Below are 126763 nucleotides of genomic sequence, written 5' to 3' on the forward strand. Positions count from 1 at the left end.
CAGCACAGCTCCTGGCAGTGCCACCACCGCTGTCCTCGCTCAGTGCAGCTCCTGCGGGACCCGCCGCGGGGCCGGGCAAGGGCACCGCCAGCCCCTCCGCAGCCCCGGCCACCCTGGCGGCCTCAGGGGCTCCGTCGACGCTTATCAAGATCTTCCTGCTCGACAGCTCCCAACTCGACACTGTGACAAGCTCGGCGGGGCCACAGCCCCGCTGGGGCGGGTTCCCCAGGACTGCCCCGGGGCCAGCCGGCCTCCCCGTCCCAATCGCATCCCACTGCATCCCATGTGCCACGTTCCCTGTCCCGTCTCCGCTCCCCTTCCTCCCGAGGATGCTGTTCGCGGTGGCCGCCAGGCGCGCTGCTCCTTTAAGCGCGCTCCCGCCCGGTCCCGCCCGCCCGCCGCTCCCCGGCCCGCAGCCCTGCGGCAGCGGCACCGGCACCGGCACCGGCACCGGCAGCGGCAGCTCCATCGCGCCCGGGGGCTGGCGCTCCGCGGCGCCGAGAGGAGAGCGGGGCGGCAGCATGTCCACCAAGGCGGAGCAGTGTGAGTGGGGGTCGGGCGGGCTGCGGGCCGGGGTCTGTCCGAGGGGAGCGGAGCGGGGCGGGGGCGCCGTCCCGCCGATGGCGCTGCTGTCCCGCCGCCGCCCGCCCGCCGCCCCGGCGGGGCAGCGCTGCCCGGGCTCCTGCCGCGCTCTGCGGCGGCCGCGAGCAGGCGGTGCAGGGGGAGGGGGCTGCCGGCGTTCTGGCTCTTTCTGTCGGAGCCGCCGCCGGTGCTGGGTGGCCGCAGCCCCCGGAGCCCCTCGCTGACCGGGCGGCCCGTTCGGGGCGGCGGCGTGTTTGTGCATAGGCAGTGCCGGGGTCCCGATGGGGGGGAATGAGGGATCGGGGATGAGAGTCAATATTGAGACCGCCGGCTTAGCCCCCCGCCCCACGGCGGGAGCGGTCCAGCCTGCCCCGTCTGCCAGCGCTGTGCCCTGTCCCAAAGGATGCAGCCGCCTGCGAGAGCTGAGGTGACGCACGCGTTGCCACCTTGCAGGTGGTCTTGCAGTGAGATAGAGTGAGAAGAGTCGTGCTGTCGTTCTTGCCCGTGCCGCTCACCTTTTGGGTGAATGTAGGCTGGGTGTTTGTGTCTTGCCCGCAGGCCGCCTGCCACAGTGCCAGGTGCCAGCAGGATCCCCSCAGGTGCTGGCACCCCCCTGCCCGCCGCCAGCGTGCCTCTGCTTGGTCACGGTGTTCTAACCACCATGTTGGCTACATCTGATCACAGCATGATTAGATGACATGGTGGTTGGGATACCTGCATCTGGGCCATGGAAATGCTCCTCACTGTTGTTGCTCATGACACCTGGTGTGTCTSTAAGAGCCCTGATAGGAAGCTGAAAAGAAAATACTGCGGTAGTCGAGCTCATCACCTATGTCAAAGCTACTCTTTTGCCTGATACAATGTCATGGTTATGAACAGGCAGTCTGTGACCGGGAGGTTGGATTGATGTTTGTCATGATGACATGATGTGATTTGACACTTCACATGCTGAGACTTGCTCTCTTCTTCCTCCAGGTCACTGAGGAGGCTCCTTGTGTTTATATATGCCTATGCTGAACTAATCTAACAAAAAGAATACCTGTATTTTTTTCCTTTAGGGTTTACTCCTTATTTACAGTGATCAATGATCCTGCTTTAAAAATATTATGCAGATGTTATTTAATTGCTGTAAAGGTGCAGTTCTAGCCTCATAAACAGAGGCACAATGTTCTCACTGCAGAAACCCTGAATTGTGCAATGTTTGGATCTGTGCCGTTTTGTTGCTACTGCCTTGCCCACCTTCCACCTGAGTTCTGTAATTGTTTCTTCTTTCATGTGATACTTATACATTATTTACATTTCCTTCACATTGCCATGCAGAAGAATTTGTGCTGCTCTTTGTCCCAGCACTGGCTATGGCGTTTTCTTCCTTTTTTATTCTGATTTCTCTGTTCCTCCATTCCTAATGCTTTTGGTCTGCTCTGTTTGAGCTTCTCTTTCATATTTTGTCCTTGGCTATTTTTTCTTTTCATCCCTTTGTACTTTTCAAGACACTTCATCTAGACCTTCCATGTCCCTGTTGCTCTCTATTTTAAGATTTACTTGGGGTCCAAATTTTCAGATCTTTCTGCCTCCTAATGTTCCTTTTCATGATACTCCAGTAAGRGTATTTGGTTAATGGACATATCCTGTGCATTCTAACCTGCTGAATGTATTTTTTTAACAAGGCTACTTCCCTGACTAGTTCTTGTTGGCATTTCCAAATGTTTTTGTGTGTATATAACTTCAAGATTCCCTCACCTGCAGTTTTTGAGTAATGGACTCTGACCAGGATGTGTTGGTGTGCATACATCACTACCAGTCAAACTTTTGAGCCCCAGTTGTYGCTGTTGCTTCTGTGCTCACCGAGTGACAGGCAAGAACCTGACTGTCTTGGGAAAAACTCAAGTCACAAGTCATAGTGAATCTCAGTTTACCAAGAACATCGGTGAAACAACGAATGAGGAATCAGACTGATGGGAACAGAAGATGTGCTGGTCTAAACATGAGTACCACAGCTCTTGGGCAGGTTCTATGAACAACAGGTAAAATGGTGTCTCTATGGGAAGTTGACTGGAGTAGCTTCCCTTTTTTGTGACCACACACATCTCGTATCTCACACCGGACATACCGACAGTGATTTTCATCATTTGACTCTTCACAGCATGTCTGAGGTGTTCTATTGTATTCAAAGAAAATGAATACTTTAAATATTAGTAATTAGTGTTTAGTTATGGTAAGTAATGCCCTGGGAATGCCTGATGCCTGCTCTGTTCTCCTCCAGGACAGTGGAGCAACCAAGGCCATTTTTGAGGACTCCTGATGTTTCACTCTTGATTCAGTCAATGCTTACACAGGGGTTGAGGAGTTTAATGGGGTCTGTGTAGATCCAAAAGATATACCTATTTGTTTTTTGTGATGACCCCATGACAGTGGCCAAGTATTTCCACAGGGTGACATCACTTTTTGAAGTGTGTCTCTGGGTACTCGGAAACTCAGAAAATTGGGTCATTCACATACTTGCTGTAATTCAAAAGCTAGCAAAGTTTTTGCTCTGGGGTTTTCCTTAAGAAGTTTCTTTGTGTTCTGGGAGGTTGTGCTGAAATTGACAGAGTTTTGGGAAACAGAACTGAGAAGTGGTTGAAACCTTGAGCTGAAAGCTAATGTTAATATTTAGGCTTCATAAATAAGTTTTCCCTTTTGATATTTTGTGTGATACAATTGAACAACAATACCAAGTAATAGAAATAAATAGATTTCAATCTTTATTTTAAAAAAGTGATTCTAAGTTATTCTGGATTATTCTAGAACTAGTGATTCTAGTTATTCTGTCCTATGCCCTTTATTGAAAGTTAGTAACTATAGGGAGACACACAGCTCTCTGAAATACATCTAGATCTGAATTCTGTAATCATCATTGACATTTTGTTAGTCCATTTAATTTACAGATATCTGGCGGCAAACCATGGTGGCCACAGTAATCTGTACACRTTTCTGTGAATTGTTCTTCGTTGAGTGCTGTGAGGCATATCCTGTGTCTTTGACAAAAATATTTGGTTTCATAGTCTTGTTGCTTTCTCTTGTCAGGTTAAAAAAAAAAATCACAAATTACGTTTATGAAGTCATTGCTTTTTTAATCTAGAAACTAAACTAGATTAGCTTTTATGACAGTTAAAACAAATGTCTACATTTTAAATAATCTGATGAGATAGTCTGCAAATCTGGGACTAAAACTGAGATCAATGGGCAGAAAGAAGGAGGTCTGAGATGAGAAGGGGAAAACAGCCTCGGACTGCTCCAGTCACCCCTGTAATCTGGMGTGAAACACATCCTGCCCAGGTGTTACTAGCCCAGTGGTTTGGGGGCTGTGTAGGCAGCTTATTATGGCTGCTCTCACACAGGATAAACTCCCGCAAAGCACAGTKCATGTGCCACAGGCATGGTGACCTCAAAGGCTCTGATCTTGCTCCCAGCTATCCTGAGGCAATCCGAGTCTGCGTGATGAATCTTCTGTTTTCAGTTCTTCGAGGGTGAGGGGAAACTGTCATGATTGATTTTTAGTTATTCATTAATGTCACATTAAAACAAATTTGTGAAGTAAAGGACTTAAAGATGAGGGAATGTAAATAAAGATGCTTATGCATTTTTAGTTTATTACTTCTATGTATGYGTTATGACAGTATCCCTGGTTGCATTTTTGCTTGCTGTTTTCACATAGACCCAGCCCTTCAGTCACGATGGGCTTTCTCCTTGTGATGGAGCCAGGTAATATGATGAATGAAACTTTTATCTGTGGAAGCTTCACGTGCTGCAAGAACTGGGGAGTGCAGTCCTTACAGCAAGAAATGARTTAAAGAATGACCTTGGTTGGATGCTGCAAGATTGGGTTTCTTGTCATGCATTCAAGGAAAGAGTATTCTCCATTTGATGATTATTTGAGTGTTCCTCATTTTATGGATAATTGACTTGAAATTGTCAAACCTCATTTGTTGTGTGGCTGATCACTAACAGAATCTTTTGTTTTCTGAATGTACAAGCTCGGTGCATACTGTTGTCTATACTGGCAAAATGGCTTTCAGTATCTCAAGCTGAGCCTCCAACAGTGTTTGCAGACATTTTGTTCTTGCTGTTTGTGCATCATTCCTTTTCTGTAATACGGATACAATGTCACTCCTTCTCATTCAACTTGCCAGTGGCAAGGAMGAAATCAGAATGTTCATGAAATGTTCAGATATCTCAGCAGTGAGAGGCATGGTGATGTCTCTCAGGCAGTTAGTGCCTTTCTGTTCAGTGGTGGACTTAATGGTGTTCATTTCTTGATAAATGACTTTAGACCATGAGAATAAAACAATGTATGGACTAATTGCTTATTTAGGAAACACGATTTATCTTCCACACTGAAGGAGCCCTGTAGGGGAGCAAGGTACATCTTGGTGTAGTGAAACACTGTTATAATCCAAATACTTAAGGGCTGAAAGAATTCAGAAGCATCTCTGCTTTTCACTGCCCGATAGTCTTGGTGCACTTTTAACATGATGAAGAGTAAGCAGGCAGCTCTGCTTTTCTGAGGCTGTGTGTGCAGTCCAGCACAGCTGAGCAGCCCTCTGGCACAGCCAGTGCWCTCTGTCTCCCAGCAGAGTTGATTAATCTGAGTGGAGCAGGAAGAGTTGAGGGTGTGTAGGTGTCTCTACATGAGACTGTCTTGTGTTGTATAGGCAATATAAGGCAATGAAACTAGGGTGGGTAATAACTTTTTTCCAAATGCTGCACAAGGATTCCTATTACAAAATAAACCCACTGTTACTTGTAATACAATAAAAAAATGGTTTCAGTGGGGGTGTRCACCTCCTACTGATCTTTGAAATCCTGCTTGATCACACTTCCTAAGAACTTAAATAAACAACACAGATATTTTCATATCTTTAGTCCATTGCATAAAGTAAATGTATGGCCCACAGTAAATCACATAAGCTCTGTGTCTTACCTTATATCTCTGCTTTGGTGGTAGAAATATTTATCTGTCTCACATGAACCTCCTGTGATCCAATGACTCATTCATTATAAATGAATCTGGAGATGCTTGGAGACACCTAAGAAGTGCAGAGTGGTAATATATATATTTTTTAATTTGCTAGCACCAAGGTTGCCTAATACAGATGCAGAAATTCACTTCCGTGTATTCTCCTTGGCACTCTTGTACAATTTATTCAGTCAGAATAGAAGGATGAGAGAGACTTTTCTGTTTGTTGAGTTTAATACTTAAATTGAAAAAACATAAAGAGAAATGGAAGAAGCTGACATGACTCTGTCAAAGTCTTCAAAAAACCTAAATGAAAGTTTCTGTATTTGTTTTCTTGTCTTTTATGTAGTTGCTTCCAAAATCCGTTACCTTCAAGAATACCACAACCGTGTTCTCCACAACATTTACCCTGTGCCCTCTGGAACTGACATTGCAAATACTCTGAAATACTTTTCTCAGACATTATTGAGGTAAGTTTTGACTAATGCTTTTGGAGAAAAAAAAGCTAAAGAGTTGCAGGGGATATTGATTGGCTTTGAATTGGTTGCCAGATTTAATGGGTTAGTGATCAGCCAAAAAGAGTCAGAGCACAATTTAAGAAAAAAATGGCATGAATGAATCTCTTCAGTGGCTGTTGCCCAATTTGCCCAGTTAAGCCCCCTTATTGAGTGGCTGATTCTAGAATAAACTTGGTTGATTATACATTTGCTTGGCCCTCCTAAGAGTTAGCTGAACACACAAACATGCTGAACTTGTGAAGAAAGAAGTTTGTGACATACAGAGTTTTAGATGTGTATACTCACAACCTCCTTGACAGTCCTGATGCCTCAGAATCCCAGAGTGGTGAGCCAGACAAACAGAAYTGGGTTCTTACTTGTGCCATAGTTCAGCTGGTTTGGGTTCTGGTTCAGTCCCTTCGAACAACAGGAGTAGACACAAARTTTGTGTACAGATCTGGATTTGGATGGCAACAGCAGCTCTGGATTGTTCTGACCCAAGTTTTTTTACTTAGCCCAATATTTAGCAATAATGTGTAGTACTAAATACCATTTGAATACAGAATACTTCGTGAATAGGAAGTACTACCTCTTGTCTTGCTAAAAAAGATAGGAAAAATTGTGAGAATTTACTAGGAATGACATGCATTCCACAGTGCTGCCTAGTGGATTTGTATTTCCAAGGTGTTTTAAAAATGGCTTTTGACCATGAAGAAGCTTTCGATAATGAAGACCATTATCTGCTGGTTTTGGCTAGCACTAGTTTTCACATCCAGAAAAATGCACTTAAAACTGCATTTCTATGTTTTCATGATGTGTACCTGGAAAGACTGTCCCTGCTGTCAGAACGTAGTTTGGAAATACAGCTATTTGCCTTATTTGAGGAGGAAACATTAACAAAATACAATCTACCCATATATTTGTACATATACTCCTATGCTGTGTAAAAGCTGAAAAGCAAGAATTTAAACTTGAGAGAAAGAAAACACTGCATTCTAACAGTCAGAGAGCCTGGGATACATCACAATTTTCTTGACTCTGTTTATAAAAAGGAGAAACATATAGAAATAACTTTTAGTGGAACACCTGTTCACAGCAAACTTGAAAACCTTCTGTTTACTTTGCAAATTTCAGGAACAGAACTGTTGGTTTCCCTCCTCATTTAGACTTTTGAAGAAACTTACAGCTATCAGTAGGATTTTTTATTTGAAGGTTAATAAATTAAATTTTGTATCATTGTATTGAGCAGTGGGAAAAAATATTGAGAGTCACTACAGATAACCTCTGAAATGTGTCTGTTCCCACATCAGGCTATTATGATGATTTACACAACACACACTTAACTTGCAATTAAGTAAGATTATTTATGACAAGACACTTTTGCTCAAATACTACGAGCCTTTCAACTGTTAAAACAARGAAGTTGGACTTGATTCTGAACATTTTCTTTTTTAGCTGTAACTGCCAAGTACTGTAATGAGATATGTTTCTTTTTGGTCAGAAGTTCACTGGGTCGGGATAGATTTAGAATATGCTGCTTAAAGAAATGTTTTTATTTATGTTGTCTTCATCTTTCTAAGCAGTGCAGCTGACATGTCCTGTGTGATAAATTCTTCACACTCCAGGAGCAGTGATGTTCCCGGGCTTACTGAAAAAGCTTTATGCTTGGCCACTATGGGAGCAGATCAGAAATCAGGCCAGCAATTGCACAATCGAGCAACTCCATTCCTTCATTTCATGTTCACAATGGGACTGAACCAAAATCCTCTTTTGATAATGCTGAACCTCATGGGGCAGAAGTGATACTCAAACCTCATATGCAGATCTACACAAATGGCTTTGTTCTTCATGATCTGGGATCTGATCAGCCTCAGAACTAACAGGGTATGAGAAATCAATACCAGGACTTGGATCTAAATTTAAGTGGACTAAGTTCTGATACTCAGCAAGGTCAAATTCACATTCTAAATCCCTGTAACTGGGGAGGTTGAACTGTGGGTCAAAGCCTAAGTGCTATGGTTGAACYGGTACAAGTTTATACACTTGCTGATACTAAGAAAGAAGATGGATAAAAAACCAAAACAACACACCCTGTATTTAATGTGGCAGATGGAAAGAAGGAAACTCCCACCCACTGTGTGCAGATCTCTGCAAGATTTACCCTCAAACTAAACAGACTGGTTAAGAACCTTTCTGAAGAACGTGTTCAGAAATGTATTTGAATATTTTGTGTGCTGAGTCTCCTTTCTGCCTCCTACACTGAGACTCCATTATACAAGGTTTAACATCAATGATAGAAGTACATGGTGGAGAATAATCTTTGCTTACCATAGAGCATATGGAATTAATTTGGGCTGCTAAGAGAATGCTGATAAAACCGTAGCAAAAAATACCTATTGATTTCTGGAGGTTTTAGGTTGGTTGTTACCATCTACTATTTAAAAATAACTTTAAAAATATTTCCCATTWGGTCTACTCTCCTTGCAGCTGAATTTTTTAGGCCAAACAATTCTTGATGAAAATGTATAGTCATAGAAATAATAGAGGACTAGTCAGAAAAATTCCACATGATGATTAGGTTTTCAAGAAATAGAATCTACTGTTTGTTACACTTTTACCTTTCCATGTTATGGACACATTGACTGTGTTCTTTTCAGTGGGACATGCCCACTCTTTTGGGGATGTGGTGTCATTTTGCTGGCTAAAGGTGGATTTTAACCAGCAAAGGTGGAGATTAATTTGCCCCTTTGCTCTGTATGCAGCCTCCATAAATTACCGGCTCAGGGGTGGGGGGAACAGATGGGGAATGGCTGAAAAAAATGAATTCCTTATTTCTATGAACAAGCATCACATAAAATCACCATACGCAATGCATAGCACATTGATTCATTTAGTTCTTTGATTTTCTCTTTGGGAAAAGCATTTCTTTACATTACAGCATGAATTTGTTTCATGCCCTGCTCATTTTCAGTGATTTCTCCCTCATTTGAGGAATGATCTAAAGCTTAATAAACATCTTGCAGAAAAGCTTATTCTTTCATGTTTTCCTGAAGAAAATTCTCCATATGTATTTCTAAGTAAAATGCTTTATGTGAGGCATAGTTATAAATATCATGGTGGCTAATTAATGGTCAAGCTTGTTTTGCTGCCTTGGTGAGATGTAATTCACTTGTAGGCATTTTAGGAAACTTTTCCAGGAAGTCAATAATTTTGGGATAGATTTGCAACAAGGATATACACATCTTGAAACAAACCTTGGTAGCTTTGTCCCTTACTGCAGAGCAAGTTCAGTATGGAGTAAGTTCAGTATGGGGTTATGATTTGCAGATGCTCCAAATTCTCAGTGCTTGCTTTGAATTGAAACAGAAGCAAATTGCAGTCATTGTATCTTGGTCTTAAGGGACTTCCTAAATTTTAAGCTTTGACTCTTCTGTTTATTGCTTTTAAAAAATATGGGTCATGCAAAAGCCTGGACAATTTTTTGTTTTTGTTTTATTTTGTTTTGTTTTTAATAAATTTGGTGTAGTTCCAGATGAATTTAGATTTAGTTTTATTACTGTTAAACAGAAGGATGCCCTGATCAAGATACAATAAGTGTACTTTGGCGTGTAATCCAGAGATGGGCCCATAGCTCAGCATAAAAAGGAAGGATTAATATCCTTTCTGGAAAKAAGTGCACTCGAAGTAATGTTTTGGCAAGTAAAGAGATGGATAATTGGTGTTATCTGTTGGTAGACAAGAAAGGAATATAATGTAGTACCTTCATGTCTCTAAACTGAAGCTGCAAAATATGGCAAATGAACATCAAGCAAATTAAAAGGAATCAGCACTCTGATAATTTGTTTTTAAAGTTATACTAGATCTTAGGTGATGCTCTGATATAATTTCATAAACACCATTGTGACAGCGATCACATTTCTTGTACTGGACATTGGGTAACAGAAACCAAAATAATCTGCCAAATATGTGGGCACAGCAAAAAAAAAAGACAAAAAAAAAAAAGAAGTTTGTAAAGACAGACTGTGTCTGTCATCTCTGACTGTAAGRGTGATGTGATAGTAGCCACTTGGCAAAGAACTGTTTTTGTAGAAGTATTTTATATATGTGGCAAATGAATGACACCTCTTATAAGCACCTTAGCAAGAGTTTGGTGCACTAGTGTAAATTGTTGAATTGACAATTGTTGAGGTGATTTTATATATAAATATATATATATATATATGTATGAAAGTGATTTCTGTACTGTTAAAGAGATCAGAGGTTTCCAGAAGTGCTCCCTCTTGACATAATTCTGCTCTTCTTGAGTCAGTGAAAATCCTAGTGCTACTGACTTGTCCTTTGTAAGTTTTAACACTGACTTTGGGAACAGAGTTAAACCAAGACCAACTGCTTTTGGAAATCCTAATGACTGAGAGGTGCAAAATGGGCTTTAAAAAGGAAAAAAAAAAAACAAAAAACCATTGTGCGTGGGTTAATATATTTAAAAGGTGTATTATATTTCATAGGCACATATAGACATTATGARCTAACCCTATAATTGCTTGATAACTAAAATATAACACTGCTTAAGYGACGATTTATTTCTATTAAAAATAGTGGGGTTTATTTTTTGAATAAATTAGATTACCATGTTTACAACCATGTTTGCAACATTCTTAAAACTACATAACAAGCTGGTTGACGTATAGCCTCTATTTTGATTCCCACTAAATTCTTTTTATGTTTTGAAATTATCTCTCCTTTAGTTTATAGTGAGTTTTGTTGAATAATAACGTAAGTAACAGCAGGAGTGTATGGTAACATACTGTCTGATCTGCAGTTACATAATTGGTCTTGCTTGCTTAGCCCTTAGATTTTTGAAGGTAACTGTTTACCCAAGGAGTGTTTGTATTCATAAAGTAAAATGTTTCCTCCCTAAACATGGGCAAAATTWAAAACCCACATAAACAACCATTATCATTAGCTCACAAACATATGCTAAAGACCATCTACTATATATTATTTTATGACTTTTCCAAACGTAGTTTAGTTAACATTTTAGAAATATTATATTATTTCTAAATCCATGTGCCTGTTTAAACTTCATTATCTCAAATGATACTGAGTGAGTGGTCATGAAACAGTATCATAAWATACATACAGACATTATTTTAATGCAATAAACATGTGATTTTTAAGACTATCTTAACAAACACACATGTTTATTCTTTGCTATAACATGTTTCTGCAAGTGCCACACCTATATTTTGCATGTTTTCAGTCAGTTGGCTCAAAAGATTRTAGGGGGAAAAAATAAATCTCTCAAAATCTTCAGAATCTCAGAGCAAAATACCAGCCTATTTTGACACAGCTGAATACTTTTAATTCTCACAATTTTTCTTAACTGTGAAACATGGGTAGGGCACTGAAACATGCATTTTTATATTTTTGCTCCTTATGAACCAGATAACACATGAGATGCAATGAAATTTCCTAGRTGTCAATTTTTAATTCTCTTCTCTTGAAGCATGAAAATAAATGGTTGCTAGATTTGTAGACATGCTGATTTTGGTAGCGATTGCATCTTATGTGGGATGTATCTGGTCTTTTATTATTTGTTTTATAGTGTCATTTCAATGTAATGTGCTGTTCTTTGTGTCTTTGTTGTCTCTTTTTTTTCTTTGTCCCCCCAACAGCATTTTGTCCCGCACAGGGAAGAAGGAGAATCAAGATGCCTCCAATTTGACAGTGCCCATGACCATGTGTCTTTTTCCTGTGCCATTCCCACTCACCCCATCTCTAAGACCACAGGTCAGTTCCATCAACCCTACTGTTACTCGCTCCCTCCTTTACAGCGTCCTGCGAGATGCTCCATCTGAACGTGGCCAGCAAAGTCGTGATGCTCAGTTATCAGACTACCCATCTTTGGACTATCAAGGACTTTACGTGACACTGGTGACACTACTGGATCTAGTTCCCTTGCTACAACATGGTCAACATGGTAAGCAGGCCCTTGAATGATTCCAGTGCTGTGAATCCATGAGTGGTGCATATATGCAGTAGAAGAGATGGGCCTAAACTGACCTGGATCTGGATTTCAAATCTCCTGGGATGCTTTTGTATCCAAGTGTTTGGTTTGAATTTCTTAAATAAAGGACTTTTTTTTGCTGAATGTGGATTTGGGTTTGAATTCTGGGTTGTCTGATTTTTAGTGATGTGCTGGTGGTATGTAACTAAAATACAACAGTATGTAACAAAAATGAGACAGATGTGTGTAAAAATATCCAGATTTTGAACTTGGATCTGCTGGGATAACTTCAGACTGTCTTTTTGGGGTGGGTCTCAAAAACGTCCAATGAAATTGCAAATGTCTATCTGGCTTAYAAAAAATACACAGATTGAGTGTTCTGGTGAAGGTCCATCTCTGCACAGAGWATATTGTACATCTAACTGAAGAACAAAAGCATGGTAATTGTGCTTTGAGATGACTTTAAAATACTCCTGTGTAAAAAAGATAGCAACATCTCTGTCTGACTCAGAGAAAAACAATATTGTCTTCTGTTTTAAATTAGTTACAAGCTTTTTTTTTGTGACTGTGTTGTGTTTGTATTGTTTTCCCTCGAGTTCTGCTCTGCGTCTGTCTGGCTTGTTAATCTGTTAGGCTTTCCATACTGAGTTTCAGCAGCCCAATATTCTCCCCAGGTATTGGCTAMATATTAATTTTCACTGAGGTTATCATGGTATATTACTTACATAGTATAGGAAGATGATTGTCTATCTGATAATGCTGCTGAAACTCTTCAGGAGGAAAGTTGTTTCAGTTAAGTGCTGAATTCCTTTTGAGCTGGCAGCAGTAGGTTTGAATCAAACACTGCTGCACTAGGAGATGTGATCTTGCRAAAGCAGGGCTCATAGCAGGTTATAGACTTGTTGACTTACAAATGGTGGAGTTAATTACAAAACCAGTCTTTCTAAATAGTTAACGTGGAGGTAATTAACAATCAATGGAGACTGGGCAAGCATGGTTTTTGTTTGTTTGGTTTTTTTTTTTTTTTTTATGGCAACACAGTGGCTCTCCTTGCATGGTTTTCCTGTCCTTAGTCACATTTTTGTTGCTGTGTCACTTTACATCCTAATAGGCAACCTGGGACGTGGTCCCCACCTGAGTAAGAAAAACACTCTAGCAGTAATTTCCAGTGGTTTGGCAGCTGGAAGGGTGTACCAATGGGAAATCTTACAGGAGACTGTTCTGTGTTTAGTGCCATTACATATTTGAATTGTTTTACTTAGCTGATAGAATTGAGACAGCACTTGGATTTGCAGGTGTTATCAAGATGGTTACTAGYGTGTGCTTTGTGTGAAAGGACACTATTCGAAGTAATTATGGCAAGTTGTGTTCTGTTTTGAAACATCTCCAAAGGGTAAATGTAAAATACTATGCTTAAGTCAGAGAAATAAAAAAAAACAAAAACTGGAGGAAATACTAGCTTGGAAACTGTACCACAGAGAACTCTGGGTGTTAACCGTAATCAGAGAAGACCATAAGTCACTAATMTATAAATATTATTTTAGCAATTTGTTGACATTTTTTTGTGTATGAGACACCAAAAGCATTACGTTTATTRTTCTAACAGCCCTAGAAAGGCCTCACCTGGAGCAAAATTTTCATATATGTCCATCTAGTTCAAGAAAAACATGACTATTTGTGCAGAATCCAGGAAAAAGAAATAGGAATGATTTGAGGTCTAGAAAATGTGAACAGTGAGGGAAAACCAGAAAGAATTTGGTTGGTCTAACCTAAAGAAAAATGGAAGTGAGATCTGGTTATCATATGAAAATATGTAAAGGTTGCTGTGAGGAGAAATAAACTAAACCAGTCTATTTGTGGTTATAGTTGTTCAAGGTAAGAAGTTATACACTTAAATGGCAGCAGGGATTTTTTTTTAATAAAGAAGATCTTTATATGSTAAAGATGATTAAGCATTAGGATGAATTGACAGGAGAAAGAGTGAACTGTCATGCAGATTTTTAATAACATTTTAGTTAAATATGTGGCAGGAATAATTTGGTTGACTCATGCTTGGGGCAAGGGGAGCTCACTTGCTATTTTTTATGATTTTGTATGTGGAGAATTAAATTTTGCAATACAACTTGTTATTTATTTCTTCCTCAGCTTAGTAATTGATTAAAAGAAATTTGTAATTTTTTATCACAACAATCAGTTGTTTGGGTAAGTACAACTGCTGTGCTAGGCAATCCTGAGCTTTGGCCCAATCAGGTTATAAAAGACTGTGTTTAGCTGGTAAATGTGTATTGCAAGAGAGAAGCACTCTGTAGCATTAAGGGTCTGGTTAGACCTGTGCATAGAAGACTGGCCAGAACTACTGAAATGGAGCTCTAATTTGAATTTTTGCTATGACCCAGGATGTTTACAGCTACAGATCTCAGTGCTTTGCAGGGACAGTTTAAAATCACGCCAGTACAGAGCAGACTGAAGGTCTGTGTAATGTACTTAAGGCTGGGGAGTAATTAAAAAAAATAATTCCTCTCATGCAGGAGGRAGGCCTTCTGATATCTTTGGATCATCATGCAATTTCAGACTTGGGGTTCATTGGGTTCTGTAACCTTTGTCAGAGGGTTATGGGCACCAGCTCAATTCCTCATTTAGGAGAGAGTATGAAGATTGCACAGAGCCCAAATATACAATAAACTATCCCTTCCCTTTGGATATTAGAATGTTGCGCTATTATTAAGTATCCTTTCTGAAGAGTAGCATTATGACTGATTAGAATTAGTAAAGAAAAGCTTGATAAATATGCCTTTCCTTATAAGCTTGGGCCACTTTTGGCCTCAATGGTTTCCCAGGAAACCAAGATCTGTAGTTTAATCACATGTGGTTTGACAAACACAGTGACACTGCCTGTAGTCAATGTATGTGAGTTTGCAGAACTCCTAAGGGTAATAAGGATAAAATTCTTATTTTAATATGACTGATAAAGAATATAATGCTTTTTTGCAAAAACTGGCCTTCAATACACTGATTTTAACCAACTGTTTTATTGGCTTTAATATTCATATTCCCCTCAAACTCTTCTGAGTAGTGTTCAACAGCTGTTTCCCTCTATTTAGGAGGGGCTTAAAAATGGAGGGTGAAGTCACTTGCCTACAGTGAAGTCACTTCCCAATTACTTTGAGAGGAAAGCTTGAATTTAAATATAATTTAATTTTTTAGTTTTGTACACAAAGAAGTACATATTAATAATTACTTTTTCATTGTAATGATTCTGTATTTCTTTCATTTTATTCAACAGATCTTGGGCAATCAATTTTTTACACTACTACATGCTTACTTCCTTTTCTCAGTGATGATATTTTGAGTACTTTACCCTATACAATGATTTCAACATTAGCTACCTTTCCTCCATTCCTGCACAAGGATATTATAGAGTATCTCAGCACATCTTTTCTGCCTATGGCTATATGTAAGTAGAACTCATTCTAGTTTTGTTTTGTCCTGGAAAACAWATAGTGTTGTTTTGTCTTGGCACATAATAGTATCAGACTGTACGAGCCAAAATTTGATGTGTCATAGAATTGTAATGGAACGTCAGTCTACTTATATAATAATTTCATGTGACTATTTTTCATAGGGAAATAGTTCTATARTTTTTATTTATTTATTATGCTGTGGTTTTATGAATTCTTCTTTCATTTAAAGTGTGAAGTTTATTTAAGAAATCGCTGTTTTCAGACTCAAAGAACTTTCAGTGCCGGCAGTGGGAGTTTTGAATACATAATCAGTGGGCAAACTGTTCCTGAAATAATAGMTGCAATAACAACATGCATAATTTTTGCATCTGGACTATATCTGATTGTACAAGTATGATTTTTCTCAATGTAATGATGTTGTGATGAATTTCCGATTTTTCTCCCTCTCTGTCTTCTCGGCCCTTTCTGTCTAAGCTCTGTACTAAATTGCTGTGCCTGTAATGTCTTCTGTCTGTAAGTGTTAGAACTAAATCCAATGGTACCTGCCGTTTTGCCTCTTCTTTTTTCTTTTCCTCCCTGAGGATGTCATGTGATTACTTAACTTAATAGTCCCTGCACAGTGTGTATCTTGAGGTGTGTTCTGAATGCTTGTCCATCCCTGACAGAAAACTTGATAGGTTTCAGTAGTAATGAGAAATGTAACCATTTTTTGTGCAGACAGAATTGTTAGGGTCAATATTAGGTCAGTATTAACCAGCAAACGTTTTACTGTGTGTGACCAAACACTGTAACAGTTTGCCAGAGCAGCTGCAGATTCTCCAACCTACACGATGTTCAAACATAATTTGCTGGGAGTTCTTGCTCTAGCGGCCTTTCTTTGAGCAGAGGGATTGGCCAGGATGATCACCAGCGGTCCCTCTTAACATTAACCAATCTGTGATTTTGTGAGAATGTCTCTTCCTCACCTCTATATTCCTGACCTTTATGGAAAAACGTGAACAACTTTTGTACAGAGATCAAGAGTGAGGTCATTTAAGGATGCAGAAGATGCTGAAAGAAGCGTTGTCCAGTGTGCTGAGATCAAAATTTACTGGAAATTTATCACCTGTATTTTCTGACTTGACCAGTCAATTATCTTGAAAAAGCCCCCTAACTCTCCTCAGTTTTCTCCCCTACCTCAGTTTTCCCATGTAAAATAGTCCTTTTTAATACATTGTAATGAGGTTTTCTCTATTACCTTTGACAGGTCTAATGACAGTATGCAAATGAAAATTGCTAAGATGTATTTCATACCTATGTGCAGCAGGTCCTCTTTTGGTTAAGAACAGAATGTTGCATTAAACAACTTCTTTCCCCACTGCTGTTACCTGTTAAAGAACAGCTGAAGGTGGTGACTTACCTTGTCTGTCCTCAGATCTGCAGAACTATATCCCAGAATAACTGGTTGAGTCAAATCTTTGGTTTACTAAAATAGATACTGTTCCCCAACTGCCCTTGACAGAGATTGCGTCCTTGCATTTGTATTTGTCATGCTGCCTTTCTCCTTTATCAGTTTTGGTGAGCTTTCTGTATGAAATTGGTCTGTTGCCTTTTAAATWTACTAATCTAGTACTGTGTCCTACTTTTTTTCTGATGGTCATGTTTAATTGCCCAGTTAGAGCTGCTGAGTATTTTTCAAGTTAAATCCATACAAGTACACCTTTCTGGAATAATTATTGGCTGGCTCTTATTTGTGTGGATAAGATTTAAAAATAAATAAATAARGTGCAGTGAAGAGAGCCATAGTAATGCTAGGTCATGTGGAGAACAGACAGAGACCCATTCTGCATTTTCTCTTCCCTCCTTCATTTCTATTTGAGTGTTCTTTTAATTAGTCTCCTTGTCTTTCCCTGCTGGGAATTATATGCTCCTTTGCAAGGCAAGTGCAGAACCTTTCCTTCSCTTGGTGTTTAGTTCTGATTCAAACTGAAAGGGAGGATGCAAGAAATTGTCTAAGCAGTTGGAGAACCAGATGGGAGGGATGAAAACAGCTCACTGAGCTGGTAGCTACAGTTCTGTGCTTCTATCCTAAATGCTTGGTATTTGTGTCCTGCCAGCCAGGCTTGGGAAAGTGCTGTGAGGATGGAAAGATACATGTGACATCTCTGTGTAGGAGCTTGCCTTCAAAGCCATGTTGCCATGTAAAAGTCCTGCAGGGTTTTTCCACGTTTACCATTTAATAGTAACCCATTTCACAGGAGATGTKGAGGAACCCCAGCCACTTTCTCTGTGAGGTCCAAGAAACTCTTCAGTGCTGCTGTTTGTCTCAGCACAGTTCACATATCAATGGGGCTGTTTCTGGTTTCTGTAGCTATAACTTGAGCTCTTACCAGATGCTCCCTGAGAAGTAATCTGTGCCATGCGCCAGCACTGCCCCAACCCTTCCTCAGAGCAGCTCAACAGCAGGCTTTCCATTTGTTCTTGATTCCTTACCTCCAGTTCCTCTTTACCCTTCCTATAATCCAAAGCCGAGGTGTKCTTGGCTATACAAGTGACATTATTGTGACCAATATGTGGGTTCTGAAGGAGAGGGCCTGAGGAGGCCACTGGTTAATGCAGTTTTGGGAATGAAGTCGCACTGATCTGGAAAACCAGGTAGGTGCTCTGTGAATCAATGCCCAGACATTTTTCTCTTCCACCAGAGAAAGTGTGTCAGCCCCAATACAGAGTTTCTATTTTTTATGGGGGTGTTTTATTTATTTTTTTTTTTTAATTATTTTCATGGCATGGTACCTTAGGAATTTTATCTGTGTGAGTTGGAATCAGTTACATGCTGTTCTCATCTGATTTTCCCATTACAACAGAAAATTTATTTATTTTTTCCTTTCTTTTTAGTGGGATCTTCAAAACGAGAAGGTGTTCCAGCACATGTCAATCTCTCTGCATCATCAATGCTGATGATTGCAATGCAGTACACATCAAACCCAGGTATGTGTAAACACAAAACATAATATCATTCTTTTTTGAAAGTATCAATCACTGAATATTGTCAAATGCAATCAGAAAAGTTTTCATGATGGGAAAAATCTGTGTCATTATCCAGCACAGGATGAAAAATGATCTGTTTTAGTCAAAACGGAGATTTCTGAACACCATGCTGGAAATAATCATTATGGAGATGAGATCTCTTTGTGATGAAGAAATAGGATTTGGCCCAAGATTGGAGACTCTGAACTACTCATGTTTGACATCAGAATGTAGTGTTAGTATATCTAACAGCAGTGTTTTAGAGAAATACCACATACCCTGACTACGGAAATTACGGATATTATTCAAAAATACGGATATTATTTAAATAATATCAAATACACAACTGGTACTATCTTTCCAAGGAAGAYTGGTAATGCTGGTTGCTTCATGGAACTATAATGAAGTTAAATGTAATTATGAGTATCTAAACAAAAGTGATGCAGTCCCTGTTAAACCATTTGGATCACAAAACCAAATCAAAGCAGAAGTTAACCCCAGTGAGCTCCTATATCCCATGATCAGCTGTCAGCCATCTCCTGCCTTAGGTGCACGGGTAGAGGGTGTGTGTGTGGAGGAGCCCCCCAGTGCATTATGTGTGAGGAGTGTCACATCACACTAATGTGCTTTACACAGGTAAATAAAAGCAGAGCACCATTTTTAAAGCTGCCTGCCGAAGTCAGGTTTTTTTTGTTGCATGTTCTATTTTTGTTTCTGTGATTTCTGTGTTCAAACCATCAGAGAAAAATGTTGCCCTGTGGTTTTTGGGAAGTCAGACATGTAAAGTAGTTCACTTGACTGTCATGTTTGTTTGATGCAGAGTGGCTCCAATAGCCTTTGATATATGTGGGAATAATAGATTGTTACATGTGATTTCCATTGCTGCCTCAAGATGGACAAGATACCCAKTTGCATTGTGGCAGAGGGACAAAGTTTAAGTGAATCAGTGGGTATTCTACAACTAGGGTGTTTGAAAAAGATCTCCATTGCTGTGCAAAAAGCTGTACCCACATTGTAATCATCTTACTGCATTTATTGACAGAAACAAGTTGGTAATATTCTTATATTCTGTGGTGACTCTCAGGGCAATGATTCTTTAGCAAGCCCTTTAAAATAAAAAAAGATATTTAAATGAGGCATAGAGTTTTGGATAGACAAAGGAAAGCAAATCAGCTGATTACATCATTTCTGTAACCTGAGTTTCAATTTCCATATTAAATCTATACTGTCTTTTCTCTCTCAGTGTATCACTGCCAATTATTGGAATGCCTCATGAAATAYAAGCAAGAAGTATGGAAAGTAAGTTTATGATCATGTATACTTTGTGGAAGTGACTGTGCTTGGCTAGTAATAAAAACCAGATGGCTTGAAAATTGAACTRACTGTATGCCAAGAAGTTGTAAATGATCTTTATATCCAATCCTMCCTCTGGATTATGGGGAGGAAGGTGCCTCTAATTTTTAGTTTACAGAGGCAGTTCCATGTTTTGTAGAATAGAGCTCTGTTTCTTAAGTACTGTGTGGTTGTGGCTGCCATTAGTGGAAATGTTTATAATGAGCAGTCCTGTCTCACTTCAAGAGGGACTGGACTTTTACAAGAACAATTTGTGAATATTGTTGTTGTCTGAATCTGTTATTTATCTATAGCTCACCTCTTTGCGCCATGGCTAGACAGAGAATTAATTAATTTTGCTCTGTTAGTGCAGTGTGGGTGGGTGGTTGCTGTTGCATGCTCTGATCAAACTCAGAAGCATTCAAGTTGGTCATTAATCTAAGACCATACAAAKGAAGTTTTTTAGGGCATGAAATGCATTAATTTTGTGTGTTCTGCTATCTTCGAGCACGAATACAATATATTGAGTTGCATTTTGTTACCTTGCAAAAATAAACATTTTGTACATTTCTTTCCTTAGGATTTGCTATATGTGATAGCCTATGGACCATCTCAAGTTAAACCTCCRGCGGTACAAATGTTATTTCACTATTGGCCCAATTTAAAGCCCCCTGGGGCGATCAGTGAGTACAGAGGACTACAGTACACAGGTCAGTGCAGCTTCTTTTGTATAGACCAAAATAAATAAATTATGAAAAGCGTTAAATTCACATTTTTACAGTTCTATGATATATTTTGACTTTTTTAATTTGATAAATTGTACTTTCATAACAATATTCAATATCCATTTATTTGCATTTTCAAAAGAGGTTATAAAAAGTAAAAAACTCAGATCAGGGCTAGTAAATATGTTGTCTTACTCCCAATATTAACTAAACCAGAACAGGAGAAGAAATAAATATCGTGTTTGTAACAAATGGTCTGTGAAACTGCTGCCTGGGCCTCACACYGATTCTGCTTTATGTTCCTTTCAATTATTGCTTCGGCTGCTTTTGTTGTGCCAGCTGCTAACACTGCTGCTGTTGCTAAGACTTATCTAGCTGTTACTGTCAAAAAAGTCAGGTGATGTCAGGTGCRGTTAGTATAATGGATAAATTCTCAAGGTTGATGATAGGATGAAAATGGGAGACAAAGTCAGGAATTCTGCTGTAGCTGAGTAGGTGGATGGTACAAAGTCGTCTGTCTGCCAGATTCCCTGGAGATACTGATGGGATAGTGCTGCTACAGGGGGGACTGTCCAGCAACAACTCATGGCTTGCTTTTCCTGCGTGTCTGTCTCAATCTGTAGCAAATAATCTCTCTCATATGGAATATGTTGTGTTCACTTTTAAAATTTATGGACCAGAATGTGACAAATTATAAAAATGAAGGGTTTGAAGAAACTTTACAAGACCCCTAGACCAACTTAAGTGCGACTTGGATGTTCCCCATGGAATTTTGTCTGATCTGTTCTAAAGCCTTCCATTGAAATGATAAATTTTCTTGGCTTTTTAGAAAAAAAAAAGTAAATTCTTCATGTACTGCTCTGCATCACTTCCATGCAAGCAGGTCTGTGAACTAAGCATGATAGTTTTCTTTTTGAACTATTACTAGCACTGCATATAGACTGGGTTTTTTTCTTAAATGTAAGTTTTGTATTAATACACCCCAGAATGGGATAAGTATTATCTGCAGTTGCATGGAATTTTGACATGGGGACATCCTGTAGAGCATCCAAGTGATGCCAATTTGAGCATCCCTTTTTTGGTTACTTCTTGTCACTACGCAGCTGAGCTCCTTCTGTCACTGGACTAGTTATCCTTTGTCATAGCTGTGTTTTCATATTGCCTGAGAATGTAACTGAATTTACTCAGCTACTCCTACCATCTTGCTCCTGAAGTGGAAGGATAGTTAATTATTTCAAGATGTTGGTGAGGTCTAGAAGGGTCTGCAACCGGAATGTCTGTGTCTTACTTTTTCCATTTGATTGTATTGTAAATAAATGAGAAGGTCTATATGTTCCACGGKGTTAATTGTAATTGCTAAGCTTCCTGAGGAATGGTTATTTGTGCAATACTCACATTTATATAGTACTTAGTACAAGAGGATCTTGTTCTCAATTGAGACTACTAGATGCAAAGAATATGACTATCTCTTCTCATTTATTAATCAGCCGTGTTTTGTGTTTGCAGCCTGGAATCCTATTCATTGCCAGCACATCGAATGCCACAATGCCATTAACAAACCAGCTGTGAAGGTACTGCTGTTCTCCAGGGCCAGCCCCGCTCTCTGGGGCAGGGGAGGTTGTGCTTTGACCCCAGCCACATGCCAGGGTTGTGTGCAGGTGACCAAAAGCAGGTGCTAAGGGACAGCAAAACCTGTTGAGACCAAGGGGTCCAGCCCTTTTTGAATATGTTCTGCTGCCTAAAGCAAGATGAGGATTTCCTGCAGCTACCGCAGGCCTAATCTTGAAATTGAACATGGCAATGGTTGTAGAGCACTTTATAAAATTCTAAGCTGGCTCCTGGCTAATCCATGTAAATGTTTTCCTGAACACATGTATGTATAAATATGTGCCCAAATATGACTGTGTACAGGAAACTTTAATTCAATTACATGGGTACATGTTCACCTTGGTATCTTGATYGAGCTCATACAATGCATACTCTGATTATGATCCTTTGCTTGGAACATGTCTTCAAGCAAATAGCAGCACACCTTTAATTACCTCTTCTGCAGCCTTGCTTGAGGGAGGTAAATTGTATCTTTACTGTTTACATGCATAGTAAAAATGGAAAAGGTTTGACCAGACTCATAGAACAATTTGAGAGCAGGGGCAAGAACAGCAGCCCAAGTGCTGAGCATGCTACAGTTAGGTATAGTGATTAATTCATTTGTATCTAGTTAAACATATAGGTATAACCAATTTTCCTGGCATCAATTCGTAAACTAATATAATTTCTTTAGTCAAACAGTTCTTCAGTGAGCCTTTTCCACAGGTTGCAATAGGACATAGTGATGTCTCATCTCAAAAGTCTGGCAAGGGCCCACCTTCCTGCCCACTCCAATTCTCGATGATCCCTCTTTCACAGGAATAATGCTGAAAGGTGTTCCTTCATGTTGTTATGATCACTAGATTCAAGCTAATGACACAATAGAGCAGAATATAAAAAAAAGTACAGTTTAAGCCTTGCAGATTAAATACCTGAATATTTTTGAATGATCTCTTAGCCTAATTTTGACAGAATCAGTCTTGATCAGTCATCACTTAGTAAAATGCAGTCTGTTTTGTCTTGAAGAGATGATTTGATTAACAAAGATCAGAGACATTCAAAGAGATACTTGTCTTTATTTATATAGTCTTGTGCTCAAATGGATTAAGAAACATTTTGATCMGAGTGGTTCAGATACAGTGTATGCATATTACTGTTCAGTGTTTCCTTAGTACAAAACACTTGAACAAATGTGTATGGAACTGTCTGTTCACTGTAACTGTTTTCTGTAACTGATTAATGGGAAAGGATGAAAGCCAATGCAAGGCAAAGTCTGGACCTATGTTGCCAAGGGAACTGTGCATCTTTGTTCTGTCACTACAGTTGTGGTCTATACTGTGATGAYTGAAAATTAGATTTTGCTGGAAGAGGCATTATTGAGAGAGAAAAATCTAGACCTTTASATTACCTGAGCCTAAACAATGGACTTCTAAGTACTGTCTCTATGGGGAAAATAAAGTAGAAGTGTATAGTGAATACRTGATGTGAACATGTAACAAAACGTACTTGTCTTTCAGAAAATGACAATATTGGTACTGAAATATATCCTATTTTTAGAGGCTCMCATTTTTTGCTTACATCCCTCCCTCTGTTAGAAATAATATGAGATCTTAAATGCCACATGCTGAGTATTTTCCCTTAGAATATCAAAGCTGTGTTATATTTTTTGTCCTAGCATTTACATGTTAAACTTTTTCATCAAGCTTCTATGARTACATGTGTTAATTCTTTTCCTTCTCTGTGTTTCAGATGTGCATTGACCCATCCCTGTCTGTGGCTTTAGGTGATAAGCCACCTCCCCTATATCTTTGTGAAGAATGCAGCCAAAGAATTGCAGGGTAGGTAAAACAAGAGCTGGAAAATTATAATTATTGTCAGATTCCAGAGTTCARAGCTCCGGAGTTGTGCTTTATTGCGGTATGATTAGCATATATTTTATATAGGTAAACCTGTTGAAATATATGGAGCACACTGCCACTCAATATGAATAAGGATTACAAGTATTTACCCCACAACATTTGCATCTAGCTAAAACAGAATTTTTAATTTGAGATCTTTGAAAGAAWAGATACTGTGGGATGCATTGGCTTTGATAGGGAAACCTCATTAGWGGACAAGTTTTTGTTGATGAAACATTTTTCTTCCTCATCCATTAGTTGTCATTAAAAGCAGAACATTACAGTGAAAGCTCTGTCACAGAGCTTTCCCTGCTTCTTTGTATTTCAGATTAATCTCTAAGATTCATGGTGAAGCAGCAGAGATCAAAGAAATTGATCCATGGTTGGCCAGTACTTGGAAGGAAATATCACTCTGAGATTAAATGATCTACTTTGTTTTCATTTTTGGTTGCCTTTTTAACCTTTAAATTGCTATTTTGGTTTGCATTAGTATACAAAGTCTGCTAATACTTATGGTCAGTACCAATTGTTACTTCAAATGGACAAGGTTACAGGTAGTTCAGACCCTAAAGAAGTGCTTTTTTTCTTATTTTAAGACAACATTAARTCATACCAGCTGTGTGAAAAGCAATTACATCTCACCTTAGGTTTTTAAGTCATCATTGATTTAAAGCTGCWGGGAAAAGTAATTGAATTTGGTAGAAGTGTAGGTTCTAAGGACACTTAGAGAAAACAGTACTGGTACTTTGTTTTTTTTTCTACATTAATCTGTTACCCTTCACTATTATTTCTTATCTGTCAGATTTTCAAAGCACTCTCTCCTTTAATTTGATAAATTTAGGTCTTAAAAGTAATTTTTGAAAGCCTTGAACATGGTGACCAACATCAGCAAAGTGGTAATTTACAGTAGACAGCACAACAAAGAGGTGTGATGTAAACCAGTCCTCAATTTCTAAAACTGCATTTGAAAAAGCAGGTTCAGAACAATGTCACTCCTACCACATTCATTTGTCTAAATTTCCTCTGTGCAAAAATAGATCCATATATATATATATATATATATATAAAGCTAATTATATATACAATTTTTACAGGGATCACAGTGAATGGTTGATTGATGTTCTTCTGCCACAAGGTAAGAGGTATTTTAAGGGTAGGTACAAACTAGTTATAATTGTAAAAAGCTATGCTTCTGGTTTTTCTCCATACTGTATTACTTGAACTGCTGCATTCTGCTCAAAAGGATTGGGCTTTTTTTTAATTTTTAAGTAATTTTGTACTTAATGCTGCTTAATGTCCTCAAAGTACTGTGAAGACTTGACTAATCCTCTATTTGAAATTCTRTGCAACTTTTTATGTGTGCGTAAACAGAGACAGTTGAACAGATTTTCAGATCTTGAAGCATTCACAATTGGAGCCAAGTTTTTTAAAAGTATTTGTGTCCCACAGTAGTGTCCAAAAAATGGGGCTAGTTCTTCCAGTAACCCAGGTCTGATTTGAAAGCTYTTAAAGCTTCTGAAAATCTATAATACAAGACTGCAAAGGATATCAGAAAAGGACATAAAATATTTTTAGATGATCCAGTCMTTGATCCAATCATTGCCCTTTGGTCAGTGGGAAAACCTGATATTTTAGAATCTACGAGAATGCAGACAAAGCATGTTGACAGACTAAACAGCACATAATCTAAAATTACCCTTCCAGGGATAGAATGAAGACACTGCCTTTCTCTTTGCTTTGCAAACTAAAAATTCTTGAGCAATTGAGGGTTTTTTGCTGTCTGCTTTTAGTTGAAATATTATCCAGATTAAGAATGTTTTATTTACTTAAGGGAAGTACTTCTTTTTAATCAGCCACCTAGACTTACTGAATCATGTGTTGCCAGGGCAACAGATCAAATAGCTACTGCTTACAGGTTGAATCTGCAAACATTTCACTATGAAATTATGGGCCACAGACATAATAGTGGCTGTTTCTACATTGTTCATGTATGCTGAGAGCTTTCACAGCAGTGTAGGCCCACCTGAGCATGTGTCCTACAGCATGGCACAGTGGTGTGCCTACAAGGTGTGCTTTTACAAGTCTGTGTGAGGCAGAAGRATCAGCAGAAGGTGGATGGGTTGCAGAGCACACCACACGAAATGCACCCAGGCTGTTACTGCATTTTAAAGTGGAGCTAGCCATAGGAGTAAGTGTCCTACCTTATGCAGGCTTAGGGGTTTCCATAGTGTCTGGAAATACAAGTTTAGGCTCAGAGACTTCCTTGCAGGGTGTCCATTTTCCCATGGCTGCCRTAGTAATGCTGAAAGGTCGTCATTATGTGTTCATGTTTTGTATGCCTTCCCCTTACAGCTGAAATTTCTGCTATATGTCAGAAGAAGGTAAGATTCAGCCATTTGTGTGATGGGGCATGATTTGATGTTGTGTGTAATGTCATTCCATTACTGTGTAGTGCGTTCTTCTTTGTACCATTCCAAAATTTCACACTTTATCCATGAATGCATTTATTGGTGGATGGAAATGGTTCAGCAGCAGCAGGTTTCTTTTTGTTAAAACTGCCGAGGTTGATTTGAGTTGTAGGTTTTAGTTTATGTGGCAATTAGTAAAGCAATTCAATTATGCAGTTGAGCTCTGTTTGTATTCTATAACTCTGCTTATGAAGAGGATAGAACTAGAGATGAATTTCAGATCTAAGTGTTTATGTATCTTCTCATCTGATTGAAATCTTGCATTAATCCTAAATTGAACAAAAATCATACTGTAAAATAAGTATTTTAAAAAATACATGGACTGAAAATCTTCAGTGCTTGGCTCTAAAAAGATTGCTGACAAAAAGAATCTGCTTGCGGTGCATACCAGCTAATATGTTTCAATAACACTTTAATTGCAAGGAATACAGTGTATAACATRTTCTAGTTCTCATGTGGTAACGAAAGCTTTTCCTTGGGCGTGATTACCAGGTGGCAGAAATTTCAGGTGCATATTTCAGAGGCTTGCATAGTTTYCTATGATAAGGCAGATCCTTACACAGCATAAACTGTGGCATGGTGGCACCRTATTTTTGCACTCCTAAGGGTTTACCTGCTGCTACCTGTAGCTTAAAAAGACCTTCCGAAGCGTAAGCAGGTGTTAAGAGAACTACTGTAAAATTTAGAGATTGCTTCAAGCCAGGAGGTTGACTTGATGATTTAAATGTCAATTTGGTGTTTTTCAAAAGAAGAGCAACTGTGGCATTTAGATCTAAGCTCAGCATTTAGTCCTGAGCTCAGTGACACTTGTCATCAGGAGTTTGCACACAGTTGTGCTCTTTTATACACAACGATTTTGGAAATTGTCAACGCTTGAGCCAGCTCCCCAGCGCTGTCTCTCATCCCCGCCTTCAGCTCCATTTCCTGATACTTGCAGGCTGATGAGCTCATTTTCATTTTGCAGAACTGCAGCTCCCACGTCAGAAGAGCTGTTGTCACGTGCTTCTCGGCGGGCTGCTGYGGCCGGCACGGCAACCGACCCGTGCGCTACTGCAAGAGATGCCACTCCAACCACCACAGCAGCGAGGTGGGGGCGGCCGCCGAGACGCACCTGTACCAGACCTCACCGCCGCCCATCAACACCCGCGAGTGCGGGGCAGAGGAGCTCGTGTGCACGGTGGAGGCTGTCATCAGGTAACAGGGCAGCTTGGGAGCCTGGCATCAGCCTTTGCTGTAAATACTGCCTGCGCATCTTGTGCGGGTGGATTTTGGTTTCTCTGGGGTGATTTGAGAGCAAAGACGCTCAACTTCTGCTGCTTTAGCAGAGAATGGATCGGCTGGGAGTGTTGTCCTGATGAGGAAGTCAGCCTGGAATCCTAGAATTTGATGTTGTTTGTTTCAGGAAGGCGATGATATCAAATGGCATAACGTCTAGTTACTCTTTGGTTGATACCTGTATCCACTGCAGGAAAGCTGCATTCACTGACCACAGTCTTGTTTTATAGCTTGCTGAAAGAAGCAGAGTTTCATGCTGAGCAGAGGGAGCATGAACTCAACCGCAGGAGACAGATGGGCCTCTCCTCTTCCCATCACTCCCTGGACAACACAGACTTTGATAACAAAGATGATGACAAGCATGACCAACGCCTCCTGAGCCAGTTTGGAATATGGTTCTTGGTAAGGAATTCTTGCTTTCTTCTCTCACTCTTCTTGATTCCCTCTCCTTTACTTTCTAAAGTCTCAGTTTTACTGCTTTTTATTTTTTTTTCTCACTTCTTAGCTTTAGTTGGAGACTCATTCTGATTTGTAAGCAAAAACTTGTCCTGTGAAGCTGTCAGACATGGAGATTTCATAACTAGATTGGGTGGAGCTGCTGTCTGCCCCTGAGTCCTCTATAAAGTGGATAACAGAATTATCCACTCTCAGTTTTTTATTTGACTGTTTGCCATCAGTTTCTGTTCACAAGTGCTCCTTGCTGAGTGCTGTTATTTTAACTATAAAGGCAATCCCCTAAAAATCTATTTTTCAGCTGTCAGCTTTCAACATCACTTTCTGGAAGCAGAGCTTTCTCTCTTACTTCTGAATAGGCTGGAGGATTGTTAGTGGGCTTCTGTTGATTCCTGCGGTCGGCAGCTTGGTTAGACTGTATCAGTGTATTCCATTCATCTGGTGTGGGTTGACAGAATGAAGCCCTGCCAGTTCTACCCCKCACAGTAGCTACCAGAGATTATTCCAAAACACAGGACTGCTGCTGGCTCGTTCATGAGTTGGTCACGCTGCAGCCTGATAGATCCTCAGAAACTGCATTCTGCAATTCTCCTTAAGGAATTCTCCTTCTCAGGCTCTTTCCAATTCACCTTGAGCTCTCAGGCTCTCTCCTCAGTCACTCAGTGACAGGTGGGCAAATAGCAGGACCCCTCATYCATTATCTAAACAGAGACAGGATCTCTGGGTGGCAGGGTGGTAGATGTGGAATTCCATAGCACCAACAAAGCTGCTCTGCAGTTTCAAGTGACTACATGAATAAACTTTATATTCTGCTGACATCTTGTGGGTTTTGTTGTTTAATGTAGTTTTGGAATTARAGCCATCTATTATTTTATTTGTTTTTATTTGCCATATGCATCTATTCTGTTTCAAATTATATTTTATAAGGACTGAAGGTCTACGTTTCGAGAGGTAGAATTGAAGTGAGAGCAGAACAGTTTTAGTTTCACTGTACATGCCTCATCACTCACATTCAGAGTCTATGGTAGGGAGGAAGAGCTCATTGTCTCCATTCTATTCTTGTAAAATCTCTTGATCTCTCTGTAGTGGATATTGGCAGAGATGACCACACAGGTTGTGCGAAGTCTTGGGTTGCCGTTTTCTTTCATAAAATGACTGTCTGTGACTGTGTTTCATGCAGAAACTGGATAGGGGTCAAGAGTTCTATTGAAAAGGCTGCCAGCTGATACGGCCTTTGAGTTAATGCTCAGCTGAGACAAGCACAAGGAAGCAAACACCTTAACTTCAACCTGCGTGAAGTAGAAGACTGTACTTTTAATTGGAAGGAGGGTTGATAGCTACCTCATCTCAAGAAAAATCAGGGAGGAAGAACATTTGAAAGATGGATTCTGGTTTCCTCTGGGAAGGAGTGCTGTGATTTCTTTCTGCAGCTATGACATGAACATTTCTCCTTTGTTCGCTTGCTGCAAGGCAGTGGTCACCAGTTTGAGGTTGCCAAGTGCTGAGAGTACAGCTTTTKCCAGGAAATGACAATGAATAGCTGATAGGTGGTTAAAGGAGCTTCTAAATTCTCCTGTCATCTGTTATTTTCCATTCTTTGCATTCAGTGCAGCAGCCTGACTTGAAACTTTGTCTCCTGTCCCCAGAGTATACCAAGAGCTCAAATAGCAGGTAATTAAGGGCTTAGCAGTGTGCTGCCTTGTGAACTGGGATAGAAACTTGGTCTCAGATTTGTGACAGCTTTTATAGCCCAAATATTATTTTAGAAAGAGTTTGGAGAAGGGGGAAAGAATGATAATTATTATGTGGGAGTTTCAGGGGACTTAAAACTCATGTTCATGCCCCAAATGARGACAAAAATTCAAGACTGGAATCTTTCTGCAAAGTAAAGATCACTTATTACATTAGGTAGGCATCTTCTTTCAGAATTTTTGAAGTTCTTGATTTGACTTGTCTTTTTATCCTGTATGTTTTAAATATATGTGTGTATGTATATCATATATTTTACTAGGTATTACATTACCTTCTGAAATGAAAAGTTAYTTTTAAGTTCAAACCAAAAAGTTTGTCAAAGCACTCTAAACTGATTTTTTTCATGTTGAAAGTAAACAAAAAAGTTCAGTGCCTGTTTTTTTTCCCTTTTATTGTTATTTTCTGGTTATGAAATGTTTTGTCCATCATCCCGTACCAACGTTTTTTTGAAACAGATCATCTTTGTCTCCTAGGTAATCTGAGGTTCTCCTCAGAACTCTGAGAATATGCACAATATAGCAGAGAAAAAATTTACCACCTTTAATTCTAGAAATGAAAGAAAYGCAATTCAAGAAATTGAATTTGTGTTTCTCTCTTGCAGGTGAGCCTTTGCACTCCCAGTGAGAATACACCCACAGAGAGTTTAGCAAGGCTGGTTAGCATGGTGTTCCAGTGGTTTCACTCGACAGCTTACATGATGGATGATGAAGTTGGTAGCCTGGTTGAAAAGCTCAAGCCCCAGTTTGTTACCAAGTGGCTGAAGACTGTTTGTGATGTCCGGTTTGATGTCATGGTTATGTGCCTCCTTCCTAAGCCAATGGAGTTTGCCAGGGTAAGAATGATTTATCTGAGGGCTCTTTTATTTGCCACAGAGATTACAGTCAAGTAAAAACAGCTTTTGTTTCCCAGCTCTGACAAGATTTGTCAGTGGTAGAGGGAGCAGTGGAATTCAGAAATTTTTCCTCTTCATGCCATTTTTACTGTGTTGAAAGTAGGCATTATTTACACTRTTGTGAAGGCAGGTTGGAAGAATATTGTATTGAAAAATACTGTACATTTTTGATAACTGAACATTTTTATTATGTTATTATTTTCATTATATATATATATTTCATTATATTATTAAGTGCTGAAGTAGCCAAAGTTGTCTTTGCTAAAAGGTATAATATGCCTACTCCCAGATACAAGCCTGTCCTTCTGTAATGTTTCTTTGTTCTTTGCATACTTCATCTCTGCAGCTGTGAATTAAGGTTTATGAAATCACACAGCTGTAAATGAAAGGAACTCTGGGGATACTGATGCTCTGTAACTTCAGAGACCTAGTTTGAGTGACTTAGTTAAGAGACCAGTCTTGCATGGTTTTTCTTGTTGCTGATGGAGAGAAAAAGGCTTACCTGGAAGATTGTCCAGGGTGCCTAAGTGCAACCATTGGTGGAACYTCTTCTGGAAAGAATTATTCTTTCTGTCCAGTAGTTATGATGCAGAGTTCACCACTTACCCATGCTTTTGTAAGACATTATTTTTGTGGCCCTTTTTTGTAAAATGTTCAGAGGACATGTTTGGCTTGTTGCCTAAAATTAASTGTCTAGTCTTGGAAGGGCCATAAAGACTTGATGTGATGTATTGCATCATGAGGCATGAACTGTGCATCCATGGATTTTTAATGACCTAATGTATGGGATTTGCTGTATATGTGCAGCCCAGATATGTGTTTTTTWCTCTGAACCATTGCTATGAAGATACACCTGGCTGTTGAAGGATTGGAGGGGAGCTTAGGCCATTTCCAAGGTGGATGCTTCAGATGTTAGAAACAGAACAAARGAGACCACGGCTTTGAGGTTATGGGGAAAAGGAAGGAATGAACCTCATGCTGTAATCTCTGAAGGATTTTTTTTCTTGGATCCAACCCCTCTTTTGAGTTTTGTTACCCCCTACTGCAATACTTAGGACTAGACTAACAACTTGCCAGATTTGCAAGGCTTCACTAGAACATGAAGACAAATAGCCATGAAATTAGCTGTGATGAATGAAGGAAAAATAGTTTGTTGGCCGAGATTACCAGTAATTGCTGCCAAAACAGCAGGCTTCTCTGGAGCCATTAGTCAGGAACAGCAGATGTGAGCTGAGGTCAGTTAGAATAATTAATCTCTATATGCCAATTACTTCTGTACTTAGAAGCTTCCATCACTTAGAACCTTTCTTCAAAAAAACCCTAAACAAATACCCATGAAAGAACACATGGTACAGAACAAGTTTTTCAAAATAAAGACTCAGCACTGTAACAGGTTGCCCAGAGGAAATAATTGACAGTACATGTTTGACCAGGTAAATCTGTGCCTTTTTGAGAAYTGTAAATAATAATACACTGAATCATGGCCTGGAAGTGTGCAAAGTTCATCTAAGTTGTTTTTATGTTCTGTGAGTCAAATGAAAGAGGAAAAAACAATGCAGCTCTATGGCTGATTTCTGRATTCTGCCTTGGAGTTATTAATAATTACCCCCTAAAATTTCCTGACTGCCACACACTGAGCAAATTTATGATACTGGGCAAGTTACAGGGACTAGAAATGTCGTTCATCAATGTAATTCTTGGAAACACCCACAGGTTGGTGGATACTGGGACAAATCGTGTAGTGCAGTAACCCAGTTAAAAGAAGGGCTGAATCGAATCCTTTGCTTGATTCCGTACAATGTGATAAACCAGTCGGTGTGGGAGTGTATCATGCCAGAATGGCTGGAAGCTATAAGGACAGAAGTGCCTGATAATCAGCTGAAAGAGTTCCGGGAAGTGCTGAGGTATGTAGGCTTGTGTTGGAGTCATTCTGCTTTTGCATGTGCTTGTTGAGGGTTTTAGCATGGCATGGTGGTGACAACAAATAAAAATGCCTGTAAATGCAATAGACAGCAGTGAGTGAATGATTCAGATTTGTTTTTATAACTTATATTTAAAGGATTTAAGCTTGGAGAAAGTTTTCTTTTATTGCTCCTGATATCTTGAATCTGTATCAAGAGCCATCTGCATAGATGCTTCTTTGGTGTGAGCAAGGCACATTTTTAGTGGCTTCCTGCAGTATGGTGGAAGGACCATCTTTCTCCTCCTGTCCAGTTGAGGAGAAATGGTGGGAATTAGTAGAGCTGGTATTGACATAATTATTTAATTAATATCTTCCCCTACTGAGCAAAGGAAATACTGGAGTAAGAATGGTGGTGGAATCATAATTTTATATCTGGTGTATGACTTTTTGTCAGTAAAACTTCACATTGCCTTCTAACTGATGACAGGGCTCTGAAACTGACTGTAAGTTTTTTTAGATATTGTTCCCATGGRGGGTGAGGCTGCAAGAAAGATTAGCTTTCTACCAGTTTTCTGTTCTGTCTCACACAATGTATGCCATGCTAACTCACTGATGCTACATTTTTGTTTTATATTTTAGCAAAATGTTTGACACTGAGCTTTGTCCTCTCCCTTTCTCCTTGGAGGAGATGTTTGGCTTTATTAGCTGTCGATTCACAGGGTATCCRTCTTCTGTGCAAGAGCAGGCATTGCTCTGGCTGCATGTAAGTCTTACTCTCACCTGACAAGTCGTGCTGAAACAGCTGATAATTTTGAAAAAGAATCTGCTTGTCCAAAGTTGATGCACCCCTTGTGCCCGTTGCTTAGCTCCAGTGTAAGGGTGGTTGGTGGGCAGACCCTGGGTGTTACTGACCCATCATGAGCAGTGACCTGATTGACAAGGTCGGGGTCAGTCAAAGGTTGCATTCAATAATCTTGGGATTCTTTTCCAACCTAAATGATTCTTCCAACCTTTGTGATTCTTTAATAAAATGGAAACCTGGGAATTTCTTTTACCTTTGTCAGTTGTATCTTTAGGGTCACTCAGTTGGCTGCCTGTCTTACACATTACTTTTTAGTCTCCACAGAAATTGGTCTGTAGATTCCAAAATTAATTCCAGACTCCAGAAACAGCTGTAGTTGTTCCTGTACGTGAAGAGCTAGATTGACTGGCTCTGTACCCACCAAGCTTTCTGCTGCTCTGGCCCTTTTGTGCTATATTTGCCCACAAAACTGGCATTCACCCAATGTTAATATCAAAAGCTACAGGGATAATCATGTCAGCTGAGGCCAATGAATTCAAAAAGGGTGTAAAATTTTCCACAGTGCCTCAGAATAGTACCTGTACTTTTCATTAGTGCTTCTTTTCTGCTGAGGGTTATTTTAATTAAACCTCTGCAAAGACCRATTTACCTGACTGTAATTTCAGTTTTCAGGTATATGGAGTTTTCAACTGAGGCATGATTTTTTTTTAGATTCTTCTTGAATTGATAACACTTAATGAGAAGTACAAATGGGCTTATATTTATCTAAGTGTTGGTGACATAATAGATAGTGAATATTTTTTCAGTGATGTGCAGTTAACCGTCCTGCCACTATATTGGCCCCTGTAGGCTACCATTCTGACCAGATTCTTAGAATAAAAAATGGAGTTCAGTTTTAAGTAATAATAAATAAATAGTTATTCATTCAASCATTAGTAATACTTCTGCTTTACTTTGTGCAAAATATGCATCTCACAAGGTGCACCAAGTGGATGCCAATAAATATTTTGAAAATACCTGTTTTATTTTGCTCTGATTCTAACAGAAATCTAAGCTTGCATCTCACTTCCTTGAATCCCAAAATTAAATCCACAGAACTTTCTGAACTGAGGATCTTGTTATAAAAATGTGTATAAAGTAGCTGATGTTTGTGATCAGACTTGAAACTCATGCCTTCTTATTTATTTCCTCAGGTATTGTCTGAACTAGACATTGTTGTTCCTCTTCAGTTACTAATCAGCATGTTTTCTGATGGAGTTAATTCTGTAAAAGAATTAGCAAATCAAAGAAAATCAAGAGTCAGTGAATTGGCRGGAAATCTTGCAGCTCGGAGGGTAACTGTTGTTTATCCTGCTTATTTTCTTTGCATGTAACAGTCTTCCTAATAAAATGCATGTGGAGAACTAAAAGTAATTTTTCAATATTTGGTTGGAAACACTGCAAATTTTGAAAATGAAAAAATTGGCATGACTTCAATTAATATCACTCTATCACATAAAAGTGTAAAGACAGGAACTCGGTATCTTTTACAATCTTTTTTGTTCTTTGCACCTTCTATTAAGAACTKTCAACAGCAAGTTGTTGTAGACAACTGGTAACCCAAAATAACCTTTTGTATTCTGGAATGAATTTGGTGGGCCTGGGTATGTTTTGAAAGGGTAARAGAGCAGAATTTATTTCTGGTTCCCTGCATTTTTTGTCCCACATTTGAGATACAGAATTTGACCTGCAAAAGTTGTCAAAGGCTTATGGTTTGGAAGWAAACATGCAAATCTGTGGGCATGTACGTACTTGGTCTGGTGTGACTTAACTTCCTGGTAGTTTGGACAAAGTGCTTCAGGGACTCCAGGAGCAAGGTTGCTTGAAAGACCAGATTATTARCATTTAAGGAACTACAGCATCTAGGAAGGTGAAGATTCCTTTTTCATGGAAAAGGGGTCTTTCATGGGGTCTGCCTCTCTTCTGATGTAGCTCTGCAGATAACATTCCCACACCTAGCCCATGATCACTTCTAAACTAAGCAGAAAAAATGGACAAACTCACTGTGTGGTCATTCAGACCATAACTGGCTTGAAAATAGCCCTTGTGTGTCATCTACGTGTGTGTCTSCCTGCAATGCCTAGAGGTTTTAGATGGCCTGCTGTGGTGTGGGCATAATTCAGTGCAGACACACACAGCTTATTGCCACAGTGTCTGTTTCATTTTCAGCTACCTGTATCCCTGGTACCACCTCAGTTAAGGCCGTTCTCTTGAGATGGGCTCCTTTATTGGCCTCCTGCTATTAAAGTTAGAATCCATGGATTATGGACATCATTGTACCCTGATGGCTGCTTTACTGCCTGCACTWATTTTCAGTTTGGTTAATGATGTTGAAATTTTTCTTAGTAGGAATAACATAATGGATATCATCTTAAGGGAATGCATACATTTGGGCAGATTATGGTTCCTGTACTTCTATCGTATCTTATTATTCGGTGGCATTAAGGGACGTGTGTATATTKTGTAAAAAAGCTACAGAAGGGAGTGGCAAGGCTGTCAGTGTTCTTGCTGTTATTTTCATTTTCATACAGAATGAGATTGCTAAGTGCCTAACAGTCATTTGGACTTGCTGTATTTTTTATATTTTCAGGTAAGCGTTGCTTCTGACCCGGGGCGCAGAGTTCAGCACAACACGCTGAGCCCTTTCCCAAGCCCCTTCCAGAGCCCTTTTCGGAGTCCAATACGTAGTCCTTTTCACAGCCCTTTCAAGAATTTTGGACACCCTAGTGGAAAAGCAATTGATTTTGAGTGTGAAGATGAAGARATGAATCTTAATTGCTTCATTCTGATGTTTGATCTAATCCTGAAGCAGGTACTGGCAGAAGGAGAACATCCCCAAAGAAGGGACACTGATATTCTGTAGTCASTTTTGCTTTTTTTAGATCCTGTATTGATTTTCTTCCTGCTAAGAGCCTTTAAGCTTAAGRCATTTAAATCCCAGTACAGCTGTCATCTGTCTTTACCTCCATGGGAATTATAGGTTCATGTTTAATGAAGTTAAATGCCTCCACATTCAGACAGTGAAAGAAACTTTTCCTTGGAGGTTTGTTTATTTTTACAGACTAGAGGCAGAGACTTGTTAATAGGCTTAGGTTAGATACAAATTTTTTGATAGCTGAGTTTGTACATCCTGAATCCAAGGACAAGTGTTTTAGATAACAGTCTCCAGGTAAAATTGATGGATTCTGTGCTTGAGATTGTCTATTTAGCTGTTCGAACTTGGACCTCTACACGAGTGGCAATTTAAAATTCTGAGTTACAGTTTATCTCCAATTCTTCACAGCACTGTAATATAAAACTAGTAGAAATGTAGGAAGAGGCAGACAGTTAGTGCTGTGCTTTTAAAATGAATAATAAATCCTTACTCTTTTCACTTTCTTTCAGATGGAACTCCAGGATGATGGTGTCACTTTAGGCTTAGAGAACAGCATCTCAAAAGATATAATATCCATCATAAACAATGTGTTCCAGGCACCCTGGGGTGGTTCTCACACATGTCAGAAAGATGAAAAAGCAGTTGAATGTGGTCTGTGCCAGTCCAGCATTCTGTGTTACCAGCTGGGTTTTGAGCTGCTGGAACAGCTTGCTCCAAAGGAAGAAATCAGGCTTGTGGTAAGTAGAGCAGGAAAAGGTCTGCATTATTTGTGTGTTAAAACTTCACTATTCTCATTCCATTGTGCTCAAGGGAGCAAAGCTGCACTGACTCCTGGCATGAAGGATTTGGGAGGTTAAAGCAAAGTGCCATTGAACTGTAAAATTTCCTAAGTTTGAATTGATTGGAATAGCCCAGGGAAGATGGCAATATTCATCCACTATGAACTCTTCCCCCATGAACACTGAAGTGCAATTTCACTTCGGAAGTGCCTCAGTGAAATGATACTGTGTCTCAAATAAAATGTGAAATGTTAGTACTTAGTCTTTTTCTCTTCTATTAAAAGCAAAGAGTGGATACTTTGAAATTATTAAAGATTTGGAGTGAGCCAGTTGTCAAGTGAGCAAGCTTTAGTTGGAGCTTGACCATTTGCTGAGCACAGTGGAAAAACTGAATGTTTTTATCAGACACAGACACAGATTTTATCAATTTTATCAGACACAGATACATACTCTCCTGTCGCTAGTCATCATTAAAGTTCTGGGTAGCTTTGCAGGACACTTGGAGAATTTCCTGTGGTGGTGGTGGTGTGCTGAATTTATTTTAAGCTGTATGTGTATTATACATGACTGTTCCATCTGACAGTTGAGGGGACAGCATAATTCTGTTTATTCTGATGCTCATTTGCTGTGGCATATTAGTAGCAGATTTTTATTTTTTATCTTCAGTGCAGGGAATAGTGGTGCCTTTTTGTGTGTCAAATTTTCAGAATTTCATTTGATGYGTGTGCTAGAAGTAGGTATTTTGCACACGGTGTTCAATAACTTGTGCTAGAAAAGTCATCTCATGCCCTTCCAGTACAGATTCTCATCTCAACCAAAAATTAGCAAGAAGTGCAGTCTTTTGGGTGCTGGAGCACTTCCAGAATTCACCCTGCAGTTTRCAACATAAATGTTACAATGGGAACCTTTAATCCTGAGCTCCTGGCCCCAGGCAGAAGTAACTCCAGCCTTGAAGTTCGCATTTTTCAGTGTAGAAGTTGTTGAGGTAGGTCCTGCCCCTAAGCCTGTAATTCTAGTGCAGGAAACACCCCGCTCCTGCCTGTTACTCCTGTTATCAAAGTMCTGGCCCTTGAATCCACCTCCAGCTCTAATGGATATACAGTTTCTGTTAAATCCACGTCTGAAACAACTCGTTTTGTCAGTATGCATTTGCTGATGCAAAGTATTAGTTATACAAGTGATTCGAGTGTACAAATGTACATGGGACTAAACCAAGTCTGCCTCATTTGAGCTCAGTTTCTCACACTAGATGTTACWTAGACAGCATGGTATGGCCTTACGAATGTAGATAACATCAAGAAATGAATTTAACTTATTATATTCTTAAAGGAGCCCACAGATAACCTCGAGGATAGTCTTCTGTATACTAGACCTGAGTTTATTATAGGAACYGAAGGAGAAGAAGAAGACAAATCAGCACCAAAGCATGGAGAAAACCCAGGAAATCACACAGAGACCACAGAAGATGCTGGTAGGTAKAGGCTGAAAAGGTTATTTCAGTAAGGCTTTAGAAGAAATGTTTATGTACAATTCAAGTTTCTGGAGCAGTCTTTCAAGTCCAATAGCACAGTGACTTTTTTTTAAATCATGTTTGAATTATTCCAATATATTTATTAAATTGGCTGTAAATAAGTTGATAACAAGTGTGACTGTCTCCCAAAARGGTGTTAAAAGTGGCCTTGGCTGTTGGAACATAAAAAGTAGCAAAACCATTACATGCCAAATTCCATGCTGCTCTAACTTTCCTGGCTGCAGGGTTAATGGGCCTGGAATTTATTTCTCTCTCATCACCTTAAYATTTTCAATCCACAGATAAAATAATTTTAATATTGTCTGTAACTTACGTTTTTAACAGCGATAAAGAATGACACAGAAAGGAAGTTTTGTTATCAGCAACTTCCAGTTACCTTGAAGCTCATATACACTATATTGCAGGTAACTTTGATTACTTGTTAGTTTAGTTTGCATTGTTGGTGAGGTGGTGTTACCGTGTTCAGAGAAATACATCTGTTTACACAGGAAATGTCAAGGTTTGAAGAACCAGACATTCTTTTTAACATGCTGAATTGTCTGAAGATCCTGTGCCTTCACGGGGAATGCTTGTACATAGCAAGAAAAGACCATCCACAATTTCTTGCCTATATTCAAGATCACATGCTGATTGCAAGGTGGGYTTTTATTGCACATTTTTTCTTCATACTTTATTGGTTCTCCAGGTATACATTTGTTRTTAGTGTCAAAGAATTTGCAAGTTTACTATAGAAAATTAGCAAAAGTGGTAGGGAAGTGTGGAAAGATTAAGATATCTGTATAAGAGTTTATTKTACAGACTAATTAAGATGTAAATGAAACCAAGGTCCCTGCATTGTCCATCATGGTTACTCCATCGTGAACCACCTGTTTTGCAATGAGTGAGAGCCTCTCATGTTCAATAATAGCATTACTTGAGGCTGAYGTATCTTCTGAAATCTGCAAAATTAAATAAAGGATATTGTGGARGCAGGCACACAGTTTATAGGGTCTTAACATTAAAGCTGAAAGAACAATAGTTATTTCACCTCATTTTTATGAGGGAAAGGAAGTTTTTTCACTTAGAGTGAATTGGATTGAAGTCTGTGCATTTTAAGATTGTTTTTGGAGAAAGGGACTTTAGCAGAAAACTAGCTGAATAAACATCAGCATGGTGTCTACTGTTCTTACATCTACTTACAGCTACTCTGTATTGATGTCAGTGAGCATCTCCCAAGACTTAGGGTTTTAGCAGACTAGAGGATCTGTCCTGAATCTAAATACCAGCAAATCATAGCATACAACTTATTATTTGTGGATGCACATGATTTGTGGTGCCAAGATAGTTCACATGGCGTAGCTGATCCTGCTGAAACTCCTAATTCATAGCATAGATGTGTTCAATGGCACTTGTCTTGAATTAGGCAAACTTTTTTAATATCTGAAGTGTTTCAAAGTAAGGAATATTTGAACCTGGATTTTCAAGAAAAAAATGCTGTAGTTGCAGATTTTTCAAGTAGCTCTGCTTTTCTACTCTGTTTTTACTACAATCCACTTGGTAGTATCCACATAAATGCCCAGGATGGCTCACGAAGATTTTAATGAGAAGTTCTTTRCATTTAGGAGAAAGGATATCAGAGGAGTGTCTTTTTAAGCAGGCTTACTCTCCTCTGTCTTTCCAGCTTATGGGGAGTTATAAAGTCTGAGTTCTCTCAGCTTTCTTCCCTGGCAGTCCCACTTCTTCTTCATGCACTTTCGCTTCCCCACGGAGCTGACATTTTCTGGACAATCATAAACAGCAATTTCAACAGTAAAGACTGGAAGATGAGATTTGAAGCAGGTAGGTCTGAGAAATGTACTCTGTTTTCTCTTTGTGTCTCTGAAGAGGTGGAGCTTTCTCTGCAGTAACTGAGGAGACCTCTGGTAGATGATGACCTTTCTGCTGCTTTGGAGAGTTGTGGAGATAGTTTGGTGCAAAACTATGGCACAACAGTGCAKTAAAATAAAGGAGAAAATGAGATATTTTGGATAATAAAAATCAAAATTACAACTCTTTCCAGCTGTTTTTTGTTGTTACTTTCTCAACTGTGCATATGTCTAGGAAAGCTGTGTTAATCAGTATATAAACCATTGCCTAAGTGAATATGCTTCTTTTCTTGTCTGGGTGTATGACTGCTACAGTGGAGAAAGTGGCTGTGTTGTGCAGATTTTTGGATATTCACTCTGTGACAAAAAACCACCTGCTGAAGTACTCTTTGGCTCATGCATTCTGCTGTTTCCTGACTGCTGTGGAAGATGTCAACCCAGCTGTGGCTACAAGAGCTGGGCTGTTGCTTGACACCATAAAGAGGCCAGCTTTACAGGTGAGTGCATTACAGGGGAAAAAATACATTCCAATGGGAAGCTGGCTTTTCACCTGGAGTTCAGATGTGCAGCCTTACAGTCACTGCTAATACCTCTTTAGGCAAGCATTATTGGTCTTGGTGCTTGATATATAACCAATATGAATCCAAAATAACCAAGAGAGTCGTGGAATTGAGTCCAACCATAAAAACTTTGTTGGCTGCAGAGGATTACTATTGTGTTTGAAGTGTTGTCGTAGAAAACTGTAAATGTTCTTTTTATTATTTGAAAATAATGYGATATTTTTCAATTAAAAAATGCATTTCAAAGTCTTATGACACCCTGCTGAGCACACAGTGAGAAAATATATTTGAGCAAAACCAAATGTGGTCTTGATCTTTATAAGATTTATTTAGGCATATAACTAAGCAAGTGAGAGAGCCTGCCAATCAGGATTCACATAATTAAATCTAAGCAGGTATGAAAGCAAGATAAGCAAGTTAAAAAAAGTAAACCTCATAGAACAATTCAGTTCTAATTCTCTGGAGAATAGAATAAGTGTGTRTTTTAAAGAGTTCAGGGTTACTGCCTATAAAAACCTGGTAATATTTGTAGTTTTATTCCATTTGGTACCTTTTCAAAATAGTTTCCAGAGAACTTGGGTTCAATGACACCAGTATACTGCCCTTTCATATTTAATGTGTGGGCTTTCTCCTCAAAATTCTAGTGCAAATAACATACAGAAGAGGCAAAATGCCTCTAAATACACTTCACCATGTAATTTTTCTTCCCGTTTGGGCTTGGTGATTAATTATTTTTGTAATTAAGGGCTTGATTCAGTTACATAAATGTAAGGTTTTTCTCATGCAGGCGAAGAACTTTCTCGTGAGCAAAGTACTTCCATGTTGTGTACCAAATATGCAGTAGGATAGAACTTTGCCTGTACCTTTGTATTACTCAAAATCTTAGAAAATTATACATTCAAAACTTGATGCTTATTTATCTTTACTTACCTTATCATCCCATTATTTCAGTARCATTGGTTCTGATTTAAAGGACTTGGTAGAAAAAAGGAGCTAAACCTTGATCTTGTACTAATTGACAGGAGAAATTGTGAGCTTTKGCCTCCCTTTACTTTAAAAAATCCTGAAAAGATTTCATATCTCAGTTAAGTGTTGTTTTTTTTGTTTCCTTTTATAGGGTCTCTGCCTCTGCCTTGATTTCCAGTTTGACACAGTTGTCAARGACAGGCCCACAATTCTTAGTAAGCTTTTGCTACTTCATTTTCTAAAAGCAGATATCCCAGCTTTGAGCTGGGAGTTCTTTGTGAATCGCTTTGAAACTCTGTCTTTGGAGGCACAGCTTCATCTGGACTGCAACAAAGAATTCCCTTTCCCAACAAGTAAGCAGAAATCAAATAAATCTGATCAGTTTTTATCARCTTCTGTAATTTTAACTGCCTGCAAGAGTCTGAGAGAGTAGCAGGTCTCACATGTATAAATTCTCTGAAACTAGCTAATATTTCAGGCCAAAAGAGAATGAACTGAAGAGAGCATTTTTTACTTCCTGAGTACAGATTAGGTTGTGTTCTGTTGCACCTTTGGGTGCAATGTTTTGCTCTTACTAGGGTTTGATTGCCAGCATCGGTTGAATTGTGGTCTGGTTCTGTGATCACCTGCAACCCACATTAACCCACTTGYTCTACTGTGGGTGTTCTGTGCCATGTTTGCTGTTCTCCCAGTCCCAGATCATGCCCAGCCCTGTCCTGTGGTCTGTACAGAGTCAGCCCTAGAAACTGTTTGACCCTCAAAAATGYCCCAGTGTATGGGGGCACAGCACAAGAGATACATGGACTCCTAGAGCCAGTGCTCAGTTAACTATTCTTGCAGTGAACACTGTTTTTAAATATTTGTCCTGTTCATACGTGGCTTCCTGATGAGAAAACAAATCTCCTTCCTTTCGCTAGGGAGAGACTAAAAATTAATTAATGCATAATTTTTTAGCATGATGAATAATTGAAAACTTCCTAACCCAAGTGTTGGCCCATGAGTCAGATCTATTTCCATCTGATTTTCCTGGGAAAGGTGAAAACAGCTGTTTGAACAAGGTGTGTTGCCTCAGCAGCCTTATGCTTCCTTCTCCTTTTGCATGGAACCCAGTGCCTRAAAAAGTCCTGAGTGCTGCTACTGCTGCACGGGAGAGGGGTGGGTGGAAYTGCCAAGGTATTTTTTTCTCCATATGTGAGTATCTTGACCCAAGGCTGCTAATTGCCGCTGTGGCCTTAGGAGGGAACCTTGGCTCTAGATTGTAACACCTCTGGCTGCAAAWGTAGGGCAGTATCTTTAAATAGGAATGTTTTGGAGCGATTTCAAATAAGCAGAAGATAATTTTCAAATTTATTTTTAACYTTTCTCTTTGCCATTTCAAAGACAAGAGTGATGCAAAGGATGGGCTCACTGACTTCAGTCATTCAGATGATTAACCTCAAAAGGTTTCAGTGCACTATMGAGATGAGTATGGAAAAGTTTTGGTGATCCCATTAAGATATGCAGTGATACTGCTGGTAACACCACTATACCTCCATAATCATCACTCACAGGTTTTTCATAATCATCACTCAGAATCATGATGGTAGGTGTAGGCAGAACAGGAGGTTARCAAGGCGAAGCTGGAGGCCATGGTTGGGTATGAGTGAACTAAATGTGATTCATACTTGTGAGATTTCTGCTCTTTTAAATAGGAAGTACTTCATACTCTTTTAGCCTRAAATTCAGATTTTGGTTTCAAGAATCTATTTTTGATCAAGTAACAGCATAATTTTTAAACACAGTTCTGTCTTTTGGAGTTTTCCGGACTTCAGAATGACAGTATGCAAATGAGTACCTGGCAGATGGACCCCTTGGGCCCAAATGAAACTCTCTGGGCTTGAGTGGGACCCRGGGCCCAGTTGCATTTAGCACTTGGCAGCAGTAGGGCCTCCCTGTGCTGTGGAATGAACCCTAACTCGGTCCATTGCATTTGCAAAGCGATCACTGCTGTCCGGACCAAYGTGGCCAACCTGAGCGACGCGGCCATGTGGAAGATCAAGCGGGCTCGCTTCGCGCGGAACCGCCAGAAGAGCGTGCGCTCCCTGCGGGACAGCGTCAAGGGACCCGCCGAGTCCAAGAGAGCGCTCTCCCTCCCTGAAACCCTAACCACCAAAATTCGTTGAGTATCTTTATTTTTTTATGGCACACCTGTATCTTTTCCCCTAGGATCAGATCCAGTTGATGGGTGTAGATTGGAACTGTCAATATTTATTCAATTGGCATAGCAAATTGAGGTTTCTGACTGCTTTGGGCATTGCTCAGATGATGACAAATTAGTGAGTTTGACAAAGAACGTAGACATTATGTCTAGATGTGTCTGTTTAAAATGCCAGAATGAAATGGTCCAAGACTAGTTTGTCTTTTCTAGATCTTAATTTTTATTTGCAGCTAATACACAGTGTGTTTTTCTTAAATAGATACAGTGTTTACAGAAAAATTCCTCYATTAAAATTTATTTATTAATGATAATTATTAATCAGTGCATGCAGCATATGCTAGACATCTTAAAAACATCTGTTAATGTCTCAAATGAGTTTTTGAATATATTCAGAATTCTGTTGTTAAGGAAACAATGTTTGTGCAACGCRTCCTTCCTGCTGGCTTCTGCAGGAGGACCTAGGTGCTGGAAAAACGTGGGATTGTATGGATGCAGTGCCATGCAGATACCTTACCAAACAGAAACAAAGCCTGGCCATTCTCATTTAGAGAATTTCTAAACAGAGACTTTATATTCAAATATAGTCTTTATATTCAAATTGGACCTCTCACATTGCTCTTACCCATATAATAGGAACTGATAAAACTTCCAAACCTGAGTGCTAGTGAACCAATAAATTAAAAGGTAATTTTCTTTCCAACACTGCAATATGTATTCTTTCCAACACAACCCCCCTGTATATTTTGGCATTCTTAGATAATCCTTCATGACCAATTACTGATTCTGCACAGAGATGCCTGTGTGATGACTCTTGTACCAGCAAAACTTAATGATGGAGAAAATTAGAGTTACAGAACATGGTGCACCAAATCTGTAGGGCACACAAGTGACATGTTCCAAGCAGTTACACTCACTGCCTGACAACAGTGCATGAGTAAATGAACATAAATGTGCTAGCACTGAATATGTGTGTAAGGTGTAAGTGTAATGTGCTAAGTGTAAGATGTCAATGCTGCTTTATTAAACAGAGTTGCTCTTGTTTTTTGTTTTTTTTTTTAAGCTGTGAGCTTGACCAGACATGAACAGTCTGCACCAGCACTTGGAGGAACACCAGAGCAAACACCAGGTGGGTTTGACAAGGGAGGTGTGTTTTGATGGAACAGGAAAAGGAAGGYTCTAACTCTGACTTTTCTCCTGAATCGTGAGATAAACTTACACAAGATGGAAGTTGTCTAAATGGCAGAGTGAATCACATCTCAGTACGGTTCCAGAAAGTGTAAATTGAAGCTTTGCTCTCAGTCTGTACTGAAAGCTGCCTCCAGTTGTAAATAATACTTTGGGAAGAGGTTATCCAGTCAGTCAGCTAAGCCAGCAGTGCCTCACCCTCCTGTGTTTCATGGCCCACAAGTAAATATTTGCTAGACTGGCCCCATGGGTCACCTGCTTTGAGTCTGATCTTTGTCCTTYAGATTTTAAAGACAGCAGACCAAATGCTTTTGCCTGTCAGTACTGTAAATTGCACTTGTCTCCTCTGCACGCTTTCAGGTATTTTAAGTCCCTTGTTTTGTATTTACTGACATTTGTCATTACTGACACTACTGACCCTTCTGTCAGATGTCTGTGGAATCGGTAGCTTAGCAGGGTCCGAGTAATCTCTCAATTATTGTGGCTACTGACAGTTATTGTTCTGAGTGTTGTGTAAACTGGTGATTTGRAAGTGAAAAGATCTCAGATTCAGATCTTTTGATGTTCCCTCTACAAGACTTGGAATACTTCCAACAGATGCAAATTCATAATCAAAACATACCAGCTTATTCAACGATCAGCTGAAAGGGAGATACCTTATCACTGTGGGAGCTGTGAAGTGAAATAGGGGAGTTTCTGAATTAGCAGGATATAGCCCTGCTGTGTTAGCCCAGTGAGAGCTGGAAATCAACCAGTTCCTTACAAAACAAATGTGTGGGTTGTCATAGACTCACAGAGGGAATAGGTGATGTAATGATGCAATGAACAGGTGTGTCAGTGGAGGATTGTTCTTCCTTTAATGGCATCATTCACCTCCTACATACTGGGCTTAAAGGAATTTATTGCATAAGAAGTGTCAGTCTCACAGTAGGCATTGTTAGCCATTGTGGTTTTATTAGATGTATTTTGGTATTTCTACACTTTACTTTCCAGGCTCAGGTGATTAAACACCTAAGGTGAAAACAAAGTTTCCACTAAAAATGTGTATTAAAAAAGTTCCATGTACCTAGTAAMTACTGATCTCAAGAAAATGCTGGTAATATGATTCAGAATATGACAGATGATTTGGGAACTAGAAGACTAATTACTGCCCCTTTCCTCCTTCTCAATATTTATTATTTCTTCCTAAAAGCTTAAATGTTTGTAAAAAAAAAAAAAAATTGAGTTTTGATTCATAGTTTTTAACACTGCATTGGCAGTACTGAGCGTATCTGATTCGGCTAAGGAGCTGACTCCTAAATGCAGAATGTACATCTGTTGTAGAAGAACATGTATTTTATACATAGCACTTAAATGAACCAGTTTTCATGCTCATCTGTTCTTTTTAGATCTAAAACTGGCATCTTTGCACAGTCCAAATGCAAGCTGAGTTCAGTGTGCATTCYRTATGGATTGAACAGCAGTATCATGTATTTGTTCCTATTCCCTCTACAGTATTGTGGACAGTCACTGAGAGAATTTAATTTGTAGGAATCACAGTGGGGTTATGAAGCATGAGATAATTCTGATCTGATGTTTTATGTTRCATTGCAATATACCTTAAAGAAATSTGAAGGTAAAGGGGTCTGGTATAAGTGGCACATGAATACAGAGATGATTCTTTGGAGGTAAGGCTAGATGAATTCAGGCATGGTGTCTGTGTATTAACGGGCAGGCTGTGTGTTTGGTGACGTGAGAAGATTTTGGTGAGGGGTGGGGAGGGGGTGTGTGTGTGTGTCTATATACCTTACATAAGCACACACAAATGCACGTGAATTTTAAGGGACCAAAGTTACATTAGCCACTGTAAAGACAGAGCTGTCTTGGTTTTGCATTCTGAGCTTGGATTTAAACAGCCTCATGTGATAGCAGGATACCCTGTATCTTGTGCTGATGAAATGTTCAATTCCAGCTTGGTGTAACTTCAGACTCATTCCAGACAGCAGAAGTTTTCCAGACTCTGAAGATCTATCAACTAAACTGGACTGTAGAGTTTCTGTAGTTATAAACAAATAGTTCTCTGTTGCTGGTTCTTTTCAGGTTTCTACATCAGAAATAAGAATGGGTTTACTGACATTCCATAGATGGTGATCCTTAGTAGAGCTATGACAAACATCAACAAATCAAAAGCTGTTCATTGTGTGCTGCTGTATAGTTTTCCTGTGAGGCTAAACTATGAGAAATGAGGTCTTTAACACATCAGAAAGTATAGTAATATTTCTGGAAAAGTAAAATGTTAGGAAAAGTCCTGGGAAGTATCTGTTAGCTGGTATTAACATTATGAAACACTGTCAAAATGGAACATTTTATCATTGAGTTTCTAAATTATGTTGTTCAGCAAGTGAAAGTAAAATGGTTTATCTTTACAGATTAATCACTCTTGAATTCTATTTGAAGAACCAGGATTTACTTGGAGCCCAATGATCCTTTCACCCATTTAATCTCATCTCCTTCTTTGTTTTGTAGAAAATCTCACARCATATTAMAGAGATGAAAATAAATAGGGGTGAATAGAGCAGTTGAATATAATCTTATGAAAAYTGTGTATTTATGATATAATTCCATGGAAAATTTTAACCTGGGTATAATATTATGCAAGATTATAATATATTTGTAAAAATATAAGATTGTTTCTCAGTTTATGCCCATGAAGCTAAGATTATTTTCTGTGTACATTTTTAATGTGCTTTTGAAAATGATTCTTGCTTTATTTCTGMTTTTAATTATTTCAGAATTCATTTTTTTCTTATTGCATCTGCAAGTCTTGGTCCAGCAAAAGCTTGGGCAGAGAATTTTCATTTTAAAGGAGGGGTTTTAGGTAAAAAATCTCGGTGAAAACTGTCTGGAACAAAAGATATTATATCACATGAGGTTCATTACTTCTTACCCAAATAAGACCAGTAAAGTTACTCTTAATACAAGTGGATCTGAAAATTTYTGCTCCCCATATAGTTTTCATTTGCTCCTGTCAAAGAAATGACAACCATCTYCTATGCTTTGCAAAACAGCCAAAMAAACCTTTGTTCASCCACCAATAGAAATGTAACRTATTTTAAAATTATTTTTAAAAATGACAAACACTGCAGTTTTTCTTGTGAAGAACCTAAGGCAGATGCAGTTGTACCAGCAAAAGAGTCCCTTGTCAGAATAGCATATTGCATTGAGAATATGGGTAAATTAGAATATTAAAATAAAACTACTTCTTTACAAGTTATTTGTAATAATACAAGTTATTTAAGAGAAATACAGATTCAGTATTTCCACTGGCAAATACTAACCACTAACGTTTACCACGACCGATAACCATACGAGATGAGAATTTGGTGGCAGAGGGATTTGATTGATGTGGAAGAATAACAATGTTCAATTTGGCAAAAATGCACTGGGATGGGCAATAAGGTGCTCCACTAAACATGGGAAAACTGAGAAATGGAGTTGAGTGTGCACAGTAGGTGTTTCTGTGCTGTTGGGCCTGAAGCAACAGAGGAACAATGCCCTGAGAAATGCCTGCCTGTCTCCTGCGACTTCATTGGATGTATTTGGGCAGAAGTGGAGAAGTGAACTCTTGAAAAAAATTCTGGTGTATTCTGTACTCCGTTTTCTGGATTTACAGAGTTTAAACAKTGTTTTCCAGTGTCTCATTCCAATCTCTCTTGTGCCTGCAGGACAGCCTTCCCCAGAGAACGATAATACAATAAAAGATCTGCTGCCAGAGGATGCTGGGATTGATCACCAGACTGTGCACCAGCTCATTACAGTGCTCATGAAGTTCATGGCAAAGGATGAGAGCAGCGCTGAGTCGGACATCAGCAGTGCTAAAGCTTTCAACACAGTCAAACGCCATCTGTAYGTCCTGCTCGGCTATGATCAGCAGGAAGGATGCTTCATGATTGCACCCCAAAAAATGCGTGTTTCGACCTGCTTTAATGCCTTCATTGCTGGAATAGCACAAGTAGGTGAAGTCACTCACTATTTCCTGTTGCTATTTATTATTGCCTATTGTTGAAATGATTGTAGCACAGCCTTCTTTTTAGTAAAATAATGGCTGAATGTGGTAATCCTACTTAAAACTTCAACACCTCTTCAGCTGGTGAAAGAATTTCATTCTACTGGTACAGTTGCTACAGTTCTACAGTTGCTGCGTCACTGGCAAAGAGATGATGGTTTTGTGTGCATGGAGGCCTGCAAATATTTCCACTGTATGAAAAATCAGAGACTGCTTCTAACCTCTGCTCTCTTCACTAGCCTTTGAATGCCTTGCTTTCCTCATGAGTATTTCCTCCTTTCTTCCTCAGGAAGACCTGGGACCTATGTATTCTTGTTTTGTTTCCCTGTATGAATGGTCTGTGAACTCAAAATACTGCACTTTGCAGGAGGTTCATTTTTCTTCCTGGCACTGCACCAGTACTTTCTAGTCTCCCTTTYTTAGGGAGTGGTATTGCCATCATGATCCTTTGCCTATCTTGCTATGATAGATGACCAAGCCCATCCTTGCCTGTTCCTTCTTTCTCCATCTTGTAAGGAGGATCATAATTCCTACCTCACAAGCTCTTCTAAGGCTCAGTTAATTCTCACTGATAGAGTAGTGGGTGATACTGGACTGAAAAATGTTTCACACTTGCAGAGTATTTGTATTTGCAATGGAGCATCATCATGACTTCAGTGCTTTTTCCTTATCAGAGTCTCTCATACAGGATTACCTTAGAGGAAGAAGAGGGCTGTGATTTCAGATGTCTGTTGTAACCTTCAAGTATTGCTCAAAGCTATCTTTGTCTCTTCTGTGACTGCAATTCTTACTAGGATTTTCTGGTTCATACATTGGGATCAGYGATTTTCCAAAATAAAATGTGATGTTGACAGTTGGCTAAACTTTCCCAGTTGTGGAGATGTCATCTATATTCCAGCAGGCAAAATACTTGGTGTTAATGCAAACTGAGTAGCTGCAAAAGCATCCTGTTCCATTGTCCCAGAGCACTATGGCTCTGTGTTAAATACCTTAGAGTTGTACAGTTTTAAGTTAGAGTACAAAAGGAGATTCAGACCTGTTACTGTTGTACTGAGAGTCTGGAAGAGGCAGTTCAGATCACAGGGCAGCATCTGCCACATTTTTTCCATGTGTTTTCCAAGTTTGGATTCTCTAATTTCAGTGATCATAATTGACCTGATTTTCAGAAGTATTCCTTACTGCAACTGTAAATATCAGCCCCTGCCTTTCTCTTCCACCTTTAAAATGTCTCGTGAGAGCCAAATTCACCATTTGTGTTTAAAAGCTTTATTATTGAATCCTGGTTCCTTTGACGTCAAAAGGAGTTGGAGACCTTCAGTAGGTCAGGGTGAAATTTTTTCCTTAGCCGTAGGGCTGCTTTATATTTGGAATCACCTTTGCTATCCGAAGATGTGTTTACAGTATGAAAACTTTGTACTGAGCCCTTAAGAGATCTATTTCAGTTACCCTTCTTTCCCAAGCCATAAATACTTTGCTTTCCCCTGTCAGCTTTACAAAGGCTGGGATTGGGTTGGCTTGCTGGTTCGTTGATTTTGATGACAAGCTCGATTCGAGTGGACAGCTCAATAAAATTTTTCTCAAAAAGAAAAAAAAAAAAAAGAAAAATCGAAAGTTTTAGTGAAGTATTATTTTTCCCCATGAAGTCGGGAGTGTTTGGAGCTGAAGCCCGGCTGTCTCTGCAGGGATGGTTTCCCCGCGCGGTGGCGATGTTGCTGCGCTCCTCCTCTCCCGCGGCGTTCATTCCTTTATTCTTCGTTATTTTCCTGCGGCAGCTTGGAAAATGGCTCTGGCTCGGCACAAGGCGTGTTTGCCTTACGCTGTGTGCTCTCTTAGAAGCACTCTGCCTGCTTTGTGTRGATGAGATTTTCCTAACCGTGCTGTGTAACGCGGCCTTGCAGGGGAGGACCACGTTTGGTGATTATTCATCATCTGTTCGACTGCTCACCCTGCATGGAGAGATGTGAGATTCATCTGTTTAGCTCCACACACGCAACAAAATATTTGAGACAGCTGCACATCAAACTAGAGAATTTTACAGGGAAAAACTTGCAGTCAGCTTGTTCAGGACAGAACTCGAGACATGAGTTTAGTGTTTGTAAATTAGGCTCATTTACTTGTTCTAATAAAAGCAAAAGAAATCCAGATGGTGTGTTTAGATATAGAGAGTTCCTAATAAAATACACTAATTCCTCTGAAACTGCAGGGGCATGTTAGATTTTGGGGGTTTTGCTGGAGCTGGCTTGGACTGCTGTTACACCTTCCTGGGTGTCAGCCAGTGTAGAGCAGCATCRGGGCTTTGTGGAGCTTTGTTACAATCTAGTTCAACTGCTGATTTCAGCATGTGTGATTTTAAAAATAGCTCACGTTGGAAGACTGATAGGAAGATTATGAAAAATAGCATTGCRGTTTCAGTTGAAAACCCAGTTGTTCTAAGGCAGTGGGAACATATGGCCTCACTGCACTTTTGAATCACTCCTAGAAGTCAAACACTAGGGCTGGCCCCAGATAGCCTGATGCTCTTCAAAGGTCATGATGGAGGCAAGGTATGTGACTAACAGGAATCACAACACCCTGTCTGCAGCAACACCACTACTTAAGATTRATGAGCATTTTATTTAGAGCAAGATACTTTTCATTTGCTCTATTCTTTGATCCTTTAGGATTTGTGTGCTTAAACTTTCTGCATAACATGTGGACACTTTTACCTTCAATGAAGTGGAGAGTGGGAACCTTGTGTCATTACTTGATCCCAGAATGTGGGGCTTAAAAAACCCCAATGCCCAGTGTTGCAAGCCTGTTGAGAAAAAAGATAAAACTGACAGTACAATGTTAATAAAAGTCCCCAAATAACCAAAATACACAACCCCCACTCTCAAAATTCACAAGTGCATCATGTCTGTTAAAGATGGGATATGCATGATATGGTTTTTTGTATTGAAGCATGATCAACTTGTGCTGTARTACAAGACTATTTCAGCACATTATATTTTATAAATTTGCCAGTGTATCTTAAAATTTAAACTGGGCAGGATGATAGGCTTTCAGAACATCTTTTGTTTCATTCTGGTTATCTAGCTAAAATAAGAAGGTGGCAAGCTGGCAGAAACTGCTAAATGGTAGTGAGACTTCCTTAAAATCACTTAACTAATACGTCGGCTGTATTAATTATCTCATTTTTTAGCACCAGTGGATTTGGTTTTGGTGAGGTAACTCCTGTGTTCTTTTCAGGTGATGGACTATAACATCAACCTGGGAAAACACCTTCTTCCCTTGGTGGTGCAGGTGTTGAAATATTGCAGTTGTCCTCAGCTAAGGCATTACTTTCAGCAGCCTCCTCGCTGCTCCCTCTGGTCCCTCAAACCTCACATTCGGCAGATGTGGTTAAAGGCTTTGCTTGTTATTCTCTACAAGGTGAGTGGTCTTAGCAAGACACTGTCCACAGAAATCAGTTGGAAATTTGTTACAGGGAGCACCTAAATGTATGGCAAGTGAAAGGAACTGTAAAGAGCACTTTTCATTGATATACTGACTGCATTTCATTTCAATGTCTGAAATAGTTAGGATTTAGTCTGTGCTGCTGACTTCATCTGTGCTTCTGCAGTCTATAWTGTCTTTCAAGTGTTTACCCGAGAAAGGAAAATATGGATTTGAAAATAGGAAAATGGTATGTGAAATTCCAGTGAGGACTATTTTGAGTAACTTAGTTTTAAAAAAAAGTAGTGATTTTAAATGGGGGAGTGTGTCAGTTTAGCAGTCTGTAAACTTTGGTTGAATGATRTCTTTTGGAAATGCTGTTAAAATGTGATACATTTATGCACTGAAATGGAGCTGAGAATACTTTTGATAAGCCTAACAAATTTCTAGCAGGTCTATAGGGCATACAGGGATTTGCAGGCACTAAATATTACTAATATGGCCTTCTAATGTTTTATTAAAATATTCCTGTGCACAAAGCTGACAACAGTCCTGCTTCTCRTGATGTATTTGGAAATGTACAATCAAGGGAAAGCAGTGGGCATCCAGCTGATAATATTACTGTAATTTTTCTGTTTTACTGCCTAAATATTTATCCAAGGAGAAAAGTTAGTTTTTAAGCTGAAGTTTTTCTCTTTTGCTGAGCAGTACCCCTACAGAGACTGTGAAATCAGCAAGATTGTACTTCACCTAATCCACATCACAGTCAATACCCTCAACGCTCAGTATCACAGCTGCAAGCCGCATGCAACTGCTGGTCCTTTGTATAGTGACAACAGTAACATAAGCCGATACAGTGAAAAGGAGAAAGGTACTTTTAACACTCTAATTTGTATGATAGTCACTGATTTAATTCATTAAACCTTGCAGATGTTGTGGAAATGGGTAAATATGGTCTGAACTTTAGAACATAGTACTTGGAACTGAGTCTGAAGTGTGACTTATCTCACCAGCTGCTGTAGTRAAAGACATTCTCAGCTGCTCCACAGGCTGAGCAGAGCACAGTGGTCTCACATCTCTCAGGGGAGTGTATCTTTGACTTAATGGTTCAGTCACCATGTCTGGATAGTCCTTGGCCTTTTCTGTGGCAGTGCTAGCTGATCATGCTAACACACAAGGTTACTACTTTGCCTTTTAGCTGCTTATTTACTATTTACATCTTCCTTCTCAAATGGCCTTCATAGTACGCAGGAAGTTGTTGTGAAGAAAAAATCCAAGAAATTCTCTTGTTTTCATGTCAGTACCTTTTCCTCTTTTGATGCTTGTTGCTTGTGAAAAGATATCCAGCAAAACAAGAACATAACATTTCGTTTACCTGAACACCCTATTACTCTGCTCTAGCAAATTCAAGCACCCTTAATGCAGATTTAAACTATATATTGCATATCCTCACTCAGTTGGACATTTTGTATTGCTAGTAGAGGTCTAAAAGGGTTCAGATAACTGTGGCCTTACTATGAATTTATCTTTGTTTTGAGACAAGTTAAWGACTTAATTCATAATGACTTAATACGCATTTATAAAGCGCATTAACTTCCAGGATTGATTTTGATATGTTATTGAGACAAAGTGAGGTGCCCAAGTATCCAGCTTGTCTAATACTGGTTTCCTGATTGGCCTTGTGTTTCACTTCATCATTGTTCCTTATGTTTACAGTAAGGGAATAATATTTACTTGCTTTCCAAGGCTTTTGTTAAGGGCTTTGGGCTGCACAGAGGTAAAGGACCATAAATTAGCCAATTTTATTCTGTAAATACTGACTTAACCATAGGGCTTGTTATCCTCCTTTGTGGAATGGCTGCAAAAAAAGGAGAATTTGGAAAAATTTTCTTCCACCCACAAAAAGCAGCCAATGTAATTCCATAGGRACTTGGAAGGTTGAAGCCTTTCCCACCTTTTCTAAGGAGACCTGTTTAATCTCAGGTCAGGTAGTGTGTGTGTGTTGCTGTCATCATCAGAGGTGATGTTTAGATAATGAACAGATGAGGATTTCATTGTCAGGCAGGAAGAATTCCTATGCTAAAGATGTATTTCCCCACTATTGAACTTTTTTCCTAATTCTTCTGCCAAACTTTGTTATGGGGATCGTGAGTGTTGTGGGGATCAAGTGTACAGGCTGCTGTGGAACTGATGATAAATATTTTGACAAGAAACACTTGTTGCTAAGGGGAGGAAGAAGTTACGCGTAGGACATGACATTAAAAGCAATCTTCTAATTTATAACAACCAATTCCTGTAGAAATTCGTACTGTCAACTTTGACTGGTTTTTCTGGATTCAGCATTTCAATTCAGTATMTTGTCCCTGATGCCTTGAGGTGGCAGTTTCATAGCTTCACATGTACCAGCAACTTTTTAGCAATTTCAAAGCTGAAGATATTTATGTCCCATKTAAGTCTAAAGTTTTTGTCTATTCTAGCTCTTTGACTTACTTGCCCCTTCACTCCCAGACACCAAATGCATTTCCTCTCCATATTTGCTTGCTAGAATGAACAAGGCAAACTTTGTTTTTCTTTTAGTGCTCTGTTTTCTTTATTCTTCCAGTAGTGTTTCTTATTTCCTTGGAGATGAATCACTGGACATAGAACTACAGAATGATTCCACATGATAGATATGGATTTTTTCTTTATTTCTGTTTGGGCTTTTTTTAATTTTTTTTTAATAGCCATTTCATATAGATGATGCAGCATTTTTTTTTTTGATGGATAAATAGATTTGGATCTTTCTTTCTCTTTGCCATTTTTATCTGTCAGGGTTCAGATCATAATGTTTTGCTATTRTAACTTAGATCAATAATTTCATAATGCCTACTCTTAGGTCTTATTCTATTGCTGTTACCATTACCAGTTTTCAAAGATTATCCATTTTGTTCTTTTTTCACTTTYGTTTTTGGTGGTTTATTACTCACCTTGTAGTTCTTGTTCTAATTTTCTTCTTCTTCAATTTATAATTTCCTACTGAGCACTACAGAAATTGTTTACTCAAGTCAGTGTCCCAGTCTAGTGTATTTTTTTTCATCTAAAGAATCTGTATTATTATCAGTGGAGAAGATCAACTTAGAATGGTAAAAGCTTTGTTAGGGTTTTGTTGGACTGTAACCCGTTTTTCACTTATATCTGACCTCAACTCAAGATATAACAAGAATGATAAAGTTAAACCTGAAATACAAATTTTCTTGCAAACTTAATTTTTCAATTCAAGTTTAATTGACATTAGCTAAGGTTTTGTTACATAGACTGCTTTTCATTCAAGAAATTGCACTCTTTTGAATAAAATGTTTTTCTTTCTCCAGCAGAGGAAGACAGTGTTTTTGATGAATCTGATATTCATGATACACCAACTGGACCTTGCAATAAAGAGTCTCAAACTTTCTTTGCAAGACTGAAAAGAATTGGTGGCAGCAAAATGGTGAAATATCAACCAGTTGAGATGAACGCTCAGAGAAGTATGAATTGTTTTGTTGGTATAAATTCATGCAGAAATACAATTTCCTACTCTCAGTTTCAAGCTACCATCTTTCTTTGTAGAGTTTGTTGCACTGCCTGATTTTAATATAACTTCTCTGTCTGACTCTTAAGAACACTCATTTCCCTGAATGAATTGTCATTCAGGAATCTCRAAGTAGGCAGATTCCAGTACTCCGTAATAAAAGTATCTAAAATCAGCAGTTGTTTTCTGAAACATTAAGCTCTTCTAAATTAAAAAACATTTCGAAGTTTCTTTTAAATTTTCTTCAGCCATTGGGCTAAACATTATTACTCAAATTAGTTTTTTCCCAGAAATTGATTTTGTTGATAAGGTGGGACTCTACGGTAAGCAAATTTGTTGTTGCTGCTGCAAATATTACAGTTTTCTGTTGGCAGAAATGGTCATTCAGGGTTTTCAAAAAATAGGAACTACTTTGATTTCAAATTTAGGTATCTGAAATTAATAGCCTAAAAAAAAGTAGAAGAGATTTCTACTACCACCCACCTGTCTTTTTTTTCCTTTCAGATGTTTGCATAGTGAAGGGGGAGTGATTCTGAGTAGAGCAAACACTTAAACCTTTATCACTGTTTTTTCTGCATAGTGATTCATATGTGGAGTATTTTGAAATAYGGGGATATGAATGATTAGGAATATCCCATTTACATGTGAAAATATGTAATTCATAATGATAATAGCAATGGTGTTAATCTTTTGAATTACTCTCAATGAGTGTTCACATAGCAGTGCTCACTTCCCTAGGATGAGGAGGGAGGACTGAGTGCTGTGGTAGCTGCTGGGTTCTGCTGGGTTTTAGGATCACCAGGGAGAAATTCTCTGAACATCAATCTGATCTCAGGCTTGTGCTGCAATATCCTCACTGCCAATASTACCCTTGCTTCTTGAATCAGAAGGATCCTTTCTAAGCCTGTTCTGCTGCAGTAAATAATACACAGGTTTACTGCATGCAGCCATCCCAAGTATCTGTGGAAATTACATGCCTGTGCCACCTTCTTTCAATGCACAAGGTTAAACAGTCTATCTTCAAGGCACATCTGTCCAGGAYGAATAGAATTTGGACAGTATTTAGATAAACTCTACTCTCCAAATAGCAGTTTTTTGTTACCATTTGTCGTAAAAATCAATGTAATTTGGCTCTGTGGTTAAAATAAAATGCAGGCAATTTTGACCAATACTGGGTTTGTATTTAAGATGTCAGTCATGCTGAATTGTGATATAAAGATGAAAGTATCTACCAGAAGTCTCCAACTGAGGTAGTATTAGCTTTTTCTGTTTTGATCAGGTGAAATAGAGCTGGCTGAATATAGAGAGACGGGGGCCTTACAAGACAGTATTCTACGCTGTGTGAGAGAAGAAAGCATTCAGAAAAAAAAACTRCGCTCTCTAAAACAAAAATCTCTTGATATAGGGAATGCAGACTCCCTGCTGTTCTCATTAGACGAACATCGCAGGAAGTCCTGCATAGACCGGTGTGACTTAGAAAAGCCTCCTGTCCCTGCTGCTTACGCCACCCACAGGCAGAGCGATTACGGACGGTCTCGGCAGAACTCTTCCACTAAAGCTGAAAATRTAGATGCACAAGAAGGTCTTCCTCATACAGAGAGTTTCCAGGAAACAAAAAGACCTGTCATACCAGAGGTTAGGCTAAACTGCATGGAGACCTATGAAGTGAAAGTGGACTCRCCAGTTAAAACTGCTGGTCCCAAGGAAGATTTAGATCTGATAGATTTGTCCTCTGATTCGACATCGGGCCCTGAAAAGCATTCAGTGCTCTCCACTTCAGACAGTGACTCTTTAGTCTTTGAACCACTTCCTCCTCTTAGAATAGTGGAGAGTGATGAAGAAGAAGAAACAACAAACCGGCTCAATGATGAGGTCTCTGGCAAAACTGCTGTTTCATCTCCTTCAACTYCTATCAATGTGTCTGCGCTCAGCCTCAGCACAACTCCACTGGTGCAGTTCAGCATTGAAGATTGCTCCAAAGACTTCAGTTCTAAGGACACAAGCAACAGCACTTCAGCAGGAATAGAGGAGGTCATTTCCACTTCTCCCAAAGATCAGAAGGACTCTTCAGAGTTAGTTAAGCCAGAAGAATTTCAGGACATGTCCTCTGGAAACTCACTAACACTGAAACAGAAAAGGGACCTGCTGCAGAAATCATCTGCCCTTCCAGAAATGTCCCTTGATGATAACTCTGAGCTCAGTGTGGAGGAAATTAAACCCAGTGGAACAATTCCAAGCCCAAATGTAAAGACAGTCCTTATTAAAGTCCCAGAAGATTCTGAAAAGCAAACAGAAAGTGATAAACTTGATACCAATACAGAGTCTGACACCGAACAAAACACAGAGCAGAAACAAGAAGAGGAGACTGAGGAGTCAGAATTTAAGATTCAGATTGTTCCTCGSCAGAGGAAGCAGAGGAAGATTGCTGTGAGTGCTATTCAGAGAGAATACCTGGACATTTCCTTCAACATCCTTGACAAGCTGGGAGAGCAGAAGGAAGCAGGTGAGCTCACTCACCCGATCAAAAAGCTTATTTTTTCCTGAAGGTTTTAGTAACAGAGCCGAGTAAGGAGATGTGTGTATATTTCTAGTGAGAACATGGGTATTTATAGCATCTGATGTGCTAGCTGAGTGCTTTCAGGTGTTTGTTTCTCACAGAGAATGTGCTAATCATTCATGTATGATGAATGTGTAAAGGGCCCATTTGAAAAGGAAGTGGTGTTCTGTGACAGAAATATTCATTCTGATATCCAAGTTAGGGAATKAAACTCCCTGTCCTCTTTGTGCTGGGAGTCAGAAAAATGGTCCTAATTCTGTGCATTTTATCCTGCTAATCCAGTCCATGCTACACTGATTCTCTTTGGTGTAGTGATTTTTGGCCCTTATTTCTTTTGCCAGCATAAGRCAGTGGAAAGCAGAATGGATTCCAAAGTGCAAAGCTGAGCAGGTTGTAGACTTCACAAGTGAGAGCACGTGGAATTAACCACTTTGCATGTAGACATAGGCATACATGTGTATTTTTCTTTTATACACTAAAACCTGTTTGTAACCTTTTTTGTACTGGGTACCCACAAAGTTTTCATGGCCTGTGTTTGTTAAAGATTTCAAATTCAAAGATGGACARTCCTCTGTGTACCCTAAGTTTTTCTCTAGGTGATTTCAATGCCAAGTTTTGTTACTAAGTCTTTTTCAGGTGGAAAGAAAGTGARCTTTAGCTGTTTCCTCAGATTCCTATTGGATCTATCAAACAGTTAAAAAAAAGTATATGCTGCTGCTTTTAAAATTCTGTGGCTGGTGKTTTTTTTCTAGTATTTTTCAGTTAYTAGAATTTTRCCAGGTTCCCTAACATATTAATTAAAAAGGACCRAATCCTTCAGGCCTCAGTTCTTTGTTGCTATTGAAGTGAAGGGGAATATTTATTCATTTCTGACCTAGCTTTTTAAAAAATTACTTCAGAGGGAAGCACAGCATAATTTCTTATTACGACACTTCACTTTTACAAGGTGAAATTGTTCTGTGTAATCAGTTACACTGTTCCCTTTATGTTTCAGGCCTGTCGTCCCATTTATGGTTCTAATAAGCTGAAAACTACTGGAGCTTTGTAAAAATTAAAGAGAGCTGAGCGCTTTTGAACCTTTCACATAGAGAAGCCTGGTCTAGAAAGAATTGTGCCATTAGACTCAGTGCTTTTTTGACTATTAATAAGGGCCAGTTTTCATGCAGTAACAAACACTGTCACCCTTGAAATGGTTTGGAAATTCTGAAACACCACATGGAACCTTTTAATGCAGAGTTTTTAACGGAATCTTCATTGCTGACCAAATGCTAGGTCAATAGCATCATGAATGAAAACCGATGATATGTTGGAGTTACAGCTTTTAAAACCTGCTAATCTGTCACTTAAACTAACTTTACATCAGTGTTCTCTCTCTTATTTCCATGTTGGATGTTGCAATAATCACTTTGTGAGTGGGATCAATATCAAACTCTGTGTGCATTTATTAGTCATGATCTCTAAGGATCATAGAGAAATCTACTCTAAAAAGTGATTTTAAGAAATAGATCCCTGTGCCCCTATAAAAATTCTTATGACACACACACTGAATCCTTTTAAAACTTCTGGGACTGCCAGATGGTGAATAGATGACTTAAGTGATGTGGAAAGAGCATCCAGAGAGAAGAAAGATGAAAAACCTGGTTGATTTTAAATGCTGAGTATTTAAGCACAATTTTCACATGCAGATCCTGCTGCCAAAGGACTTTCAACACTGGAAATGCCAAGAGAGTCATCGTCTGCACCAACCCTTGAAGCAGGTGTCCCAGAGACAAGCAGTCACTCTTCCATATCAAGTAAGTTTACCTCTGATTTGAGGATGAAATCAAAGTTATGGTATTTGTGCATCAGATGCATATCATATATGATAAACTGTTTCCTCTGAATTCCCTTGATTCTTGGAAGTACCGTTGTTTTGGATATCATTAGAGCTGTTGAATCTCTGATGGTCAGCAGCATTTTAACAGTTGTACCTAAAGGTTTTCTCTTGCGACATGACAAATTTGACAAATGTGGTTTTCTTCAATTAAAGTAGGTAGCAGCTAAAAGCAGTAATTCACTAAAGCTGAATGTTTATTTTCCCCTGTGAGAAAGCATTGTCAACTGTCAGTGCACAGAAGCTGAAGATGAGAGTCCACAGGGCTGTTGCTACGGCCTTTGGTCCATTTTTTTCTGTACCTTAGAAACAGAAAACTCTTGCAATTTTTGTGAAATACCTGGAATGCCACTTCCTCAGCACCTCGCTGGAATATGGCAACTCTTTATCTGAGACTGCCATACCCATTTCAATTGAAAGTGAACTATGTTCACATGACACATGGCTTAACACAGCATGGGAAGATAGGATGTTAAGGGGGTGGTATCTTGGAACACTGAACAAAATTCACAATGGTGTGTAACATCTGAAGGCTAGTGGAGCAGAACTATGGCTAGTGAAAAAGAGAAGAGAAATTACTTCCTTTGATACCAATGAACTACTAGCTCGGCTCAACTGTCTTGCAGAACTTCGGTTTCAGATTGTTGTAGGAATGTTAAATTTTAGTTTCTGAAATCCACCATCTGCTGATTTGATTGTAAGGGGTGTTTGACCTGTTAAAGGAAGAATGTTATTTTAGACGTGCTAGCTGAGTATCTCCCCAGTTTCCCCACAAAGGTCATGTGCATATTATGGAGTGCATTTGWTGGCTGCCTGATGATACAGATGCCACTTACTAAAGCAGCTGAAGAGATGCCAGTTAAGATCTATCTCTCTTGGGTTTAGCTTAGTGCTAGGGGTCCCTGTAAATTCCAATATATGAAACYTGGAATAGCACCTGTATGATATTGAGCCTACATTCCTATGTAAATATTTCTTTCCTCTTCTTTGTGTGCCTCAGTTTCCAACTGCAAAAACAGATATGAATGCTCCCATTGTGTCTCATACATTTAGACTGAAATGGTTTTAATCTTCTACTATGTGCTTTTACAGTGCTTYGCATAATAGGCCCCGATCAGGACTGTGAGCACAAGGCACTTCTGTAACACAAATGGGTAACATTATTTGTAYAGCCAGTGCCTGGCCACACAAAGTATCATTGCATGACATCATTGACTGCCACAGGAAGATTTTGCCTTTGAACATCTTTGAGTAGAACATTTTTGAGTAGAAAATTCCACAGGAACAGCAGGATTGACCAGATCAGTAGATAACGGATGAAAGAGTTGCCAGCCACTGTGTGAAGGTTACTGATCTTCTAATGTGCTTGCTAGGGTTTTTGTGGGAAACCTGATAGAGGAAAACTTCCCTCCTGTCGTGGTTTAACCCCAGCTAGCAGCCAAGCCCAGGCAGCTACKCACTCACTCCCCCACCAGCAGGATTGGGGAGAGAATGGGAAGGGTAAAACCTGGAAAACTCATGGGTTGGGATAAAGACAGTTAAAGGGAAGGCAAAAGCTGTGCATGCAAACAGGGCAAAACAAAGAATTAATTCYCTGTCTCCCATGGGCAGGCAGGTGTTCAGCCATCTCCAGGAGAGCAGAGCCCTATCACAGGTAATGGTGACTTGGGAAGATGGAATCTCACACTCARAATGTGTCCCCCGCCTTCTTCCTTCCTGCYCCCCACTTTATATACTGAGCATGATGCTKTGTGGTCTGGAATATCCCTGTGCTCACTTTGGGTCACCTGTCCTGGCTGTGTCTCTCCCCAGCCTCCCATGCACCCCCAGTCTCCTCACCAGCATGGCAGTAGGAAAGCAGAAAAGGCCTTGGCTCTTTGCAAACCCTCCTCAGCAATAACAAAACCATCTCTGTATTATCAACACCGTGTTCAGAACAAATCCAAAACACAGCCCCATATCAGCAACTGTGAAGACAATTGACTCTACCSCAGCTGAAACCAGCACACCCCCCTTTGCCTCTAATCAGTCACAGGCATGAAAAGTCGYATGCTGGTCCACAGCAATCAGCCCAGCTCTGACTTTGTTCAAGGCCTGGCAACTCTGATTTTTTTTTTCATTTTAGATTTTTTTTTTTTCATAGCTCTCCGGTAGTTTGGTTTTTGATTTTTTTTTTCTTGTCAATATTTGAAATAAATGCTGCCATTGAGAAATCAGGTACATAATCCTGGAAATCCAAACCTGCTCAACAATAGCCTGATTATGTGAAATATGCATGAAATTTTTTTAATTACAWTCACAAAAAGCTGTTAAGAAAATTCAAAAAGATCATTTTCTCTATTTTGACAATCATCTGCACTCCAAGCAGTCTTGTCAGTTCTAACATTAATTGCTGCTCTTTTATCAGGAAATTCTGTGCTTGATAAAGTGATAAAGCATCTATTTAAAATCATTGCCCTGCAAATGATGGAAATTCTAATTTTCTCCCAAATTGCTGTGAAAGCCAGCTGCAATATAACTTTTGAAAGTGAAAGATGGAGTGGTCTCTTGGTCTGGTTCAATTCCACAAGTTCAGTTATACCAGAACTGCTTTGCAGAAATGCTGTACTTGGGCCAAAAATAGAGTTTAAATGTACTTTAAAAGGATATAACTGAAAAGAAAATAATGAGGAAGAACTTAAATATTTCATTTAAYAAAATAATTTCAGTGTGCAAATTTTCTCAGAAGTATTTGTTTTGTTTGTTATTACTCAAGGCCTGTATTTGTTTTGWTTTGTTTTTGAGGGAGTACTCTGCTTACTCTGAATTTTAAACTCTCTGCTAGAAAATGAGTAGAGCAAGTTTAGGAGAAACCACTCAACCCTACAGAGCTTTCTGAAAGTTGCAGTTTATCCCTTATCTGTGCTTCTTTATCACAGTTAATAATGTTGAAATGCTGTATTTAATTTCACAGTTTAGCTGGATACTTCTAAATTTTAGAATGGAACTACCCGATAATTGGTGGTCTTTTTAATGATGTTGAATGTAGTTGCAGAKAAAAATGACCATTGAGAGATTTTTTTGCTGCCCTTACTCTAAGGCCTTGAAGAAGAAAAAACTTAAACCTATACTTAGGGCAACATTTTAAAAGCTTTCRTGGATAATTGTGTCAGTAGTTTTACAGGCCTTGTTCAAGCAGGGCCTTAAAACTCTGTCTTCATACCGTGAACAGTGATTTTAGGTTCAATGGATATTACTCAGACTCAATTGTCCAAGTGAATGTATTATGCTAATTTAATTTGGATTTTCTTATATGGACAGAGAAAAACATAAGACAATCAGGAGTTATGTATGATCTCTTTCTTCCTCATTTAAGCAGAGAAAATATGTAGAATGGTTTAGGTTGGAAATTAGCTTTAAGATCCTTGAGTTTTACCTAACCCTGCTGAGTCCATCACTAAGTCATGTTCCTAARCATCACATTGACATGAACCAAAAGTCTTAAATTTTATGTCTCCCTTATKATTTTATTTTGAGCATTATTCAGTGACATGTCTCATAAATTGATCTTTTAAAATAAATAAATAGTTGTATGAGGAAAATTGAATGCTTGTTGCTTGATAGCTCTCTGTAAGAAAACTGGCAGTGAAGTTACAGAAGGGTTTCATCTTCAAAGGCTGCTGGCTTCACACCTCAGCAGAATGTGCAGGTGYTGTGCCTCAGGGGTGGGTATGTAGGAGGCAAGTTCAGGTTATGCCACCCAAGAAGGATTCTGGTTGTATGTAGTGTCAGTGAATTTGTTTTCCCAGGGTCAGCATGGACACTGCAGTSCTCTATACCTTGCTAGGAGGAGACTGAGTTTCCTTCCTTGCTGCATTGTATGTGGGTGAGGTTCAAATSTACATTTATTGCCTCTCAGCATGGGAATTTTGGGGTAGAATCTTAACACTTCACAGACAGCAAGTCTTTTGATGATCTTTCATAATATTTGGAGGCAAAAAGGCACTGACAGTTGACACAATGAATCCAAGTCACTTCTGGCTGGTGGCATTGGGACCAGAATTGTACCCTGTGCATATTGGCTTGAGCAAGATCCTTAGATCAAGCTGACGTTGTCGTTTCAGTRTTTATATCATGCTGGCTTGTAAGATCAGGAAATGAGAGTAGTTTTAAATGTTGTCTGAGCTCCTGAAATCCTTTTGCATTTCTGACTTGCAGCTCAGTTCAGACAAATGAAAAGAGGCTCTTTGGGAGCTCTGACAATGAACCAGCTAATGAAGAGGCAGCTGGAACACCAGTCTAGTGCTCCCCACAATATCAGCACTTGGGATACTGGTGAGCTGCATTTATTGTTCTTTATTTCTATTTCCTAAACCAATTACAGTGTAACAATCCACTTTAAAAAAAAAAAAAAAAAGAGTATTTCTATTTTACCATCAGAGTTAAGTAATCAATATCAAGTCTAAAGTGAATCTTTTGTAGACAGTACAAGATTATCACCTAGTAAGAGTTGGAATACTTACATATTTGGGAGGTAGACCCTCTGGTACAGTGTTGTCCCTATAACTATGCATATTTCTTGGGTTATTTCCTGGTTTCATTGAAAGAAATGGAAGTATCACTGTTGAATTCATTAGGTATAGGATTTAATCCCTGGTGCATGGAATAATTTCTTTCTATGTGTGTTTACAATGGTGTTGGTACAATGCAGAGTTGTGCCTTACACCAGCCAGTTTTATTTCTCTTTAAAGACGTTTTTRCCAACTCATGCTGAACACCTGAAGTTTCTGTTCACTCACTGTTTTCTCTCCTTTTAAGATGAATGCAAAGCAATGAAAACTGAATTAAGCACATAATTAACTCATTACTCACTTTATATGTTTTTTTTCCTTCTGTGAAACAGTTTCATTTAGACCAAATTCATAGCAGATGTCATTAAACAATGTATTAGTTCTTTTTTATAAAAAATGCTAGATGTTTTAGTGCCCATTTTGATGTTAGTGACAGTGGAAAATTGTGCTTCTTAGGAATTTCTCAGCAGATCGAGATGCATTTAGTGAAAGGAATGCCTAAAACGTTACATGGAACTTAGCATGCTGAGTGAGTGTCTTACCACCAGCCCTGGACAGCTGAGTTTAAATTTTTGCTTAATTTAGTCTTCAGCATCAAGTGCCATCAAATGAAATTGTGTAGCTGAAGAGTGGCTAATGATATGGTACATAGTTCAGGATTATCCTTTCTATTCTGGTCTGCTGAATGCCAYGCTCATCATGAGACCCTTAAATCATAAAGGTCAGAATTTCCCAATGGTAACAGTGGGGATTTTGTCCTATCTGCAGGTAAGTTTATTTATTGGAGAGACTTAGCTGGATCACCTAGTCTCTCAGGCAGGGTTTTGGAGATTTAAAAGTTATTGCCTTTATTCTGCATGAGGTACTTAGCCTGTATTCAAAACGAACAAGTCAGTACTCAAAATTGTTTAGGAATTCTCTCTAGTTAATTCTGTTCCAARTCTAGTAGCTTTCTTCACAACATCTATGGACTTTTCCCTTCAATATTCATTTCAGCTAAAGGGCTTCAGGCACGGAGAGGCAAAATGAAATGTTCTTTAATAGAAAGCTTTGCATCTCTCAGTCTCTTGTTCAATCACTAGCTTCAAAGTAAAATTTTTATTTGGACAGTGGGGTTTTTTTCCCCAGGACAAATGCTCAGTGTGACTGTTTGTCATTTCAATGTCACACCACAATTTTAAGACTCATTATACTCATGTTTACCAAGTGGGAAGTAGTCTTATCCCACAATTATATGATGTGTTTGGTCCACACATGCTTTATTCATTTTTTTTTAATTACCTCCATAGGTGTCATGTGTCTCTTCCATCCTTATTTCAAACCATTTTTTTTCCAAATTTCCTGTCTGTAAAATAAGATAATTTTGTGCCTGGTTTCTGTCAGTACAAGCTATATCTGACTTCTATTGCCTTGGTATTTCTAAACACTTGTTTCTTTCTCTTTTTGTGGCTCATSTATTCCATATCTGGTTGAATCTTTATGGCTAGAACTTCCTTTCCTGCTTAATGACTCTTGTCTAAAATGTCTTCTTTATTATTAGGTTATCTGTGTCCTTTTTCCTATATGAACTTCTTTAATCTTCCTCTCTGCTTCCTTTCTAGCTTAAAAAATTAACCATTTTCTTTGGTTTGGTTTTTGATTTTTTTTTTTAATAGCAGTTGTATTTATCTTTCTCTTGTTTTAACTGTTTGAGACTCGTGGTGCTGGTGACTGGTAGCAAATGCTRGGTATGTAGTTCTGGAGACTGAAGTTCTTTCTTTATTCACAGAGCAGATACAGCATGGAAAGAGGCTCTGCAATGTCCCCGTTTGCCTAAACCCRGATTTGGAGGGACCACCACTGAGAATCAGAGGTTAGTTCAGTGTCTGTTTGACCTGGTCCTTTGCCAATACTGCCGGGAAGATTTCATTGTTAATACAAAGTGGTGCTGAATTCGGTGTTCTACTCAGCTATTCAAGCCCTCAACTGTCCTGCAGAAAGTGTGCAGAGTGGCTGAATCGCCTTTCTGTATAAACTCTCCACCCTCACAGCTGAAATACAGACTTTCTTACAGCCCTGCAGTGGGGCAGTGACCTACCTTCTCTGCCTAAATCATGTTTTTCCCCTTCTGTTCACTGCACAAGAGTGGACATTTTGGAGTAGTTAAGTCTTATTCCAGCATTGTAAAATACATTTTGACTGCTTTTAGCATTTGAATGCTGCAATGGGACTTACGTCTAAAGAGTATGACAGTGCAACTTCCAAAGTCATGGCAGAGGGATTTTTATGCATCTGTGAGGGGAAAAAAAGCCTGGCTAGAAAATCTACACCTATCCCCTGCATTGTGCGTGTTCTACATTACTGGGGTATCCTGGACTTCCTGTAGTGTCTGCTCATTTCCAGTAAAACCTTAGGGATCACTTATAAATTCCTTATATATGGATATAAAAGAAATGTTTCCTTCCATGCTTAGTAAAATGGTTGTTTAAAACCTGCCATATTCTCATTTCACTCCACTTATTTTGAGTTCAGAAATTGTGGGAGCTTCTTAGCTTACTTTGCYTGAGAGCCGATACTAAATTTTCTTTTCCTGCAGTAACCAAGATTATATCTGTTATAATAAATTCCATCTGAACCTTGCACAGAGAAGCTTCCTCCTGTTTCCATAGTTAAATGTAGCTAAATACAGTTAAATACTATCAGAGCAGGATAATGTTAGCATTAAATCTGAACCTACAGATTGAAGCAACCAGAAAGAAAGTTGGCAATGGATTACTTAAACTGTAATTTGGGAAAGCAGAACTTGGAGAAGTCAAGAGTTTGGATCCTCCATAATACATAACTTTTCCTAGTAAAATAAGCATCCATCAGAAATTAGATGCACAACAAGTGCCAAGGGCAAAGGGAGCCCCATATTTTGTCATGATCACAGTGGCTGTGCTCTCAGCTGAACAACTCAACTTTGAAGAATAAAGATACTTTTGAAGACTTTCAGTGGAAAGCATTTCTAGTGATCAGCCCTCCAATGTTCTCAATTCCTTATGGATTATTTCTTCTATCTGTCCTTTCCTGGTTTATCTCCCATGGCTCTGTTAGGGATAGTATGACTAGACTGATGACTTGGTGTTGAGAATTAATTCCTTCTTCATGTCACCAAGAACTATGGGAAGTTAATTCCCAAAATGTGTGGGGGCATACTCAAATCTTCTGATGTCCAGTCTTACAGCAACTGTAGCATCATCCTCTCCACCTAATAGATACAATTGCATCCAATTTYCTCGAATTTTTGTTTTATGTTATCTTTTTAGCCCAAGTATTTATATACTTTTAATTGACATTTATAGGTAATTTGAATAATCAGGCAGAAGCAAGGAATGTGCTTATATGTCTTTTTATAGACACAAGTTATTTCTTATTTCTAGACATAGTAAGGCCATTATGGCTATTCTTTAGAAGTTGGCTCATCAARCATTTTGAATTTCTGTGTGATGATTCTCTTTACTTTTTAAATTGTTTGTTTTCCTTAATTGCCTTAAGGTGCTACAAAATCTAGTTTGCTGTCAGCACCCAGTATAGTCAGTATGTTTGTACCTGCCCCAGAGGAATTTGCTGATGACCAGCCCATTCTGATGACTGACAAGTAAGTGGTTTTTTTTTCTCTCCTTTCAAAGAACTAGTTTGAACTTCAAATATGTCAAGTAAAGTATAGATGCACTTTATGGAAGTAAAGAGTCCATTCTATCATTTATCTCTATGCTAAGTTTTTTAACTATTTTTTACCCCAAGGTAAACATTTTCTAAACACTGCTAGCAAGATGTGTTTTCAGTTCAGTAGAACCTGGATGATTTTGCACAGGTGAAATGGTGACTCAGATTATTGTGTGCACACAGGGCAGGGGAAGGACTTYCCATCCTAAGTCAAGGGTTCCTTGTGATCCATCAGAAAGCGCTTTTGTCTTAGGAGAAAAAATGAAAAGTTCTATTTAAAAATTCCTTTGGGTTTCCATTGAAATCAGTAGCTGTCGATATGTCATCCTATGTAATCTATATAACATTTTTAATGCTGATACTCACTGATCCTCAAAGCTTTGGCTAACCTGGATTGTTTGGTTAGAATGCCTGTAAAGGGAATGCTAAACAGAAGTTTATTCATTTGATAGAGAAGTAAAGCAGTCAGCAGGGAGTCATGCATTGATTTGTTCAAAACTTGGGAAGAGAAACCACAAGTTCCTGTGTGTTCTCAGTCCAGTAGACAGACATGTAGGGATGATCACTGGGGAAGGACAGGGCCATTGTGCAGGCTGTGACTGCTAGTGGAATTTACTGTGTGACAAAGTGAAGCGTCCCAAAAGTTAGTCTGGTCTGTGGCACTTCCCTTGGCTATTTCACCAATGCTCCAGCACTCCCTGTTAACACACAGACCAGCTCAGCCTGACTTCCATGACTTTGTTGGCATATTTTCTTTMTGTTCAGTAAAAAAGGCGAGAAAATTGCCTGTTCAATTCCATTAAGTTAAAATCTCACAATCTGTTGGAGTCATTAGCAACTGATTGATCAAATTAAGCAAGCCTTCCTACTGGGCTGAGATAAGTCAATTTCCAACACTGGTTTGTCTTTTCCGTGGGTTATGAAAGCCTGTCTCATCTCTCCCAAAWCTGACATCCCCTTTATAATTAGATATTTTGGGGCCCTTTCAGACCTTCATTAGTTTTCTTAGAGCATTTCAGGAAGAATAAGTGACTCAGCAGCAAATCTGCCCTGGGAAAGGAGACTTTTCTGAAATCTAAGGTTTTGTGCCCCCTGAGAGGTCTTTTCATTTATTTCTTAATAGCTGTAACTGCTGTGGGAACCAATCAGATCATTGTTTTCTAATTGCGTAATTTGTTATTCATAATTCATGACTGACGGGAAGGGCAGTGTGAAATTGTTCCATCTCTTCAAGATCGTCTGTGAGTGTCATTGTTGGTGTCCATGGTGCTAAATAGAAGAGTGCCTGGGACCTAGCCCAAGTTGCACGAATTGGCTTGTGCTCACAGTGCTCAGGGCAGTCCTCACTGCTGCCGATTCCCTGGGATGGTGCAGACTGAGCAGTCTGATACAGCGAGGGAGCTGGAGTACGACTGACTTGTTTGAAGTCAAAACAAGGCCTGCCCTCTGGCTCTCTTTCATTTGTCACTGAAGAAACAGCCAGTGGAGCTAGTGAGAAGCTTTATTAATGTTTGAAAACTGTGGACTGCTACTAATTCTAGAAAGATCACAATTACGTTATCTTTCTAAATAAATTTGGAATAGAATGTACTAAATAATAATACTTTTAAAAGACATAATTATCTACAGACCTATGTGTAGTGATACTTTGTTTTAAATTTGTTAACATCAGGTTTAAAAWCTGCTCCTTGCAGGTGCCATGACTGTGGGGCTATTCTTGAAGAATATGATGAGGAAACTCTGGGCCTGGCCATAGTTGTGCTCTCAACCTTCATTCACCTCAGTCCRGACTTGGCTGCTCCTCTGCTGTTGGACATCATGCAGTCTGTAGGAAGGTAAATTCAGGACTTTCCTCTCTCCAGTGAGATTGAAAGAGTTTTGTAGCTGGAATTGGATTTATGTAAACATCAGCATACAAAGGTATATATTTTAGAGCTCTGAAGTGAATAACATCTGGTTCTGTTTTGCGTCTTTGTTACTCACCATTTTATAAATTTCTTATGTAACATCTTCCACTGTCAGTTCAATTTTCAGAGCTCCTTTGATCTCCCCTTTTACCTTCCGAAGGGAAATTCCAGCTCAGGAATCTCCTTAGCTTGTTCGCCTCTAAGCAGTGCTGTAAAGAATAAATTCAGATTTTCTTCAGTACCTTTTTTTATTTACTACCTGTTTATTACCTGAACAGCAATTGTTGCATCAATTGGTGTGCTTCTTCACCTTGTTCTRTGTGAAGAAAAATTTACTGTTTTTTAATTTTTATTCCTCCTGCTAATTGCTCCTTGAACTGGTGTTTTTTGGGCTGCCTTCATGTGGWTTTTACATCCATTTGTCAGAATTTATGCTGTTTTCTTTTGTTTGAGACAGGSCATCACCTTTTTGAAAGAAACCTTTTCTCTAATAAACTCCCTTACCTTATTTTCTTCTGCTCTCTTGAAGTTTTTCTTCACAACTGGAGGACATTGCTCATTGCATTTCCAGTGTAATGCTCTTAAACAGCTTYTCTGCTTCTTACAAAAATGGATTTCTCTTGGCTTCTCCTTGCTGCTGCTTTGACAGAATTTTTCACTTTTATATTTTTCCTGCTTTAGAAGTTACACACAAATGTGGTAATCTTTTCTGAACTTTGCTCCTCCAGGAGTGTTGACTCCTAGGTGTGAACATTCATTAGCATACCTGACAATCTTAAGGCTTTTCAACCATATTTTGTATGCTAGGTAAAATTTTGCATTGCCTTATGAGGGCTTCCAAACCAGCTGCTGCATGAAATTGTCTCTTGAGAAAGTCCTGAGCATTTGCTGTCCATTATTTTTCTCTTGTTAATTTTATCCATGTGCATGGGATAATTCAAGTGTGCCATTCCTATTGGATTATGTGTGTTTGCTGTCTGGGCCACTCCCACAACTTCTTGCCTCAGAGGTGGGTTGGATGTGCTGGGGTGTTCTGGATGTGCTGGGGTGTTCCAGAATAAATTCCTGAGCAGTGCTAGACACACAGAAATGATGCACAGCTCTCTTCCTCCTTCTTCTTTTTGGTGACTGAAGTTCAAATTGCTTGACTGTGGCTTCTGCCTGCTTCTCCACTACCTCCCAGTTCCATTTAGACACAGCAGCTCTTCAAGTCCTCCATTTCCATTAATTGCAAGGCTGCAGTTCCCTGCTGTCCCTGCTAATTAACTCCARTGGAGGCTGAGTTTCTGATCTAGACTGATTCTGCCCATTCTGTGTGACTCTTGTAAATACAGCAGTACCACAGCCACAGAGAATAAATGATTTGGAAGATGAATTAACAGGGGATGAGGGATAAGTGGTCTACCTTTTTCTGTATTTTTAGGGGAAATGCTGCATCTTTAGAGGGAGATAGCTGATTGTTTTAGAGTAGCAGATGACTGTGCAATATGGGGTGTTCCTAGTAAATGTCCTGTCTTGTTCTTGCTGGTTGCAGCTTCTGACACCTTCTAGGTCCAATAAGAGGCTCCCCACAAAGGAATTAATTTGAAAATATGCAAAATAAATAGTATATACAAGCAGAGAGGCATCCAAGCTCTGTCTTGCATCAAGCAGTGCCTTATCACTACCTCCAAATATCTAACAGCAGAAGCAAAAATGAATTAGACTTTTCCCATTTTTATTCTTACAAAAAGAGCTRCTACTTTCATGCATAGAAGAGGAAGTAAGGAACAGGGAAGTCCAAGGTCTTTCAGAGTACCTAAACAACACGCAGAAATATTTTCAAAAGTGATTTGGGTACCACAGGCACAGATAGACATCTGTTGGGATTTTTCAGAAGAGAAAAAATATCTGTGTTCAAGTTACTGACAATTAAATATTCTAAGACTCTAACATGCATTTAAGTTTATTATCTGATTCCTGAATCAGGATTTTTGACTTGGTGATTCTTATATAAMTGATTTACAGTGCAATTTGGCTTACCAGGCATTAAAACTATGTTTCAAAGTTACATTTAGACTCTTGAGTTAGTGAGGAACTGTGAGAAGCTTAACTTCTGTTCTTTACGTGTGCAGATTTGGACACATCCATTTCCTGTTCTGCTTTGTGGTCTGCAAAGGGTCTGATGAGGGYTCATGGCATTTATGCAATAAAATATTTAGAGTAGTAGTGATAAATATATACAAACTGTACATTTCAGAAAGTTTCAGATGTTCCCAGTTGTTTACTGTAGTTTATGTCTCAAGAAGTTTTTCCAAAGTTCGAAACCTGGTTTCTAGTTTTTGTTTGTCACAAAGCCCATGCTTGCATTATCACATTCAAAAGGAGAGAAAAACTCTCCTTTTGGGAGACTTGGATTTTGATTTCTTTTAGAAAAAAAAGATTTTACATTGTTGTATTTGTATACTTTATGAGAGTTTTGAAAAAAGGTATTATGTCCAATGGGCATGTATATGGTCTCACTGCATTATGCAGAAATCCCTCGTGTGCCTTAATGGAAACTGAACTACAGTTATTCCAGAACAAAGGTYTGTATTGCTTGAAGGTACTTCAGACCTTTCACACTCAGAATTAGCTTTGCACTCCAGAAATAATAGGTTGTGTTTTAGTGTGAATTCTTCTTAACAGTGTTGGAATCAGGAACTCTAATGTGTTTTTCTCATTTGTGTTAGAACAGCTGAAGAGGATATAATCTTTAATCCCTGCACCATCGAGTTTGAAATTATTGCGTTGTTGGAAGGATGCTCTGTCCCCAGCTTGTCATGCATAATTCATGAAAATCACCATAATTTTGGTTCACGCTGTTGCATTTGACTGAGCTGCCTTAGGGTCCTTTTTGGATTTTATTGTTGTGATAGAGAGTAAACTGTCTTCAGAACAGGGGGTGACCAAGGATGATCAACAGCTAAATCCAGGATAAAAGGATCATGAATCAAAGAAGAACATTGAAGACTAGATATAGTGTAGTTCTATGAACATTTCCCTTAGATTTATCAACTTATACAATCTGAAATACTGATTAGGAGCATATTAAAGTAAAAATTTATGGCATTTTGTATATAAGAGATGCTTCCAGTGTACATCTTTATAATGGCTTTACAGTGTACAGCTTTTTAGTGGCTTTTGGTATTAAAGGTGTTTTGCTTTGATACTGTAAGCCCTGATTCTATTAATTTTCATGTCTGGCATGTTAAAGTGCATGATTTTACTTTAAGGTTGTGCTCAGTATTTTCGTCACTGAATGCCCATATCTGGCTTTAAAGTCTATATTTACCTACTAAAATAAATGACCTGATTTTTGAGACCAAATTATTTCTCRTCTGACTTTGGAAGAGCTTGTAGGTAATTAGTGTTTTTGAAATTAGGATAGTTATTGAGGTGCCAAGATATGGAACTAGAAGCCTCAGTTTAGACTGCCAAGSAAAGAATTTTTGCTTAGTATGCATTGCTGTGTTAATCAGAAACAATTCTGTCCGAAGGCAGCTTCTGGCTAACTTTCCTCCCCTCTAAAAAGAATTAGTTATTATCCATGATGTGCTATGAGGCAAAAACATTATTTCATTATCTTTGTGCTACTAGAGGGAGGCAAATAGGTTTGTCTTTATAGCAGTTAAGCATTAGTGACACTGCGAGACTGAATAGAGTTGATATGTCACTCAAGCACAACTTTTCTAAATTTAGGTGCTCTTCAGAAGATCTTTATGGTAACATTTTAAACGTTCTTTAAAATCCTTCTTCATTTTTTATTTAAAATGAGACTTTATTGGCTTACTTAAAAATGAAAGACATACACAAAAAAGCATATAAGCTTCAATTTTTTTTATATTTTTCTTCCAGGTTGGCCTCGAGTACCAGTTTTTCTAATCAAGCAGAAAGGTATGGTAGCAAACAATACCTTGACATAAATAAAACAATCAATCTAAAGCATCATCTTCCCTGACTCTAAAATCAACTAAATATAACTTTTAAAAAATGTTATTTAAAATTTGTGAATAAAAGGAAAAACTGCCTTTTCCTCTTGTTTCAAATATCCTATGTTTTCTGGAGATGAACAGGAGCCCATATTCATATGTGGTAAACCTAAATAAAATCAGATTCAGATGCTGTCTGGTCTTTGCAATTTTGGTGCAGCTTTTTGTAATTTGTACTGTGTTCAGTATTTGTCTTGATAAACTCCACACATTCAATCAAGTGAATCATCCTTGGCCACAGAGAATCCTTGGTAGTGATGCCTCATTATGTAAATCAGATGCTGAATAGGATAAATTCTTTTTGAGAAGCTGTAAAACATGTCAAGATGTGCAGTTTATGGGTAAATAGATAATACTTAGGATTTTAAAATGAAACCRTTCATTTATGAGTCATTAATCTCTTGAAGGAAGCTGCAAGAAGCAAAAGAATATTTTAATGTTTCTATTTACTTGTTGTTCATKTATTTTATGATAAAGCCAAGAATCTCATTCTGTGTCTCTGAATTACACAAGGTGAGAGCAGGATTATATCTCAAATTCAGGTGACTCACAAGTTGCACTACATGGAGAATCAGGAAAAATACAACTATTGAGACAAATACTTTGTGTATGTAAATTTTTAATCTCTTCACAACTGAGCTGAAATCATAAAATCAACATGCTAAACTTTTGTTCAGGATCAGGACAGTTCTGTTTTTGACTGTCTCACCCATAACTGAACACTTAAATTAAAAAGAATGGCATCATCTTTATTTTCTCCATGTAATCAGCTTTGACAAGTATTTCATCTACAATGCAATTTTTTTTCTTCTTTTCTTTTCCCTTCATTTCAGCATGATGATCCCTGGAAATGCTGCAGGTGTGGCCAAGCAGTTCCTCCGTTGTGTGTTCCATCAGCTGGCTCCCAATGGCATCTTCCCTCAGCTCTTCCAGAGCATTATTAAAGGTAATGTGCAATAGCTGAGTGCATTTCTGACCCTTGGTTTCCTTTGTGTGAACAGCCAGTGCAAACATGTCATTGAAATTTCAGATGGAAGCTTTCTACGGACCTTGGCCACATCTCTGATGGACTTCAGTGAGCTGAGTTCCATCGCTGCTCTGAGCCAGCTGTTAGAGGTATGTTGACAATTTGCTGTGTTAATGATGCTAATTTTATTAGCATTATCAGGATCACTTCTCATTTGAATTCAAACGTGTATCATCAATAACACTGTGAATTTTTGTTTGTCCTCCCTGGAAGTAATTAGGCTGTCCTCACCACTGGTAGTGTGTCCCATTCCTTCTCCAAGCAGTATTTTTTGTTGTCAGGAACATTTCTGCKCATACATCTCAGTTCTCCCTTTTCATTTCATCTGATTACAGTTTCTCTTAAGTATTACAAAGATCTATTGCCTGCCTTTGACTGAGTGCCTTCTGTGCAGCTGGCTTATTTCTGCTGTAACCTTTTCCTCTGGTTAGARCTGGTCACTTACACGTATCCTGCTCTTCCAAGAACATGGAAATTGCTTCATGCAAGATGTTGACATCACTTTAAAACTTCTGATGTCTTTTCAAGCCTCACCCTAGCACACAAGCCATAAAATCCTGCGTGGTCTACTGAATGTTAATGAACATACCTTCTTTAAAACTGTCTAAAGGAAAACATGAGCAATCTGCTCCCCATGCTTTGAGTTTTGCTTTTTCTACTGACATGCCAGTCCAAGCAGATTATGAGTAAAGACCCTCCTTGAAATATTTTGCCTTAAAATCTTTTGGTCAGTCCTTTAGGAGCTTCTGGACTAACTATCATATACACAGTCGAAATTTTCCCTGCACAAACCCTGTCATTAGCATCATAGAAAARATAAGCGGTGTTTGGTCTGGACAAATTAACCTCAGCACTTCCAAATACCGTGCAAGGGACTATTTCTGCGTGTGTGTGACTGTTCACAGTTCTCGTTTTGTTTCCCAGGGTTTAAACAAYAAAAAGAATTTGCCAGCAGGGGGTGCGATGCTACGCTGTTTGGAAAACATTGCCACCTTTATGGAAGCTTTGCCGATGGATTCCCCCAGCAACCTCTGGACCACAATTAGTAATCAGTTTCAGACCTTCCTCACTAAACTCCCATGTGTTTTGCCTCTTAAGGTATGATGTGTGGATATCTGAAACAAGCTATATTGTCATTGGTCAAAATGTACTGAAATTGTGGGAAAACTGTTGATAACCAGAGTGGGTTCTTATGAATGTTTCCTAATGGTTCAGCTAATGTTTCCAGAGGACTGGATTTATTGTATCTCTGACCCATCTGTTTAATTGTGTGTTCTGTCGGAAACAATAGCAACTCTGACTGGGGAACTTTTCACTTCTTTCTTGGCACTTTCCTATATGCTTTCCATGCGCTGTCTTTGTCAGATTAGAATTCTGCATTTGAGAGGGTTARTATTTAGACAAAAAAAAATCCATCTGGTTTTAACAGTTAAAACTAAATAAAACTCTCAAGAATGGTAGCACCACCTAATTAATTTGCTGAAAGTACGCAGTAGTCAGGCAGAGAGAACTGAGACTACTGGGAACTGGGCCTAACCTGTTTGGCTGACCAGGCTGTAGGTCTGATTGTAATAGAATATTGTTACAGAAACTGAATCCAGAAGCTCTGGGCTCTGATTTCTGAGAGCTCAGAGGACATACAGCAGGATCTTATCTCCTGGTGTGTATTTCTGGATGTCTTTTCAGCAAACAGGTTATAGATGCTACCAGCATAAGCAAGATATGTATACAGAAAGGTACTAACTTCTTTTCTTTTTCTCTTCTGCTTTCAAATATGCTCAGTGTTCTTTAGACTCTAGTTTAAGAATCATGATTTGCTTGTTGAAGATACCTACCACCAGTGCCACCAGGGTAAGTTCCAAAGAGACAAAATTCTATTGCCTCAAATTTAGCCAGCCTGTGCTATTGCATGAATGTGTTCTTATCCCCTGGCTAGGGAAGTATTATATATTAGCATAAAATTGTGCAGTCCAGTACTGTTTGGAGAATGATAAGAGCTTTGGAATCTAGGTTACAGTAAAGTGGGGGTAGAATTACATTCTTGTGTGGGTGTGAATGTATGTCTTCTTAAAGATTTGATGTTCTCTTTTTTTCCCCCCTCCTCTATTCTTTTCTTTACAAAAAAAAAAAGAGAAATTTTCTTCCTTAGACCTTTTTCAGTACAATTCCATTGAAGACAGTGAGGTTTTCCTGCATAAACTATACAGAATGTCTTATAAACACTATGTCACAAGTGGAACTATTTTCTAACTTTTTGTTTCTAATTTCTCACAGAAGCATGAAGGCAGGTGATGATACAGCTGTTTGACCAAAACAGTGTAAATCCCAGGCAGATAGCCTCTGAGCTAAAAATAATGCTGTTCCATTTGGGCGTTTCAGAGTTGGAATGCTTCTTTGCTTTTTTGGGCAACGAGTTATTGATTTCTCTAAAACATGTCATTGCAGAGTCTTCTGGACCCTTTTTCAAAATTACTCAGTTTTGTAATTCAGAATGCTGTCTTCACTCTGGCCTACCTGGTGGAATTGTGTGGTTTGTGCTACAGAGCCTTCACCAAGGTAACAAAGATACTGAATCTTCCTTTAGGGACAAGTGAAAATAGGACAAAGCCATGCTTCCCACAAGTAGTTTAGAAGTTAAGGTGAAATCAGTGTCAAGTTTCAGACATGTCAACAGTTTTAATGTAGTTTGGTTAATCAAGAAGTGATCGTGATTTAGTGCCTTTTAATAATGCTGGGTTTTACATTCACAGTAAAGATGATGGAACTTGCTGAAAATGTTGCTCAAAAAAGTATTTTGATGTGATTTTGGGACTTGAACTCTTTTTTTTCTCATTTTGAGATTATACCTGGTATTCATGCATCACTTAAAATGTCTGTACAGTCATGTCTTTCCTAGTGCACAGATTTAACCATTTAGCTTGTGAATAAAAATTTAAATATCCCTGCTAAATCCTTTCCGAGAACACAGCTGTAAGGTTAGGTAGTCGACAACTGGAAGACTCCAAGTTAGGAGCTTTCCATCTCAGATCCTGTTCATTCTGTATTAAGTATTTTCCTATTTTTCTTTGGCATGCATGGCTGTAGCTGTGTAGAAAATGAAATTATGGTGTACAAATAACACTTAGTTATTACCGGGGTTCATTTTTGTAGCTATCAGTGAGAAGTTGAACAACCAAGAAGCAATTAAACCTAAGGTCATATATACTCCATCCCACAGATTGTCGAGGTAGTGAGCAAAAATATTGCTTTAGCCACTAAGTGCACAGTTTTCCATTATCTATAAATTTGCCAGAACAGTAATTAATCCTCAGAAATATTTTATCATAAGTAGCTACATTATTTTCTGTACTGATAGTGTACAACTGGAACATGCATTGTTTTTGTCTTGATATGACTTAAAATATCATTGAACGAACGGTGAAGAAGAAATTATAAGATCAATGACACTCTCACAGGAAAACTGCACCATAAGAAAATAATAAAGAATTTTTCCATGTGTAATGATTTGAAGCATTAAGTAGAAACTAACAGTATGTTAAATGACAACAAACAAGTAGCTTTTTTGTCTCATTTGAAGGAGAAGAGATTGTGAAACAGAATAATCCTGAATACAGAAGAGATTGTCTATCTTTTGCAATTGTTTTGAGTTAGATTTATAGTTAGGGGTCTGGGCAAGGCAATGTGAGAAAAAAAGTTAACTTAAAGTCCTGAAGTGTCTTTTTCCACTGAAACAAAAAAGCCTCATTTAAAACTGAAGCAAAGTTACTCCTCTTGCATTTGTGGTCTCATCAGAGTGTTTCGTGTATCTGCAAAAGCAAATAGTGAACTACAGGAAATTTTTCACTTTCCTCAGGCTCTGCAGTTTCATGAAAATGTAATTAAAACTGGGACATTAGAGAATCAACATGTGTTTCTTGCATGCTTCCTGGTTGATTGTTCTATTAATATAGTGAGTACTTCATTGCACACAGGAAGCTTGGATTACAGTGCTTGGTAAAATCTTGTTTTAGTTTAATTCAACTTGATGACCCAGAAATGGAAGCATTAGTGAATGTTCTGCATTGTGTAGCCACAAAATAGTTAATTCAGTGGAACTCCACACTACATTATCTTTGTTATTTCTGAAAGCTTACCATAGTTTTGCCTTAGAAGTGTCAACTGCTGTTAGAAAAAACCCACCAAATCAGTTATGATGTCTGTGTTTCTCTGCAGTAGAAATGACTATAAATAAGTGTTCTGATAGAGTGTCACACAGAAGTGAATTCCAGAACGAATATAATTCGTAAGCATTGAAACTATTCAAATGTAATTGCTTGTTTTGCAACTTTGAGTGTGCTGACTGGAACAAAACACCAACTTTCAGCTAAGCTGTGGAGGATTCTTTCTTTTCAAAGAGCAAGCTACTCCGACATGCACTTTGTAGAGGTCAATGCTGTACAGCCACTCCAAATCTTTTTTTAGTCCAACATTTTCCTAATGCCCTGTGGCAGGAATATCTGTGTTTCTCTTCTCTTGGAGCCTGAAGACTCATGTCAATCTGATATTTCCTTGTCTGAGTTTCTGTTCCAGGTCAGCAATTTGGTTTTTTCAGTGCCTTTGGAAGTCTTAGTTGAGAGTGGAATCTCTTCTGTGGACTGTAATCTTCTTATCTTTAGTTTTCCTTTCAAGTGTTTTAAGGTCCTAAATGGACACTTTTTGGCTTTCTTATCTCTTACAGCTGCAGAAGCTTGAACCTAAACTTAGACTTTGCTAGCATATTGTTGTTCCTTACTAGGTAAATGCAGAATGCCACATGATTTTGCTATTAATTTTTTAAAAAGAATATTAAGTGACAGATCTTCAGTATTTTTAATTACTGTAGTAGCAGCAGTGATAAAATAATTAAATTTGCTTTATACTGGCTTATTTGGAGGATAGCACGGCACTCCATTAAAGACCCTAATTTACTCTTCTTATTACTAAATTTGGACCCTGAGGCACTGCTAGAACATCAGTAGTTTCATGTTCTACGTATTGACATGTGTTAAGTCACAATTTTAAAGTTGCAAAGCAGTTTTCTGTAGGGATGCACAGACATTTGAGAGGGTTAATCTGGCTAAACAGAGGCTGAAGTAATGTATTCTTTGCACTTCTGGTGCCACATTTATACATGTGACGTCCCTGGGCATTATTCTCATGGAACAATGGCTCYATGGAAGAATATAAAGTTCTAACAATACATACAAACTAGGTTTATAGATATTTATCACCAGCAGGATGATAGGAATAAGTAGACTTGGATAGGAAGGACACTCTGGGCCATTGACTCACATGTCATCACTCCTGATTTACAGTGCAGGAAACCAGAGGTCAGACATTAAAAACCATTTTGCCTGACTTTGCTTGATCTCTGCATTGCATGTGGTTAACAAACATTAAGAGTTTAGACTGTAAGATAGCAAACTTCTTTGCAAAAGAGGCAGTTAACTGTTGCATTGTCCCTATAGCCAAGAAAAGCTGGGATTCTTGAAGCCTGTGCTTCCTTTCCACTATTCTGACAAAGCAATTTATTATGACCCAATTAGATCCTGTGTAGCTTAAATGTTAGTATGGAGAATATGTATGTAAAAAAATTATGTTAGTATGTAAAACAGTTGAAGACTTTGGAAAGAATTATGTCCTCCTTCTTTTTCAGTGTGTGCAGGCCATTGTAGTGGGTTACTGGTAGGAGCTTCTGTCCACTCTTTGGGGGATGAAATTGTCAGGTGGTTTGAGTGTGGCCCTGCATAGTGTCCGTGTCTCAAGAAGGCATATGCTGGTTGGAAGGGACGTTCTTCCTGGGGAATTCTAACACGTAATCAGATATGTTTGCACTATGGGTATTATGCACCCTTCTGGGTCTCCATTCCCACTCACGATGTTGTAGTATCAGACAATGATTGCAAGAATGGTTGGATGAGTTCCATRTACAGAGCAACCAAGTCAGAGCTCTTCAGTCTGAAAGAGCAACAACTGGTGGGGGTGTGAGAGGGGTCTGCAAGGTCACAAGTGATCCAGACDGGGATGGGTAATTTCATTCCTTTTCAGGGCAAAGAACATACTAAGATTATAGGAACCAACTCAAAGCAAGTAAAGGGAAGTGATTTCTTTGACAGTGACTCTTTGCCAAGTACCTTTGTGATCTTTTTGACTCTTTGCCAAGTACCATTTGGCAAATGGTGCTGAAGTACAAAGTGCTAAATGTTGACATGAGCCCCAGAGGTCAATGGACAGTTACGTGGAAGAGAAATACATTGAGAGTTATGAGTTTTACAGAAGCCACACTGAGCTCAGAAGTTCCCTGAGCTGAAAATGGTTGGTGAAATTATACATGCTTGCCTTGTTTTCATTCTTGCTTTTATTTCTGCTTATGGCCTTGTTGGAGATAAGTTAGTGAAGACATTTGTTCTGGTCTGACCTCTTCTGGATGTTCTTATACAGTATAATTTTTATCAGAGCACCACTCATGCATGGGGAACGTGCGACTTTCGAGTATTTGTCCCCTCAAGTAATGGTTTCATAATACAGCTGATTTTGGAGTGTTAGCTTCCTGCGAGTTTAGCTGCCTAGACTGCAGCAATATAGTCAGACAAGGACAAGGACTGCAGTTTGGGACCCATTCCGTCATCTAAATAGGTTATCTGCCTGCACACTCCATGTAATTGAGGAATTCAAAAGAGGAAACTAGGAGCTTGGAGTAAGGTCTCTTGATTCACAGTCCGGCATCATAACATCCATGAAAGACATACCATTCTGTTGTTTTGACATCTTCTCCAAAATCAAGGCCTGATATTTAAAAACTGTTTTCATTCAAAGGTAGTGAGCGCTATGGGAGACAGGCATTGCTACTGCAAGCTTTGTTTGCAGCGTGCCACACAGGGAGTGTGGTGACATCAGTTCTTGGGAGAGAAGCACTGGTGGCTGCTTGGTCTGCTGCAACCAAGCTAAGTCTCAGCTATTCATCTTCTCCTGAGTGCAGCTGAAGGTGGCCTTCAAATTGTCTCTCACTAACTAACTCCATAAAACTTGTCTGAGAAAGAGACAAATGATCCCATTTTACAGATTTTGTGAAGAAAGTGAGGCCCTGACTGAGCAAGAATTTTCACACATTTAACTTAAGTGAGCAGGCAAGTGCGTGAGATTTACAGGATGGAGGATACTAGGTTTCAGATCTTAAGCATACTTTGGATATGCTGTCATTATTAGACAATTTTATTTAATCTCTAATGGTTGTCTGAAATAGAGCATAGTGCAAGTCCTGCTGATCAAAAGTGTGGAGTCACTGTGCTCGGTAGCAGGTTATAGATTTGTTCCACATTTTTATCTTATCGTCTAAAGTCAGAGAATGTCAAAGTTATATATCTAACAGGCCCATCTTATCTCTTGTACCTCCTTGCTGACTCAGCCCTAAAACTCTATTCTTAGACTTCTGTGTTCTAATCTCCACTGGCTGATTTCCCCCATGTTTTAAAGTGTTTCTGTTGTAGCAGCTGAATCCAAGACTGTTTTTATTGTGGAAGTGGAAAAGTACTGCCAGTCTAATGAGTGAAAATAGATGGCCCAAGCAGCTGTAGTGCAGGCACTCTTTTTATAAAGAGGAATAACAACAGAGAAGGAGTATGGTGAAATGTAGACTGGTTTTGGCAGGTTCAGTGAAAGAACAATGCTAAATACCAGTTTTATTCTTCTGTGTGATTTCTCACGAAAGCTACATTTGCATGCCTGGGCTTAATAATTATGTTATAAAATCTATCTGTATTTCATGTATGAAATATGAATTCTTGGCTATAATGTCTGATAATACATGAAAGAAAAATCACCTTCATTGATATCTGTTCAATTAAGTCTGTAGAATTATATAAAATATGAGTGATTTTTTTTTAAACAACAGAAAGCAGTACACTTTTGTAACTTTGTTGTTCTCAAACTTAGTTTTAAAAGTATCTTTATGGTTTATTGGTGTCTGTCAATGAATTTCAGGGTATTCTTAATTCTTTTTGTAATTATTTTTGTAATTTTTTGTTGTAGGAAAGGGACAAATTCTACTTGACACGCTGTGTTATATTGGAGTTACTGCAAGCACTCAAGTTAAAGTCGCCCTTACCAGACATGAATCTGCTGCTGTTGGTCCAGGTACAGAAAATTCTGATGTTATTCTCATACTGATCCTGTCTTGGCCCAACYTGGGGAGTGGGGCAGAGGCTAAAGAACTGAGTTCAGCATGGTTACAGAAAGTACCAGCAGTGTCAGGGGAAGCAAGAACTTTTTGAATCCAAATTCAGTTACATTTGTGTATATATATACATTCATGTATAAAATGAGTTAACATTGGTGCATACATTTAGGCTCCTTAAATTAAAATTGAAGAAACTAAATTTGGAATCCAAATTTCACATATTGATAATGCCCTGTGCATCACTGCTGATGTGTTGAAGATCACAGAATATATGTTGAGCTGGRAGGGACCCATAAGGGCTGAGTCCACTGAGTTTTATATCCCCTCCTGCTGGGGCAGCTGCCCCAGGTGCTGCCTTGTGTTCACATCACAGCCTCAAACCCTGTCACAGTTTGTGTGGGAAGGGCTGCTAGTTGATCATGGGCCAGAGCTCAGTTTCTGGCAGTAAGCTTGTCTCCAGTTCCTGAAGGCCATTTTCTTTTAACCTGTAGTTTTCCAGCGAACAATACATTGACAATATCTCTGTTGCTTTCATTCTGTGGAGTTGAGCTATCTTTTTAATTGGAAAATATGAGGAAATAAGATACAACCTTCTGAAAACTTCTGCCTCCTAGAAGGCAAGTGTGGCACAGTTTGGCACCATAATCCTGTCCCATGAAAACAATTTACTGAAGTCCATCAAATGTAATCACAGGTAGTGGGCTCTCATTGTTTATAATGAGGTAACAATGATATGTTAGAAACTTAAATTTAGAAACTTAAAATTGTAGAGGACCAACATAACAGCATTCCATAAGATTCAGGTGAGTTGTTTATTAAATACATCGCTCACAATGCTCCAAGCATCACAGCTTCATTCACTCTCTCTCTTCCCATTATGGTCAATGCTTCATATAGCTTACTAAAGAATTTGTTTTTCTTTTTGAGTACTGGTCCATTTCTCATAGTATGTAAGTGATTTCCAGTTGACAGAGAAATAACACTGACAAATGAAATTACGTAGCAGTTAGGATAACTCTGAAAACAACTATTATGCCAACAGTGTTAGGGGAAGAAGCTGGGAAATAGTAACACTTTTGTTTTCTTTTGATAGTAAAGGGTTATTTTTCTAAGTCCATTTTAAGTTAAAAAACACAAGTTTGCCTTGTTGCTTTAATTATTGTTAAACCCAAACTGATTTTTTTTCAGTTCCAATCAGTGCCATCAAATAATAAGCCCCAACCTCTTTCTGTCGTACAGCTGCAGTGATGTACCTTGATACCACGTGCATTGATTTTTATTAACTTGAACTGACTTTCCCTATATCTCAGAATAAAGCAATTATTCTGCATTACTCCATGGTATAGTTCAGTCCTGTGGCTACCCCAAAGGATGACAATCCCCTAGTCTAGTCATTCCTGGATTTCTCATTTGAGAATGCAAACAGGCCGTGTCAGTTTTGGCAGTGGGATTTAACTGATTAAGACTTGTCCTTCATATTGAGCCAATTGCCTGAGAGACCCAATAAGCAAAACTCTCTTACATTACCTTTATCTCATAAAGATAAGATGATAATTGCCTGGGTTTTCCTCCTAGCACTGTTCCATATGCTGTATTCACTTTGGGATGTATTCATACCTTACACAACAGCATCTAATGTGGATATAAATGTCTTTTATGATGTCTCTCTTTCAGAGGCTGATGAAGTGATTCATATTTCCTGCTATCCAAAGCAGGCAGCTTCTGTTTTTATGCAGTCAGTGGTGAAGAATAGGGGYTGTATTCAGACCATCTGCCATAGATGCCTACTGGAGGCATGATGACTGCTTCTCCCATTGAGTGTGCAAATTGGCAGCTCTCAGTTGTATGTGGTCTGAATCATTCAACAGCCTCTGGAATTGCAATACCATAGTAACCACTTAGCCCATCTTAAGCACCACTKTAATTTAAGAAATCTACCAGTAAAAAATGCATGTGTAGCTTGYTTTTAAAATTTTCTTTGGTGCCATTAATAGCATTAAGGGATTGGTTCACCACTTTACCATACAATGGTAAATTTGATGTTAATTCAAATTGCTTTTGAATGAATAAAGCCACAGCAGAGTTAATACAGCACTGAAAGGAAATGGTTTTAATTTTCCAACAGTCATGTCTCCATGGACATGTTAGCCTGTATTCAAGATTCKATATCGACAGTGCACACAGAACACAGAGATTCTGTCAAAATGTTCCAGATAACAAAGGAGCTAGGAGCACTTTAATTTATTGATAGATCAGTCGTGGGCTGACTAACAAAGGAGTTCCTAGAAAGGTACATTTGACACCCACGTTTATCCAGATTATATAGTGCCATCAGTGTCACTGGTGACATCAAGGCTAAGATGAGAGTTAACTTTATCCCACTTCACAAAGAATGAGAATTTTAACCAAATCACTCCAATCTTTGCATCGGTGTCCTAGATGATAAAGGGTATAGGAAGACTGTCTCCTTGATTTGTTCTAGGAAATGAAAACCAACATGTATATGCTGCTATTCCATGGGTTTCCATAGGAACTGCTGCTTCACACAGCATTTTGTTTCTCAGTACTTTTCTCCTCASATTTCATCAGCACACATCTTCAGGATTGCCATTGACTTCAAATTATACTGGTGTCTCTTTAGAATATGCTTGTTCAGTCAGGCTCTAAGATTCAGTGGGCCTGATCTGTTTGGTTTAGGTGACTCCTACTTTGGGAGGAGCCTTCAGCTAATGTAAATTAGGGTACATCTAGAGGTTTCTCTTTATGATTCTGCGAAGATCTGATCTGCTGGTTACTGGATGTAAGGATTTACTGTTGCATGTAAAATGTCTATAAGAGTACATATTTTAAAACCTCTGAGTATGAATGGAGATATAATGTATATAGATTATGATATATAGATAATTCACTAGAGTCAGCAGACATTTCAGTTTRGACACTGTACTGCAGCTGAATCTCAGCAGGCAATGCTAGTAAGAGGCGTGGCAACTGCTTACCCATTTTTAATTTTTTTTTCAATTATGAGTTATTTCTATTTCCTATTTTCTTTCATTTTTTTCTATGTGTATGGATGACATGAAATCTCTTGCCAGGGACATCTTAATGTATTGTGTTATTTGTAGAGGGAGACAGTGAATTGGACTGGAAATGTAAGAAATTTTTTATTTGGAAYTTGATTTCTCCGTGTTGTAGTGAGGTGGGGATCAATCTCTTTTGCCAAGTAACAAGTGGTGGTAGAACAGAAGGAAATGGCCTCAAGTTGTACCAGAAGAGTTTTAGTTTGACTATTAGGAAAAATTTCTTCACTGAAAGGGTTGTTAAGCACTGAATCAGACTGTCCAGGGAAGTGGTGGAGTACTCCTTAAGGACACTGTTTAATGGCTACCTTGGCTGTGTTGGGTTTATGGTTGTGCTCTGAACATTATGGTCTTTTCCAACCTAAATGATTCTGAATCTGTGATCTTCTGACTGCATTGCAACTTTAGGAAGGATCCTTGGAACTCTCAGTCTAATGATAAGAAAAATAAGCTAAACAAGGCCTAAACATTAGAAATTGACCTAAAATTGTCAGTTGTTTTTCACACAAAAATTGCTGCCTCTTACTTAACTCAAACTCCTCTCTGCAAAGAAAGAGAAAAGCTATAGATATATAGGTTTTTATGTAGCCTTTTTAAAAAATATAGTTCCAGTAGAAGTTCCTTTGAAGGCATGCAGCTTCTTATTATTGTCCTTAAAAGAAAATGTCTGAAATAAATGACATTTTTCTTTGGCATGAGTTTTTTGTTGACTTAGAGGTTGAGTCCCGTACAATGTCTATAGCAGCGCACCAAACTCTCTGTTGGGTGCTAAATATACTCAGCCAGATTCTTCATTGAATTGTGGTCTTTTTTTTGCAGCTGATGTTATGCTAGGGAAGCCAAATCTGCACACAAGTGACTGGCTGCAAATTCCTTTACATGGAAAATAGCCTATCTGTTGTCCRGTGCACAAAGTAAAAACATTGCTCTGTCTGAAATAGGGCACATTTGGAGAAAATCTGTCATGTGTTTGCCTTAGTCCATCAATGGTCCTTCTTTTTAACWGAGAAGTGGAGAGTCATGGTTGCTGTTTGAATTGAGACTGTCTTTGCTGGATTGATACCATCCCTAACCCTAAGGCTTTCCTTTGCTCRCTATGTAATTATTACAGCTGTGGCACAGAAGAGCAGCAGGTCATCTCTCAACTGAAATACGAGTTAGATTCCTGTTTTGTTTCCCTTTGGCTTATTCTGGTGTAAAATAAATTCTAACCAGAAAAAAAAAGAGTCAGCCTTGATATCTGAGGATACTTAATTAGATTATTAGTCTGAAAGATATGTCTTTCTGGTATTCTGAAAGAAAAGACTTCCTGTCAAGACAGGTTAAGTAGTTTCCAAGTCTTGGTAGGCAGTCTGAGTTCAGATTASATCTCATTAAAAGGTAAAGCTTGTGGAAGTGTAAGAGTAAATTCTAGGGCTGCAAAGGATACTTAGAAATATTTTCATGAAGAGCAGTCAGTCATTGAGAGCACTGCTAACATATATGCATTGGACAACCATAAAATATATTGTGTAGTCAATATCTGTCTCAGTTTGTGAAAGTGCCATGGTGTTAATTAATTTTTAATAAAAGAGAAAATTAAGRTTTAGACCTTAGTTGACAGTTACTTTCTGTCTGGTCTTTCTTATAAAGTTACATTGCATCACTGTGGACAAAAATTGCTTGAGTGCAAATACAGTCTTAGGACAAGAAGTTGTGGGAATAGGCAAATCATCTGCAGGGTGTCCAATGCATTATTGAAGCTTATAATGTTTTGAGTAACTGTTTAGCAAGTTCTATGTATAAATGATGTGGATATTGGAGATTTTAGGTCAAGGGATTTGGAAATAAAAAGAAACAAGAAAAAAGAAAAATTAAGGCAAGAAAAATAAAAGAAAAGCAATGAGAGATATTCTACTGTAACAGAATGACACTGACCATCTCTCAGAAACAGCTTGTCTATGTAGCATTGTGGTCTGTATTGTGCAGGAGTTATACCACACCATACGAGTATGTTCTTAACTTCAAAACTCTTCCTATAATTCATCAGTGTAGAACTCCAGTGAACATGTTGTAATATCACAGTGAAGATTGTGGCATCCTGCCTTACCATTCTCTGTCATGGTTGACTCTATAATAAAGGAGAAGCATTTGACCAATGGAATAAATAGCAAACATAAAAATATATATTTGTTCCTAAGGAAAATCTGCTTTATTATACAATATCCTTCAAATTGCTCCTGCACAGCTTATGTATTAATTAAGCACAATAAAGCCAGACTATTTTTCATTAAAATGAACTCATTTATAATGATAAGTTAACTAGGTTGTTTATAAAGAAAGATTTCTAAAGGCAAATTACCCTGAATAAAAGYGAGAAGAGTTCTGAACTGATTTTAATGAAGTAATGAATAAATTATTAATGTCTTCAGGTTCCTCAAAAATAATTAAAAAATAACTTGTCCTTAATTTCTTCTTAGTTTGTTTGTGCAGATGCTGGAACAAAACTAGCCGAGTCAACAATCTTACATAAACAGATGATTGCCTCAATGCCTGGAGTAAGTACTGAACCAAAGTACATTTCTTAGTTCTGTTGTTCTGATTTTTAAAAAAATACATCTTATTCARCTTGCTTTGCTTGATTTTAATGCTCTTTCCTTCTCATTTCTCCTCTGGGTGGCAAGATGTATTACAGGCAGAGGTTGAGATGCTTCATCCTTTGTATTAATTGTGGAAAAGTTCTGAATTTGATGTTGYTTCCCTTGCTTTCACTGATGATAACCTTTAGTCATGTAAGTGACTTCAGTGGAGCCTGTGCTCAGAAAAGACAAATGGAGATCTGCAATTCTCAGTGGGGAACAGACCAGCTGAATTCATCAAAAAATGGTAGCAGGATGGAAAGCTACAAGCCATTGCCTCCACTGTCACAAAAAATGATCTGATTAAAGGAGGGAGTTAATGGTATTTTTCTAGTGATGTCTAGGCCATTCATCTATATCCTGCTGATGAGTGTACCTAAATTACAAGTACTTCTAATTGCCCAGGCACTGAATATGCACCTGGTGAATTTGGGAGGAAATAGCACAATGGGAGGTCTTGACTTGTTCCATGACACGTGTGACTGAGTACCCAGGCACATGGAAGAGAGTTAGCCAAGGTTTGCTTCACAAGTTGACTGAGGAGAACTTGTTTCCCTATGTGTGTGCCAGCTTTAGGGATTACTTAATAGGATTTTTCCCATGGATATTCTAAGTGCATGATTTTTTAAATGCCAATCTTTAATGATACCTTTCCTCCCAACAGGATATTTTAATTTATACTTACTTTAAATAGATAGACTAACATCAGTGTAATAGGAACATGATCATTTCAGAAAGAATCACAGAAAATTAGGCTGCCTACTGCTTGCATGAAACAGAATAGGTGGTTGGAGAGAAGTCTTGTGCAACTGAGCATTTATTTTCAGATACTGGAGTGTAGTATCTTTCATAATTCCATTATTCAATATTCTAGAACTCAGGTCGAATCCTTAGTGCACATAAACTGGATGGAGGATATACATACAATTAGGTGTATCTTATATACAATCATAATGACCCGATTTTGCTGTTTTTATTCTGCCATGGGAACTGACAGGAACAACATTTGAAAAACCAGAAGGTGGCATAGTTCAACACTACGTAGATTGATATTAACATACAAAAATGAGGAGTGTCCAGGTCAGTTGTTTAAATATAGAATGCCAGCAGTTCTTCAAATTTCAGCCACTAAAACTCAACTGTGGCATAATAATTTTGTTGTCAAAACCAATCTGGTTAATTTRTTTGAATACTCAGATAGGATAATCAACTTCTATGCTTAAAAGTGCAGGTAATTAAAAAGAGGTCAAAAAATAGTAGTTTTCTTTGGTTACGTTACTAGTGTTTTGCCCTGAGCCTATGACTTGGGATAAAACAGATTTTGGTGACTTCAAACGGATACCTAAGTTAATAATGTGATCACTTAGCTTCAAAATGTAAGCATTTCTTTTACTTGGCCCCTAAGAATGAGGCATTCATAGTTCCCCTTGAATTCAGCTAGCATTATCTTCACCTCAGACTATTAACATATAAACAGAGGTTTATATGATACCTAGTCGTATCACCTTCTGAAAGCTTCCCCGCAGGGTTCTCTGATCTGTTCAAAGCCCTTATTTAATCTGACAGCTTTGTTCTGTTGACTGCTTTACTCACCTCAGGCACATCKTGTGCTAGCTGAGGGCCAGATTCACATTTGTCACTGTTCTAGGAAAAGGATTATGAAAATGTGTACTGTGAGAAYACAGCCAGCACCACATTGAGTCCTTTTGTTTTCCCTTTGAGGCTGTTTTTGCTCTGGCACAGGTGGTTTCTCAATAAGCTTATACCTTTATGATCACACTGGAGCACTTCATAGCTTAAGTGCCATTAAGATGCTGCATTTTGAATTTTTTTTCTTGAGGAATGTACAAGAAAGATTTGTTAGCTTTTGCAAGAAGAAAAAATAAGTAATACATTTCAGTGATGTTCATTTTCGTGATGTTTGCACATAAAATACCTGAAGCCAGTTATTTAAACTGTTTTTCCATCTTGATTAATGTGACTATAAGGGCATTTGTGCCTGAGAGTGAATTTTGTTTCCTTTGATTGTAACTGATTGGTTCCAATTGCAGAAATGCTCAGCTGCTTGAAAAACTTAGTTGTTCAATTCTCATTGAGTTTTTAAGACTTTGGTTCCAGACCACTGTAAATTTCAGGATGACATGACAACAATATTCTTGCAACTTTCATCAGTTGATCTTTCATTGCTGTCACAGATAAGAGTATTTTATGGTGCATGAAGAAGCTACAGCAGCTGGGCTATCTTCTTATACTATAATCAGATAAGAGGACATAATACAGTGAGAAGAAGAACATCAAAGAATACCTATTCCTAATTAATCTAACTAAAAAGTAAAATAAAGAATTTGAGAGAGACAAATTGTATTCTGGTGAAGCAAAACATGATGCTTAAACTTATTTCTTTTTTGTTTTAGTGTGGAACAGCAGCAATGGAATGCATGAGGCAGTATGTTGGGGAAGTGCTGGATTTCATTGCAGATATGCATACCTTAACCAAATTGAAGGTTGGTTTCAGGCATACATTGATCTAAAGTCTATGCATTTCTTAACAAAAAAACGTTTTCTGTGAGGAACTTGCCTGGGAGACTTAGTAGGAAGTATTTGAGGATGACTGACAGGTTTTTTTTTTTCTTCCTCTTTTATAAAAATGTTAGTACTAKTATAGATTAGAGACTTCTGTGGCATCAGTAAAAAGTAGCTTATGCACTGTTGAAATGGAGGCTGATTGAAATATCATGAGCACACAATGAAAATGCAGGATTGATTTTTCTGAAATGTTGATGATAAGCAAATGTCAGACCAAAGTCACTGTGAGAAGTAGTCATGTTTAATATAACCCAGGGAAGCATAAAACTCCTTGCCTGTACAACTAAATACACTCTTGTGGAGGAATCCTGTGTCTCTTTTATACACAAACAGACACTTAAATTAATTGGAAGTTCAGAGTTAATTGAAATGCAGTAATTGACCGAACAAAAGGGGATGTCCTTTTTCTGATGGATGCTGTTGTTTTCATTGTCAGGTTATATTCCATTGAGGGGAAAAAAACAAATAGCTCTTACCTCTATAGTCCAAATTGCATTTTGGTTTCTTTATTTTAGTTGGATAACAAATTTTTAAAAGGAGTGATGGGAAAATACTTCTGTTAACATAAAGTATTTTATTTAGGAATGCATTTCATAGAAAGTTCCTAGTAATCATTAGCTGATCAAAACCTAGAATTCATGTTTCATGGATGAACTTCATGTTCCTATTAACTTCCTACAGAATGGAAATTCTCTAAGATGTTTTGAAAAAGAAATAAACTCTGGAGTTTATTTATGAATAAATAGAAATCCATGCTGGTACATAGGGATTTTTTTCTCTTGAAAGAGACTTTAAGTAAGTGCAGTTTGAGAGTGTAAGTTTCTGGGGTCACATACTTATCTGTGGCAACAGTATTATTGGTTCACTGATTTTTATCCTGTTACAATAATTGAATAACTGATGACCTGATTTTTGTGTGCAAGGCATATGGCTGTCCTTCTAAGCAAGCAACTGCAGTCAGCACGTGTTCTGTTATAGTCTAGTACCAGAAGGTTATGCAAAGTTAGCTAAATAGAGGTACAGAAGTATCTCAAGAAGTACCAATGAAACATCTCTTAAAGCTGGAAAAGCAGGGTAATGAATTATCTTTACAGGCATAAATATTTGCGTGTTTCTTGGTAAGAGGTTTGGCCCTTTCTATTGCCAAAGCTTGAAGGCATTTGTAACAGCTGAATAGTGCAGTGCAGTCATATCRCTGGTGAATAAGTGAGAGCTTCTTTCTGAACATGTGAATGGAATATTGCACATGGAAGGCATTTCCTGCCCAGATGCTATCTTGTTAAATGGTTAGATTCATTCATTTTCACCCAAGCTCTGGCTGTGCAAGCATTAGTTTGTGTTTATCAGCTGTTGAGTTTGCTGATACAAAAGCTGTCTATACRTTTTGCCCAATTTATATTTTGTGTGGCCTCTTGAAATTGTAGCCCTCTGTGGAAAGATCTGCATCATACAAGTTTTACTAATATAGGGACTAAAGAATTTTTAAACATCTATTTCTGAGTTTTATTTTGTAGATGCAGTTAGAGGTCCTGAGAAAGAATTGAAGGGGAGTGAAATAGAATATGTTGTTGTTTGGAAGAACTTAGTTCAAGCAAAATACTCTTTTTGGGTAGGAAATCAGATCTTTGCCTTGCAGAGTCACATGAAGACTTGTTCTCAGCCATTGCATGAAGACACTTTTGGTGGACATCTGAAAGTTGGTTTAGCTCAGATTGCTGCTATGGAAATCACCCGGGGAAACCACAGGGACAACAAAGCTGTGATCCGATATTTGCCTTGGCTTTACCATCCTCCTTCAGCAATGCAGCAAGGGTGAGAATGCTTTTCCACAAAAAGGAATACTAAAATGAGTTAGTTATTATATAAAATTAGAGTTAGAAAACTTCACAAAATTGTGTTCTTATTGCCAGATTACACAGATAAGACCCACAATAGGGAATGGTGGCAGTGGGACATTGAAACAGCTGCTCAGCAGCTCCCTGATCCTCAACTGACAAGTTTGTCAATGTAATATTTAAAGTACATGCCAAAGGGACAGTGGAGGTGACTCCACTGGAAATTAACTTGATTCTTGGTCTAGATGCAGACAGTGAGAAGCACACAGGCACTCAATCAGTCCTTGAATTACTAAAAATATTCTGTGAATTATAGACAATACAATGGGAAATGGCCTTTGAAATTATGGAGTACAAGTGAATAAGAACTCTTGGGTGCAGGCCTACTGACGTGATGATAAACTACCAACTTCATCTGGTTAAAATTAGATGAGAGAACTAGCGCTCAAGACATGTTTTCTGTCCCTTTTCACTGTGAGAAATGCTGATGTGCAGTGTTTTATCTTCTAAAAGAAGGGTGGTACTGTTCCTTGTGTTACAGTGACAACAAAGAATGTTTTGAGTGTAGGCAATTGGACTATGTTTCAACAAACTGTGCTSTTGTCCCAGCTTGTCCCAGACTACCTGTCCTGTACTCTGGGCACTAAGCTSCTTAGGCTCCAGTCCTTTAGATTCATCTGCACGTGCATTTATGTGGAGCAGATCGGCTTTTGCAAATATGGAATGCTTGTCTCCTTGCAGTTTTGTTTCTTACATGTACAAAAATGAACGTATTTTCTGAATCGAAGGTAACTAATTACTTTAGGATCCTGTAGGTACTTGAGGAAGAGCATTGTATCAGAGTTTATTAAAACAAAAAATTAATGGAATACCATTAATGACAATTAAATCAAATTAGGAACTAAAAGCAGCAGTGAGAGTGGCCTAGTAAATAGTTGATGGAAAACTAATTTTGTTTTTCCTTTGCCTATGAGTTCAAATGAGTGTTCTGTTTTGGAAGCAGCAAAGGGACAGACAAGATGTCACCAGTAAAGTGCTCTTCCCTTTTAGATATTATTTAAGCACAGTGCTTTGCAATTAGACATTTCATAGATGGTAGACAAATAAGTGTCATAAAAAAGCATAGTCCCTGCCCTCAAAAACACAATCCAAATGTGCAAGGAGATGCTCAAGAAAACAGAAATTAATTCTACTTCACCAATTGAGAGGTGGAACACAGTGGAGGTGAGGCAGCTGTGTGGTGTCCAGGGGAGCTGAGAGGAGCATTTCCACTTGGGCAATCCTTCCCATCTGATGAATATCTGTGTAAAAAAATCACTGTATATGGAAGCAATGAGTCTGTGAATGCTTTAACCTTTTATAGAGACTGTTTCTTAGCCCCACCAGATATGTTCTATTGGACTTGTATATGGTATATCAAGGCCCACTAAGTTCTGTAAGGTTGGAATCTTYCCCCGAGCTGTACCAACGATCTGTGTCTCCAGCACACTGAAACTGCATCTGCCTCATGTGCATAAGGAGACTCCATATTTTGAGGAAAGTCAGAAAAGTTGATATCATTGTAAAATCTGCTCTTTCTTGACAGGCCCAAAGAGTTCATAGAATGTGTCTCACACATTCGTTTGCTGTCCTGGCTGCTTCTGGGGTCTCTGACACACAATGTTGTCTGTCCAAATTCYCCATCATCTTGCATGCCTATTCCACTGGATGCAGGTTCACAAATTGCTGACCACCTTATTGTTATTCTGATTGGATTTCCAGAGCAATCAAAGGTAAGGGATTATGTGTTTTAAGTAGAGATGTGTTATGTTTTGGCCTTATTGCAAACATCTATTTTAGTAAGAAAAAAGGAGGTGTAAAACCTTAATAAAATGCAGGACCTAGGGAAAGAAATCTCTGTACAGTATCAGCATAGAAAGCTGATGAAATCAGTACAATTAAATTTTAGGTTCAGCTATTTCAAAATTTCTGAACACAGGAGTGAGGAAAGGAAAACTCAACTCTGAATTGAAGCTTTAGCAATGACCATAACAAATCTCTCAGGAAATTATTTATTCTAGTTGTGTGCTTGCATTGGACAGCATGTAAATAATTTTATGATCAAAATAAATACAAGCAGTGATAAATCAAGCATAACTTCTTTCTTAAGGTGTTCATGAAAGAAGAGTTATTACAGATCATAAGGCATTTGTGACAGTAGTTAAACACAAATATAGCAGCAGTCTTTGACACCAACCAGGTTTTTATTAGTAACAGAAGCAGAATGATCACACATTTATCTTACACATAAAATCCTCCCTTTTTTCCCTTCACCCAGCCAAGACTCTGGTGCTTCCCATTCATGTCTTTGGTCTTTTTTTGCTCTTTCAAATACCTCTTTCCAGTTACCAAGCAACCATTGCAATGTTTGATGCAGTCGTACTGCCACAGAGCATGAATCCCTCTTGAATTTACAAGCTGAGAAAACATTTCTGACCAGAAGCATCTTTCTTGTAATGAAGGAGTTAATGTCCAGCAGTCCTGGAGGCTCAGACACTGTGATATATAATGAGGATTAGCAAGGTGCCATGCTTGAATATGCAAAATGAGTTCTCTTTCCTTGACTGTTTCCTTGTGACTATGAGCAGTCCCAGCAAARTAGAAATGGATGACAGATTAACAGAACAGATATAACGTCATGTGTTTGGTATCAGAACCTGAAGGACTTAGCCCAATACATTTCTGAAGTGGAGTCATGTGTGCCAGAGCCTCCAGGCCTTCCACAGATTGCAGTGGAGATTTCCATTGAGAAAGTTTTCAGAAAAAGTCCTGAATACCTGTTTTGCAAAACTAACTTTTTTTTACAGGGACTGACCTTAATGCCATGCACTTAGATGGCGTGGGAGCATGTTTGCAAATACAGTTTTTGGTCTGTAAATGTAAACCCATTTTTTAAACATGAAAAAGATGYTATCAAGTGTATTTGACTTATGAGTTCCTAATGGGAGGGAAATTTGGGAAACTGAGGGGCAAGATTGCACAGTGGGATGCATGACAGGGGATGAAAGCCTCTGCACTGTATCCCAATACACTTACTTRAATAAACATCTTCTTCTGTTTTCTGTTCCTACAGACATCTGTTCTGCACATGTGTTCCCTGTTCCACGCATTTATATTTGCTCAGCTCTGGACAGTGTACTGTGAACAAACAGCAGTAGCTCCAACAGTCCAAAATCAGAATGAATTTAGCTTTACAGCAATCCTTACAGCCCTGGAGTTCTGGAGCCGAGTGACTCCGAGCATCCTCCAGCTAATGGCACATAACAAAGTGGTGAGTCAGGTGCTGCAGACAGATTTAGTACAGATTAAACTCAGAGGAGGCTTGGCTCCATTTCAGTGGAATACAACAGACTATGAATAACATCATAAAGAGACTTTGATGCTTTTGAGAAATTAAAGGGATAGCTAATTAGTAATGGTTTAATCTCACAGTGGGCCTGAAACAACATCAGGAGCTTGAGTTGCTGCTTGTTGGATTAACAGCTCCTTGCATCACGTCTCATTTTATATATATTTTTGYTCTTAACTGTTGTCTGTTGTTTTATCTGACTCTGCCTTACAGCAGAAATGAACTGTTCTAGGATAATTCTGTGAACATCCATTTGATTAGTTTTTACCATGTGCTGGCAGAAAAATACACAACTGCTGACAATTTGCCACTCAATATACACGGGTTACTCACCAAAAATAAGCGACATAAATATCTCTTGAAACATTTTTGAGTAATGAATGACTTGAAGGAGGCATCTTTAGAGATAAGATTTAAAAGGGAAATGTCCAGAAATCATCCATACCTCTTGTTTGGAAATAACCTGTAAACCACCTGATGTTAGCTTTGAGGGGCAAACATTTTCATACATTTCCATTCCACTTACATCAGATGCTCTTAAGGGTTGGGTTTTTAAGGCTTGGTGCTATCAAGGTTTTTCGTTCTTGGTTTGTTTGGTTTTTCTTTTTTAAATGTAGACCTGCTATGTGTATGGAAATTGTTTTATATAATTCCCCTTTCCCCATGTGAAGCTTCTTCCATYCCAGGCAGGTATGGGCCTTGTCCTTTTAATTGGAATTGCATTGGCTGCACTTGAATGTCTCAATCAGTTATTGTTTCCTGTGGCTTGTCCATATCAGGCAAGGACCACCTAAAGCTGTCCTTAGATGATATTTTACCCTCTGACATCTGCTGGGGTCTCTGTGGCTCACAAGCCATTGTCGGGGACAGTTCAGGAAATTCCATTTGAAGGGATGGGACATGTGCAGAACATTTCTAACCAGCCAGTTGTTTAGTCAAACACAAAAGCCTCTTGTCAAGCCTTAGGACAAGAATATGACCAGGATGTCCCAAGTTCCAGTCCTTTTTCTGAATGTATATCATGATGTAGCTTTAATGCAGCAGCTAAGCTCTCTGCTCTGCTCTTGCTCTGTGAAATGTAGATAATAATACTGTCTCACAGGGGTGTTGTGAGGTTAATTAGTTAGTGTTTGTGAAGCACTTTGAAGATGAAAAGCACGACATAAAAGCTAAGTTTATTATTGTTGAGGGGAATTTACATGCAGTTTAGACAGGCACTGTAAATACTCACTGCTGGCTCAGGGTGTTTGTCTTGTACCTGTAAATTTACACAATATAAAACATAAAAAGCTGTCTACTACCAAATAACTGRTATTTGCATGTGTCATAAATTATGATACAAAATGGAAGAATTATGAACTAGCTGTCAGCTCAAAACAATGAATTATCTTTTGATGGGAGATAAAAAGATGGGTTTTGTGAATATGTTAATCTTAAAAGATTCAGTAAATAAAACCACCAATTTCTGACACACAGATTGATGAGAATTACACAGCAAAGACATAAAAACCAATTTATGATGTCTGTAAAGAACAAAGCCAAAGGCAACTTGTTTTGATGTGTGATAAGAATTAAAATACATTGAGGATTGAAATATTTAACAGATAGATGTTACCACATCAGGGTAAAACAAAATAAAGAAAAACATCCCATATGTGCTCATGTAATATTTAATCTTGTGTGTCARTGGTTAATAAATGCACATCTAGTGATTCAATATAAATGCCTAGTAAATACAGGAAGATTCTTATTAGAAACTGTTGRTTTTATTACATTGTAATGCTGGACATTAATTTGGTTTTATGCCTGATTTTTTTTCCAAGATGGTGGAAATGGTGTGCCTGCATGTGATTAGTTTAATGGAGGCCTTACAGGAGTGCAACTCTACTATCTTTGTAAAGGTAGGCATACCATACCATAAATATTTAGTTAATGCTATTGCCTGACTATTGTGATTTGTAAACCTACTGCCCTCTGCTTCCACTCCGACTCAAAAAAAAAAAAGTGGAAGAAACTGAAGTTGAATTTAATACAACAATATACCCCAGCAGAGCATAATAAAATATGTGGTAAAAATACCAATCCATAATCTCCAATTCAAGTTCTCCTGTTTTTTTTGATGAACATATAATCTACTTCCTCTTTCCACTGTCACAATGGTCTTACTCCTCTGAGAGACACAACTGATATCACTGGCTTTGAGAACCTCTAGCTATTGACTGAATTTTCAGCCATTCTGTATCTTTTAATCATCATAGGTCCTTTGCAGATCTCCTCTGTGTTCTGGGCCTCACATTCTTTCAGGTGGATAACAAAAACTTCGTGCCAYGGTGCTTTTCTTGTTAATATATGTGTATGTGTTGTTTCTCCGGCAGTCCCTAGTCAGTCTCTCATGGGTCATCATAGTGTTTGCAGAAGGATTGAAGTAGTCTCACAAGCATAAATCAATTTTATCAGCCTTTTTTTTGCATTTTCTCACTGAAAGAGAGTTTCTCACTCTCACTGAAAGAGAGTTTCCACATAAGTATTTAAGGTTCTTCCGTTGCAAGAAAGGAAATTTCTGACTGTTGCTGTACTCAGTGTTTTATGATCAAGCAAGAATTGAAGGTAAAGTAGCTAAAATTGAAGGTCTTCACGTCAACAGGCATGAAAGCATTCACGCTCATTGTGAAAATACAGATTTGTAATGGCTTGAGTCACTACAGAAATTCTGTCAGTAAGGGTTGTTAAAGTGATTATGGCTGTGCCTGAAAGACATATGGGCTTCTCTTTCAGCCAGTCCAGGATGTTCAGAATTTGACAAAGATGAAGAGTGGCTTTAATGCTGTGACAAGAGAGGCCTTGAGGGCCAAATCCCTGTCACAGTTCAAATGAATCCTTTCAGGGAGTTATATTTGAGAGTATATATCAATATAATGCTAAGTCAGTTTAAAAGGACATTGTTGTTACTGTAAAATCAAGCTCATAAAACTGTGGAACTCTRAGTTAAGGTGCTAAGCTTTCATGTTTAGTGGATGGGAGATGGAAGAGAAGAACCTGGGTGACCAAATCCCCTTTACTCAGCCCTAAAGTGAAATCCTGCCAGAACAATATACACATGTAACAGTACTATAGGATTCATAGTTCCAGGTTACTATCTTTTCTTCTTTTATTTTAGATATGACTCTTTCAAACAAGGTTTAGTTTTCATTGAAGGAAAKGACATAGTGTAGTGAGCTGGGTTTTTTGATACATTTTTATCACTCTTTCAGAGGTTTGTTATCAAAAGTAATAATTCCCAATGCATTTCTCTTGGATGAGCACATTAGCATTGATAAATACTGACCATTTTTCATTCACGTAATGATATTTACTGCAGGGTCTTTTATTTCATCTGAGGATTCAGGTGGTGCAAAAACTTKCTTGTTAATGAAGTCATTGTATGATTAAATCTTCATTGCACCAAAAGGAGAAGGCTGTGCATGTCCATGATGCTAGGTGGTTTATGGATGGCTGTCCTAGGTGGCCGTTTTATGTRTGACATAAACAGTGCTTCTCTTCTTCACTGAAACAAGAGTTTCCTTTATACCTGAGATAAGTACTCCTTCATCTCCTCCTTGTGCTGGTGCTGTAAGGTTTYCTCCTCCTGGTACTGTTGGCCTTTGCTGTTAATTAAACTCACGCTGAAAGCATTGAGATGTGTTGATTACTTCCTGTACTATTTGAGCCATTTTGTATACTCACAGAGGATATTTTTTGGGTCTGCAAAAAAAATCTAACAGTCTGTTAGACTGTCTTTACCAATCTGATGTGAAAAACAAAGTTGCTTTCCCATGAAAATATTTCAACCATTATGCATTTAATTTTTTTTGCTGAGTTGTAGTGAGATATTATATATAAATATATATATATATATATATATATATATATATATATATATATATATACACACACACATTTACACAGGTGCACATGTATGCACATATGTATTTAATTCATTATGTATTCTTCTGAATTGAAGCATTCTGCTTTAGAAAGGCTTAAATGAAAGTGTTTAACTTTTCTCCTGTTTTTCTAAGTTGAAGGAACCGGGAAAGTAGCCATACCAGGGCGGGCATTGGCRATGGAGACCAGCTCCTTGCTGATCACATCTTTCACCATTAAATGTGTCTCTGAGGAACTCGGGAGCCTACAGTAAAGACAGAAACAGCTCAAGGCCTTTTGCAGAGACCCAGCGGTTTTAGTCAGCTCCAGCAGCTGCTGTGTAGCTTTTTAGAGAAYGGGGCAGGCAGCAGATTTGGGGAGCCAGAACAGCACTGTGACCAGCCTATTCTACAGTCTGGTTTCCCTTCAAAATTTAAACTGGAATCAATATAGTTCTGTTGAAAATATAAACTCAAAAAACTTGACAGTGTCTGACAGCATTCTGTTCTTCCAGCTGTTCTTTCTAACTAGTGTTTTGTATTCTCCCTTTGCGAAGAAAAGGCTGGCTGAGGATTAGTTAACAAAGCTCAAGGGCTTCCATAAAAATGTCTTCTTGTGTGACTTCTCTATCTGGCAGCTGTAGCACCAGGAGGCTTGCTTGCTTGTGCCTGCAGCAGGATGTTTCATTTCCCTAAATATGTCTAGACCCTGGAGGACAGAACTGGTACTGGAGGACCAAGATCTGTATCTGACCTTAGACTTGTCCAGAAGAGATACCGACAAAAGCTCATTTCCATCAGTGCCCTTTATAGTCAGTGGAGATACACGGTATTTTTGGACATGATTCATCTTGATCTATTTTAGATACTTGCTTAGGGACAAGATGAACTGGATGTGAAGTGCTTGATTCTCTCAGCTGGCTGTAAAAGTTGTCCAGTGAATTGGTTTAGCTGCAGAAGGGTACCCTAAATTTTCTACCTGGCTTCCCTTCTTTCTTGATGTACTTCTGCCACCAGTCCTGCACCACTGGTAACTCCCCTGGAATCTCTTCAGGGCCAGATGAAATTGTCAGTGATGTTTTGTTGGTGGCAGTGGGGTGTGGATAATGGCCTCTCAGACCTGTTCCCTCCTCACCAATAACACACATTGGGATTGCAGTCACTGCATCTTATTAAGCACTTTATTAGTGTGAGAGTCCACGGAAGAACGTGCAGGGCTCACGTGTCTGCTGCATCTGGCTGCATTCCAGCTGCTTTGGCATTCATCTGTCTGTAAATGCTGAGGTTTGACTATGGTTCTTCATGTGGTAGGCTAAGTAATGAGTCCTGACAGAGCTGCATATGATTCTCCAGCAAAAGAGCACTGAAATTGAAACAATTATCATTCCTTGCACAAGGGAAACAGCACTTTATCTAATGTTGTCAATAGTGATTAGGTTTAACTTGCAGCTCCTGGTAGCATAATTGGCAAATTGCAGATTTTAATGCCATTTGGAGGAACATTTTAGGACAGTAACCTCAGTGGTTAAATTAATACTGAAAAACATGAATACTTGTGCTAGAAATGCATCTCTGGCTCTCATAAGGACATCATGTTAGACTTCCTCAGGAGTAAAWGTTCCCTGAAGAGCAGGAGTCTGAAATATCACTCCTGTCCAATCACAGGTGACAGATTTGCAGACCTCCTCACCTTGTCATTCTGGATAGCTTTTACCTGTGCTTCCCAGTATATATCTTCAGTGAAGCACTGGTGTGACAAGTGGCTTATAAAATGTTGGTTAACAGTTAAATATGTGGCCTCCTATTAAGAGCTACTGCTGCATGTTTTTTCTCATTTCTTGATGTGTCCCTCACTATGCAAAATTTGCATGAGGCTGTATTTGCTACAATATTTGTCACCTGCAAATATGGAAACATCCTCCCACGGAAAATAAGAAGTGACTTCCTATAACARGTTCAATTACGAATTCTCATAATTGCCTTAAACAGGATATCAACGATTGCTGTCGGTGATCCATCACCTACAGACAAGGGGAACTGGCTTCTTTACATCCAAGAGTTACATTCTCCAAACACTTCAAATAACCACATTTTCAGATTTGTAGTTCAGACTATGCCAGTTCAAATGCCTAAATGCRTTAGATATATCCTTCTCTGTGTCACAGTAACTGTAGCATGTTTGTAATCACTTGTATAATAATAAAATGCACCTCTTCTTGCAGCTTATACCAATGTGGTTGCCAATGATTCAGTCCAACCTAAAGGTAAGTTGTTTCTTGTACCTTATCCTTTTATTCTTACCATTATCTGTAAATTCTGGAAATAAGTGATGATCTCCAAAGTTTCTGGAAATAGATGATGGTGGCATATGCAGATGAGATGAAGGTGTCAAGTGTGAGCACACCTAGAGCACCATTGGCTGAAATACTTGCCCTGCAGTCAATACTGTTCTCCTTTCCCTTCTGGAGCACTTTTCTCTAAGTAGGTCCTGCTCTGGGGCCTTTCCTCTCTTTACTAAGACTGGCTGTTCCTGGACTGTGGTTTTCTAAATGCCTCAGGCTTTAAAGTGYCCTGAAAAATCAGGACTGGGACTCTTGACTCGGGAGACAGGTTTGTGTTCTAAAGCAGATACTGTGGGTCTGTTTGCTCGGGTAAAACKGTGCCAGCTGGCCCTCTTTGTAAGGGACAGTGAGATGCACCAGTGTGGGTTGTGAGTCAAGAGAATTTTGGTGAAGAGAAGAAAAGTTTTGGAGTTGTCCTCAGTATGGAGTTGTGACTGTAGGCGCATTTGCATTGCATGGCGATACCACAGTGCAGGGTGTGGAAGGAAGGAATGTGACACTGSGGCAGTAAAAGAACCTTCCCTGGCCCTCAATCAATACCCTTCACAATGCTGTATTAATGTATGTATTACAGGTACGAAACTAAATGTTTTGCATTATTTCAACAGCATTTATCTGCTGGACTTCAGCTCCGCCTCCAAGCCATCCAGAGCAATGTCAACCACCACAGCCTGAGGATGTTGCAGGGGTCAGGACAAATGAACAATAGCTCATCCGTGCTCCGCAAATGGTTGCAGTGTACACAGTTTAAAATGGCTCAAGTAGAAATTCAGTCATCAGAAGCTGCATCTCAATTTTATCCTTTATGATTAATGTAATTGGTTCCAAAATACTAATTTTTTTAGCCTAGCAATAACAAGGTTAGACCTGTAAAAGACCTTTTGTATAAATCAATATACAGAGTATATACTTATCTACACTTTTTAGCCTAGGACAGATGATGAAAAAGCTTATAATGGATGAAGCTAAGAGCCTGCTCCTGCCAGTTTATAGTTACAGTTACTCAGGATCAACAGGCTCTAAATCTGCATTCATGAGCATGTGTTTGCAGGATTGGGCTCTAATCTATCATATTGTACATATCTCTCTGATCATTGAAATAACTTGTTCTTAAATGTTTCTTTACATTATTTTTGAAGCTAAAACAAAAATCACTTTTCTTTAACTTCTATTTTTTTTAAAAATAGAATTGTGGTATTCACAAACATGGAAGTGCTATGTTGCTATTTTTTGACAATAACAAATGAAAACAGGGTTTTTAGGAACCTTTATATGAGTTTTTAGGGGGGATTTTTTTTTTTTTAGATTCACAGCTGGCAATGCAATAAAATCTGTCACTATAAAACAGTGATGTTCTAATGAGGCTTTTTGTCATCATCTTCTGGGAAAACAGCAGCTTGTAAGGAGAGTTGTTATGAAGTGCACTTAGAAATTAGGTTGTTAAACTGTGCCAATTAATTTGTCTTCTTTTTCAGTGTATTTTCCAAAACTGCCAATTATTTTTGATTATTTTTTGAAATACTGCTTTTACTTCATTGATTCTCTGCTGCTCTTCTTTGTAGGTTTCGTAGAAGCCTCTTTAATTTTGTGGCTACTGTATTGTATTCTTCTGTCAATACTTGTATACAGTGCAATTAAAAAGATATCCCAAATCTATTCTTATTGATGTCTACAGAATTTATGTTGCAGACTTCAAGCGGAGCATGATTGGACTTGAACTTTTGCATAATGATATTTACAAATCCCAGCATTTGCRTACTGTTGTATTAAACATGATGTTTAATAACAGATGGATTTTAATATCATTAGGGGACTCAGTCAAAGCCCATTGGAATCTAAAGAGAATCAATTAACTCAGTGGATTTTACGTAAAATCTTGAAAGCATCATGATTTACACCTCTTGTAATAAATACTTAAATCTGTGCAATCCCAGTTGTATTTTCTGTGTTTATTCTGTGATGCACTGATTAGAAAAATATCAAACATTAAGTTGTATTTTAGAATACTGTTAAATTCCTAGTCTTTATTACCACTCTCAGCATCTGCCTGAGTACATTTCAGATTTTGTGAAGGATCACTCTTTCCTCAGTGCATTTGCTAAAATAAAAATGGAAATGTTTGCAGATATGCCATTAAAGTATCGTTATGCTTTACAAAAACAACAAAAATAAAACCAGCCAATGAAACAAAGAAAAGACAGTTAGGCATGTGCTAGCTTGCTTAAAATATGCTTCTCCATGTGTTTTCAGTGGAGAGAAATTGATTTGGCTAATTTAAAACTGAAAGCAACCTAAAATGATCTACATGGAGGCTGGGGATGAAAAAAGGTAAGGATTAAAAAGAATGAGAGAGACCCTCCCATTGAGTCACAAGATTCAGTGGACCCTCTTGCCAAAGTGAGCCCTAGACCTGACCCAACAGTTTTTAGGTTTTAACAGMACTTAATAGCCTATATTAAACAATTTAATAAAATATTCTATAAACAAACCAATTCACTTAGAGAACAGTCTTACACATCTAACATACTCATTCTCCAAGAGAGCAACATTCACAGTGCATTTACTACAGCCCATTCACACTCCCGTGCACACAGACCTAAAGAGGATGTACAATGTACCTGTGAAAAATTCCCCTCGAGTTCAGTGAAGCTCTCATGTCAGATGCCTTTGCATTTTCTCAAYAGGTGATGGTGAAAGAGCTCCTGGAGTGGGGGTATCAGCCCAGGCTCCATCAGCAACCCCTGCTCAGAGGGACATGGCCCAACGAGCCTTTCTCAGATCACGGTGTGCCTGAGGAGGAGTGGGGAGGGGATGCTCTTGAGCTTGGAGTATTATTCTCAAAYAATAACCATCTTTCTTATGTCCTTTCATGTCTTATCTGTTGGGACTCTTAGATTTCTTATCTCATGTTTATTCCCCATATTGTGTGCATCTGTGGTCAGGTATCTCACTCACTCATGGAAGCAACATGATGCAAGCTCTGTCCCTGCCTGGCAAAATCTGCTTCAAAGCATCTATGTTCAGACTGGCAAAGCACAAAAAGAATGCAGATACGGGGCGGGGGGGNGGGGGGGGGAGTTATTAAAATTAAACACAAGCCAAAACCAGACCTGCTGAATCCATGTCTGTAAACAGTTTAACACTGGGGAAATTTAGATGTGGTTTGAGCTCTGGGTTTAGAGATAAGAGCTGGTCACAGAAACCACCCCCATGTTTCAGCATAGGATTTAGTGTGTATCTGTCACTGATTATAATTAATATGGTTCTTAGGGGGCTGATAAGCCTGGCACATTAAGACTGCAAGTATGTATTGAGAAGCTGCTTTAGCATAGAGCCTGGAAGTTGATATGACCAATGATTAGAGGTGTTTAACCAATGGCAACAAATAACATGGTACTTGACTGGATATGTGCGGTTTAAGACTTCAGGAAAATCTTTGAAGTGCACTCTAGGGATCTTCAGAAGTACAGAAATCTGCATTAGTGGTTTTTTGAGCTCTGTAAAATATACCTTTACAGTGCCTGAGGTCAATACACAACTCAAATGAGTTGCTCACATTATCTCTCTGAAATAGCCCAGAGCAGCAATTCTTTATATTCTGTAGGAAGATTAGGAAGTAAATAACATTTGGTGTTCCCTGAAAATGCTACCAAATAGCARCAGCAAATCTTCCTGCTCCACCATGCTCCCAGCACGGCTGTGTCTCAGGGTGTGTGTCACCAGGAGCAGAATCCATCCTCCCTAGGATCATAGAGAGCTGCCATTTAGGAACAGCGTTTAGTCTTCTGTTGCAATAAGCTGCTTAAATCAACCCTTGTTACCAGGCTTGACCTAGTAAAAGAATTAATTTAGTGTGTGCTGAACTGTGAAATTTTCAGCAACAAGGGGCCCTTAGGATGAAGCGATGGTTAAGCCCCACTAGTGCTGGGTTATGTAAGCCGTGTCCTGAGCTCGAGGTTAATGTCTGCTTGGGCATCTCGGGGGGTTTTCCTCTGCCTCTGCAGAAAACCATGGCCTGAGCTGCACAGGGTCACAAACAAAGGCTTTTACAGCTCAGCAGTTACCTACATACATACCTTGTCTTATACATAATGTTTCTGCAACATGTCATTAGAGGTCCTTAAAGCACAGTCGGGTTTCTGGTTTTGTTTTCCATGCTATGACAGCAGTCGATGTGCTCTAGGACTGACGAACGTTCTGAGACAGAAGATCTCTCTGAACTCTGGCCTGCTAAGCCTCCTTTCGAGCTGGATGAAGATTACCAGAGCCCAGGGCTGTTTGTCTTTGCTAGCGTGCCCTGGAAAAGAGCTCTGCAGCCAAGAATCCTGTGCTATTCACCCAGCTGCACGCAGCTCTGGGAGAGTTCTGTCTACAGTTTTTCTTGTTGCCTCTTCATGTGACTTCCTCGGCAAGGCTGAAGTCTATTTGTTTTTAACAGGATCTGARTCTCGATTGCACGAGACCTGCTTAGTCAATGCTGTGGGTCTTCATCTGAGCACTCTGCCTGAAGTCAGGGAGCGGTAACAGCACTACAGTTTGTTGGGCTTGATGCAAATTTGAAAGGAAGGGCTCTGCATTTGTTGCTTGGTTTCTAACTCTGAATTACTCTATCCACTTCTGCTTCTTCCTGCTGAGCACGATTTCAGCTGGAGTCTGAGCATCCAGGGACAACAAAGGAATCAGGAAAAGAACCTCAACCCACTCTTGGCTCTGGCCTTCCCAGGGTTTGCTGATGGGGAGTCAGTGCCCACCACTGGGAAAGCCTCAGGTCAGAGAACAGAGAGCCACATGAGAGAGTCCTGGTCTGCCTGGTGAGAGAGTCCTGGTCTGCCTGGAGAGAGTCCTGCAGCCCAAGTCCTGCAGCTGTGAACTGGGGGCTTCCGCTGTCACTGTGTGTGGTTTGTGAATCGTGATGTGTACGAGGAGCAGGAGGTTGTGAAGAGCTGGCAGCGCTTGGGAAGAGTGACTTGTTCCTCGTTGATGGTTACGAAGCATTAACATGGAAAAGTGGACTTTTCCCATGACTCAGTCACTGGAAGTGAATTGTTTTCCAGTATTTTGCTGGATTTGATAGGTAGCACAGGGCTTTCAGCCAGCTGGCGAGTGGCCTTCAGTGCAGTGCCCCAGGTAAGCTGCTCTGACACTGCATTTAACCAGCTCCTCATCAAACCTGACACGCTGTGACTGTGAGCCGGGAGGCTCCACGTTTGATGGACACCATGTAATGCTGGGGCAGTTTTCTCAATGTGTGATTCAGCAGCTGGACAACGTAACTATTATGGCTGTTCTACAACTTTAAATCCTTTTGGACAGGCATAATAGCATGCCTGTGAAGTTTTACATGCAGAATAAAATTTTTATAGGTAATAGATTGGTTTAGACAGGTTAGCTTTTCTGGCAGCTCCACTGCTTTTGGATGAAGTCAAATTGATTGCAATGAAGCACTTCACAAAATGTTTGCTACACCTGTGAATCCTTGCCATGCAGGAAAGTGCTAGTAAAACAGAATATAAAGGACCATCACTAAAAGAAATAAATTATTTCTTAAAACTGTTACCTAATTTCCACTGCTAATGAAATCCTGTGTACACAATGTTGATTTGTGATATCCAAAGCAAGTACAAACTGCAGTTGTACTGAAGTCTACAGAGAGACATGACTTGTCGATTCCAGGGAGGTGTCACATTAACCGATGTAGCCATGGTTTGATCCTCTTCCTCCAGATACATTTATTCAACACCAGGTGTTGCCATCACTGCACATTCCAGCCAGCAGTGGARGTTTTCTTCTTAGTCACGTGTGTGTGGCACATTTGTTCCCCTGTTCTTGCCTCTTGGTTTACCCTGATCACACACATCTCAGAGCTCAGCCTCTTCCTAAATCATCTTAGTGCTCCAGGAGCTGCAGCTCAACTTTTGATATCAGGGGATCCTCTTAACTGTACCTGACCAAAGCATTTTTCAAGCCTTTCAATAATAAAATAATGCTATTGGCATTTTCTTCCCTGTGATCACCACCCTGAAGACACCGAGCTCTTTCGAATGTCATATTTTTATCTGCTCTAAGTGTCACAGAATAACAGCAGCCCAAACATGTTWCCAGGCTTTCCTAGGAAGAGTGTTAGAGGACCAAATTATTTTACCAACTGCTTTTCCTAGGCCAGCTTTTAAAGTCAAAATACTTTATTTCCTTTTCCTTGCCCAGACCCTCTATCCGTCCTAACAAAATCTATGCCTGGATCCCAGTCAGAACTTTCTCAGCCCGTCTCTAATGAATATTTAAGATTCATGAAGGGTTGTCAGGGTAATAAAGGCTGTACAAACCAGGAAGAAGAAATACCTCCTACTGATGATATGAAATTCAACCTATGCATCCCCAGCACTTACAGAAAAAAATTTCCACCTAGACACTGCCTTCTATGGAGCCTTTTCTGCAGCAATATTTATCGGTTTCATTAKAACTACTTTGGTATTTTTTAACATTTCTGTCAAAATGAATTGCAGCTGATTCACCTAATGTGTACTAATTTGCAAATTAATTCTATTAACCGCATTAGGCTTAACTGATCTGCATTGTCCAATTATTCATCTGACTCACTCATCCACAGACAGGAGGAGTAGCCTCAATGGGTTATTGTTCTGTTCCTTTTGAATCACAAACCAGCTGCTAGTTTTCCCCAGCTGTGAGGCTGAGATCAAACATTAGGGTTGCTGAAGATGCTTCACTCCAAATGAGAGTCTGAGATGCAGGGAATTTAATGTGCCTCAAGTGTCACAAGGCGGTGCAGAAYGGCCTGGCTTGGAAACCACAGCAGCATTTCAAGGCTCTGTTTGGTCCCAGCGTGGGAGTGTTTTCCTATGGACTGTGACATCTGTCCTGGGCCTTACAGTGACTGTTATGGTGCTACTCAGAATGTGTGAAGAGCAGGACAAAAAACCAATCCCCCTTACGGTCTCYATTGATGGGCCAGCCCCAAGTGGAGTAAAGCTACTCCCTCACAATTCTGCAAAACAAGAAGGGGTTTGGTGAGATTTTGGTCTTCCTTACCTCCTCATGAATGCACAGAGCATGGTCTGTGGGGAACTGAAGACCTAAGGAGGAGCTGCTCTGTTCCAGGTGTGAGTAGGAAAGGCCACACTAAGATGCTTTGGGGTGTGCAGGTGGACCTGTGCCAGTCTGAGGCTTCCCTGACCAACTTTTCCAGCTGAGAAACATAGATGTTAAATTTTAGCCAGAAGTTAGTTTTCAGTTAGGTGATTGTCATGGTTTTACTTGGTCCAATTTTTGGTGGTGGAGGGATRGGGACCAAGAAACCACAAAGATGGCTACTGTGAGGAAGTTCTAGAAATTTTCTCCTTCTTCTCCAGCAAAAGGAGTCCTGCCCCCTGTGTTTTAGAGCCAATCCATCATGACTCTGAGGTTGATGGACAGGCTGCCCATCAGGCCTGGGCCAATTGCACAGGTTGGTTACACCTCTGTGATGACGCATTATCTAGTACTTAAAAAGAATTCAAAACAAGATAGGGGCGGCCACCATATAGCTTTAAGGTTGTTAGTATGTAGTTTTAGTATCATGCACTGGGGAAAAACAGAGCAGGAGGGTGAGGAGATGTAAGAAGAAAATGGAGGCCCGAAGATCACAGTAAGGAGAAGATGGGATTGGCTTGCTGTGCTTTTTGCTGTGGTTCTCRAGCATGGAGAAAATAAGTTGTTCTCAAAAAAACTATTTTATCAATGACAGACCCGAATAGAAACAGGAGAGCGACCTTGCTCTGAGGGGAAAAAAACCCCTGGCCTTTGAGGACTGGACTAAACAGCTAAAAAGGGGGAAGAGGCTTGGCCCCCCCACGACGTTTGAAACAAGTTGATGCAAATGAAGCTGTRTTCTGCCAGGAGATTTGTGATAGTGGTCTCACGCCGCTGAAACAACGCAGTTTGGCCTTGAAGGACATTCTTTCTTTTCTCCTACGAGGTAAAGAAAATATTCCCTSGCCATCAGCCGTTATGAATAAATATTCCCTCGCCATCAGCAGTTAGAACACTGACTGTTCTTGGGAAAAAAACCTCCCACAGCTTGGAGCTGTAGGAACACTTCTCCTATGATGATGGACGACAACTGTAATGAGTGGTTTGATCTATGTTAGACTTTCATTCCTGTCCCCTGTGTGTGTGGGAAAAACATGGGGGGTGGAGAGGGATGGACCTGGGAAAGAGACGGGTCCTGGAAAGGATAACCGGTGTCTTAAAATGTCYGTTTTTTATTTTTCTTCTCCTTGTAAACTTGTCCCTTATCTTTGTTCCCCTCCCCRGTGCCATAGTATTCTTAGTAGTTTGTAGTAATAAATCTATTTTTGCAACTTAAGTTATKCAGCCTGTCTGACCATTTCTCTGGAGCACATATGTATCTTTCTCTCAATTATGTTATGTTATCTGAAAGCCATACATTTTCGTGTTAATTGGGCTTTTGCTCTCCCTTCTCTCTCTCYGGTGGGGGGAAGGGAGGGAACGTCRTGGGTGCAGTGCTTTTGGCTTTCAGCACAGTCTAAACCACCACATTTTCTGGTGCATTGGCTGGGAAATTGGGAAAAATCAGGTTTTAAACCCACGACAGTGATATAATCTTGGGGCATTTAAAATGCAATTCTAGTGAAGGGTAGATCCAGAGATTAGGAAATGAACCTGTGATGTTGGGACCTTTACATTCCTTGCAACTGCTTTTACTCTTTGCCATGGGAGTACCAAAATAGCTGGTTCCTTGGGCAGAGGGAAACATAGCAGGCACCTCAAATACCTCTGTGTAGTTTGGGTTGAGGTTAGAGCTAAAACTAAGAGGCTTTTGTCATGATTCCAGTGCAAAAGGAGCAGCTGATCTGAGTCACAGACAATGTGAAGGATTCTGGCACCATCAAATAAAAACCCTAAATATGATTTAACTTAGTTTCTCTAAGCCAACAGCATCTTACCTGAGCTGTCACATGAATCTGAAACAGATCCAAATCTTATATGACCTCCTAAATCCACCCTTAGTAAGCTCAGTAAAATATTCATTTTCAATGCTGCTGTCATATGAAAAGCTGAAAGTACCAGTGAAATGTATTGATTTGTAAAAGTGAAAATTAAGTCTCCAGGGAGTCTGGCTGGCCCGGAGGGCTGCACAGTGCACTGATGAACCTGACAGCCATTGCTGTCTCCAGAAGAGAATGGTGGCTCATGGTTGTGGAGTGTTACTCACTTTTGGTGAACTCTCAGGGAGTAACAGCCTTGACCTGGAGAGTTTTCTGGGTATTCATCTCAAAGGGAGCCAGCACTTGAAAATCATTTATATTCTGGGCTAAACACCTTCAGCTCTGGATACTTAAATCTTTTCTTTTTTGGTTTTAGAGGGTATTCTGCTGCTGAAAAATCTGTCTTTAAGAGCCTGCATAGAGATAGATAGCAATTTAAGAACTACATAAAGGAAAATGTATTTTCATCATTGAGGGGATTGATTTACAATTTTCAAGATAAAAGACTGCTTCTCTTCCTTATTATGTTTAAGCAACATCAACACAGCTCAGAAAAACTGCAGGAGTGATCCCCAAAGTGTCTTTGAAAATACCACCCTTTTCATGCTCTGAATACTGCAGAAGCTTCTCAGAACAACTTTTTAATTAAAGCAACAAAATGTGCTACTCACCACAGAATTGAAGTGGCCTCCTCTTTGCCTTCTAAATAGGAATTATGATTTCAGCTCCTTCATCACCACTTCTAAGCAAGAATCAAAAGCAATCAAGTCTGAAGGACCATAGGAATCTCACATTAATACAATCAGCCTGACAGCAGGGAGACTTCTTTTTTTTTTTTTCTTTTTGGTATAAAAATAGCAAATAATAATTACAAGTAGGTCCTTTTTTTAAAAAAAAATATTGCCACTTGCTTCACACCATTAAATGCTTTGGAAGAAAGGTACAGTAACTSCAGCTATAATGGTTAAACTTTAGATGAATGTACCTGTCAGAATATAAATGAAATCCTATATCACTTTGCTCATTTTGTTTTGTTTTCCCCATCCTAAATGAAATTACAGAGAATTAAATTTTTGAAGCATGACCATTGCACAGAGAATTATTCAGCTAAGAGCTGGCCACCTGCAAGAGGTTCTCTCCTCCCTCCCCTTAAGCTTGTTATTTATTGTCTCTCTTACTAATTAGGTTTCCTGACTTAAACTTAGTTTACAGATGATGGATTTTAAAGAATATTGTAAGGGACAGGACATCAAGGTCAATATGTGAAATTGGTAGAGAAGTAACCTTCAGAGGGCTCATGTTCTGTGATAGCCCAGGAGAGGGAGAGGCTGTGAGCTGAGAGAACAGTCTTGTTAGTGGGTTTTGTTGGTTTTTTGAGAGTGGTTTTTTTTATTTTCTGAGGGTTTTTGGTGGGTTTTTTTTTTCACCCTTAAACCACAGCATGGAGCAAATAGAGCTGCTGGTAGTGACACCATAGTTATGAAAGYTGAAATCCTCACTCATTAAAAGCAGCACCTGGCATGTGAAGGGCTTCCCTAGGCATCTGGGAAATGCTTCCGAGGTGGAAAAACAATATATTGTTTTACAATCTAAGGGTAAACTGACAAGGAGCACAAGGGAKAGGGAAGCTCTATAAGCATTTTAGATAAACATTTACTGCTTTATTGCTGGCTGAGAATTCAGAAAGGAGCTTTGCAGGGCTGAACGGAGAAGAGCCATAATTGGATCCATGGCTAATTCTGCAGCAGTGAGGTGCAGTAGCAGCTAATCTTTCATATGCTATAAAATGGAAAATTCCACTTCAGTCCATTTCTGGTGCTACCTACTTTAAATAGCTATTTTCCCCTCCATTAGACCTAATGACTTCATTACAGACTCTTGTGATATAAGGCACTGCTTGGAGAAAATAGGGTGATGGGAGTCTGGTCCTCCACTGGTTTCATGGTTCAGGGAACCCTCTCTGGAGCAAAGTTTCACCATTTGGCCTATGGGGACTAGGAACCACAGGAGGAGTATTCTCTGAGAGTGAGCCCAGGGTGAAAGAGCAAAAATTATTTTAGACTACATGTTCTTTTGGTGGAGTCTCATCTTTCCCAGAGATCTGAGCTGTCCAAACAGACTGGACAGTTTCCTTCCCTGACTGATGTGGCGGTGYCAGAATTTTCCTTCTTTGACTTCTACAATAATTTTGCTTTTGACATGACAAACTGAGGCTCTAACTTGTGCTCGGTCCAGAAGAGCTCAGGCAGTTGGACTGGATGATCATTGTAGGCCCCTTCCAATGGAAAGAATCTATTCTAGTCTAGTCTATTATTCTATTCTATTCTATTCTATTCTATTCTATTCTATTCTATTCTATTCTATTCTATTCTATTCTATTCTATTCTATTCTATTCTATTCTATTCTATTCTATTCTATTCTATTCTATTCTATTCTATTCTATTCTATTCTATTCTATTCTATTCTATTCCTCTCTATTCTAGATCCAGGGTGCCAGGTGTAGGGCTGGGAATCTGTGATGATTGTTGCTGGAGGCTCTTTTTTCAGCATCAGCTGTGGTCACAAAGATACACAAACTCTTGGCTAGATCTTCAAAGGCTTATGTTAAACTGCTTCCCATGAAATGCAGGTGGCTGGGGCTAGAGCCTTGAGAACCTTCCCTAAGAAATCTAATAAGTTGTAATTGTTATGACTCATTCATACACAAAGCTATAGACAGGGTGACAATCTGAAATAAACCTGGAATCACCATTCAGCTGGTTTACAGAATATTCCAGTAATTCATGCAGTACTGATGGAACAACCCGGGTATTTCAGGCAGTTTTCACTTCATACTTGCTTGTGATATCTTGGTTATTTATATATGCAAAGTCTCTGTTTTTCACACTGGGATTAAGTGGAGGGAATCACTCACTTCAATCACTCTTACAGCAGTAATTATTCAGCTCTCCCCAGCAGGTTGATTAGGGAGCTGGGTGAGACAGCCATAGGATCTGCTGTGACAGGAGAGAGCTGAAACACCGCTGTCCTTGGAGGTGGATCATCTGGGAAATGCCAGCAGTGGTGAGATGGAAAGGGTGTGTTTGAGAGTTTAGATGCTACTGAGGGGACATGCTTCTTGCTCCAAGAGAAAGCAGAGGACTTGGAGTAATTGTTGCTGTTTTGATTCCGTCACTGCTCTTTACTGGATTAGCCAAGCTAAAATCCCCTCTAAATTAATGCTCAGGAACAAAACATTTGTAATAAAAGAAATAATATTWACATAATTAAATTTGTTTGTCCTCAAATTATCTGATCTTCTTCATTGTCAGAGAGAGTCATATTTGTAAATTTGCATACTTTGATACTACATTCAATTCCAGCATATACAGCTTTAAGTTGTCACTGAAGTACTGAAACAACCATTTTATGATTTTGTGAGGCAAACTATATAAGAACTTGTATAGATCTACTCTGTAATATACAAACTGGAAAAAAMCAACCTGTTTAATCTGTGGTATTCATGGAGATACAGTGACTACATTAACTCCAACAATTGTCAGCAGCAAAATGACCTTCATGGGAATGCCCTGGGATCGGACATGGAGATGAGAGATCTGACTTCCATCTCCTTGGTCCCAGAGTAGGGCTGGTCTTTGACAAAGCATCCATGTCTCAGTTCCTTCATCATACTGCAAGAGAGGTAAGACTAACCTCCCTCAGATAAATTTAATGAAAATTAGGTTTATGTTTGTAAAGACCTCTGAGAGCTGTCGAAGGAACTTGCCCATCCCCTTTTCTCTGTGTGAAGATCTGTGCACAAAGGATGGTTCAAAAGGAACCTGAAGGGCCCAAGAGGTGCAGATCTGAGGTAGCTACAAGATCTCAGTGGAGGAAATTCCACATGGACTAGTAAGCAAAACAAATAAAGCCAGACCAAACATTTGTTTGGCAGTTTTTAGCAGACTCCAGTACTTCTGGAGAAGAGATTGCTCCACAAATGGATAAACTTTTCTGGATGTGATACCTGACTTTGAGGGCATATCAAAATTAAATGAAAAAGTAGATTTRCTAACTTCTCTCATGGGGGAGAAGGAATTTATTTATTGAAACTTTACAGATTGCATCATGTTTTGAAATTTAGAAGTGAACTTAYAGTCTAGATTGAATCTGACCGTACTTCATGCCAGAAAGACTGATTATAGGCTGAGAAGGGCAATTTGATATGTTTTCATAACAATATTTTGTTAGCATTAATAGGCAGCCAAATGCCAAACAGAAGATTAATTGAAGCAACAGTCAGGGAAGAGCCGAAGTTTGGCTGGGAAATCCTTAATGTGCAAAATACAAATTGTACATCACTGTCAGYGACCCATAAACATTTCTGGGATGAAACATTTCTTCCTGTTAAGAAGCAAAGGGATGTTCTTAAATTTAAACAAAGGGGAAAATTGGGAAAGAAAGGTTTTAGTAATAAAAAGACAGAAGGAAGAAGCGTGACAGGCTGTGGCAATAGTCTGTATTTTCTCTACAGAGATGGCTTTTAGTTTTCTGAACGTCTGATGCCTTCGGTGCTTTTTATTGCTAAAGTTCAGGACCCTGGGCTACCAGCGGTGGTGCTGCGTGTCTGATCCCTTTAGGGTAATTTGTGTGCCTGAAGGAGCTCCTTGGTGTACGTAGCACCTGCCTGTGGTGCAGGAGGGGAACACTGAGTTGCTGTTTCTGCACAAAGGAGTTGTAGCCCATCTCCCTCCTGAGGAGCAGTGTGGCTGTCCCTCTCGTGGGGCAGGATTTGCTGATTGGGGAAATTTCTGTTGAAAATCCAAACTTCTTCACTTCTTAAAAGGTTTGCATACAGTTACCAACCACCCCAAAAGACCAAAAAGAGAGAACTTTCCAAGTAGCAGACTGAAATCCAGTGCTATTATTTTACAATCATCATCAATGATAACTCAGCTTTGGGTTGGGCAATGGAATSGCCTCAAAGCAGGAAGGATGGCAGATTCTGGCCCATAAAGGCAATCCAGTCTGCATTTTTTCTCCAGATATGTAAGAAAATTGGGGCTTTTTTTTTGGAAAAAATATTGCAGCTTACAAAAGTAAATGTTTTAATTTCCTTAGCTTTGATGAGGTATTTTAGTTAAAGGTTAAGGCTCATATCAAATTCTGATCCTACAGAAAATGTTTTCTCCTCAGACGCAATTTCTACTCAATTTTCCTCGGCAGAGCAACTTCAGGCCTTGCACAGGAGAGGAGTACCATCTATTAAGCTTCCGTGGCAGGAAGCGATTAGCTTAGCAAAGATGTCACAGGGTGCCTTGCTTGCAGGCATGTGTGTGGARTAACAATTCAGAGACAATCACTTAAAGTCCAAAACAGGCAACTTCTTGATCAATGAAAAAACACACTCAGAAAATTAAATTGCTAAAAGTCAGGCTTGGTCATTCATCTTCTGTAGAGCATGATGGAGTGGGAAAAGTAAATAGAAAACAAACTCTCTGGACTTGGGAAGCCTGCTCCCCTCTGTGCTCCAGATTTGCTGTTCAGTGCTCACTGTGCCAGCTCTTGCAGGTGTGTGAGTCTGTGTTGGAGCAATTTAATTACCCACCCCAGAAACAGTGCTGGAGATGCTGTGCACCTCACTGAGGGGAAGTTCTGGGCTGGATGTGAGCACTTTCCTCTCCTGATCCTGACAGAGAGGCTAAAGTGACCCTGTCTATGCACCCACTTTTCCTGCCATCACTAGAAGAACTTCCAAGCTTTTGTTCTCAGAAACTTCCTTGGGAGAGCTAAGGAGCAGAAATGTGCTGAGCAGACAGCAAAGCCTTTGAAGGTCTGGCATGGTGATGGTGTCAGGATGGACGCAGTGGCTCCCACTGCAGTTGCTGTCCTGCCCTGCTGCTGTGCCCTCCCCTCCCTCTTTCTGGGATGAGGGTGTGAGTCCCTGGTGCTCGGTGTGGGCTGGCCTGCCTGCCTGCTTGCTGCACTGTGAGTGTGGTGTGCAGCAGCCATCCTGAAGGACAGCTGCTTGTGTCCCTAGTGCCACAGAAAGGAGYGTCCATTGGCTTTGGTGGAGACTGCACGGGATGGAGAAGAGGGATGATGGATGTGCTATTCAAAGAAATGAATATTTATACAAAATGCAGAAGCATGAATGAGTTATTGCAAGGGAATGGAGTCAAGGCTCATGAGATCCTCCTACAAATGTGTGTCCATTTGCACTCTGACAGGAAAATGGGGGTGTTGCTTTCAGGGGCAATTCACTCAGTGCCAGCTGAGGGACCTSTGTACACTGCTGCACTCAAAGATGTGTCTTCACTCCCTAACTCAGTGCTTTTCAGCACAGGCCCCTGAGAGCCCATGGAATACTTTTTTGGGAAGCTGTGAAAGCCAGTGAGAACAGGCAGGCTTGTAGATACCTGCAACAATCCTGGTGTTTGATGTTTCTAGAGGAGGTTTTCCACAAACAGGACCGAGCGGCTCCCATTGCCTTTGGATTATCTGTTGGATGTCTGCTGGGGGTCTGACTTTGTTCGTTGTGTCCATGTCTTAYGAGAMGAACATGACAGAATGAGGATTTACACAAAAGTAAATGTCTCCCTTCTTAAAAAAAAAATTTCAAAGGGAAGTTCTTTTGGAGTGAAATTAATTGTTWAGGGAGGAATAAAGGAAGTTGTTTACAAAGTCTGGGTCATTAGTTCACTAGTGAAGAGAAAATAGAATTTATATAATAGGTCATGTAGGTCGCACTGTTCAAATTTCAGATTGTGACTGTTCAGAGGAAAATTTTATCAGCAAACTGTTTGTAGAAGAACATCCAGATACTGGGCTTTGTTTGGATAAGAATGAGAAATCTTCTTGTATGAAGAATTAAAGATCCTGAATGAAGAAGCAATGTCAGGTCAGAACATCAGCTGCTCAACTAATTAGCTTAATGGATTTGGCTCTCTCTAGAGAAGAAGTGGTTCTGCATCATTTTTCCTGGTGTTTTTTTTTTGCTTGTTTGTCTTGCTGTTGTTTGGTTCTTTTTAATTCCACTTTTGACCAGTGTTGATTTTAATCTGATTTTTCTGGCYTTGTGTTATCTCAGTACCTCAGAACTTCTGTAGAACATTTTCACGTACAACAAAAATAAAAAAAAAAAACAAGCCCTGCCAACATTAAACCATAAGACACAGTTTTAGTTTTAGTCTTATGCCTSTTGGGGCATTGGAAGACTAAGAGGCTTTGCCAATTTTGCTGGATATATTCAYATTTTGACCTTTCTTTGCCATGAAACTGATAAATATAGCAAAATCGGTTTTCATGTCTTCCGGGTAGATAATTTTCTGATTGAAATGCTTCTCTGAGGCATGTTCTTTTTTGTTTTATGAACTTTCTCCCCCAGCTAGAAAGAAAAATAGAAACCTTCCTGTCCGAACTGGTTTCGACAAGYAAACCAAGAAGGGCTGCAGATGTTTAGAGTAGTTACAAGAAAATGCCAGCATATATGTTCTCTTCATCTTTGGGAAAGTTAGGGAAAGAACAGAGCCTTTGAACTGCATCCTCCATTGAAAAAGAAATGCATTACTTTCAAAGGGAAAAAATGCCAAAGAATAAAAGCAGCAAAAGAGGCAGTAATTTCCACCACAGATTAAGGCAGGTAGTCAGGTGAYGTCAGAAGAGAAAACAAGAATCAAGCAGTGAAGCACAGCAGAGCAGATCAGAAGAGGAGGGCAGTACATCTCGTGCCTCAGCCTGGAGATACCCCATCTACAGGACATTAATCAGGCACTGATTTATTTTGAAGGAAAGGCTGGGTACTATGGATACAGGATCATGACTATAATAATAAAATAATGCAGATAAACTGGCGCCCTGGAATCTATTTGGAGAAGGGTTCTGTATTTGCCTACATAATGGGGATAAGGAAATGAAAAGCTCTGGGATGCTGGAAGGTATCCTTGGGCTGCAGGCGGAGGGCACAGGGSTGTGCAGGAGCAACCACAGCCACATGGACAGAAAGAGGGAATAGGGCAGACACTGGCTCAAAACAGGACCAGCTTTTCTTTCCTGACACTTTGGTGAAAGGAGGAAAAAKGGTCTCTTATTTCAATAAAACTGAAGATCCTTTCTCCAATGGGAGGTGACCTTTTACAAGGTGAAGGTCTCAGCTCTCATTCTATGAATGGAGCAGATTTATGGCAGTTGCTCTATTTTGCATGAAGTAGCACAATTCTATGGGAGGGAGAAACTGCAGCATGAAATCATTAGTGGGGCACAACTGTGCACTATTTCTATTCTTTGYTGACTAGCAGGAAAGGGTAAGTTATCCATAAGACAATTCCTTCTTTTGTTACCCTGGGACTCTTTTATGAAGAAAAAATTGGTATAAATCATGGTAGTATTTATACCTAGAGAATGTATCTACCTATAAAACAAGTAAAGTGGAAAAGAAACATCACTCATGATAACACRATCAACTAAGAAAGAATCAAAATATTGAACAAAAGAGAAAAGAGAAACCAAAAGAGAATAAAATTCTGAAGTGCAGTATGAGTTCTGTTGCCTCTATTATTTGAACTTAGTGAGTGGGAAATRGGATCACACAAATGACCTTTTTGCCTTGTTTATCCTTTCCTTCAACACCCACTGCCAGTAAAGATAAGGTGCATGTCCCCATGGGGAGCTGAAGGGGCTTGGTCTGAGGAGTCACATCTGCCTTCAGGGAGGTGTTTGGTGCATGTGGGAATAATCAGCGCTAGGTGTCCAGGGCACTGCAAAAGAATTCTGACTCCAGCAAATGCTCTTTGTGGACCCYGCATTGGTGTGTCTCCAAAATTGTTGCCTCAGTTTACCTCAACTTTGAGACTATTCACTGATGCTGGCTGAGAGAGAGAGCAGTCACACTCTCTGGGACCCATGAGGGTAAAGCAAACTCAGCAGGAGGTGATTTGTCTGTTATCTCTTTCACCTACATGGTTCAGGGAGAAACTAAGGCTTTGATGTTCCACACATTTCACAGGATATCTAGACTTGGGTCCATTCCTTTGTCCAAAGCCTTAAAGTGCAAGCTAAATCCAGAAAACATTTATCCTTAAAACAAACAAATAAATAAACAAACAAAATGAAGCCCTCTATGATATGAAATCCATTTATGCAATGAGCAGAGAAGAAGGAAATAGTTGTACGAGCTGCAGTGCTGTGTCTGGAGATGGGGAAAAGCTCCCACCACATTCTCTAATKCCATCAATTCAGTTTCCATGCAACTGGCAATGAGGGGGTCCATTGGGGTGCTCTTACATKTATCACAGCAGAGAGAGGTTTGAAGTCTGGCCTGAAAATGTGGCTCTTAGCTAAAAATCTGTACTTYCGTTGAGTTATTTTGAATCACAGAGATGAAGAACAAGGAAAAAACTAACACCTTCCTTCACCAGGCTAGTTTCAGATTCCAAGGATACAGTAGCCTGTTTCCTTTATTTTGCCAGTAAAACTGATTCCCTGAAAGTTGTACCAAGAACGCACAGACTGGCCTTGTGCTTATCATTCAACATCAGTCCAGAGAAGAGGACCTGATCTGCACCATGGGCTTCATCAAAACAGCACAACTTTTCACTCCAGTGCTTTTCCAGAGCTGTGACTCTCTCTAAGGATGGTTCCACACAGCACACGGGGCTGTGAGGCTGAGCCAGAGTGGTAAGGTGGTGTACAGGAAGGGATGCTCATTGCTCAGCTCTGTTGAATCAAATATTAAAATAAAAAAAAATATAGGCATCCGCTGAGAAAATCACATTTAATTAGAAGGGATTAAAATTARCGCATAGAATAAAAAGGAGACCAGAGGTGTTACAGAAAGGAAGTAGAATAAATCCATCTGAGAATTCCCTGAGTGATTATTATTAACAACACTGAGCACTGAAGTTGTATTTTTTGGGTCAAGCTCATTGCTGTAAATCATCACAACAAATGTGGAATGTAGGTTACTCTTCAGCATCTAAATGTCATGTCCAATGTATAATTAGTTTAGCTATATGATAAGGGGGTGATTTCTGTTATTGAAGGGCTTTTCCCCTCTATGCTGCAAATCTCACCACTTGTGCATTACCTGAGTATATTAGGCATGGAATAAAATGTGTAGAACCCGATATGGAATAACTGTTTTAATCTCCAGTGTAATTTTAAAATGTTTTCCTCTGTGCAAAAGGATATTTCAAACAACTCTTTTGTACTTTGGTTTCAACAAACATGTTACCTGCTTCAAGCCCCAGAGCTCTGTGTGAAACCASCCTCACTCTCTTTGGCCTGGAAAACCTGAACATGAGCCCACCAGCAGCCAAGGCATTAACCCAGCCATGCCCTGGGAAAACAATCACTGAAACAAGAACACTTAGTGCAGCAGTCTGTAAAACCCACCGACCCCACAACTCTGCTTCCCCTCCTCAGTTCCTCAGCAGCTTCAGCAGATCCTTAATCATCAGCAGGCACAATCATCTGCCGGGCACTGCACCTCCTGCAACACCTTTGATAGCTGGAATTCCCTTCTCCGATCTAATATCAAGGTTCTGCAGCCTCAGCTGGTGATCTGTTTCATTCACACTATTTACAGTCCATTGTCTTAATTTAGTTACAGCTGAAAAATAATATAGGTAAAAGCAAGATTTTATACAATGATTGTTTTCCAGACACACTCTGGAGACTGATACAGAATCTGACGGGAACTATCCTGAATCAGATCTCACCCTGTATAGACAGGTCGTTTGTGTTAACAGAAGACCAGTTARCAGGTTAGAAAAACAACTGGAAAACAGCTATTTAAAAAAAATCTGTTCATGCTACACATAACACCAACAGGAACATTGGCGGAATAAAGGTGTATTTTCCTGGAGTAAATGCTCTTGAGAGTTTGAAATGTTTGGGAAAGGTGGTTGGTAGCTAGTATATTTTAGATTCTCCTTTTATTTTGATTGGGTTTGTTTTTTTTTTTTATTTTTTTTTTTGTTTCTGTTGATTAAATGCAAGTCAAGGCAGAAAATCCCTGAAAACACAAACGCAAAGGGAGTGCTGATTGTTTTTAATCCTTGCCGAGCTGACCGAGTGTCATGTTGTTTGCAGCTGCTCAGTTCCCCTGGAGAAAGGGCGCGTCTGTGGGTGCGTGCGGAGCTCAGGCTGAGCCATCAGAAGGGCAGAGCGCTGCTCGGGCACTCGGGCAGTGCTGCTGACAGCGTGTGAGCGGCCAGGCTGGACAGACAGCCCCACGCCCCGGGCCACTCAAAGGGCTCAAAGGGCCTTCTCTTCTCCCTGACACTCCCCAGCTCTTTCCCCTCATAGGAGAAACTGCTCAAAACAGGAGGAAAAACAGATTTGAAGGGGGTGCCTTATGGCTGCTGCGCTAACCAAAAAAGAGAAAGGATTGTAGGGAGCGGGGCTTCATGCTTTAATATTTTTGCAACCTGCATTTCCATATTCACGTCAACATCGGAGAGCTGGCCTTTGCCTGTAAGCTGGGTTGGGACCCTGGGCTCCTCTCCCGTGTGCCCTCCAGACCCCCCTGAGGCCCCAGTTTGGGTTTCTGTGTCCAGAGAGAGCAGCAGAGCCTCTGAGCAGCCCTGACCCCACAGCTGCTGGGAAAGCTTGAGCTGGGTGTGCTGCTGCTGGCTGCAAGTGAGGTGGAGGCACCGAGGGCTCCTTGATTGTCTCCATCAGGGGGGTCAGACCAGATTGTGCAGGTGACCTCGAAGGAATTGCCTGCCTGAGAATTATTTTATTCAGGATAATGTTCATCTGTGCAGGCTGAACTGAATTGCCTCCATGCACACACACACACGCACACACACACGGTGTTTCCACTGATTTTCCTTAAGTCTTGCTTTGTGTTAATTAAATGACTGCATTTTCCAAAATGAAGTTGCATTTTCTTTACAAGTTTCTATGATTACATCCAATTTTGGATGGACTGTTTGTACTCTGATTATTGATTATAWTCACTTAATTTTGCTTTATTTCCCACTAAGATGGGTATCTGACATGACTGGACTGGATCCTACCTGCCCTGCCGAACTGCCTGAGTGCAGCAGCATCTGYCCTCTCAGCATCAGTAAATTCAGACCCTGAGAGCCACGTCCTGTGTTACACCCATTGTCCCTGTGTGACCAAAGAGACTGGGRTTGTTCAGCACCCCAGGCACAGGTATTTAATTCAGGGTAAGATGGATTGCAATCCAGCATTGCTATCTCTCTCCATTGAAAACAAGGCTCTGGAGAGCTGAGATACATTGAACATTTTTAGTTTGGTTAAAATTGTATGAGAGGAATCCTGCCTCAGGTGCTCAGGCTTCATGAGCCAGGCTTTATAAGTCACAGGTGTTGAAAATAACCCCCTTCTCCCAAATGACAAATGAAAATGCACCATTATTGATATTCCTCAAGGTGCTGAGAGCAGAAGTGGAGCCAATTTAGATCACGTGGTGCTGGCAGAGAATCTCTCACCGTGTTTAGACATCAGCCAGCGTAGTAGAAATACCAAATGGGAATTTATCACAAGACTCATCTTGGTAAGTCAAAACTCTTTAGACTTTTCAAGGGAATGTTGAATTTAGAGCATCATTCAATKTTATGATGGATTAGTTTCCTTTTTGTACACTAAACAGCATTTCAAAAAAGGTGCTTTTTTTCTCAGAAATGATAAATTTTAATTCTAAAATTGCTTGGCTCCATCTGSTATCTTATCAACACAATTCCTACACAACATTACAACTTAAAAAATAATCTTCTGGTGCTTTTCCCCATGCCTATTGCTATGGAGTAGTTCTACTGCTTTTAGTAGGGCCATTAAATGTAGCATGTGACCTTGTGGGCACCACACAGTCTGATGCCAGAGCTAAGAAACYGCTTGCTAAATTTTCCTTTTTTTTTTTWWYTTCCTGTACCATCTCMTTGAATACAGCTGTGGCTCAGAAAGATCATAATCTGAAACCAATGAGTCACTTAAATGCAGCTGAAAACTCAGTTTGGAGACCTGAATTCATATTGCAGGTGATGAGGCATGATGAAAAAAAAAAAAAAACAAACCAAAAAACATAACTACTGAATCTATAATTTCTCCATTTGGGTCCATTCCTCCATCTCCATACAGTCATTTCAGATGTGCACCTTCAATACATAAAAAGAAAGATTGGGGAGAAGGATAAACCCAGAGATATCTCCCACTTCTCTCTTCATATCCCTCACCCCACAGTTTTCCAAAGAAGAATAAAATTATAATAATTTTGCCTCAGTGAYTGGGGCAGGGAGAAAAGCTTTCTTCAAAAGGTGTCCTGAGTAGTTTATGCTGCATTGTTATGGAAAATTGCAGATAGTTGCTGCTCATTTGTGGRCAGGCAGTGTGTGTATCTCGATGTTCCCCTAGGAGCTGTGGGATTGTACCCTTGTCTGTGCAGTGCCCAAGGTATCAGGAAAGAGGAGCATGGTCATTCCTGTGGCCATTCATCTGAGGGATTTCTCATGCTGAGGGTCTCTGCTTGCATGTGTGATCAACGTCACCTGTTTCACGGTAAAACAACACCATGAGTGGAAACCATCTCTGTTTTATTTCTGCTAAGTGGTTTTCTATTTTACTAAGGTCTGTTT

At 39.2% G+C, this 126763-nt stretch overlaps 1 protein-coding gene across 1 annotated transcript; it reads left to right on the forward strand.

The window, feature by feature from the left end:
• The first annotated feature begins 15368 nt into the window (after positions 1-15368).
• On the forward strand, positions 15369-106260 carry UNC79 (unc-79 homolog, NALCN channel complex subunit). Its single transcript, XM_057370639.1, has 49 exons — positions 15369-15539; positions 18421-18513; positions 19796-19851; positions 20465-20594; positions 22116-22180; positions 23946-24034; positions 25189-25229; positions 26447-26475; positions 27527-27756; positions 28068-28239; positions 30644-30874; positions 32648-32838; positions 33477-33600; positions 34833-34973; positions 36269-36490; positions 37063-37290; positions 38662-38803; positions 39188-39267; positions 39352-39500; positions 40524-40681; positions 41023-41204; positions 42385-42586; positions 44211-44390; positions 45491-45556; positions 49320-49606; positions 52889-53071; positions 53783-53945; positions 56425-56577; positions 57901-59124; positions 60864-60971; positions 65249-65365; positions 67370-67453; positions 69118-69220; positions 70983-71123; positions 75072-75110; positions 76039-76151; positions 76236-76321; positions 77157-77330; positions 78015-78083; positions 78678-78788; positions 84279-84383; positions 89963-90040; positions 92536-92625; positions 94344-94519; positions 96128-96314; positions 97655-97852; positions 99754-99831; positions 104055-104096; positions 104783-106260. The coding sequence occupies exons 1-49, from the start codon at positions 15452-15454 to the stop codon at positions 104981-104983; spliced, it is 7599 nt and encodes a 2532-aa protein (XP_057226622.1). The 5' UTR covers positions 15369-15451; the 3' UTR covers positions 104984-106260.
• Positions 106261-126763: the final 20503 nt, after the last annotated feature.

This window comes from Malurus melanocephalus, unplaced genomic scaffold, assembly GCF_030028575.1.
Source record: "Malurus melanocephalus ecotype Western Australia unplaced genomic scaffold, MMel_1.1 scaffold_129, whole genome shotgun sequence".
Taxonomy (NCBI): Eukaryota; Metazoa; Chordata; class Aves; order Passeriformes; family Maluridae; genus Malurus; species Malurus melanocephalus.